This window comes from Triticum urartu, chromosome 4A (genome assembly GCF_056163025.1).
Source record: "Triticum urartu cultivar PI428250 chromosome 4A, HENAU_Tu73, whole genome shotgun sequence".
Taxonomy (NCBI): Eukaryota; Viridiplantae; Streptophyta; class Magnoliopsida; order Poales; family Poaceae; genus Triticum; species Triticum urartu.
The window spans coordinates 266,149,637-266,293,815 of record NC_141876.1 but is presented as its reverse complement, the minus strand read 5'-3'; the positions used below and the strand labels follow the sequence as shown (position 1 = coordinate 266,293,815).

General features: G+C 45.4%; 1 pseudogene; it reads right to left on the bottom strand.

The window, feature by feature from the left end:
- Window positions 1–44,154: 44,154 nt before the first annotated feature.
- Window positions 44,155–111,919, bottom strand: LOC147975558 (uncharacterized; annotated as a pseudogene).
- Between the last annotated feature and the right edge of the window lie 32,260 nt (window positions 111,920–144,179).

Below are 144,179 nucleotides of genomic sequence, written 5' to 3'. Positions count from 1 at the left end.
AAAAAAATACATGGAAGGTATCCACTCATGATGCTGGACAAAAGATGAACACTGAGCTACGGCTAATTCATCCATTAACAAGTTCAAACAAGCATGGCAAAAATGCAAAAGATAAACAGGTTTCAGACTTAGTGAAATTAACACAAGTCTGGAATTTCACATCAGGTAGCACACTTTGGAGCATGAAAACTATATGCTACAGGAACTTAACATGGAAAAGAAAGGCATGAAATGAAGCTACTCAAAGCAGTTAACAAAAGTCCCTTAGTGACCTTGAGCCAAAATTGATCAGAAAATACAATTGCAAGCATGTGAACATGGCAAAAACATAATCAGATTACAGACTTAGTGAAAAACCGGAGCATGCGAATCAGTTAACGAATAGGCATATTCACGAGCTCGATGCACTCACTACAGAGCATGGCATGACAAACTAAGCATACACCCGTCAAGAATACATATCATAGAAGCTAGACATGGCAATAACAACAACATAGCATGCATGGATCAACAACAACATCCTCGGCAAAATCGCTAACAAGTAAACAATCTGCCAGGATTCATGAAATAGCAAAAGTAGAGCTCGATTGACTCAAGCTAGGGTGCTCCATAATTGCAATCAAAGACACGGATGGATAGAGCACCACAGTATTAACAAAACTGATCATCCTCAAAAGAGGCACGGATCACTAGGAAACAACATGAACATATGACATATTGACACAAACAGATCAAGGACTTAGAGAAATTCTAAGTCCCTGAAATCAGCATTAATGAATGCACTACTTTGCAAGCTTGTGCTAGTCACCACACATATCACAAAAATACATGGTAAGCACCTCCGTAAAGATGGCATGGCATATAACAAAACTCATGTAGAACTCAGGAGCATATCATGCACACATAAATCATGGTAAAAATGACAAATAGCTATTTGATGCAGCAGATCTGACAATTAACTCAAATAGCTCTCTTCCAACAGCATTTTGGGCATCAAGATGAGCTTGAATGAAAATGATGCAATGAGATGAAATGATATACTCTCTGAGGCGAACATTTTGATATGCTAGACGCGCAAAACGGAGCTACGGATGCGGAGTTACGGCATGATGAAGTTGCAAGAAAAATTAGGGTTTCGGGGAAAAAGTCAACCCTAGCGGATCTCAGATCCAGATCGGCATGGACTTCGAGGCGCTCGCCGGAGTTCCTGTTCGCCGGAGTTGTGGCCGGACTTGGCGCGATGAGGAGGAGGAGAGGCCGGAGTGCGCCGGCGACGAGGAGGCGGCGAGGAGGCGGACGGTGGCGGCGAGGTTCCCGCGGTGGAGGAGGGGCGGGCCGGCCGCGGCGGAGCTCGGCTCCGGCGGCGAGCTGTGTGGCGGCTGCCGGTGATGGCTCGGTGCGGCGCGGTGGCCGGGCGCGAGGGCGAGGCCGCGATGGTGCGGCGAAGGGAGTGGGCTGCGGGGGCCGGCTTTGGGCCTGGCGGGCCCGCGCGGTCGGCGGCGATGCGGTCCCGCCCCGGGACAGGTGGCGGCTCGTGATTGGGCGCGGGGCGGCGGCGGCTGCAAGTCGGACACGTCCGGCGCCGGCGGACGTTGTCCAGCACGCGGTGGGAGAAGGGGCTAGGGTTAGGGTAGGAAAGATCCGAAAATTTTGGGAGAGGATCTATATATAGGCATAGAGGAAGCTAGGAGAGTCCAATTGAGGTGCGGTTTGCAGCCACGTGATCATGATCGAACGCTCTAGATGATGGGGAGGGTTTAGGTGGGTTTTGGTCCAAATTGGAAGGGTGTTGGGCTGCAACACACACGAGGCCTTCTCGGTCCCTCGGTTAACCGTTGGAGCATCAAACGAAGTCCAAATGGCACGAAACTTGACAGGCGGTCTACCGATAGTAAACCAAGTCCGCTTGGCAAGTCTCGGTCCAATCCAGAAATGTTTAACCCCCACACACGAAAAGAGGTAGAAAGGAGCACCGGAGGAGATAGGAGCGCCGGAATGCAAAACGGACAACGGGGAAAATGCTCGGATGCATGAGACGAACACGTATGCAAATGCAATGCTCATGATGACATGATATGAGATGCATGACAATGACAACAACACACGGATACAAAAACCTGAACATGAGGAAATAAAATAACTTAGTGCCAGAAACGGCAAGAGTTGGAGATACATATAGGGTAAATTACATCCGGGGTGTTACAACACTCCACCACTACGAAAGGATCTCGTCCCGAGATCTAGGACTGGAAGAACGCCGGGTACTCAGAACGGAGGTGATCCTCGCGTTCCCAGGTGGCTTCACGGTCGGAATGGTGTGACCACTTGACTTTGAGGAATTTGATTGACTTATTGCGAGTCTTGCGTTCAGTCTCTTCAAGAATAGCCACGGGGTGCTCATGATAAGAAAGGTCTTCTTGGAGATCAATGTCTTCGAAGTTGACGGTGCGGTCAGGGGTCTTGAAGCACTTGCGGAGCTGAGAGACATGGAACACGTCGTGCACATTTGCAAAGTTTGAAGGAAGGTCGAGTTGATAGGCGAGATCGCCTCTCTTGCTGACGATCTTGAAAGGACCCATGTATCTAGGGAAAGCTTTCCTTTGATACCGAAGCGACGAGTACCTTTCATTGGAGAGACGCGGAGGTAAACATGGTCTACGATCTCGAAAGCCAAATCATGATGCTTACTATCATAGTAGCACTTCTGACGCGATTGCGCTGCTTTGAGGTTATCACAAATGACTTTGCACATTTCCTCTGCCTCTGTGATCAAGTCATTTCCATGAAGTTGACGTTCACCGGTCTCTGACCAGTTAATAGGAGGACGACACTTCTTGCCATACAGAATTTCGGATGGGGCCTTGCCCGAACTTGCTTGAAAACTGTTGTTGTAGGATAATTCGGCATATGGAAGACAGTCTTCCCACTTCATACCGAAGGAGATCACACAAGCCCTGAGAATATCTTCGAGAATTTGATTGACACGCTTGACTTGACCGCTAGTTTGAGGGTGGAAAGCTGTGTTGAATCGGATGTTGGTGCCCATGGCCTTCTGAAACGAATCCCAAAACTTGGAGGTAAAGATGCTGCCACGGTCTGAAGAGATCAACTGTGGAATGCCGTGTAGAGAGACAATCCGAGAGGTATACAGCTCTGCCGATTGAGCTGCAGTGACAGACTCTTTGATAGGCAGAAAGTGAGCCACTTTAGTGAGTTTGTCGATGACAAGGAATATAGCATCATTGCCACGCTTGGACTTTGGAAACCCAGTCACGAAGTCGATCTCAATGTGGTCAAACTTCCATTCTGGAATGGCAAGAGGTTGGAGGAGACCAACTGGTCTTTGGTGTTCTTCCTTCACTCTTCTGCAAACATCACATTCATTCACGAACTGCGCAATCTCGCACTTCATTCGAGTCCACCAATAAGCCTGCTTGAGGTCCTGGTACATCTTCGTACTCCCAGGGTGGATGTAGAGGAGTGAATTGCGAGCCTCATTCATAATAACTTTACGAAGGTCACCTTTAGGCACAACAATACGATCCTCGAAGAAGAGAGTATCCTTGTCATCAAGGCGATAGCACTTGTACTTGGGTTGACTCTTGGCAATCCCAATCTTCACCTTCTTCACCATAGCATCAAGAATTTGAGCCTCGTGAATCTGATCTTTCAAAGTAGGAGAGACTTGAAGGTTGGCGAGGAAACCTTGAGGAACAACTTACAAATTGAGTTTGCGGAAAGCTTCACAAAGCTCAGGTTGGTAAGGCTTGATAATCAGACTGTTGCAGTAAGCCTTCCTGCTCAATGCGTCAGCAATCATATTGGCCTTGCCTGGAGTATACTCGATACTCGGATTATACTCTTGAATCATTTCGACCCAACGAGTCTGCCGGAGATTGAGATTAGGCTGAGTGAAGATGTACTTGAGACTCTTGTGGTCAGTGAAGATGTCCACTTTTCTTCCCAATAAGAGATGTCTCCAAGTCAAAAGAGCATGCACAACTGCCGCCAACTCGAGGTCATGAGTGGGGTAGTTCTTCTAGTTGGGCTTCAACTGGCGAGAGGTATAAGCCACAACTTTCTTCTCTTGCATCAACACTGCACCAAGACCTTGAAGAGAGGCATCGCAGAAGACCTCGAACGGTTTGGATTCATCAGGAGGACTCGGAAGTGGAGCAGTGACCAATTTCTCTTTCAAAGTGTTGAAAGCGATGTCACATTCCGGAGACCAAACGTACTTGACATGCTTCTGGAGAAGGTTTGAAAGAGGCTTCGCGATCTTTGAAAAGTTCTCAACGAACATTCGGCAGTAGCTTGCGAGACCAAGGAAGCTGCGGAGTTGCTTCACGTTCTGAGGTGGTTCCCAATTCACAATTGCAGACACCTTCTCAGGATTCACCGCTATGCCCTTGGCAGAGATGATATGCCCAAGATAGAGAACCTCATCGAGCCAAAACTCGCACTTTGAGAACTTGGCGTAGAACTGATGTTCCCTGAGCTTATCGAGCACCAAATGCAAGTGCTTGGCATGATCTTCCTTGTTCTTCGAAAAGACCAGAATGTCATCAAGATAGACCAAAACGAAGTCATTTGTGTAGGCGTTGAATATGAAGTTCATCATGCGAGAGAAAGTCGGAGGAGCATTGACGAGGTCAAAAGACATGACAGTGTATTCATATGAACCATAGCTTGTTCTGAAAGCCGTCTTGGGAATATCTTGCTCACGGATTCGTATCTGGTAATAGCCCATACGGAGATCAAGCTTGGAGAATACATGGGCACCTTTGAGTTGTTCGAACAGCTCATTGATGTTGGGAAGTGGGTACTTGTTCTTGATAGTCTTCTTGTTCAATGGACGGTAGTCAACACAAAGTCGGTCAGTTCCATCCTCCTTCTTCACAAAAAGTACTCCACAACCCCATGGAGAAGAACTAGGCCGGATAAGACCCATTCGCTCTTGAATATCGACTTGCTTCTTCAGGTCCTTCAACTCTTCATGTCCGAGCTTGTAAGGATGTTTGCAAACCAATTCCATGCCAGGCTCAAGATCGATGACGAATTCAACGGGCCGGTGCGGAGGCATTCCTGGAAGCTCTTCTGGAAAGACGTCTTGATATTCGCAAACGACTGGAATTTGAGAGATGGCATCCAGTTCACCCTTCTCTTTGAGAGAAAATAGACGGATGGTATCATCATGAGCGGCAAAGAGAATTACATCCTCAGAAGAATGAGTCAATTGAATCTGCCTGGCTGCACAATCAAGATGCGCCTTGTGCTTAGAAAGCCAATCCATTCCGAGAATAAGATCGATATCTGAGTCGCCCAGAACAATAGGAGAAGCTAGAAATTTGTAGTCGCCCAACGTGATAGTAACATCCGGGACACAGATATTAGCTGTCATTTGCTTGCCCGGTGACACGATTTTCAAAGATCTTTGCAGATACTGATAATCGCACTCATACTTTGATGAAAAAGGTTTGGAAATGAAACAATGCGATGCACCCGTGTCAAAAAGAACTTTTGCAGGAACATCGTTAACAGGAAGGTTACCCATGATGACATCTGACGAGTCCTCTGCCTGAGCTGCATTCACCATGTTGACCTTGGCGTACTTGGGGTTATGCTTGACCACAGCTGTACTTGCCGATCTCACAGGAGGAGGAGGAGGGAGACGCCTCTGATTGAAGCATTTGTTGGCATAGTGACCCTTCTGTTGGCACTTGTTGCACGTGACCTCTGAAAGCGGACGGTGATACGGAGCACTCGATCTTGGAGCTTGAGATGAAGTCTTGTTCTGAAAGCCCAGGTTGGGTGGGTGGGAAGATCCACTGCCACCTTTGCTCTTCTGCTGATACGGCTGACAGAACGGCGGAGGAGGAAGCCAATACTTCTGCTGCTTAACCACTTGAGTTGAGGAAGAAGGAGTAGCATCTCTGACTCGCTTCTTGGAAGCATCGCACTTCAGTTGAGCAGACTCTTGCTTCAATGCCATGTTGTAAAACTCATCGTACCTCATGGGCTCAAAGAGAACAAGAGCTAGCTGGATTTCTTCTCTGAGACCACCCCTGAACTGGTATATCATGCTCTTCTCGTCAGGGATGTCCTGCTTAGCAAAACGGGCGAGCTTCTGAAACATCTTGTTGTACTCATAGATAGACATAGAGCCTTGCTTCAGGTTGCGGAATTCCTCACGCTTGCTTTCAACCACGCTCTGAGGAATATGATGAGCTTTGAAGTCTTGACGGAATTCATCCCAGGTAATCACACGGCCTCCTCTGGAATCTTTGTACTGCTGAAACCATTCTGCAGCTTGGTCTTTGAGTTGGAAGGAAGCAAATTTGACAAAGTCCTAAGGCCTGATGTTACTGCACTTGAAATGCTTGCATAAGTCCACGAGCCAATCATCAGCGTCAGTTGCCAAAACGCAATTGCTGAAAGTCTTTGGCTGGTTAGCAAGGAACTGGTTGAGTGTAGCAAAGTGATTCTGATTGTTGCCCTGGTTGCCTTGGTTCGCTTGGTTGCGCTCTTGAAGAATTTGCATGATCAGCTACGTGTTTGCATTGGTAGCGGCCATCATAGCTTGCCATGCCTCCGGAGGTGGAGGTGGTGGTGGCGGATCAGGATTCGGAGTTGTGCGCCTTGGAGGAGCCATCCTGAACAGGTTGACATCCATTAGCACATTGACAGATAAAATATTGAAGCTGAATCAAACGGGTTGAAATTGCAACATATAGTCTTCACATCCGAACAAAATGATCGAATGCATTCCAATTGAAATGGTCACATATCCATAAATTGAGAAGCCACTTAGAATTTAGGTAGAAGAAAAAACAACAACAAGGTACGGAACAAGAACGAATACTCGGTAAGGATCACCCAATCTCAAACCAAATATCCGTGGAAGAAGAACTAGAGCTACAAGAATTCCCACCTATGAAACTCCCGAACCTTTCCGGTTATGCAATCAGGTGTTGGGGATACAAGGGAAGCATAATATCTCACCCAAATCTAGCAAATCCTACATCCAGCTGTATCCATCCTTCAACACATAACCGAGAAAAACATCGGAAATCGTCTACCTCAACCTTCGAAAAGCATCCGTTATACAAGTTATGGCTATACTCCCGAACTCCAGCCCCAGTACTGGGTGGCGTCGAGGTTATCTCACCAACAACTGCATAAAAGAGATTTTCGATGTCGGCAAAACTAAACTCAGGTATTCCAGAACTGCAACGATAAAATTGTGACGACAACACCTCGGAGCTCAACTCCCCGGGACACTGCCACAACCCCTAAATGATAGGAGGCACCAAGAACAATGTTCTCGTCACAAATCGATCGGAACGATTCCAAGATACCCGCGTGATCCTAAAATTTTATTTAGTGAAATTTGAGAAGAGAAGATTCAAAACTCTACGTCAGGATGCCTTACCAGAGCGATGAAGGGACTGGGGAGTAAAAATAATTCCTAAACTATCCGATATATAATTCCTAAAAGACTCAAAACATTTTTCTAGACTCAACAACGTTAGCTAATTCGATCAAGAAGGGAGCTCCTAAGGTCGGGGAAGGCTCTGATTACCAACTTGTAACGCCCTCGATGCGGCTATATCTCCTACGTGTCGAAGCATGACTTAGAGGCATAACCGCATTGAAAGCAATGTCGCAAGTAAGGTAATCTTCACAACAACCCATGTAAATAAATAATAGGGGAAAAAGGTACATAGTTGGCTTACACTCGCCACGTCACACAAATACATGAATAACATTACAATCATCCAATACACTCATGGTCCGTCTACGGTACCAAAATAAAAGATCAACCCCAACATGCGACACGGTCCCGATCGCCCCAACTGGCACCACTATTGATCATCAGGGAAAGACACATAGTAACGGCGTGAGTCTTCGTCGAACTCCCACTTGAGCTCAAGCGCATCATCTGGAACGGAATCATCGGTCCTTGCATCTGGTTTGGAAGTAATCTGTGAGTCACGGGGACTCAGCAATCTCGCACCCTTGCGATCAAGACTATTTAAGCTTATAGGTAAGGCCGGGTAATATGTGGAGCTGCAGCAAGCGACTAGCATATATGGTGGCTAACCTATTCGCAAAAGAGAGTGAGAAGAGAAGGCAAAGCACGAATGAAGAACTATAGAACAACCTACGGCAAACATTACTCCAACACCGTGTTCACTTCCCGGACCCCGCCGAGAAGAGACCATCACGGTAACACACGTAGTCGATTCATTTTAATTAAGTTAAGGTTCATGTTATTTACAATCAGACATTAACAAATTCCCATCTGCCCATAACCGCGGGCACGACTTTCGAAAGTTCAAAACCCTGCAGGGGAGTCCCAACTTATCCCATCACAAGCTCTCACGGTCAATGAAGGATATACCTTCTCTCGAGACATTCCGATCAGACTCGGTATCCCGGTTCTACAAGACAACTTCGACAATGGTAAAACAAATCCAGCAACACCGCCCGAATGTGCCGACAAATCCCGATAGGAGCTGCACATAACTCGTTCTCAGGGCACACTCAGATGAGCGCTGCATACAACTAAAACCAAACCTCGAGTTTCCCCGAGGGGGCGCTGCACAGGGCTCTAGTTTGGACCAACACTCAGAGGAGCACTGGCCCCGGGGGGGGGGGGGTTTAAATAAAGATGACCCTCGGGCTCCAGAAACCCAAGGGAAAAAGAGGCTAGGTGGCAAATGGTAAAACCAAGGTTGGGCATTGCTGGAGGAGTTTTATTCAAGGCGAACTGTCAAGGGGTTCCCATTATCACCCAACCGCGAAAGGAACGCAAAACCCGGGAACATAACACTGATATGGCGGAAAACTAGGGCGGCAAGAGTGGAACAAAACACTAGGCAAAAGGCCGAGCCTTCCACCCTTTACCAAGTATATAGATGCATTAAGATAACAAGATAATATAGTGATATCCCAACAATAAGCAATGTTCCACAAGGAACGATCTCCAATCTTCACCTGCAACTAGCAACGCTATAAGAGGGGCTGAGCAAAGCGGTAACATTGTCAATCAACGGTTTGCTAGGACATGGTGGGTTAGAGGTTTGACATGGAAATTTGGGAGGCATGATAAGCAAGTGGTAGGCATCGTAGCATAGCCATAGCAAAAGAGCGAGCATCTAGCAAGCAAAGATAGAAGTGATTTCGAGGGTATGATCATCTTGCCTGCAAAGTCGTCAGAGTTGACTTGATCCTCATAAGCAAACTCAACGGGCTCCTCGTTAGCGAACTCGTCTCCCGGCTCTACCCAAACAAGACAAACAAGCAAAAGGAACACAATAAACCACGTGCAATGCTCGAACAACATGATGCAAACATGGTATGCTATGCGGGATGCGATATGTGATGCATATGCAAGATTTGAAAAGGAATGATTGAACCTGGCCTCAACATGGAAATCCAAGAGTACCACTGGAAAGGTGAGGTGATTTCAGTTGAAATCGATATAAAGAACACCGGAATCGGATGCACGGTTTGGAAATGGCAAGCAAAACAAATATGGCACCGGTCTGAGATAAACAGCAAGTAGCCATCTAAATGCATCAAGATGATTATGCTACAGCACTCGAACATGGCAACAAAATACATGGCAGGGATCCACTCATGATGCTTGACAAAAGATGAACACTGAGCTATGGCTAATTCATCCATTAACAGGTTCAAACAAGCATGGCAAAAATGCAAAAGATAAACAGGTTTCAGACTGTGAAATTAACACAAGTCTGGAATTTCACATCAGGTAGCACACTTTGGAGCATGAAAACTATATACTACAGGAACTTAACATGGCAAAGCAAGGCATCAAATGAAGCTACTCAAAGCACTTAACAAAAGTCCCTTAGTTACCTTGAGCCAAAAGGGATCAGAAAATACAATTGCAAGCATGTGAACATGGCAAAAACATAATCAGATTATAGACTTAATGAAAAACTGGAGCATGCGAATCAGTTAACGAGTAAGCATGTTCACGAGCTCGATGCACTCACTACAAAGCATGGAATGACAAACTAAGCATACACCCATCAACAATACATATCATAGAAGCTAGACATGGCAATAACAACAACATAGCATGCATGGATCAACAACAACATCCTCGGCAAAATCGCTAACAAGTAAACAACCTGCCAGGATTCATGAAATAGCAAAAGTAGAGCTCGATTGACTCAAGCTAGGATGCTTCATAATTGCAAACAAAGACACGGATGGATAGAGCACCACAATATTAACAAAACATCCTTACTGATCATCCTCAAAAGAGGCACGAATCACTAGGAAACAACATAAACATATGGCATATTGACACAAACACATCAAGGACTTTGAGAAATTCTAAGTCCCTGAAATCAGCTTTAACGAATGCACTACTTTGCAAGATTGTGCTAGTCACCACACATATCACAAAAATACATGGTAAGCACCTCCGTAAAGATGGCATGGCATATAACAAAACTCATGTAGAACTCAGGAGCATATCATGCACACATAAATCATGGTAAAAATGACAAATAGCTATTTGATGCAGCAGATCTGACAATTAACTCAAATAGCTCTCTTCCAACAGCATTTTGGGCATCAAGATGAGCTTGAATGAAAATGATGCAATGATATGAAATGATATACTCTCTGAGGCGAACATTTTGATATGCTAGACGCGCAAAACGGAGCTACGGATGCGGAGTTACGGCATGATGAAGTTGCAAGAAAAATTAGGGTTTCGGGGAAAAAGTCAACCCTAGCGGATCTCAGATCCAGATCGGCACGGACTTCGAGGCGCTCGCCGGAGTTCCTGTTCGCCGGAGTTGTGGCCGGACTTGGCGCGATGAGGAGGAGGAGAGGCCGGAGTGCGCCGGCGACGAGGAGGCGGCGAGGAGGCGGATGGTGGCGGCGAGGTTCCCGCGGTGGAGGAGGGGCGGGCCGGCCGCGGCGGAGCTCGGCTCCGGGGCGAGCTGTGTGGCGGCTGCCGGTGATGGCTCGGTGCGGCGCGGTGGCCGGGCGCGAGGGCGAGGCCGCGATGGTGCGGCGAAGGGAGTGGGCTGCGGGGGCCGGCTTTGGGCCTGGCGGGCCCGCGCGGTCGGCGGCGATGCGGTCCCGCCCCGGGACAGGTGGCGGCTCACGATTGGGCGCGGGGTGGCGGCTGCAAGTCGGACACGTCCGGCGCCGGCGGACGTTGTCCGGCGCGCGGTGGGAGAAGGGGCTAGGGTTAGGGTAGGAAAGATCCGAAAATTTCGGGAGAGGATCTATATATAGGCATAGAGGGAGTTAGGAGAGTCCAAATGAGGTGCGGTTTGCGGCCACGCGATCGTGATCGAACGCTCTAGATGATGGGGAGGGTTTAGGTGGGTTTTGGTCCAAATTGGAAGGGTGTTGGGCTGCAACACACACGAGGCCTTCTCGGTCCCTCGGTTAACCGTTGGAGCATCAAACGAAGTCCAAATGGCACGAAACTTGACAGGCGGTCTACCGATAGTAAACCAAGTCCGCTTGGCAAGTCTCGGTCCAATCCAGAAATGTTTAACCCCCACAAACAAAAAGAGGTCGAAAGGACCACCGGAGGAGATAGGAGCACCAGAATGCAAAACAGACAACGGGGAAAATGCTCGGATGCATGAGACGAACACGTATGCAAATGCAATGCACATGATGACATGATATGAGATGCATGACAACGACAACAACACACGGAGAAAAAAACCCGAACCCGACGAAATAAAATAACTTAGTGCCGGAAACAGCAAGAGTTGGAGATACATATAAGGTAAATTACATCTGGGGTGTTACAACTGCCGTCCGTTCGACCTCGCATGCACCGTAGCATCTTAGCCGTCGAGCCCGTACTCCGGCCGCCGCCGCGAGCTCGTTCCCGGCGAGCTCCGACCACCCCAGCTGCTGCCGCCTGTTGCAATGGATGCGCTCGAGTCTTGGCGTTCCGTAGCTGCAACCGGCGCTCAAAACCATTCCCCGTAGCGTATTTCTGTGGCGTCTCTGTCGTCGGTTTTGGTCACCGCCGGTGAACTTCGGCGAAGCCGACGTGGCGCCACCATTAGCCACTAATGGCGCTCTAATTAACCCCCACAACCACTGACCGGTGGGCCCAGCTCCTCTAACGATTTTGGTTAGGTTTAACTAAAGTCACTATTTATGACTGAACCTATGACACGTGGGTCCCAGCGTCAGGTTTGACCTGGGCTGACACTGTTGACCTGATGATGTCACACTGACGACAGGCTGATGCAGTAAATCATTTTCTGGATTAATAATAATCCAGGAAATTCCAAAAATGTTATAAACTTCTAAAAATCATAGAAAATCAACCGTAACTCCAAATGAAATAAATTATATATGAAAAATGATTAGAAAAATCCAATATATCCATCTGTATTGTTTTCATGCATGTTTGAGCAAGTTAACCTCACCATTTAGGATGAAATATGATTAGGACAAATTTGATAATAGATTTGGACTTGGAATTTGATCTAGCTTTGAATTCCACTTCAACCAAAATGACTTCCTGTTGCATTAGCCCAAATAACAGCATATTGCCATGTCATGATAATGCATCATATTGTGCATTGCATTGATTGTGTTTCCTCTCTGTTGCCGGTATTTGTTCCCCCTGGGTAGACGTACATTTCGACAATGAGTTCGATGACACCGATGAAGAACTACTATCTTCAAAAGTGCCAAGCAAGCAAAACCCCCTTGTTCATTCCGATACAATCCCACTCTCTCGCTCCTGCTCTCTTTTACTGCATTAGGACAACAACGTTTCAACTGTTACATGCTGCGGTAGCTGAACCTCTTTCCTCTGCATGACCTGTCATTGCCACAGTAAATAGATGAAACCCACTAGCATGAGTAGGAGTTGTTTGAGCCCTGATGTGCCTACTCATTCATGCTTGTTTGTCATGCCTGCTACTTCTTAGAGTTGAGTCAGGTCCGATTCATCAGGGATGAATTGGAATGTGGTGAACATGTCCTACTGTTGAGAGCTAAGTGTGTGAACACGATTTGGTAAAGGTAGTGGTGATCCATGAACAGTTACTACCAAGCATTGGAATGCTTAAGTGCCCCTCTCGACTTATTAATCAACCTGATCTCTGTCCAGGAGTTGCAACTAGTTTCTGGTGTTTGTAGGTAGTGTTAGTAGTCTACCAAGTGGCACCCGGTACAGGTGGGCTTGGGATAGACTAGGCACAGTGTCACGGTGTACCAAGTGGCACCCGGATGGTGGGCTTGGGAACCCTGCTCACATCGTTTGGGGCCGTGAACGACACCCCGGCCGGATCTCCTTGCGGATGGAACTAGAATAGGCGATAAAACTAGACTAGAGACTTGTTGGTTAGTCAGGTCGTGGCCGACTCCCTCTCTAGGCTTCTGCTTGAAGGTTGCCGAGATACACGATGTGTAGATGGTGGTAAGTGGTGAGAGCGTGTGTGAAGAAGTACACCCCTGCAGGGTTATCATTATCTATTCGAATAGCCGGATTCCTCGGATATGGAAACTTGGACCCCTTGCATAGTTCATAGACAAGTGAAAGTGGATACTCTAAAATGCGCAAGATAAGCGTGAGTGCTATGGATGGCGTTCTCGTAGGGAGACGGGAGCGGATCCATAGTGGTGTATTGATATGGTGAATATGTGGACTCGTGTGCGCCACCTCAAAACAGTTGCTTGCAGTGGTAGTTCAGGTTAGCCACTGAGTCAAAGCTGGCTTGCTGCAGTTAAACTCCACTACCCTTTTGTTGATACCGATGCATATGTAGTTAGCTCTGATGTAAGTCTTGCTGGGTACATTTCTACTCATGTTTGCCTATCTTATGTTTTGCAGAGAGACGTCAGTCTCGCTAGTAGTTCCGTGTGGACTTAGACGTTTAGCTTGACACCTCATCTATGATCTTGTGCCCTCAGCAGGATCTGGTAGATAGTCAGGCTTCTCAGCCTTTTTCATTTGTAGATGTCTGTACTCAGAAATGTTCAGCTTCCACATGTGCTTTGACTTGTATGCTCTGAATGTTGGGTCATGAGACCCATGTTTGTATTATCTGGCTCTTCGGAGCCTAATGATTAAATACTTTGAGTCGTAGAGTCTTGTTGTGATGCCATGTTGTATTTACACATATCGAGCATATTGTGTGTATGATTGAAATGCTTGGTATGTGTGGGATCCAACAACCTAGTTGTTTATCCTTGGTAGCCTCTCTTATGGGGAATGTAGTCTTGTGCTTCCATGAGCCATAGTAGTCCGCTACAGCCCAGTTCACCCGAGTTCTGCTAGCCCAGCACTACTGCTCCGGAACACTTGACTGGCCGGCATGTGATTCACTTCGTTCCTGTGTCTGTCCCTTCGGGGAAATGTCACATGGTGACATCCGGAGTCCTGCCTAGCCTGCTACAGCCCGGGTTCCCGGAGTCCTGTTAGCCTAGTTGCTACAACCCAGATTCACACGCTGTTGACCGACATGCTCGATGTTGATTCATGTATGCCTGTCCTCGTAAGTTAGCGCCACTTTGGGTTCACGACTAGTCATGTCGGCCTGGGTTCTCTATCATATGGATGCTAGCGACACTATCATATACGTGAGCCGAAAGGCGCAAACGGTCCCAGGCCATGGTAAGGCGACACCCGTGGGAATACCGTGCGTGAGGTCGCAAAGTGATATGAGGTGTTACCGGCTAGATCGATGTGACTTGGGATCGGGGTCCTGACAATTTTCCACTTACTTCCCTAGTTTCACCTTACCATTCTTTCGGCTGATGCTACTCCGAACCATTTAAATATAGCTTGCCATGCTCGGCAATAATTCGTGTGTCATTTACCATGTAAGCTTACTGCCTGGATCATGCGATAACTATCTCTTACTTTTGTCCAGCGGAAACATTTCAGGATGCCGTTCACAATAGAACACAATGTACAACCCCAGAATCTATTTGTGGAAGCAGGGTGCCATCCATATTACTAGATGGTAGCACTTCAGAGGCAACACCGCCGAAGAGCAGTCTGAGCACATATATTATAGTTCTTGAGGCTCTACTAGAGGTAAAAAGAGATGGTGTGGCTGCCATAAATGAGGTAATCTCGATCTTGAAGCTGGAAATTATGCAATTAGTTGCACGCATTATGCAAGCAACCCAAGAATTGGAGGAAGAAAGAATGTTGCATTTGAAGATGGAGGAGGTCCTGCTGCTTCTGCTATCTGAAGCCCAGCGTAATCCCAGTTCTTCTTTAGATAGCAGTTGAAATTGTCATTAGATTATTGTACTTGCATGTTGTGTCATGTCTCTGAATGGATTATGCTGTAAGACCCCCTATGTTGTCCACGTGTTGTAATGATCCAAATTTTTTAGGCAAGGTAATCCTCAGAACTTGTATGATTGACATTAGGTGAACTGTTTTTCGTGTGAGCATATTGTATTGGATGAAATAACTGTTTGACTCAAAGTGTATCCAACCTACTGAATTCGAAGATCACGACATTTCTAAATCATAATCATATATAAAGGTGGAATAAATCTTTGTTGTGGTTTTGAAGAAATAAATAACAGAACATAGAATTATCTGTCGATATTCGTAATCGAATAAAAATTGGATTTGGATTTAGTTGCCAGGGCCCAGGGCAAACGTGAATGCTAATTCTCCCAAGTTTTGAACGAAGCGGCTAAACACTCACTATCATTTGTGGGCTGCCCGAAGCAAGTGTTTGCGAGATGGAAATTATTGTCTACCCCTGACACTTGACATCCTTATCGACTGGATTTACACTACTGTTGATAGGGGTAGACTAGTAGCTTCAATCAGACGTGACACGACTGCCTCTGAGCCCATTCAAACACGGTGGGTGCCAAACGTGGGCGGCAAAACACATTTGATTCAAGCTCGTCCGAAAGACGTGTGTCTCTCCCTCCATTTCCCCATTCATCCACGGTGGGCGGCAAAACAAACTCTGTTCATCTGAAATCGATGTAGGCTAATATTTTAAATAGGGGCAGATGTGTAACTTCCCTCAGATGTGACACAACCGCCCTACCTATCAGCCCCGTTCATACACCGTGGGCGCCAAACATGGGCGTCAAAACACCCTCTCCTCGCCCGAAATCGTTACCGGCAAATATTTGGGAGATGCGAGATTACCGTCATATCCCCAACCGACGTGATGTCCGAAATTTTAAATGGGGCATAAGTTCGTAACTTCCACACATTTCAGACAAGCGCGTCCCAAAGTTTGAGATCCTCCTCCCCCTCCATTTCCCCATTCATACACCGTCGGCGCCACGACAACCTCCCCACTATGGCCAGCCTCCTCCGTCCGCCACCCCATCCTCCATGTTGCCGGAGCCGCTACCCCTACCCCGTCGTCCACTACAAGAGATAAACGTCTCTCATCCACGGCGCCGGACCAGGATCCTTTCATCGTGTCGTCTTGCTTCATCGGCGCCGTCGTCCACTTTGTCGTTGCCGCTCCTACGACCGCCTCGTCCACGGCAACAAGATTTATCCCCCAACCCGGCCGTCTACCATCTAAAGTCTTCTTCCCCGCCGCCGATAGCCATCTCACCCACAGCACCTTCAATGTATCAGCAGGGGCCTACACGGCGTCGCAAGAGAGGTGGTACTCTTCCATATGTGCTTAAGTTATTGATCTCACCCGGAAAATAGATCTTAAATTGTTTACTATACTTTTCTTGTCCGTACCAAATCGTAGTGGCTAGTTGAATGCAAACATTGGTTGCGAAGTAGCTTTGTCCGGTTTGCACCTTTAGATCCGCCATGTCATGGTCACTATACTCGTAAAGCATATGGTTTCCCCCTTTATATTCACTACCATCATCGTAGGTGCTTCCCTGCTTCCTGTCATGCTAGCGATGCTCCTCAAGACCTCAACACATCAAGTGAAACAACATGCCACTCATAATTCCAAAGCTTACGTGTTTAAATACGAATCTGATATGATGCTCATAGTACTAAAACAGAGAACGTTTAATTGGTCACCTAATGTTCCTATATCCGTTTCGAAAAGCATGTGCGCCACCCACTGGTCCAGCTAGTTCCACTTTCCTAATTTTACTCTTGATGCTTAGGTTTTCCCCTTTTATGTACTCTACTATGATCTGCGTAGGTGCTTTCTGTCATACTAGCATTACTCCACCCTTCAAGCTAAACAACACAACACACAAAATTCCAAAGCTTAGTTGTTCAAATATGATTGTGATATGATACTGATATTAGTTAACAAACACATTTAATTGGTTTGCTAAAGGTTCCACTTGAGTTTCCAAATGCATGTCGTGACATATAGAGAGACAGCAGAATTGCATTTATTTTTCACTTGTTGACTGTACTTTCTTGTTCATACCAAATCTTAGTTGTTATTTCAAAGCAAATATCGGTTGCTAACTACCCTTTGCGCGGTTTTCAGCTTCAGATCTGCCATCCCACTGCCATGGTCAACACCATACTCATCATGCTTATGGTTTCCCCATTTTATGATGACCACGACCAGCCTAGGTGGTTCGTGTCGTAATAGCACTGCTCCACCCATCGGGCTAAACAAGCTTAGTTGTACAAATTCAAATCTGATATTATTCTGATATTAGTAAAACTGAGAGATGTTTAATTGGTCAGCTAAATGTTCCTACTTTAGTTTTGAAATGCATGTGATCAACATATGGAGAGACCGGAAGGAATAGTATTTCTCTATGCGCTCTGGTTCATCATGGGTGGCCAACCGACATTGTATAGAAATACTTGTAATATCTTCAATCTGCTTGCTCTTCCGCTCTTCTTTAAGATGATCCTCTTCTCGTGTGGTCGACTAGTCAGTTCGAGTTATTCTCCCTTAGTATATTTTGAATCTGTCAGGTCAGGTTGACTTGTTCTTCATTACTATATGTTGAAGGTGTCATCTGCGAAGTATCATCACTTCTGGAGCTCTCATATTTTGAGTAGTAGGCCACATTATATTAATGCACACGCCAAATTACAGCATCCATGGCACCTCTTAGAAGAATTGCAGAGATAGGACAAAGGGGTTTACAGGGAGGAAGTATTGGATTAGAATCACTTCTGCATTACAAAGATAATCTCACTTGTTTTTATGTTTTCATGCATGTCAGGTATTGAACATTATCAAAATGAATATGAGAATGGGCGCACGAGAGGAATATTGCGGAACGATCCACTGGCTAACAAACTTGGCATGGTGGAGGATGGCCTATCTTATTCACCCATCAAGGTGCATGCTCTAACTTGGCAAGGTTGTATTGGTTGCACATATTTTGCATCTGACCTCTTGCATTACTTCTACCTTGTTACACCATCTGCTTAGTTTAAGCATCATATATGAGTATATGCCATACCTATCCATTTTCTGTACCTATTCCATGTGTCGTCATACTATGTTTTTCCAGTCAAATGTTATTCTTTCGTAATAGATGTCCAAAAGGAAGAGGGTGATTGCAGATCCTCAAGGAGTACAAATTAGGTATTTGGAAAAGGCAGTGATACCTGTTAAATCAGATAGATCAGCATCCACAGAAAACACAGGCCCAACTGTAACAGACTTTACCCCTACTCTAGTGGCCAAACCCCTATTAGAACTGCTGACAGCCCAGCGTCAGGTACTGTCTATGATATCAATTCAAAATTTGAACTCCTAATTTTCTGCATGTGCCTTACCTTCTCCCTTATATGAAAACTAATTTTAGATGAATCTCCTTGATCAAGGATCATAGGATCTCACGACAATACTGGGCTCTGCATTGCTCTTGTCAGTACCTCTTGCCCTTTGTCAGCATACTTACACTCATTGCTGTTTGATTATGTAGCATTACTGTAAAGTATCGCTTCTTTATCCTTCCTTTGCTTGAAATTATAAGATCTATATTTACTCTTAGATAAATGTAGAATTAACACAATGGTTATGAAGTTTTGGATTGCTCATGTAAGTACATGTTGTCATGTACTCCCTCTGTATCGAATTAATTGTTGATCAATTGGATGTATTTAGAACTTAATAGTGCTAGATACATCCATTTGAGCGACAACTAATAACGGACGGTGGTGGTATTACTGTACATGCATCACGAGATAGTTGATTGTCTAGCATTACTCTGCATATTATCTGCACTGCCCTCCACTTTCTCCAAATTATCATATCTACATTTACTCTTACCAAAATGTTGAATAAAGCCAATGCCACAGCACACATTGATGTATGCATTCCTCTTGTTAGTACCTTTTGCCTTATAACATTGTACTTAATTAATTGCTATTTGATTATGTATCGTTAGTCTGCACCTGAGCTTCATTATCCTCTATTTCTTCCAATATTATTTGATCTATATTTACTCTTTGCAAAATGTAGAATAATGGTAACTCTTATAAATAATATTCTTTGGGGAATTTATTGAATTATCTTTCCATCAACATGGAGAAGGGTTTTGTCCAGCCCGTGTTAACATCTAATGTAAGTTCATCCTTCTCAAGCATTCGAACTTTGTTCTAGTATAGATTTGGATAGGCATCATTTCCTCCACTACTGTTTACATCTGATTGGGTGTTTGCAACAACTACCAGTTTTAAATTGTAGTTGTAAAAACATGTTCCTTATGCAGAACAGATCAATTTATTTGCTTATATAATTGTGAAACCTGTTACGTGTCTCCTTGTTTCTCTTTTAGAGTCGTATCTCTTATGCCAGGCAGAACTTTAGGAAAGATAGTGAGCCAAACCATCTTGAGGACATCGAGATGACCCCATGGTCATGTCTTGATGAAGACAGTGAGTTGAAGCTACTCACCAGTAGGCGTAAAACAACCTCTGTGCAGTCGCTGCCTCAATCAGTTCGACTTCTTTAGTCTCAACTTAAAGCGGAAAGGCTTGCTTCAGCTCAGCTCCAACTTCAAGTCAAAGATGTAATGAAGATGTCAAAGGATTGCCTTGCGCACTATGGTGCCATACAGCTAGGGATGAAGCATCTATCATTGACACAACTAAGGTCTCATCAGCTTGTTCGGCTGCTTGCGGGCCCAAGCTTGCCAAGTCTATTGCCTTCTGAAGTGCTCTCAGTTTTGTATATTCTTTTGTCGGCGCGTTTATATGCACTGGTGGTGACCTTTGATTCCCAGTGTATGTAATCCGTGGTCATGTTGCGCTTTATTATCACCGGGTAGCGAACTTTGATTCCTAATATGCCGTAATTTCTTTTTTGTATAGTCTAGGTTTATTCTTTGGTCGGTATGCTGTAATTTAGGTCGGAAGGTTCAGTGGATCTCAGTGTTATCGGTCTTCAAGCCGACTCATTACTCATATGGGCCAAAACATGGGCCTATAATCATCTTGGGCCATTAGCAGGTCTAAACCTATAGTAGTTTCTCGCCTTTAACAGGCCATGCGCTACATATTTACTGTAGTGACACTGGGCTTCCTACGGGCCATAGAAACAATGGGCCTTCTACAGTCCGTAGAAACAATGGGCCTTCTACGGGCCGTATCATCAATGGGCCTTAGACGGGTCGTATGATCGATTGGCCAAACATGGGCCAAAAACAGACGGCATTATGGCCGTAAACGGGCTAGAGTTAGAGTCGTCCGTTCATGGGCCGACCATAACGGGCCGTCGTTAATAGGTCGTATTTGATGACGCTATGAAAACGGCCCAACGTATTAACGGGCCACAAACGGGCTGACTATAACCACGGGCTGAATTTGGCCCACAAGCAGAAAATGGCAGTAACTGGCCGTAAGTAACTGAATGCTGGAAATGATCCCAAGAATAAATGGGCCCTGAGAAGGCCGAAAGATAACATGGGCTGCAAACGGCCCAATCGATTAATGGGCCGTTAATGGGTATAAAGTGATACATTGTTCATTACGGGCCAGTTTCACCACGGGCCATTAATGGGCCAAGAGTTACAAAGGGCCTCATCTGGGCCGAAAGACGTCATGGGCCATACATGGTGTAACGCCCTCGATGTGGCTATATCTCCCACGTGTCGAAGCACGACTTAGAGGCATAACCGCATTGAAAGCAATGTCGCAAGTGAGGTAATCTTCACAACAACCCATGTAATACAATAAGGGGAAAAGGATACATAGTTGGCTTACAATCGCCACTTCACACAATTACATGAATAAAACATTACAACATCCAAATACAATCAAGGTCCGACTACAGAACCAAAATAAAAGAAGAACCCCAAAAGCGACAAGGTCCCCGATCAACCCCAACTGGGCTCCACTACTGATCTACTAGAATGAAACAACACAAAGGACAAGATCTTCATCGAGCTCCTCCTTGAGCTTGGTTGCGTCATCTACACGGTAACCTCGGCACCTGCAAGCTGGTTTTGGAAGTATCTGTGAGTCACGGGGACTCAGCAATCTCACACCCTCGCGATCAAGACTATTTAAGCTTATGGGTAAGGTAAAGGTATGAGGTGGAGCTGCAGCTAGCGACTAGCATATATGGTGGCTAACATACGCAAATGAGAGCGAGAAGAGAAGGCAAAGCACGACCGAGAAACTATGATCAAGAAGTGATCCTAGAACAACCTACGTCAAGCATAACTCCAACACCGTGTTCACTTCCCGGACTCCGCCGGAAAGAGACCATCACGGTTACACACGCGGTTGATGTGTTTTAATTAAGGTCAACTTCAGGTTCTCTACAACTGGACATTAACAAATTCCCATCTTCCCATAACCGCGGGCACGGCTTTCGAAAGTTTAACTCCCTGCAGGGGTGTCCCAACTTAGCCCATCACAAGCTCTCACGGTCAACGAAGGATATTCCTTCTAGCGGGAAGACCCGATCAGGCTCGGAATCCCGGTTACAAGACATCCTCGACAATGGTAAAACAAGTCCAGCAAAGCCGCCCGATGTGCCGACATCCTGATGGGAGCTGCACATATCTCGTTCTCAGGGCAACACTGGATAGGTCAAGCTACGAGTAAAACCAGCCCTCAAGTTTCCCCGAGGTGGTCCCGCAGGCTGCCCATTTCGGACCAACACTTAGACAAGCACTGGCCCGGGGGGGTTAAAATAAAGATGACCCTTGGGTTGGCCTAACCCAAGGGAAAAAGAGGCTAGGTGGCGAATGGTAAAACCAAGGTTGGTCCTTGCTGGAGGAGTTTTATTCAAAGCGAACTGTCAAGGGGTTCCCATTATAACCCAACCGCGTAAGGAACGCAAAATCCGAGAACATAAGACCAGTATGACGGAAACTAGGGCGGCAAGAGTGGAACAAAACACCAGGCATAAGGCCGAGCCTTCCATGCTTTACCAAGTATATAGATGCATTAATTAAATAAGATTTATTGTGATATCCCAACAAGTAAACATGTTCCAACAAGGAACAACATCTCCATGTTCCAACAAGGAACAAACTTCAATCTTCGCCTGCAACTAACAACGCTATAAGAGGGGTTGAGCAAACGGTAACATAGCCAAACAACGGTTTGCTAGGACAAGGTGGGTTAGAGGCTTGGTTCAACAATATGGGAGGCATGATAAGCAAGTGGTAGGTATCGCATCATAGGCATAGCAATAGAGCGTGCATCTAGCAAGCAAAGATAGAAGTGATTTCGAGGGTATGGTCATCTTGCCTGAAATCCCGCAGGGAAGAAGAACGAGTCCATGAAGAAGACAAACGGACGTAGTCGAACGGGTCCTCACAAACGCGACGTTACCGGAACCAACCCGAAGAAGAACACCGGAAAGAAGCACACAACATAGTAAAAAACCACGACATGAACATGGCATGATGCACAATCAAGTATGATGCATGTCCGGTTTAATGAAGCATGGCATGGAAAAGTGCACAAGCAATCCTACAATTTAAGTGGAGCTCAATATGCAACGGTGCATATTGACGAAACACCACGACAAGTTATTTAGTTCGATCTCGTTTATGTACCCAACAATATTAAATGTTGATTAACATGGCAAGGGGTGAAGCACAACAAAACTACCTATCTAGGCAAGTTTAAATGAGGCCGGAAACAACGAACAACAATTCGGAAACTCCTCATGTGCATATTTTGGTTATGGTACTGTTCTGCCCTAATCCATATTTTATAGTTGTTAGACATGCAAAGCAATGCCACCATGTTAAACTAGGCATTTTTCTACCCCATTTACATATAAAGTTTATTAAATTCCGAGTTAAGGTTCAATAGTTATACATGGGCCAGAACTTAAAATGGGCTAGAATCATATTGGACGGCCCAGATGACGCTACTGGGCCTAATTCGGATAGGTCGTAACGGGCCCTAGGTTAGCGGGCTGTAAATGGGCTATATGCGAATAGGCCGTTAACAGGCTTTCCGTGGGCCGGCCCGCCACCTTTTGACCAAGTCAAACGGGCCGACCTTTTCACAGGAATGGGCCTCTGTTGGGCCATGCCACATGTTGACGTATCATAGGCGCCTTCTGTCCAATGAGTGCATGACATCTGTCCCAACGGTGAGCCGACACGTGTTTCCTCCAGCCAATGATGATTTTACACGTGGAAAATCCCCATTGGTCGGGGCTGTTAGCGGGTTATCGGATCCAAAACCGGACCCGATAGCTTAACGGTGTTCCGTTACGGTGGATGCCACGTGTCGGTCACCCTTGACGAAAGCACTTCTGTGACGCGCGATTTATCGTCATGGAAGTGGACACTTCCATGATGATAATTTTGGTAATGTCATGGAACACTTCTATGACAGCACATGTATGACTATCTTGATTCTGTCATAAAATTCTCATGGATGTACATGCATGACAAAAAATGCGACCTACTGTGACAAACACATATCATCACGGAAGTGTTTTTTTTGTAGTGCTCATCCTTGGTTGCACGACCCCACTTATCTCTTTGCGTGTGTGTTTCCGTGTACCTTATTTTGCTTAGTTTACTTGTTGCATTGCAAACTTGCGAACCTTTTCCATCATTATTGAAGCTCACTAACAATTGCATCAAATTTTGTGCCACCATCCTAACCAAGCTCCACCATAAGCTTTTACTTGTGTAGGTGTGAGAAACCGACAAGAATTGATACCAATTGTGCTATTTCCTTGTTCCACATTGGAGTGATCTTTGATCCATCTTCAACATCGGTCAAGGTACATTTGGTCTAAGTTCTTCTCCTTCTACCACTCACATATTTGTTTGGAATGATGGATAGGCCAAGTACTTCTACCAACCCACTCTTCATCAGGCAAGACGATGACATGAACTCCTACATCACAAAGAGACACCTCTTTGGTGCACAATGTGCTTTGCATCAAGAGCCAAAAACAATGAGCGAATGCATCGACAACCTCGCCACCGACTTGCGACTCTCTGAGCAACGTACAAGAGATTACTTTGACCACAAGCTCAACAACCACAAGCAAGAGAATGACGCAATAATGGACGAGATCCGTACTTTGTTGCTCAACCGCTCTTCTTCCACTTCGTCCTCATCAAGACGGAGCCGCTCAAGTCGACACTCCGACTACACCATCTCTGGCTCAAGTACACCGTCATCGAATACTCTTTGTCGTGCCACGTGCCAAGATCGTTAAGTCAACTGCAACCCTCTACACGACAACAACTCTCAAGAACAACGACATCATCAAAACCAAGCTACCTTTGCGCAAGCACGAGAACGGAAGCAACAACGCCAACACGAAGAGGAAGAGCGAGAGCGTATTCACCAGGAAGCACAAGATGCCGAGGCACAACCTCAAGAGCAACAGTTGCGAGATGCTCAAGCACTTGAGGCGCAACAAGACTTCCAAGAATCAAGTCGAGTCGTAGCCAACCGAGGCTTACAAGCTCGTGAACATGAAGAAGCACTTCACGAAGAAGCTCCTGAACGAATATATCAAGCTCGCGTGCAACGTCAAGCTCTACAAGTTCCTCCACAAGCTCGCCAAGAACATGAAGTTCAACAAGAGCAAGAAGACAATGGAAATCCTCCACGGCAAGAACAAGTTGTGAGAGATGATCCTCCTCGTCTAGGATGTCATCATCCCCGACCCAAACTTAATGAAGAGCAATGCTACGACAAGCTAAAGTTCACCATGCCCAAGTTCAATGGAAGCAATGATCCCGAAGAGTACCTTTCATGGGCGTTGAAGGTCAACAAAATATTCCGCTTGCACAACTATGAAGAAGAGAAGAAGATCGCGATGGCATCCCTTGAGTTCCAAGACTATGACCTCATCTGGTGGGAACAAGTCATTGAGCGCTGAGAGGCAAAAGGTGAACCACTCATCACTACTTGGGCGCAAATGAAGGATGTCATGAGAGCACGCTTCATGCCAACCTACTACAACCACGACCTCTTCAAGAAACTCCAACTACTCAAGCAAGGAACCAAGAGCGTTGAAGAGTACTACAAGGAAATGGAGATTACAATGATACGAGCCAATGTCACGGAAGATGATGAGAAAACGATGGCCTGTTTCTTGAATGGACTCAATCACCCTATCAAGAAGATCACCGACTTCCAACCATACTCGAACCTCATCGAGCTAGTGCATCAAGCTACCAAAGCAGAACATCAAGTGCAAGATGACTTCAAGTATGCCAAATTCTTATCCAAGTCATATGGTTTCTCCAAAACCCAAGCTTCAACGACTCCAACACCGTCTACATCAACAAAGCCTTCTACAAGCAACGTCGACAAGTCAAGTTACAAGAAAGCTTCGACAACCCCAAGTCATCTTCCTACAATGAGCAACTTCAAGCCGAGAGCTTCATCGTCATCTACCCAAACTGATGAGACCGTCAAGACAAGTTCCTTCAAATGGTTCACATGCGGAGGCCGAGGCCACAAGTCCTTTGAGTGTACCAACAAGCGGACCGTGATCCTCAACGATGATGGTACATACGACTCCATGAGTGAAGGATAAACAGAAGCACTTTAGCAAGTCGCCATGCACCGGCAAGTGAACGATGAAGAGGAACAAGTCTTTTTTGATGAAGATTCAAGTCCCGCTCTAGTTGTCTCCAAGGTCTTGACCCTTCAAAATCACCAAGAAGAAGACCAAAGATGCCACATATTCCATACCAAGGCCGGCATCAATGGAAAGTCTGTCAAGGTCATCATCGATGGAGCGAGTTGTCATAACTTAGCAAGTGAAGAACTTTGCTCCAAGCTCCAATTGCACAAGACGAAGCACCCACATCCCTATAAAGTTCAATGGCTAAGCGACTCCGGCACTATTCAAGTCGAGCATAGAGTGCAAGTCTCCTTCAAAATTGGAACCTTAGAAGACACTTTGGAGTGTGATGTCGTTCCAATGATCGTTTGCCACCTTCCTCTCGGACGACCATGGCAATTTGATAGAGGTGTCATCCACAATGGCCGAACGAACCTCTACATCTTCAATATGAAAGGAAAGGAGCACATACTTCGCCCTATGTCTCCAAGCCAAGTGATCGCCGACAAGCAAGCCACCCATCGTGGAGAGAATAGTGAGAGAGCGAACCACCAAAAAGAGAGTGAGCGCCACAAGCCAAAACTGAGTGCCTCCATGATGAACAAAAAGAAGAACTTAGTCCTACTTGCCACCAAAAGTGAGATAAGAGGAGTGTGTGAGAACCCATCTAGTGTCCTACACTATGTCCTTTTGTGCAAGGGCGAGGAACCAAAAGCTAACACCTCTCACACTCTACCTTTAGTGTTGTCTTCTCTTTTGCAGGAATTCCAAGATGTTTTCCCCGACGAGATCCCTCCGAGATTACCTCCGCTACGAGGCATCGAGCACCGCATCAACCTCATCCCCGGAGCACCACTTCCGAACAAAGCACCCTACCGCGTCAACCCCGAACAAACCAAAGAAATACAAAGTCAAGTAAAACATCTCGTAGACCATGGTCATGTGCGTGAAAGATTGAGTCCTTGTGCCGTTTCGGTCATTCTTGTGCCAAAAAGAGACGATAGCTTTCACATGTGTTCCGATTGTAGACCTATCAATGCTATCACCGTTCGCTATAGGTATCCCATTCCACGCCTTGATGATATGCTTGATGAACTTAGTGGTGCCAGTATCTTTTCAAAAATAGATCTTAAAAGTGGTTACTATCAAATCCGCATACAAGAGGGTGATGAATGGAAGACCGGTTTCAAAACAAAGTTTGGTTTGTATGAGTGGTTAGTCATGCCTATGGGTTTATCGGAAGCACCGGGTACTTATATGCGTCTTATGAATTATGTGTTTCGCCCTTACATTGGTGAGTTTGTTGTGGCCTACTTCGATGATATCCTTGTTTATAGCAAATCTCTCAAAGATCATGTCACCCATGTTCGCACCATTTTGCAAACTCTTCGAAAAGAGCGTCTCGATGCTAACATGGAAAAGTGCCTTTTTGGCGTTGATAAGCTCGTTTTCTTGGGTTTTGTTGTTTCCTCTAAGGGTGTTCATGTTGATGACTCTAAGATCAATGCTATTAAAACTTGTCCACAACCAACCAACTTGCATCAGGTGCGTAGCTTCCTTGGTTTAGCCGGTTTCTACCGTAGATTTGTGAAGGACTTTAGCACCATTGCTTCACCTTTGCATGCTTTGAGCAAGAAAAATGCGCCTTTTGTTTGGGGACCATCCCAAGATACCGCTTTCAATGAGCTTAAGAATTTGCTTACTCATACTCCCGTGCTTGCATTACCCAACTTTGACAAACCCTTTGAGATTCATTGTGATGCTAGTGGTAATTTCATAGGAGGCATGTTAACGCAAGAGAAGCGCCCCATAGCTTATTTTAGTGAGAAACTTTTCGGAGCGCAACTCAATTACCCCATCTATGACAAAGAGTTATATGCTTTAGTGCGAGTTTTGCATGAATGGGAACACTATCTTCGCCCTCATGAATTTATCATTCATACCGATCATGAAACGCTTAAATACCTTAAGGGTCAAATTAAGTTGAACAAGCGTCATGCTAAATGGAGTGAATTTGTTGATTCTTTTCCTTATGTCATCAAGTACATCAAATGTAAGGAAAATGTTGTGGCGGATGCCCTTTCCCGCATATGCATGCTTGTTACTCAACTTGAATTGGATGTCATTGGCTTTGAGCACATAAAAGACTTGTATGCGCATGATCCAACTTTTGCTACTCCTTATGCCAAGTGTTTGACGCATACCTCTTGGGAATGCTATTGCATCAAAGATGGATATCTTATGAGAGCTAACAAACTTTGCAAGCCCGAGTCTTCTCTTCGTTTGTTGCTTTTGCAGGAATCTCATGCAGGAGGACCAATGGGACATTTTGGACGCGACAAGACTTTCGCCATGCTCTCCAAGAACTACTATTGGCCCAAGATGTTTCGCGACGTCAACCGCCTCACCAATTGATGCTCTACATGTCACAAAGCTAAGTCTAAAGCTCAATCCCACAGACTTTATATGCCTCTCCCAATTCCATATCAAAAATGGGAAGATATTAGCATGGATTTTGTACTTGGATTGCCTAGCACTAGAAATTGAAAGGATTCGGTATTTGTTGTTGTGGACCGATTCTCTAAGAAGGCACATTTCATTCCTTCCAACAAGATAGACGATGCTTCACATGTTGCCAATATCTTTTGTATGGAAATCTTATGACTACATGGAGTTCCAAAGACGATTGTCTCGGACCGTGACATCAAGTTCTTGAGTTACTTTTGGAAGACCCTATGCGCCAAGCTCGGAATCAAGCTACTCTTCTCCACGGCTTACCATCCTGAAACCGACGGTCAAACGGAGGTGACCAACCGCACACTCTCCGCTCTACTTCGAGTGCTAATCAAGAAGAACATCAAGGTGTGGGAGGAGTGTCTACCTATCGCCAAGTTCTCCTACAACCGCGCAAGACACTCAACTACCGGCAAGTCCCCCTTCAAGGTCATCTACGGCTTCAACCCATTGTCCCCTTTGGACAGTCTCCCTCTACCACTACAAGAGCGCATCAATATGGATGCAAGTGCACGTGTGAACTATCTCAAGACGGTGCATGAATATACAAGGCACACCATCAAGCGCCAAGTACAACAACTTGCGACCAAGCTCAACATCAACAAGCACCCCATGGTGTTCAACATTGGAGATCTTGTGTGGCTACACCTTCGCAAAGACCGTTTCCCCAACGAACGCAAGTCCAAATTTCGACCACGAGCGGATTGACCCTTGAAGGTCGTTGAACTCTACAACAACAACGCCAACAAGATTGACATTCCATGTGACAAGTACTCCGAGAGCGACATCTTCAACGTCAAGGATCTCTCGCCCTACCATGGTGATGACGATTTGGATCCGAGGTCGGATCTTCCCCAAGGGAGGGGAGATGATGCGGAGCATCCTACGGTCATCCCCATGGACCTACCATCGTCTCACGAAGTGCCAAGAGGACCTATGACTCGAGCTAGAGCTCTCGAGATCGAGGTGACTTCTCTCCTTAGTGCTATTACATATGATCCTCTCGAGACATGGGTACTACCTAAGTTTGATATGTTGTGCATAATTAGGTACCAAGAGGACCCTCCCAAAGATGCACGTCAAGACGGACAAGCCGCCAAGTTCATGGATGAAGAGAACCGACGGAAGGAGTCAAGAACAACTCCCAGGCCCCGGACATCCAGCCATGACCGCGGACATCCGGCCCCTGGAGGTTTCACCTGTAGCAATTGACAAGCGGCTAAGTCTACAGGGCCCGGACATCCCGTGATCTTCCCGGACATCCGGCCCCGACTCGGAAATCCGGCGTCCCGCCCGGATATCAGGACACCACCAATCCAGAGCACAGAAGAGATGCCCCGTCAGCCTGGACATCCGGCCCCAGCCCTGGACATTCGGCTCCTCCCGAAGGCCCAGACATCCGGCCCCGTCTATCTACGCACAGTAAAGGGCCGAGGCCCATATACCCTAATGTAGGGTGGAACCCTAGATGGCCGATCTTTCACAAAACGAGCGGATCCCGCAAAGAACACGAAGAACACGAGGGGATTCGTGAGGGGAAACACGAGAGGATCACTAAAACCAACAAGAAATAGTCACACATATGCTAGATCCTCGAGTCCATAAGAGATCAGACGATCCACGATCAACAACGGACAATACAAAGGGTAACTGGGTTTTCCCCGTGAGGAGGTCTTGATGGTCTTCTCCACGAGGAGGTCTTGAATCCAAAGGGATCTTGTCCAAAGAGGGGCCGTATTCTCTCTCATGGAGTAGATCCGACGTGGATGAGCGATGCTCTATCTCTAATATGAGCATACAGAACACTGACCCTAGCTAGGATGAATAGGAGGTCTATTTATTGTCTTAGTGCAAATGGGGGGGGGGCGAAAGGAGGGGGTACATGGGCTTCGGTCCCGAAACTGGACACAGGCAGGTACCGGACGTCCGCTAGGGACCGGTCGTCCAGTGTCTCATGGGCGGCCGGACGTCTGGTGGTCGCCGGCCGTCCACTCGTTCTAGCTTGGATGCTATTGTAGCGGATTTCCAGAAGAGGCCGGCCATCCGGTCGCCAGACGTCCGGTGGCGTCGGACTTCCGCTCGTTTGGCTCGGGTGCAGGGGCACCGGTCGTCCGGTCCAGGCCGGACGTCTGCTCGCTGTAGCCCGGCTGGGGCTTCAGGATCCGGACGTCCGGTCCCAACCGGTCGTCCGATGGCTGGGACTTCTTCCGCAACTCTCCTTCTTCTCAGTCTTCACGTACATCTTCCTCTTTTGATCCTCCTTGCTCCTTAGCTTCTTCATGGCCAACTCCTTGATACCTGAGTATGCACAATGTCTCTGTTTGAGGTAGTAGCCATGTCTCATGTGCATCGAAGTGAAAATGTGAGAGGAGAGATGTCACCTCGGTGTCGAGAGCTCTTGCACGTGCCCGTGTCATGGGTCCGTTAGGCACTTGGTGAGACGATGGTAGGTCCATGGGGATGACCTTGGGATGCTCCGCATCATCTCCCCTCCCCTTGGGGATGATCCGTCCTTGGATTAAATCCTTCACACCATGGTAGGGTAAGAGATCTTTGACGTTGAAGATGTCACTCATGGAGTACTTGTCGCATGGAATGTCGATATTGTATGCATTGTTGTTGTAGCGTGCAAGCACCTTGAAGGGTCCATCCACTCGTGGTCGAAGTTTGGACTTGTGTTCTTGTGGGAAGATGTCCTTGCGAAGGTTAGCCACACAAGATCTGCAATGTTGAATACCATAGGGTGCTTGTTGATGTTCAGCTTGGTCGCAAGTTGTTGTACTCGGTGCTCGATGGTATGCCTTGTATCTTCATGCACCTTCTTGAGATGATTCACACATGCACTTGCATCCAAATTGATGTGCTCTTGGAGTGGTAGAGGAAGAATGTCCAATGATGATAATGGGTTGAATCCGTAGACGACCTCGAAGGGGGACTTGTCGGTTGTTGAGTGTTTTGCTCGGTTGTAGGTGAACTCGGCGATAGGTAGACACTCCTCCCACTCCTTGTTGTTCTTCTTGATGAGTACTCAAAGTAGAGCGGACAGTGTGCGGTTGGTCACCTCCGTTTGGCCATCTATATGTGGATGATACGCCGTGGAGAAGAGTAGTTGATTCCGAGCTTGGCGCATAGGGTCTTCCAAAAGTAGCTTAGGAACTTGACGTCGCGGTCCGAGACGATCGTCTTTCGCACTCCATGTAGACGCAACATTTCTCTACAAAAGAGATTGGCAACATGTGAAGCATCGTCTATCTTGATGCATGGTATGAAGTGTGCCATCTTAGAGAATCGGTCCACAATGACAAATACCGAATCCTTTCCATTTCTAGTCCTAGGCAATCCAAGTACAAAATACATGCTAAATCTTCCCATGATTGATATGGAATTGGGAGAGGCATGTAAAGGTCATGGGATTGAGCTTTGGACTTAGCTTTGCGACATGTAGAGCATCTGTTGGTGAAGCAGTTGACGTCGCGAAACATCTTGGGCCAATAGTAGTTCTTGGAGAGCGTAGCGAAAGTCTTGTCGCATCCAAAATTTCCCATTAGTCCTCATCCATGAGATTCCTGCAAAAGGAATAAACGAAGAGAGGACTCGCGGATGCAAATCTTGTTAGCTCTCATAAGATATCCATCTTTGATGTAATAGTGTTCCCAAGAAGTATGCATCAAACATTTGGCATAAGGAGTAGCAAAAGTAGGATCATGCTCATACAAGTCTTTTATGTGCTCAAAGCCAATGCCATCCAATTCAAGTTGAGTAACAAGCATGCATAAGCGGGAAAGGGAATCCGCCACAATGTTTTCCTTACCTTTAATGTACTTGATGACATAAGGAAATTACTCAATAAATTCACTACATTTAGCATGACACTTGTTCAACTTGGTTTGGCCCTTAAGGTACTTGAGCGTTTCATGATCAGTATGAATGATGAATTCATGAGGGCAAAGATAGTGTTCCCATTCGTCCAAAACGTGCACTAAAGCATATAGCTGTTTGTCATAGATGGGGTAGTTGAGTTACGCTCCGGAGAGTTTCTCACTAAAGTAAGCTATGGGGTGCTTCTCTTGCGTTAACACACCTCCTATGCCATTACCACTAGCATCACAATGAATCTCAAAGGGTTTGTCAAAGTTGGGTAAAGCAAGCACAGGAGCATGAATAAGCAAATTCTTAAGCTCATTGAAAGTGGTATCTTGGGATGGTCCCCAAACAAAAGACACATTTTTCTTGCTCAAATCATGCAAATGCAAAGCAATGGTGCTAAAATCTTTCACAAAGCGACGATAGAAACCCGCAAGGCCAAGAAAGCTACTCACTTGATGCAAGTTGGTTGGTTGTGGCTATGTTTTAATAGCATTGATTTTGGAATCATCAACAAGAACACCCTTAGAGGAAACAACTAAACCCAATAAAACGAGCTTATTAACGTCGAAAAGGCAGTTTTACATGTTAGCAAAGAGATGCTCGTTTCGAATAGTTTGCAAAATGGTTCGCACATGGGTGACATGATTTTTAAGAGATTTGCTATAAACAAGGATATCATCGAAGTAGATCACAACAAACACACTAGTGTAAGGGCGAAAGACATGATTCATAAGACTCATAAAAGTACCCGGTGCTTCCGATAGGCCCATAGGGATGACTAACCACTCATACAACCCAAACTTGGTTTTGAAAGTGATTTTCCATTCGTCACCCTCTTGTATGCGGATTTGATAGTAACCACTTTTAAGATCAATCTTGGAGAATATTGTGGCACCACTAAGTTCATGAAGCATATCATCAAGGCATGGAATGGGATACCTATTGCGAATAGTGATGGCATTGATAGGTCTACAATCGGAGCACATGCGAAGCTACCGTCTCGTTTTGGCACAAGAATGACCAGGATGGCACAAGGGCTCAAACTTTCACGCACATGTCCATGGTCTATGAGATTATTTACTTGCCTTTGTATTTCTTTGGTTTCTTCGGGGTTGACGCGGTAGGGAGCTTTGTTCGGAAGAGGTGCTCCAGGGATGAGGTCGATGCGGTGCTTGATGCCTCATAGTAGAGGTAGTCTCGGAGGTAGCTCGTCGGGGAAAACATCTTGAAATTCTGCAAAAGAGAAGACAACACTAAAGGTAGAGCGTGAGAGGTGTTAACTTGTGTTGCATTGTCCTTGCACAAAAGGACATAGTGTAGGACACTATATGGGTTCTCACACACTCCTATTATCTCACTTTTGGTGGCAAATAGGACTAAGTTCTTCTTGTCGCTCATTGTGGAGGCACTCGATTTGGGCTTGTGGTGCTCACTCTCTTTTTGGCTCTCTCACTATTCTCTCCATGATGCGTGGCTTGCTTGTCAGCGATCACTTGGCTTGGAGACATGGGGCGAAGTATGTACTCCTTTCCTTCATCTTGAAGATGTAGAGGTTCGTTCGGCCATTGTGGATGGCACCTCTATCAAATTGCCATGGGCGTCCAAGAAGAAGGTGGCAAACGGTCATTGGAACGACATCACACTCCAAAGTGTCTTCGTAGGTGCCAATTTTGAAGGAGACATGTACTCAATCCTCGACTTGGATAGTGCCGAAGTCGCTAAGCCATTGAACTTTGTAGGGATGTGGGTGCTTCGTCTTGGGCAATTGGAGCTTGGGGCAAAGTTCTTCACTTGCGAGGTTATGACAACTCCCTCCATCGATGATGACCTTGACGGATCGTCCATTGATGCCGGCCTTGGTGTGGAATATGTGGCATCTTTGGTCTTCTTCTTGTTGATGTTGAAGAGTCATGACCTTGGAGAAAACGAGAGAGGGACTTCAACCTTCATCACAAAAGACTTTTTCTGTATCTTCTTCGTTCACTTGCCAGTGTATGGCCACTTGATCAAGGGCTTCCATTTCTCCTTCACTCATTGAGTCATAAGTGCCGTCGTCGTTGAGGATCATGGTCCGCCTGTTGGTGCACTCGTAGGACTTGTGGCCTCGGCCTGCGCATGTGAAGCATTTGAAGGAAGTCATCTTGACAGTCTCATCGGTTGGGGTAGATAATGATGAAGCTCTCGGCTTGAAGTTGCTTGTTGTAGGAGGATGACTTGGAGTTGACGAAGCTTTCTTGGAACTCGACTTGTCGATGTTGTTTGTAGAAGGCTTGGTAGATGGTGTTGGATTCATTGAAGCTTGGTTGTTGGAGAAGCCGTATGACTTGGATGAGAACTTGGCATACTTGCAATCGTCTTCCACTTGATGTTCCGCTTTGGTAGCTTGAGGCACGAGCTCGATGAGCTTCGAGTATGGTTGGAAGTCGGCGATCTTATTGATAGGATGATTGAGTCCATTCAAGAAACATGCCATTGTTTTCTCATCATCTCCCTTGACATTGGCTCGTATCATGGCAATCTCTATCTCCTTATAGTACTCTTCAACGCTCTTGGTTCCTTGCCTGAGTAGTTGAAGTTTCTTGAAGAGGTCGCAGTTGTAGTAGTTAGGCATGAAGCTTGCTCTCATGACATCCTTCATTTGTGCCCACATAGTGATGGGTGGTTCACCTCTTGCCTCTCGGCATTCGATGACTTGTTCCCACAGAATGAGGACATAGTGTTGGAATTCAAGGGATGCCATCGCGATCTTCTTTTCTTTGTCATAGTCGTGCAAGCGGAAGATTTTTTCGACCTTCAATGACCGTGAAAGGTACTCTTCCGGATCATTGCTTCCACTGAACTTGGGCATGGTGAATTTTAGCTTGCTGTAGCGTTGCTCTTCATTGTGTTGGGTCGGGGATGATGACGCCCATGTGGTTGATGATTGTCAAACTCGTTGTGCTCTTGGCGAAGAGGGTTGTCGACTTCATGTTGGTCTTTTTGTGGAGGATTTCCATTGTCTTCGTGTTCTTGGTGAACTTGATGTCCTTGGAGAGCTTGTGGAGGAACTTGTCGAGCTTGACGTTGCACGCGAGCATGAAATCTTCGTTCGTGAGCTTCTTTGCGAAGTGCTTCTTCATGTTCACGAGCTTGTCAACCTCGGTTGGCTACGGCTCGACTTGAATCTTGGAGGGCTTGTTGCGCCTCAAGTGCTTGAGCTTCATGGAGCTGTTGTTCTTGACGTTGTGCCTCGGCTTCTTGTGCAACTTGGTGTTGATGCGCTCGCTCTTCCTCTTCGTGTTGGCATTGTCGTTGCCGATCTCGTGCTAGCACGAAAGCCGCGTGGGTTTGACGTTGTCCGTGCTCTTGAGAGTCGGTGTCGCGTAGAGGATTGAGGCTTGCTTGATAATCATTGTGCGCGGCATGTCGAAGAGTGTTCGATCTCGGTGTACTTGAGCCGGAGATGGTGAAGTGGGAGTGTAGACTGGAGCGGCTCCGTCTTGATGAGGACGAAGTGGAAGAAGAGCGGTTGAGCAACAAAGGGCGAATCTCGTCCATTCTTGCGTCATTCTCTTGCTTGTGATTGTCGAGCTTGTGGTCGAAGTAGTCCCTTGTACATTGCTCGGAGAGTCGCAAGTCGGCAGCGAGGTTGTCGATGCGTTCACTCATTGCTTGTTGCTCTTGATGCAAAGAACGTTGTGCGCCAAAGAGGTGGCTTTTGGTGAAGAGTGGGCTGGTAGAGGTACTTGGCCTATCCATCATTCCAAGAGAAAAATGTGAGGGGTAGAAAGAGAAGAACGAATACCAAATGTACCTTGACCGAAGTTGAAAGTGGATCAATGATCACTCCAATGTGGACAAGGAAATAGCACAATTGGTACCAATTATTGTCGGTTTCTCACACCTACACTAGTAAAAGCTTATGGTGGAGCTTGATTAGGATGGTGGCACAAAACTTGATGCAATTGTAAGTGAGCTTCAATAATGTTGGATGAGATTCGCAAGATTGCTATGCAACAAGTAGACCAAGCAATATAAGGTACACGGAAACACACACAAAAAAAGATAGGTGGGGTCATGCAACCAAGGGTGAGCCAAAATGTGGAATCCATGAAAATGCTCTTGTTGCGCAACACTAGAGAGACGCTAGCACGATTGCACAATAGGAAGATACAAGACTTGTGCACAACCTACTAAGAAAAAATGAACGACTTCTATCCCAAGTATGCTCTATGTTTGGTGTTTCGATGCTATGATCCAAGATGATCTAGTATGACAATCTTAATGTTGTATGATGCTATGGTTCTTGCTTAAAAGCTCTTTGCTTATCTTTCCCTTTTGCTTAAAAGCTTGTTTGGCCCTTTGTTGTTTGAGCTCTTTTCTCATGCAATGCTTCACGATCCAAGATAGCAATTGTGTATGCGATGAAAACTTTGTGACACAAGAGATGATACCAATATATGCACCAATGATGTATGTATGCTATGGGAAGTATGATCACTAATGTGCACAAGTCTCGTTGCCGGCAATACTCGAAAGCTAGTCTCGATAGGTAAGCGACGCAAAGGAGTAAGGCTATGATGGCTATCAATGTAATGGCAAGCATGATGTATCATGATACCAAGACGAGGTTACCGTTCTCGCTTACAGTATGGTGTAAAAATGGTGGCACGAATACCAAGATGTAGTGGATGTGGTCGTTGCTGATGACGCGTCCGTGGCAGAGATGAGCGGCAGTGATGTTGATGTCGAACCGTACCTAGATAGCCGAAACACAAAAGGACACGGAACCGCAACTCAAATTCTCAAAGCTCGAAGTGGAAACACGTGTCGGAGTGCGAAATGGGTAAGCAATGGTGGTGGTATGCGGAAGTGGTGATGGTGTATAGGTGGTGGTAGTGTGTATGCGGACGTGGGGCGGTGGTGGTGGCGAAAATTGGAAAAAAAATCTGTTTCGTCAGGGTACGTCGGACGTCCGATAAGGGCCGGTCGTCCGGTCGTCGGACGTCCGCTAGCGGCCGGACGTCCGGTGCCTGGGCGATTCTCGGGCACGGGATGAACTGGCGGTTTTCGTGATGGAGAGGTCGAAATTCTTCGAATCCGGGCGGATTTGTAGATGGAAAAGGTGGGGAAAGGTTGGAAAAGCCAGATCCACTCAAAACAAAGCAAATCCAAGGATCAAATCCAACAAAATTTCAACACACCAACAAATCACAAAAAAATTGGGGCTATTTTTGTGGGAAATTTTCAAATTACAGACGAAATCAACAAAAACAAGGCTAGAAACACTACGGGGAGGCTCCAAAATCATGATCAACCTGGCTCTAAATACCAAGATGATGTAGGGTGGAACCCTAGATGGCCGATCTTTCACGAAAGGAGCAGATCCCGCGAAGAACACGAGGAGAAACACGAGGGGATTCACGAGGGGAAACACGAGAGGATCACTAAAACCAAGAAGAAATAGTCACACATATGCTAGATCCTTGAGTACATAAGAGATCACATGATCTACGATGAACAACAGACGATACAAAGGGTAACCAGTTCTTCTCCGTGAGGAGGTCTTGATGGTCTTCTCCACGGGGAGGTCTTGAGTCCAAAGGGATCTTCTCTGAAGAGGGGTCGCAGTCTCTCTCGTGCAGTAGATCCGATGTGGATGAGCGATGCTCTATCTCTAATATGAGCTTACACAACGCTGACCCTAGCTAGGATGAATAGGAGGTCTATTTATAGTCTTAGTGAAAATGGAGGGAGAAAGGAGGGGGTACACGGGCTTCGGGCCCGAAACTGGACACAGCCAGGTACCAGACGTCCGCTGGGGACCGGTTGTCCGGTGTGTCATGGGCGGCCAGACGTCCGGTGGTCGCCGGCCGTCCGCTCGTTCTGGCTCGGATGCTAGTGTAGCGGATTTTCGGAAGAGGCCGGTCGTCCGGTGGCGTCGGACTTCCGCTCGTTTGGCTCGGGTGCAGGGGCACCGGTCGTTCGGTCCGGGCCGAACGTCCGCTCGCTGTAGCCCGGCTGGGGCTTCAGGCGCCGGACGTCCGGTCCCAACCGGTCGTCCGATGGGTGGCACTTCTTCCGCAACTCTCGTTCTTCTCCGTCTTCACGTCCATCTTCCTCTTCTGATCCAACTTTCTCCTTAGCTTCTTCATGGCCAACTCCTTGATACCCGAGTATGCATAATGTCTCCGTTTCAGGTAGTAGTAGCCATGTCTCATGTGCATCGAAGTGGAAATGTGAGAGGAGAGATCTCACCTCGGTTTCGAGAGCTCTTGCATGTGCTCGTGTCATGGGTCCATTAGGCACTTGGTGAGACGATGGTAGGTCCATGGGGATGACCTTGGGATGCTCCGCATCATACCCTTTCGCCCCCTAGACTATATATACTCTCCTCCTACCTACGTTTTAGGGTTTTTTTGACTGTACACAGTAGGGCAAAACCCCACTGCAATTTTTATTAGTTAGAAAGATAGAAAAACAAAAAAGGTTCCACTGTACAAGAGGCTTGAGATAAGCCAGAAGAAAAGAAAAAAGAAACAAAACTAGGGGGAAAAAACTAGAGTCTAGAATTACAACACAAGATTGTCAAGCCAAGAACAATACTATCCAGCATAACTCTTCTTAAATTATAAATCTTAGAAGATTGAGCTCCTCCAGGAAAATAGCTTTCCACCTCTGGATGCTAGGTTGAACTGCTTGGAAGATCAAATTGTTCCTTGTAATCCAGATAGGCCAAGAGGCAAGGATGATTATTTCCATGAAGAAAGGTACATGTAACTTCTGTTTGAGATCAAGAAAAGCTTCCAGAATTGAAACATTTGCCTGTCTTGAAGGGCAAATCAGGTCCCGACATTGAGCTGCAAAAGGACAGGTCCAGAAAAGATGTTGTAGAGTTTCTTCCTGTGGACAATTGTTGACAGCACAATTGTAGTTGGCTAAATGAAAAGTTTTCCTCCTCAAAAGATTTCTAGTATTGAGCCTGTCATGAAGCAATCTCCAAAAAACACCTTGTGCTTTGCCTGACAAGAGCTATTCCAGATCCAGTTGAACGGTTGTGGCACAATTTTAACTCCCATCATAACTTTATAGGCTGTAGCAACCGAGAAGTGTTCATTTCCCCAAATGTAGCTCCAAGTGTTAGTGCAATCTAGTGTATCAGAAGCCCTTAAATCAATACAAATGTCCTCCATAGCCTCAAATTCCTGGAAAGCTTGCACAGTCAGGGGTAGATGGAATAGATCCTCTAAGTATTCTGCTTGGAGAATGGTGTGGACAGTAGCATCTTTGTTCTTCACAAAAGAGAATAAATGAGGGAACATGTCTTGTAAACAAGCAGAGTGCCACAGATCATTCCAAAAGAAGGCACTTTTGCCATCACCTAGTTGCATCTGGCCAAGGACTTGTAGTTATCAATAAGCTTAAGGTTTGCCTTCCACCAAAATGATCCAATCCAGTTATTACCAGGCAGTGTATCATTGTTGCAATATGATTCCCAGATCAAGCTAACCCAGGGGGTATTGTGTCTGTTATAGAACTTGTGCAGATTCTTAAGTAAGAGGGCCTTATTCTGAATAAAGATATCCATGACACCCAAACCTCCTTGATTTTTGGGTCTACACACAGTGCTCAATGCCACCATGGCAGGTCTGTGGTCCTCCAGATCAGGACCTCTCCATAGGCAGTGTCTCAAATACTTTATGGCTTGGGTTTTGATGGTGACAGGCACATCAAGGCATCCCATGAGATAGATCAACAAAGAATTGAGGACAGATTTCACCAACATCAATCTTCCAGCCATTGTCATAAAGGAGGACAAACCCACAAGCTTCTTTTGCAGTCTTGTGACAAGAGGAAAACATTGCTCAACAGTAGGCTTATGAAGTCCGAGGGGTGTTCCCAAGTATTGGATTGGAAAAGATTCCTTCTTGCAATGAAAAGTATTTATCAGAATATCCATCTTCTCTTCTGACACATTTATTGGAATCATACTGGATTTATTGTAGTTTACTTTAAGTCCAGTGGCATCTGCAAAAGTATTGAGGAGGGCTTTAAGGCAATGTAATTGCTTGGCATCTGCTTGTAGAATGACCAGAGTGTCATCAGCATATTGGACAATTGGAAAATCAGGGCAAGACTCCACTTGTAAGGGAGCAGATAACAATCCCATGTGCATTGCCTTGTTGAGAACTGATTGAAGAAGATCTGCAGCAATCACAAATAGGAGGGGGGATAGAGGATCCCCCTGCCTGACACCTCTAAGACAATAAAACCTTTTTCCAGGGACACCATTTAGCAGGATAGCAGATGAAGCAGAAGTGAAGAGCATTTTGATCCATGAAATCCATCTGTCCCCAAAACCTTTGGCCTTTAAAATATCCAGCATTGCCTGGTTCTCAATTGTGTCAAAAGCCTATTCAAAGTCCAATTTAAGTACAATAATGTCATCTTTAGACTTATGACATTGGTGTAGATATTCATATGCCCAACCCAAGAAATCATGGATAGATCTCTCTTTAAGAAAACCATATTGGTTGATATGAACCAACTTGAGAATCACTTTCTGCAACCTATTTGCCAGCAGCTTAGTGACAATCTTCAGACAACAGTTTAGTAAAGAGATCGGTATAAAATCATTTGCTGTCAAGGGAGTACTCCCCTTTGGAATGAGGGTAATGTAAGAAGTATTTAAGCTCTCAAGAGAAATTTGCCCTGCATGAAAATCATATATGAATTTGAGAACATCTCCCTTAATAATGTCCCAGCAAGACTTGAGAAATTCATTGTTGAAACCATCAGGGCCTGGTGATTTGTCTATTGGAAGATTTTTTACCACAGCAGTAATTTCCTCTTTAGTAAAAGGCAACTCAAGGTTATCAAAGATATCTGAGTGTTGTCTCTGCCCAAACAAGGAAGCCAGATCAAAATGCATTGATGTTTTTTGAGATGTGCCCATTCTTTTTTTTGTAAGTGTCCAACAGAATTGCAGCCTTCCCAGCATGATCAGATATGTCAACTTGGTCATCATTTTGGAGTACAGCAATATGGTTATGCCTGTAATTAATTGAAGCTTTAGTGTGAAAAAACTTTGTGTTCTCATCTCCAAACTTCACCCCCTTGATTTTCCCTCTTTGCTTCCAATAAATCTTTTGATTCCTCAATAGAATAAGCAGATGCTCTTTGAGAATAGCCCTGCAATTCCATTCATGAGTGTCCAACTCTCTGAATTCTTCAAAGAGATCCCACAGGAATATGAACTCATTCAGCTCTGCAATTTGAGTTTTCAGAGAAGAAAAGGCTTTAGCCCACAGCTTCAAAGCTCTTCTTAAGTTTTTAAACTTAGCATTCAAAGTTTTGACAGCATCAAGATTAATATTCCAAGCATTGGCTACTACCTGTTTAAAATCAGAGTGTTGGAGCCAGTAGTTTTCAAACCTGAACACTTTTGCCTTTGGGATAGAAGTACCGACTTTTATTACACAGGGCAGATGATCTGAAATAGGCTTTGCAAGAGGTAGCACAATTGTGTCTGGAAAAGTAGTCATCCAAGAAGCAGAAGTGAAAAACCAATCAAGTTTTACCAACAGAGGATCATGCTGCATGTTACTCCAACTAAACTTTCTGCCATGCAGAGGTAATTCAATTAAACCTTGATTACTGATAGCCTCATTAAACATAAGCATGTCATTGACATCTCCCCCAGGTCTGTTCTATCTGATGGTGCCCTCATAAGGTTGAAATCTCCCATTAGGATCCAGTCAACATCATCAGGCATGTGAATATTCAGGAACCAGTTAATAAACTCAATTTTGTCTTGTGGATCACATAGCCCATAGATATTAGAAATAATCCAAGACTGATTGGAGAGCAGACTAGTAAATTGCAATGAAAGAGAAAACCTATTTTGTGCAATGACTTCTCTAGATAACTGAGAGCCACTCCAAGTCACAAGGAGACCCCCAGAAGCCCCAACTGAGGGTAGGAAGGCAAATTTATTAAGTCCGGAAGGGCAAAAAAAATTTAAGTAAGCTGTGTCAAAAGTCTCTCTCTTGGTTTCTTGAAGACACAAAATGATGCAGTCACTCTCATCAATTTTTTTCCTTAAGGCCAGCCATTTGTCCTCAGAATTTATTCCTCTAATGTTCCAATTTAGAGTATTCCAGCTTCTGTTTGTGTTATTCATGGAAACACATAATTATTTTGTACCAGAGGTCAAGTGCCAGCACTTGATCTTCCACACATAAAAGAAAGTTGTACAAAACCCTGATCCACAGCACAACACATATCCAGTAAAGCAGCCAGACATACAGTAAAGAAGTAGTAATGGGATAATACATCACCAGACATATAGAGTTCAAACAGTGCCAATATCCAAGTCTTACATCAATCAAAAGCAGCCTCAAACTAGGTGTGGAACCACAAACACACACCCTCCACACAGTACTCCAAGTAAGGAACATAAACATTATGAAGAGTTGGAGGTATATCCTTCTCCTTTGGCCAAGGTCACCATGTCCAAAACATCCTCTTGCCTTCTCTTGGGGTTCTTGGCCAGCTTGTCCTCCAGCTCCCCCTTAGCAACCTTACAGAAAAGAGGCAGTGAGGTTTTTAACAATTGATTTTTATATGATGGGAGGGACAGCATTGCAAGGTAAGCAATTATTATTAGAGCAGGAGTTTCTCTTGTAACCAGCATTGTCTTTCTTGATTCTATCACTTCCCCTTACCTTTGTTTCCACTAGTGGAGTCTTTCCATTTCTTCTCTTCCTCAAGTTATCTTGACCAAAAGGTTGCAACAGGGCCTAGGACTCCACATCCTGCCTATTGGCAGCCACACCAATATTTTCTTTGTCCTTGGCCTCATCCTCCATGGCCTGACAAATAGGTGCATGAGAGGTAGGACACTTGTCAGGTATATGAAACATGAAGGCTTGATCCATATTTTCCACAGCAGTGAATAGTTCCCACATTCCAGATTTTAACATAGTAATAGTCCAGGCAAACTTATCAGGGGATAGAAGCAGGTGAACAATAAAATTAAACCAACTTACAGGAATGTTGGTAGAGAAAGAGCTCCTGCTTTCCAATGATTGGTCCTTAAAGTGTTGTTTCCACAGTAGCATGCCTTCTTTAGAAACAGAATGATCATTATTAGCAGCAGCAGCCATCTGAATATGTTTCAAACCAAGAAGAGAAGGAGCCATGCTAAAATGTTCATTTATTTGAGTAACCCAATTACCTTGTAACCCTGACTGAAGATCCTCAATGTTCTCCACTAGCTGCAAGCTTCCCCTAGCAGTATTAACATGTTCAGAACTGCAGGCCAGGATTTCAATTGAAGGTCCACTAGCAAGTGAAGGTTTAGCTTTCCCATCAATTGACACAGCATCCATATGAGGAGATGCAGAAACATCAGCAGAGGCATCTGCTCCATGGCTATTGTAAGCAACATGTTGCAGTTGTTCTGCAACAACCTGAACATTAACTTGATCATGCAAAACAGTATCAACCAAAGCAGCACCCTGGCTGTTTTCTTCCAATAAAGGAGGTTCCTCATCATCTCACTGATATGCTTGAATTATGTTCTGCATCCCATTAGCAAACACCATGGCAGGGGAGGAATAATAGCAGGCACTATCTCCCTAGGAGGGATAGCCTCCACTACAAGATAGGCCATAAGCATATTTGTGTTGTCTCCCTTAGAGAAAGACATGTCTGAGGATATACTGCTGTTACTTGGTGCAGGATGCAGTTCTTCTCCATCTGCCCAGGCCATTTCTTCTTGTTGCACTGCATCCAAAAGATCATCAAGGTCAGCATTCTATTGATTCTGCTAATTCTCTTCCCAGTTATCCCAATTCTCTGCATCCTGAGCATCCATATCATGATTGTTGGGAGCCTCATCATGAAAACCATGAGCAGGCTCAGCATCTTCAGGGAGAGGGTGGGGGTCCACATTGTCAGGAGGAATAGGATCCTCATCTGCAGGACCACCACCAAGGAGCTCACTTGCTAGCACTTCAATGGAGGAGGACCAGCCATCCTCCTCAAATTCATCTCCTTCAGACAAACGCATACTTTTAGGAATGATATCTAGGTTCATAACTCTAGCCTTGACTACAATATGCCCCATGTGATCATCCTCCTTGTCCCAGGATATCATGCGGCCGAACTTACTGATAGCACAAGCCAAATCTTCAGTGTTACTGAAATCAAACGGAACTCCCGTCAGAAGCAACCAAACAGTTCTATTGAAATGAACCCTCCTGTGATTTCTGCCCTCATCGTGTTTCACGAAAGTAATGAACACATCACCAAACTCATGAGGACTATCTATTACCAACTTATCCCTGTCTCTAACCCTTGTGAGACGAAAATAGGCCTCTCCTAACGAGCAGCGCTGCACGTCCCTCAACCCCAACTGCCTATGTTCAACAATAAACTCCTCAAGAACATCTCTTACATTGGGGAATGGAGCATCGGCGGGGATAGGATGGATGGTCGCAATCGCCCAATCTTCATGGCGACGAGGACGCTGCGGCAGCACCACCCTAGCCACCCCATTGCGGCCAGGGACCTGCTGAATGTCGAAGCCATGGGGCACGAAAGGGCGCTGGTCAATCAGGATGTTGGCCATCGGAGTCGCAGAACGAACACTCGCCGGCACAGTCAAGCTCAAGGTGACGGGAGCGGGGTTTGGGCAGGGTGCAAAAACAGAGGAGCAGAGCATAGAAGTTGAGGAGGCAAGAGATGGACGAGGCTGAAAATTAGGAAAAGATCCCATACATAGCTCGTGAAAAGAGGAAACTTGCGAAGGGTCGTGGGCCGAGCCAACGGACTTGAACCAATCCTGGACCGCATCCATGTCCCAGGCCTCATTAGGTGGGCTGGGAAAAGTAGCAAACTTGAGAGAAGGATAGAGCCCAGGAAGGCGAGTGCCACGACACTCCCGAGCAAAATGGCCCATCTTGCCACACGCATAGCATTGGAACGAGTTATTTGAATGAACCAGATTCCCGCCTACTACAGTCGCTGCGTGATCCTCTCCTGAGGGGGTAATATGGGGCATTAAGGGCACATTAAAGTCTGTGACCACATTATTGCTGGTGGTCGGAATATCCGCTAAACGAGAAAAAACTGACTGCCGTGGTTGATCGCCAGAGACTCTGCCGGCGACAGATCGCGGACGCTATTCATTGACAACTCTAGTCCAAGAAGCTTCTTCCTCACGATAGTAAAGTTGTTCTTCACGTAGCCAATTAGGTCCTCCAAAGCCCCAAAGATTGAAAACTAACTCAAAATCCTTCTCCACTACCCGGCCATGATTATAGATCTCAAAACCTACTAACTTTGAGGCAACAGAGAACTTGAACGTTCTGTCCTTGAGGTGTAGCACACGGAAACCTTGAGGATAGCCACCAAAACATGATTGCAACGTGATACTAACCGTGTGACAATCCAAGCAAAAATGAGCATGGCAGAAAGAAACCACCAAAGTGAACTCACGTTCACGAAAACCAGGCGAAAACACCACTGGGTGACCAAACTTTTGCCTCATGGACAGTTGGAAATCTTTACCTCGAGCAAAGTTGAGTGAAGGAGGGTCCATGGTCATCCTAGCAGCAAACACTTCCCGCAAAGCAACCGGAGAAAGGTTGGTGGCTGCCACCCTCGGGGTGAAAAGTGGCAGGGGAGCAGTGGCCCCCGGTGCCGGAGTGGCCACCGGCGGTAGGAAGGGTGGCCGCCGGGGCCGGAGTGGCCACCGGCGGTGGTCGCCTTGGGGTCGCCTAGAGAGAGCCTAGCCTAGGTGGGAGCCGGAGCCCAGAAGGGGCAATGTTACTATACGTTTTAGGGTTAGCGTTGTGATAGCTCATTTGAGAGATAGAGCTTCGCTCATCCGTACGGATCTACTCCTTGAGAGAGACCATGGCCCCTCTTCGGAGAAGATCCACCTTGGATTCAAGATCCCTCACGGGAAGATCCCCTTGTGGATTCAAGACCTCCTCACGGAGAAGACCGGTTACCATTTGTATCATACCTTGTTGATCGTGGATCTTGTATCTCCTTTTGTGTTCATGGATCTAGCACATGTGTGACCTAATCTTGTTGGTTTGATTGTTTCTCTTTGCGCCCCTTTGTGATTTCCTCTTGTGTTTCCCCTCGTGTTCTCCGTGTTCATCGCGGGATCCGCTCCTTTCATGAAAGATCGGCCCCTAGGGTTTCCACCCTACGTCACTCGGTCCTTGCCGCTGGAACGGAACTTGCCCATTCTAAGGCCTCTGGTTGGGCCAAGGTGACTGCCGAGGATCTTGGAGAACACATCCAAGCTTTTGTGATAGCAATGGCAGAGCTCGTGGGTGTTGATGAGGTCGAGAGGGTTGGACTTCCATAGGGTGCACCACCGTCGGGAAAGGATGGTTATCTGTGCCCCATATTTGATTGGGAGGAGGGAGATGATGACTGTCAACATATCATCGGGAGGCTGCTGATGAAGTCTAGGCCTGCTGGAGTCGCTTGCGGTTCTAGCTTGCCCCGCCTCCGCTTGTTGGCAGCCCTGTTCTCCACCTCCGGAGTCCCCTTATCAGCGGCGCTTTCTGATAGAAATGGGAGTACAAGGAATATTTGGTTAAAACAGGGCAATAGAAAAGTGTATTGGTAACTAGAAGTTATTAGGTAGGAATATAGTAAGAAAAGGGAATAACAGTTGGTTGCTTAAATACTACACAAGTCATTCGATATTGCTGGGTAAGTCAACACGCAGATAGTTGAAAAGAAAACTTACTTCGAACAAAGTTTGGACAGATGATATCATCGGAGAAGTTACCATATATCTCATGACCAGCCCCTTTTATGTGCAGTGCAATTCCAGTGCCAGCTTGCAGTTCATAAAACTTAGCAATTTCTCACCTAAAGCCAGTGCGAAAATAGGGGTCACCACGTTCATCAAGTCTAAGAGTAGCAACGATTGTAAATCCATGGTTCATGTGCAGTATGACATCCCTGTGGTCTTGATTTATGTAAAGGGAAAGATTTTGTGCACTACAGATTCTGTAGCATAGCAAGGGACGTGCTACAGAAAATGGTAGGATTGTTAAAGAAAATACGGTAACATGCAAATATGGGCCAAAATTGAAAGAAATGTACAACAGCCGAAATCGAAGGACAAAAATTTATAATTAGACATATAGGGTGAACATGATGTCATGGAAATAAGAGAGTAATCGAAAGAACAATATGTCATTAATTTTCCTAATATAGAAAGAAGAGGGGAAGAAAACCCCTTTGAGTATATGGTGCATCTGGCACATTTTATCCAAATGTAGTAATACTTAGAATATGTTCAGGAAAGTAGGCCATGCCTGCCGATTTAGGGTGAGATTGAACATACCGCACGCATCCTCAAGTCATCTGGTACGGTGAGATGGAATGTTTGGCGGAGGCCGCAAGGTCGTGATGTGTCCGCGCACTATACACTCTATGAACGGAAGAAAACCCTCAAATCATCTTGAATAAAAATGAATTCACGGTGATATCGGACGGGTGATTAAAGGAGGCAGATGATCTAGGATAAGAGATGAGATAATATCTCATTAAATTATTTACCTTGTTGTCCATGAGAAAGAACCCTCAGTATGGTCGATTCCCCAACCGAGCGGAGCTAGATCTACCGTGAGCAACGTTGAGAAAGTCGTTGGCGATAGGCGGCGGCAAGCGGAAGTGGCGAAATACGGTGGGCTTTGCCGGCAGCCTGGCGGCGGCAGGTGTCGAGCTATCTGTTCAGCGCCGCGATAGGCGGTGCCATGCATAGACACGGAGGAGCTTGTGCAGGTGTGAATGGGGACCGGAGGGGGTGGCGGGCGGGGTGAGGGTTTTTGTGACGTGGGATGGTGAGGGTTTTCCTTTTTATTTTTTGAATTGGGTGGTGAGGGCTTTTTTGTCCCACAAAGAATTTTGGAGGCGACGGTTTGCTGGAGCCTACCGTGTGTGATTGACGCAACAGGCAAAATGAAAGTCATTGCACACGGTTCCAATTTTGGGAACCGTGTGTGATTGACGTACTACCTCTGTCCTGGTTTATTGGTCCCCTTTGTAATTTTTACTGAATTTTGACCAAATATTTAACTAAGAAATGCTTATACATGCCACCAAAAATTATATCATTGAACACTATGCTCAAATACCCATCCAACGATATAATTCTTGCTGACCTGCACTAACATTTTTTCAGTTAAACCTTTCGTCAAAATTTAACACAAATTACAAAGGGGACCAATAAACCAAGACGGAGGTAGATTCCATCAACGGAACTGATTGAATCCATATCCCACGGTTAGACGTAAGTAAACATAGATTAAACATACTCAGACATAGGTAATAATCGTAAACGTACACAACCATAGTTCAACCATAAGTACATAGTTCAACCGTCATTATGCATATACTCAAGCGTACATAGTTCGATCCCACATCTCATCCCACATGCCGGCACGATCCTGAAGCTTCTCTAGGTACTCGGCGTACGCGCCGTGCGCCACCCAGTGAGAATACTTCTGTTTGAAGGAGCCAATGACCCGTCCTCTTGCATGCGCCAGAACACTTAGATACGCGTCATGAATCTTGTGGTTGCAAAATGGGCATCGATAGCCGCTGATCCACGTCCTAATATGCCTGTTATGCATTCCCGCATAAAGCTCCCTCGGGATTTGCCTCTTGTACCTCCTCTGGACATCTTCATCCTCGCTGTCAGACAACACCTATACAAATAGTAAAACAAATTTGGCATCAAATCAATGATTACATACCGTGAAGTAGGATTAGGAATATATGACTATTTATTTATACATATCCAGAGATTATGGTTCGACTTTTAAGCACAGTCGTCTATGTACAGACCAATCTTGAAGAAAATAATGGCACAAACATATGTAGGTCATTCAAAATCAATTGTCAAGACCTGGCTATGAATTATTAGCACGAACACTAACCCTAGTCGGATTACTAAAAGAAATTATGTGCACACATGAAACAACTAATCACTTATCACTTGTACCATTCAAACAATCAATACACAACACGGATCTAACGAAACTTACTCAGATTTCATGGATTGGGAGAACATAACCATAGGATTTCTATTCCAAAAAGGGGGAGGCAGGAGTAACCAGAGAAACCCTATGATCTATTTGACACATAAATGGGTATAGATGACAAACCAGTTGTCCGTCGTCGTCCGAGTCATTGTCGAAGTGGCCGTCGGAGTGGTCGTCGGACCGGACGACAGGTGCCCCTGCACTCGAGCCAAACGAGCGGAAGTCCGACACCACCGGACGTCCGGCGACCGGACGACTGGCCTCTTCCGGAAATCCGCTACACCAGCATCCGAGCCAGAATGAGCAGTTGACCGGCGACCACCGGACGTCCGGCCGCCCATGAGACACCGGACGACCGGTCCCCAGCGGACGTCTGATACATGGCTGTGTCCAGTTTCGGGCCCGAAGCCCATGTACCACCTCCTTCGCCCCCAATTTTCACTAAGACTATAAATAGACCTCCTATTCATTCTAGCTAGGGTCAGCGTTGTGTAAACTCATATTAGAGATAGAGCATCGCTCATCCACATCGGATCTACTCCAGGAGAGAGACCGCGGCCCCTCTTCGGAGAAGATCCATTTGGATTCAAGACCTCCTCGCGGAGAAGACCATCAGGACCTCCTCAGGAAGAAGAATCGGTTACCCTTTGTATCGTCCGTTGTTGATCATGGATCGTGTGATCTCTTATGTACTCGAGGATCTAGCATATGTGTGACTATTTCTTGTTGGTTTTAGTGATCCTCTCGTGTTTCCCCTTGTGAATATCCCCGTGTTTGTCCTCGTGTTCTTCATGTTCTTCGCGGGATCCGCTCCTTTCATGAAAGATCGGTCATCTACGGTTCCACCCTACATCATATACTCTCCTCCTACCTATGTTTTATGGTTAGCGTTGTGCTAGCTCATTTGAGAGATAGAGCTTCGCTCATCCATACGGATCTACTCCTTGAGAGAGACCGCGGCCCCTCTTCGGAGAAGATCCACCTTGGATTCAAGACCCCTCACGGGAAGATCCCCTTGTGGATTCAAGACCTCCTCATGGATAAGACCGGTTACCATTTGTATCGTCCCTTGTTGATCGTGGATCTTGTATCTCCTTTTGTGTTCTTGGATCTAGCACATGTGTGACTTAATCTTGTTGTTTTGAGTGTTTCTCTTTGCACCCCTTTGTGATTTCCCCTCGTGTTTCCCGTCGTGTTCATCGCGGGATTCGCTCCTTTCGTGAAAGATCGTCCCCTAAGGTTTCCACCCTACATCATCTTGGTATCTAGAGCCACGTTGATCATGATTTTGGAGCCTCCCCATTGTGTTTTCTAGCCTTGTTTTGTTGATTTTCTCCCTAATTCGAAAATTCCCCTCAAAAATAGCCCCACATTTTTTTGTCATTTGTTGGTGTGATGAAGTTTTGTTGGATTTGATCCACGGGCTTCGTGTGTTGCATGTAGATCTAGCTTTCCATCCTCTTTTCCCCAATTTCCATCTACAAATTTCCCCGAATTTTGCCCGGATTTGACCTCTCCACGTGAAGTTCATCGAGCTCGTCCACGGATCCAGATCCGGGACATCTGGCCCGACCGCCCGGACATCCATCCACCAAGCCCAGACATCTGGCCCCTGGCAGCATCACTTCCTTCCACCACCCATTTTCCGTCCATATTTTGCCACATTTTGTTCCGGTGCCCACATACACTTCTGCATACCACCACCACCACTTCCGCATAGCACCGCCATATACAACATACACCACCATCGCTTACCACTACAAACTCCGACAATTTTGTCCCGTTTTGCTTTAAGAATTTGAGTTTCAATTCCATGTCCTATTGTGTTTCGGCTATTTAGGTACGGTTCGACACCAACATCACCGCCGCTCAATTTCTCCACGGACACGTCATCAACAACGACCACTTCTCCATTTGGTCATCGTCATCCGTTCTTGCTTATGGACGAGGAACCAAGGAACGGTAAACTCATCTTGGTTTAGTGGTACATCATTCTTGCCATTACATTGATAGCCATCATAGCCTTACTATTTTGCGTCGCTTACGCATCGAGACTAGCCTTTGAATATTTCCGGCAACATGACTTGTGCACATTAGTGATCATACTTCCCATAGCATACATATATCATTGGTTCATATCTTGGTATCATCTCTTGTGTCACAAGGTTGTCATCGCATACACAATTTCTATCTTGTTTCGTGAAGCATTGCATGAGAAAAGAGCTCAAACACAAAGAGCCAAACAAGATTTTAAGCAAAAGGGAAAGATAAGCAAAGAGCTTTTAAGCAAGAAACATAGCATCATACAACATTAAGATTGTCATACTAGATCATCTTGGATCATACCATCAGAACACCATACATAGAGCATACTTGGGATAGAAGTCGTTGTAATTTTGCTTAGTAGGTTGTGCACAAGTATTCGTATCCGCCTATTGTGTAATCATGCTAGAGTCTCTCTCTAGTGTTGTGCAACAAGAGCATTTTCCTGGATTCCACATTTTGGCTCATCCTTGGTTGCACGATCCCACTTATCTCTGTGCGTGTGTGTTTCTGTGTACCTTACTTTGCTTGGTCTACTTGTTGCATTGCAAACTTGGAAACCTTTTCCAACATTATTGAAGCTCACTAACAATTGCATCAAATTTTGTGCCACCATCCTAACCAAGCTCCACCATAAGCTTTTACTTGTGTAGGTGTGAGAAACCGACAAGAATTGGTACCAATTGTGCTATTTCCTTGTTCCACATTGGAGTGATCTTTCATCCATCTTCAACATCGGTCAAGGTACATTTGGTATAAGTTCTTCTCCTTCTCCCACTCACATATTTGTTTGGAATGATGGATAGGCCAAGTACTTCTACCAACCCACTCTTCATCGGGCAAGACGACGACATGAACTCCTATGTCACAAAGAGCCACCTATTTGGTGCACAACGTGCTTTGCATCAAGAGCCAAAAGCAATGAAGGAATGCATCGACAACCTCGCCACTGACTTGCGACTCTCCGAGCAACGTACAAGAGATTACTTCGACCACAAGCTCAACAACCACAAGCAAGAGAATGACACAATAATGGACGAGATCCGTGCTTTCTTGCTCAACTGCTCTTCTTCCACTTCGTCCTCATCAAGATGGAGCCGCTCAAGTCGACACTCCGACTACACCATCTCTGGCGCAAGTACACCGTCATCGAATACTCTTCGTCGTGCCACACACCAAGATCGTTAAGCCAACTGCAACCCTCTACATGACAACAACTCTCAAGAACAAAGACATCGTCAAAACCAAGCTACCTTTGCGCAAGCATGAGAACGGAAACAACAACGCCAACACGAAGAGGAAGAGCGAGAGCGTCTTCACCAAGAAGCACGAGATGCCGAGGCACAACCTCAAGAGCAACAATTGCGAGATGCTTAAGCACTTGAGGTGCAAAAAGACTTCCAAGAATCAAGTCGAGTCGTAGCCAACCGAGGCCGACAAGCTTGTGAACATGAAGAAGCACTTCGCGAAGAAGCTCACGAACGAATATATCAAGCTCGCGTGCAATGTAAGGCTCGACAAGTTCCTCCACAAAGCTCGCCATGAACATCATGTTCAAAAAGAGCAAGAAGACAATGGAAATCCTCCACGGCATGAACAACCCGTGAGAGACATTCCTCCTCGTCTAGGACGTCATCATCCCCGACCCAAACATAATGAAGAGCAGCGCTACAGCAAGCTAAAGTTCACCATGCCCAAGTTCAATGGAAGCAATGATCTCGAAGAGTACCTTTCATGGGAATTGAAGGTCGACAAAATCTTCCGCTTGCACAACTATGAAGAAGAGAAGAAGATCGCGATGGAATCCCTTGAATTCCAAGACTATGTCCTCATTTGGTGGGAACAAGTCATTGAGCGCCGAGAGGCAAAAGGTGAACCACCCATCGCTACTTGGGTGCAAATGAAGGATGTCATGAGAGCACGCTTTGTGCGTACCTACTACAACCGCGACCTCTTCAAGAAACTCCAACTACTCAAGCAAGGAACCAAGAGCGTTGAAGAGTACTACAAGGAAATGGAGATTGCAATGATACGAGCCAATGTCATGGAAGATGATGAGCAAACTATGGCACGTTTCTTGAATGGACTCAATCACCCTATCAAGAAGATCGCCGACTTTCAACCATACTCGAACCTCATCAAGCTAGTGCATCAAGCTACCAAAGCGGAACGTCAAGTGCAAGATGACTTCAAGTATGCCAAATTCTCATCCAAGTCATATGGTTTCTCCAACACTGATGTAGGGTAGGAACCCTAGGGGCCGATCTTTCATGAAAGGAGCGGATCTCGCGATGAACACGAAGAGCACGAGGGGAAACACGAGGGGAATCACAAGGGGAAACACGAGAGAATAACTAAACCAACAAGAAATAGTCACACATATGCTAGATCCTCGAGTACATAAGATATCACACAATCCACGGTCAACTAAGGACGATACACGTAGCATGATCTTCTCTATGAGGAGGTCTTGAGGTTCTTCCCGTAAAAGGGTGTTGAATCCGCTTGGGGGATCTTCTCCGAGGAGGCGCTATCTCTTAGAAGAAGGTAACCAAGTGGATGAGCAAAGCTCTCACACGAAATATGAGCTAATCCTTTGCTAACCCTAGAAAGGATGAGGGGAAGGTCTATTTATAGTCTAGAGCCACGAAGGGGTAAGTGAGGGGTGAAGGAATACATGGGCCTCGGGCCCGATCTCTGTGCACAAACATGCGTGGGACGTCCGGCGGGTGTCGGACGTCCGGAGGCTCGGGAATGTCTGGACGTCCGGAAGTCTTCGGACTTCCATAAATAGTGTTCTATCGTCGTTGCACCGGTCGTCCGATGGCGCTCGGTCGTTCGGGGCCTGGGAGGTGTCGGACGTCCGGTCTTGGTCGGTCGTCCGGTCGCTCTAGAGTTGGGGGCTGGGCCTTCTGGCTGGTGCAGCCTCCAGCTTCAGACGTCCAACGAGGTCCGGTCGTCCGGAGGCTGTAGACTTCGGGCAGCTTCTTCTCTTGGTCCTTGTACTTGGCATCCTCGCTCGCTCGTCCATTGGATGTGGTGGCTCCGTGGCGTTCCTCTAAGTACCTGATCATGCATAGCACATATATTTGAGGTAGTAGCCACGTCTCACATGTGGAAAGTGATGGTTCGAAGAGGAGTGAGTTCACCTTGTGACCAATGGTGTATGTCCGAGGTCTTGTCATGTGTCATCTTGGGGCTTGGATAGTAGTCGGAGTGTATATGGGGATGAACATGGGATGCTTCGCATCATCTCCCCCCCCTTGGGAAACATCCGACCTCGGATCGTGATCCTCATCACCATGGAAACGGTTGTCGGGGACGAACTTGTAGTAGGACGGAGTTGAAGGCATGGTGCAAACCAAATACTCCAAGGTGTCTCCAGTATGTTGTACATGCAAAACGATCAAACACAAAGTACACTTGGAAATACAATGGTTAGCGCACACAAAGTGTCCATCAAGTAAGTCCGTGCGGCAAGATTGTTCGTGACAACGCACATGAAGCTTATGAAGATGATATAGAATGATATGCAAAGCATTCATAGGAGCAAAAGCATTCAAATGCACACAAATGTGTTGTGAATATGATCAATGCAACCATGGTGCAAAATGATGTCATAGTGGGACGGTTTATCAAAAGCATGAACATGGTAATTGGTGCTCAGTATGAGTATGTGATTATGCAATTGATGATGGGCAATATGATCATGATGTATGAAGATGCATCAAGAAAGATCACAACAAATTTGCTAAGGACATGCACAAGCTCATATATCATGGATGACATGGGAATACAAGATGCAACAAGGCAATCATAATGTGTGTCAATCCATGCATAAGATGCAAATTTGTCATGTGTATGATATGTCCATCGAGCATGACATGTGTGAGCACAATATATAAATATGGAGGTGTCGGTGTACCAATGCCGATGTTGTGGCGTGAGTGGAGGTTCGAAGGTGCATCCAATAATTCCGAGTGCTCCTCAACTTGAAGGTCCATAGAAAGAATCTACAATGTCCGTCCTCCGTTCGCGAGATGTAAGAAAACAAAAATGAAAGAGTGACCCATCCGATATGCGTATTTGAGGATGGCTCTAAGGGGAGGATTTCACCTTTATGAGAATGTCAAAAATGTTGGTGTCGCGCATCTTGTATGCCTTCACATGACCAATTTGTCTCGTGATGGTACCACCTTGTGAATCCTTCAAAATGAAAGAACATGACAAACACTCGAAAACACAAATGAGGTTAGCGGAAGTGAAAAACCTATCATTCATGTGGTAAGATACCCAACAAGTGTATGCATCATGCTCATCATAAGAAAGGACAAGGGAGCATTTCATAGGATGGAGGCATATGATGTGAGAACAACCAAATACAATAGGCTCAATCAAACAAGCATGCATCACAAGTAATATGTCCAAGTCTCCAAGAGCAATAAGCATAGATGCAACAAATTGGAGGCAAGCGACAATGAACAAGATATATCATGTGAGAGGCATTAACATATATGTCATCAAGCCAAGAAAGCAAGTAAGAGTGGAACATGGGTGATGCGACAAAGCAAGTAATCAAATCGATCAAGTGGTGCAAGCTAGTAGTGCAAAGATGCAACCTACTAGAGGTAATCATGTCAAGCATGTCATGGGTGCAAATAGTGTGCATGAATAATTCACATGACATAGCACAAGCATGAAAGGAGGATATGAGCAAAGTATCATCAATGTATTGCCGAGAGGCCATATGTAAATAGCAATGGGACATTATGACTCTCCCAACACAACAAGCAAGAATAGCATGAGGCACATGGTAAACATGGCAATAGCAACAAGGATCTCCACCAAGCATGCAAATACACATAGGAGTAGCATAATAGTGAATCATGGGTAGACGCAAGCAAGGGTCACAATTGCACGACAAAATCATAGAAATAGTCATAGAATGCAAAGGGAACACCAGAAAATGGGCATAATGTAACAAGTGATATATAGCCCAAAGCCGTGTGAGAGCCAAGTAAAAGGAATGCACGAAGTCGTTGCGTGAAGGGAATGGTGGGAAGGAAAATCCACGGGATCCCAAGTCATCTTTGCTCTCAAGAGCTCGTTTCTTCAACTCTTGGGAATGAGAGGTTGACGAGTATACGTGATTACCTACACAAAACAAAGACAAAGGGAAAATTGTGTGTGCGTGGTATATGTACACATCATCCATCATGCTGCGTACGTGCTTGTGTTGGTTAGCAACAAATATCCAATGCTCAAATAGATGAGATGCGTGATATAGAAACATGTCATCCATCATGATAGGTTTGTTGTTATGTATGGCATAATGGAGAATCAAATTGTGTAATGCATCATGAGAAATATGTATAGCATTGTTATTCATGGAATGCATATGGTGCAAGGAATTATGGGATTCATGCAAAGTATGGAATGGTTCAAAATCTCCTAATATGTATGAGGAAACTATGGGGGTCTCCTCATGAGCATTAATGGAAACATCACATGGAGAATATTTACAACATCCAAAACAATGCATATTTGGAACATTGTGATCATGGCATGGCATAGTAGATGAATTGCACAAATCATGTAAAGGAAGCATGGAAATATCATCATATGAAAACAAAAATCCAATGACCATCATCTCGTCATTTATGCCATAAGTGTAAATGGGATTTATTTTAACGGGACATGCATACTTACTATGTTTAGCTTGAAATGATGCGATATGGGATATCTCACTCATAGCATATGACAAGTTCAATGGATGATGTGACCTATAGAATTTTCACATGATATCCTATGGAGCATAGCATCACAACTAGGAAAACTAACATGCTCATCATCATATTCATCATAAATTGGTAAGTCATGACATGAAGAATTCGCACTAGCATGAAGTATGGGAATAGGTGTGTCAACATCATGCAAGCAGTCATTCGTAAAATAGTCCACTAGTGGGACAAGAGAAGAACCATCACCTATGTTACCTTTGGAGCATCGCTCGTGTGTTGTAGGTGAGGTGTCGAAGACGAAGTCGTGGTCATCTTCATTTTGATGGAACCATTTGGGGGGTGCTTCATCGTCCACCATGGCCATCGTCGTCTCCATTGGAGGTATGGACTCGTCGAGGATAGGCATGTCGTCATTTAGGAGACCTAGCACCAAAGAAAACACACTCGAAGTAGAGGTTGAGTTGTTAGAAATCATAGTGGCCTCACATGCCGTGTCAACTACCTCACTCACTAAGTGTTGTGGCTCACTCACTCCCTCCTGGATGCTCTCACTCGTATGGTTGGTGGAGTCACTCAAATGGATCTCAACCTCACATGGGATGTGTGGCATGCTCTCAATTGTCGGGCTAGTGGTGGTCACACTCATCCTCTCATCAGAAATGAATTCAATGTCACATATGGTGGTCGGAGAGATGTTGGTGCAAATGTCTCCATGCTCAATCGTGTCGTGGTAGTAGCCGTGGATGAAAGCCGAAGATGGCACATCATTACTCTCCTCCAAGACCAAAGATAAGGTCTCATGTGCGGTCTCGTAGCTTGACTCGGAGTATGAGTCCAATATGGGTGTCATATTCATGTTTTTGAAGAGCTTCATGCTCGTCGCCGTGGTCGAAGGGGATGGCCCTAGATCGACCATCTTGTCGCCGTCTTGTTGTTGCAGGGCCATATGATGTGGCACCTCGTAGCTTGTCTCCATGGCCGAAGGGAATGTCCCATGCTCGGCCATCTTCCTTGGGGGCTTCCAAAGATGTAAGTGTTGCCCTCGCTCATAGGTGGTCGCCTTGTACTTGATGATGTCGATGTAGGCAAACTCGCGGGAAGTAGGCGAAGATGTCCTACGTCCAAAGGCGAAGATGCCTTGATAGCACTTGGAGAAGATGCCAAAGTGGTTGATGAGTCGTGGCGCCGTCTTGGTTGTGGTCGTCTCGCGGTCTTCTCTTATGCTCATGAAGTTAGGCCGCAGCTTGATGTAGAGCTTGTTGGGACATGTAGGTAGGCGCATCTCGAGCATCTTCATGCTGATGGTGTCACTGTTCTACTTGAGCTCGATGGCGTTTGTCGTCGCGCACATGTTTCTTGGAGGTGACTTTCCCTTCATGACGATGTGGATCACGAACGTGATGGTGGTCGCCAAGGAGATGTGGACGTGGACGACTTGCGCTTGCATCATTTTTGCACTCCGAAGACTTGTGACTTGAACATCGTCACCTTGAGGATGATGAAGGGGAAGAACGGTTGATCAACAAGGTTCGAATCTCCTCCGTCCTTGCATCTTGCTTCTCTTTTTGTGTGGAAAGATTCTTGTCGATGTAGTCCCTTATCCTTGCTTTGGAGTGACGAATGTCGATGGAGATGTTCTCGATGCGCTCGCGCAATCTTGATTGTGTGCCTTGCATTTGTCATCGTAGATCAAAGATTGACGCTTTGGTGATGTAGTAGTTCACGCCGTTGTCATTGTGGAAGCCGGAGATGAAATGCCTTGCCTATCCATCACAATACTCGAGAAAATATGAGTGAAGAATGCAGAAGAATTATACCAAATGTACCTAGACCGAAGTTGAATATGGATCAATGATCACTCAATGATGTAACAAGGAAATAGCACAATTGGTACCAATTCTTGTCGGTTTCTCACACCTACACAAATAAGGCTTATGGTGGAGCTCGGTGAGGATAGTGGCACAAAAATTTGATGCAAAATGTTAGCAAGAGTCAATAATGTTGAAAGAGATTCACAAATTTGCAAGTGAAACAAGTAGACCAATAGCAATGAATGGCACACGGAAACGCACACACCGATAGATAAATGGGGTCGTGCAACCAAGGAATGAGCTCAAAATGTGGAATCCACGGAAAATGCTCTTGTTGCACAACTCTAGAGAGACGCTAGCACGATTGCTCAATAGGTGGATTGATGTGGAGCATCCTAGAGTCATCCCCATGGACCTACCATCGTCTCACCAAGTGCCTAGCGGACCCATGACACGAGCACGTGCAAGAGCTCTCGAAACCGTGGTGACATATCTCCTCTCACATTTCCACTTCGATGCACATGAGACATGGCTACTACCTCAAATCGAGACATTGTGCATACTCAGGTACCAAGGAGCTAGCCATGGAGAAGCTAAGGAGCAAGAAGGATCAGGAGCGGAAGATATGTGTGAAGACGGAAAAGAAATTAGCCTCCCAGGCTGGCTGGATGATCCGGACGAGGTCCCGGACGATCCGGACTCAGCCCGGATGATCCGGACCCCAGCCCGGACGATCCGGACAATTGAATACCCGAGAGCAACAGGAGCTGCCCTGAAGCCAGATCATCCGGACCCAGTCCTGGATCATCCGGACATACCCGGATGTCCGGACCAGGACCTGGACATCCGGGCCTCCCGCAGCCCCCTCGACACAGCCGGACGATCCGGACGCCGACCCGGATCATTCGGACCCCCGAAGCCCGGATCATACGGACCAACATCTGGATCATTCGGACCGTGCCTGCGTGCATGGTGTTGGGCCAAGGCCCATGTACCCCTTCGCCCCCTTTGACTATATAAACGACTTCTCCTCTACTTTTCTAGGGTTAGCATTGGTTTAGCTCATATTTAGAGATAGAGCATTGCTCATCCACATCGGATCTACTCCACAAGAGAGACCGCGGCCCCTCTTCGGAGAAGATCCCTTTGGATTCAAGACCCCTCTAAGGGAAGATCCCCATGTGGATTCAAGACCTCCTCACGGAGAAGACCGGCTACCTTTGTATCATCCTTAGTTGTCTATAGATCGTGTGATCTCTTATGTACTCGAGGATCTAGCACATGTGTGACTATTTCATGTTGGTTTAGTGATTCTCTCATGTTTTCCCTTGTGTTTACCCTCGTTTTCTCCTCGTGTTCTTCGCGGGATCTGCTCCTTTCGTGAAAGATCGGCTGATTAGGGTTCTACCCTACATCATCTTTGTATCTAGAAGCACGTTGATCACGATTTCGGAGCCTCCCCATTGTGTTTCTAGCCTTGTTTTTGTTGTTTTTCGTCCTAATTTGAAAATTCCCACAAAAATAGCCCCAAAAATTTTCTTGTGATTTGGGAGTTTTGATGATGTTTTGTTGGTTTTGACCAGTGAATTTGTTGAGTTGCAAGTGGATCTTCCTTCCCCCACCATCTCCACCTCACTATCCACCCAAAAATCTGACAAATCATCGAATTTCCCCCTTTTTCACGTTCACCCCGAGCCATACCTGAGCAGATTGACCAGCCCGGATCATCCCGACCCTGACCCGGATCATCCGGATCCGCCCGGATCATCCGGCTCCCGGCCCGGATCATCCGACTACACCTGAGGAAACTGCATTTTCTGCAGTTTTTCCCCACCGCCGCCTATGCCTCCGCATACCCCCCTCGACCACCACCACCTAACTTCCGCCAAACCCTTTCGTTTCATCCATCACTTGACCGCTACCAACTCCGACACATTTTGCCGCTTTTGGTTTTGAGAATTTGAGTTGTGGTTCATCGTTTCCTAGGGTGTTTCGGCTAACTAGGAACGATTCTACATCGACATCACCACCGCTCATCTTCGCCACGGACGCGTCATCAACAAAGACCTTACCGGTAACCTCATCTTGGGTTTGTGACACCGTCAACCGTAAGCAAGGACGGTAACTTCGACGACATCTTGGTCCACCCCTTGCCATTACATTGATAGCCACCATAGCCTTATCTTTTTGCATAGCTTACCCATCGAGACTAGCTTTTGAGTATTGCCGGCAACGTAACTTGTGCACATTAGTGATCATACTTCCCATAGCATACATACATCATTGGTGCATATCTTAGTATCATCTCTTGTGTCACAAAGTTGTCATTGCATGCACAATTGCTATCTTGGTTCGTGAAGCATTGCATGAGAAAAGAGATCAAACAAAAAAGAGCCAAACAAGCTTTTAAGCAAAAGGGAAAGATAAGAAAAGAGCTTATAAGCAAGAACCATAGCATCATACAACATTAAGATTGTCATACTAGATCATCTTGGATCATTCATTGAAACACCATACATAGAGCATACTTGGGATAAAAGTCATTTCATTTTTGCTTAGTAGGTTGTGCACAAGTTCGTATCTGCCTATTGTGCAATCGTGCTAGCGTCTCTCTAGTGTTGTGCAACACGATCATTTTCGTGGATTCCACATTTTGGCTCATCCTTGGTTGCACAACCCAACTTACCTCTTTGCGTGTGTGTTTCCGTGTACCTTACATTTCATGGTCTACTTGTTGCATTTGCAAATTTGCGAATCTTTTCCAACATTATTAAATCTTGCTTACTTTCACTTCAAATTTTGTGCCAACATCCTAACCAAGCTCCACGATAAGCTTTTACGTGCGTAGGTGTGAGAAACCGACAAGAATTGGTACCAATTGTGCTATTTCCTTGTCCACATTGGAGTGATCATTGATCCACCTTCCACTTTGGTCATGGTACATTTGGTATACGTTCTTCTCTTTCTACTACTCACATTTTTCTCTTGTAATGATGGATAGGCCAAGTACTTCTACCAACCCACTCCTCATTGAGCACGACGACGACATGAACTCTTACGTCACCAAGAGCCACCTCTTTGGTGCACAATGTGCTTTGCATCAAGATCAACAAGCAATGAGTGAATGCATCGACAACCTCGCCACCGACTTGCGACTCTCCGAGCAATGTACAAGGGACTATTTCGACCACAAGCTCGACGATCACAAGCAAGAGAATGACGCAAAGAATGGACAAGATTCGCGCTTTGTTTCTCAACCGCTCTTCTTCCACTTCGTCCTCATCAAGACGGAGCCGCTCAAGTCGACACTCCGACTTCACCCTCTCCGGCTCAAGTACACCGACATCGAACACTCTTCGATGTGCTGCTCACAACGATCTTCACGCAAGCCTGAATCCTCTATGCGAAACCAATTCTCAAGAGCACGACAACATCAAACCCAAGAGGCTTTTTGCGCTAGCACAATAACGGTAGTGACAACGCCAACATAAAGAGGAAGAGCGAGCACGTCTACACCAAGAAGCACAAGATGTCGAGGCACAACATCAAGCACAACGATTGCGTGATGCTCAAGAACGTGAGGCGCAATAAGCCCTCCAAGATTCAAGTCGATCCGTACCCAGCCCAGGCCGACAAGCTCGTGAACATGAAGAAGCACTTCGCGAAGTAGCTCACGAACAAAGATTTAAAGGTCGCGTGCATCGCCAAGTTCCTCAAGTTCCTCCTCGAGCTCGACAAGCCCCTCCACAAGCTCGCCAAGGACATCAAGTTCACCAAGATCATGAATTCATTGGGAATCCTCCACGACAAGAGCAACATGAGGTTGACAACCCTCCTCACCAAGAGCAACACAATCTTGACAATAATCAACAACATGGGCGCCATCATCCTCGACCCCAACACAATGAAGAGCAACACTATGGCAAGCTCAAGTTCACCATGCCCAAGTTCAATGGAAGCAACGATCTCGAAGAATACGTTTCATGGGCATTGAATGTCGACAAAATCTTTCGCTTGCACAACTATGACGAAGAGAAGAACCTTGCGATGGCATCCCTTGAGTTCCAAGACTATGTCCTCATTTGGTGGGAAGAAGTCATCGAGCGCCGAGAGGCAAGAGGAGAACCACCCATCACTACTTGGGCGCAAATGAAGGATGTCATGAGAGCACGCTTCGTGCCTACCTACTACAACCGCGACCTCTTCAAGTAACTCCAACTATTCAAGCAAGGAACCAAAAGCGTTGAAGAGTACTACAAGGAGATGCAGATTGCCATGATAAGAGCCAATGTCATGGAAGATGATGAGCAAACTATGGCACGTTTCTTGAATGGACTCAACCATCCTATCAAGAAGATCGCTGACTTCCAACCATACTCGAACCTCATCAAGCTAGTGCATCAAGCTACCAAAGTGGAACACCAAGTGCAAGATGACTTCAAATATGCCAATTTCTCATCCATGTCATACGGCTTCTCCAACAACCAAGCTTCAACGACTCCAACACCTTCTACATCAACAAAGCCTTCTACAAGCAACGTCGACAAGTCAAGTTACAAGAAAGCTTCGTCAACTCCAAGTCATTCTTCTACACCAAGCAACTTCAAGCCGAGAGCTTCATCATCATCAACCCCATCCGATGAGACCATCATGACAAGTTCCTTCAAATGCTTCACATGTGGAGGCCGAGGCCACAAGTCCTACGAGTGCACCAACAAGCGGACCATGATCCTCAATGACGATGGCATTTATGACTCAATGAGTAACAGAGAAATGGACGCCCTTGAGCAAGTCGCCATGCACCGGCAAGTGAACGATGAAGAAGAACAAGTCTTTTGCGATGAAGATTCAATTCCCGCTCAGTTGTCTCCAAGGTCTTGACTCTTCAACATAATCAAGAAGAATATCAATGATGCCATATCTTTCATACCAAGGCCGGCATCAATGGAAGGTCCGTCAAGGTCATCATCAATGGAGGGAGTTGTCATAACCTCGCAAGTGAAGAACTTTGCTCCAAGCTCCAATTGCCCAAGATGAAGCATCCACATCCCTACAAAGTTCAATGGCTTAGCGACTCCGGCACTATCCAAGTCGAGCATCGAGTACAAGTCTCCTTCAAAATTGGTGCCTACAAAGACACTTTGGAGCGCGACATTGTTCTAATGACCGTTTGCCACCTTCTTCTTGGACACACATGGCAATTTGATAGAGGTGTCATCCACAACGGTCGAACGAACCACTACATCTTCAAGATGAAAGGGAAGGAGTACGTACTTTGCCCCATGTCTCCAAGCCAAGTGATCGCCGACAAGCAAGCCACCCATCATGGAGAGAATGCTGAGAGAGCGAACCACCAAAAAGAGAGTGAGCACCACAAGCCCGCATCGAGTGCCTCCACTATGAGCGACAAGAAGAACTTAGTCCTATTTGCCACCAAAAGTGAGATAAGAGGAGTGTGTGAGAACCCATCTAGTGTCCTACACTATGTCCTTTTGTGCAAGGACAATGCAACACAAGCTAACACTTCTCACGCTCTACCTTTAGTATTATCTTCTCTTTTGCAGGAATTTCTAGATGTTTTCCCCGACGATCTACCTCCACTATGAGGCATCGAGCACCGCATCGACCTCATCCCCGGAGCACCTCTTCCAAACAAAGCTCCCTGCCGCGTTAACCCCGAAGAAACCAAAGAAATACAAAGGCAAGTAAAGCATCTCATAGACCATGGACATGTGCGTGAAAGTTTGAGTCCTTGCTTCGTTCCGTTCATTCTTGTGCCAAAATGAGACGGTAGCTTTCGCATGTGCTCCGATTGTAGACCTATCAATGCTATCACCGTTCGCTATAGGTATCCCATTCCACGCCTTGACGATATGCTTGATGAACTTAGTGGTGCCACTATCGTTTCAGAAATTGATCTTAAGAGTGGTGACTATCAATCCGCATACAAGAGGGCGATGAATGGAAAACCGCTTTCAAAACCAAATTTGGGTTGTATGAGTGGTTAGTCATGCCTATGGGTCTATCGGAAGCACCGGGTATTTTATGCGTCTTATGAATCATGTCTTTCGCCCTTACATTGGTGTGTTTGTTGTGGTATACTTCGATGATATCCTTGTTCATAGCAAATCTCTTCAAGATCATGTCACCCATGTTCGAACCATCTTACAAACTCTTCGAAACAAGCATCTCTTTTCTAACATGGAAAAGTGCCTTTTCGGCGTTGATAACCTCATTTTCTTGGGTTTTGTTGTTTCCTCTAAGGATGTTCATGTTGATGATTCCAAGATCAATTCTATTAAGACTTGGCCCCAACCAACCAACTTGCAACAAGTGCGTACCTTTCTTGGCCTTGCGGGTTTCTATCGTTGCTTTGTGAAAGATTTTAGCACCATTGCTTCGCCTTCGCATGCTTTGAGCAAGAAGAATGCGCCTTTTGTTTGGGGTCCATCCCAAGATACCGCTTTCAGTGAGCTTAAGAATTTTCTTGCTCGTGCTCCCATGCTTGCATTACCCAACTTTGACAAGCCCTTTGAGATTCATTGTGATGCTAGTGGTAATGGCATAGGAGGTGTGTTAACGCAAGAGAAGCGCCCCATAGCTTACTTTAGTAAGAAACTTTCCGGAGCACAACTCAATTATCCCATCTATGACAAAGATCTATATGCTTTAATACACGTTTTGCATGAATGGGAACACTATCTTCGCCCTCTGAATTCATCATTCATACCTTAAGGGCCAAACCAAGTTGAACAAGCGTCATGCTAAATGGAGTGAATTTATTGAGTCTTTTCCTTATGTTATAAAGTACATTAAAGGTAAGGAAAACATTGTGGCGGATGCCCTTTCCCGCATATGCATGCTTGTTACTCAACTTGAATTCGATGTCATTGGCTTTGAGCACATAAAAGACTTGTATGAGCATGATCCTACTTTTGCTACTCCTTATGCCAAATGTTTGACGCATACCTCTTGGGAACGCTATTACATCAAAGGAGGATATCTTATGGGAGCTAACAAGCTTTGCATCCCCGAGTCTTCTCTTCGTTTGTTGCTTTTGCAGGAATCTCCTGGCGGAGGACTAATGGGACATTTTGGACGCGACAAGACTTCCGCTACACTCTCCAAGAACTACTGTTGGCCCAAGATGTTTCGCGATGTCAACTGCTTCACCAACCGATGCTCTACATGTCGCAAAGCTAAATCAAAATCTCAATCCCATGGCCTTTACATGGCTCTACTAATTCCATATCAACTATGGGAATATATTAGCATGGATTTTGTACTTGGATTGCCTAGGACTAGAAATGGAAAGGATTCGGTATTTATTGTTGTGGACCGATTCTCTAAGACGGCACACTTCATACCATGCATCAAGATCGACGATGCTTCACCTGTTGCCAATCTCTTTTGTAGGGAAATATTGCATCTACATGGAGTGCCAAAGAAGATTGTCTCGGACCGCGACGTCAAGTTCGTAAGCTACTTTTGGAAGACCCTATGTGCCAAGCTCGGAATCAAGCTACTCTTCTCCATGGCGTATCCACAAACTGACGGTCAAACGGAGGTGACCAACCGCACCCTCTCCGCTCTACTTAGAGTACTCATCAAGAAGAACATCAAGGAGTGGGAGGAGTTCGCCTACAACAGCGCAAAACACTCAACAACCGGCAAGTCCCCTTTCAAGGTCGTCTACGATTCAAACCATTGTCACCATTGGACATTCTTCCTCTACCACTCCAAGAGCGCATAAATTTGGATGCAAGTGCACGTGTGACTCATCTCAAGAAGGTGCATGAAGATACAAGGCATACCATCGAGCGCCAAGTACAACGAATTGCGACCAAGCTCAACATCAACAAGCACCCTATGGTATTCAACATTGGAGATCTTGTGTGGCTACACCTTCGCAAGGACCGCTTTCCCCAAGAATGCAAGTCCAAACTTCGACCACGAGCAGATGGGCCCTTCAAGGTGCTTGCACGCTACAACAACAACGCATACAAGATCGACATCCCACACGACAAGTACTCCGTGAGCGACATCTTCAACGTCAACGATCTCTCTCCCTACCATGGTGATGAGGAATTTGATCTGAGGACAGATTTTCCCCAAGGAAGGGGAGATAATGCGGAGCATCCCGAAGTCATCCCCATGGACCTACCATCGTCTCACCAAGTGCCTAGCGGACCCATGACACGACCACCCGCAAGAGCTCTTGAAACCGAGGTGACATCTCTCCTCTCACATTTCCACTTCAATGCACATGAGACATGGCTACTACCTCAAACAGAGACATTGTGCATACTCAGGTACCAAGGAGCTAGCCATGGAGAAGCTAAGGAGCAAGAAGGATCGGGAGCGGAAGATATGCTAAAGACGTTAAAGAAATCAGCCAAGTCCCAGGCTGGCCGGATGATACGGACAAGGTCCCGGATGATCCGGACTCAGCCCGGATGATCCGGACCCCAGCCCGGACGATCCGGAAAATTGAAGACCCGAGAGCAACAGGAGCTGCCCTGAAGCCGGATCATCCAGACCCAGTCCTGGATCATCCGGACATACCCGGATGTCCGGACCAGGATCCGGACATCCGGACCTCTCACAGCCCCCTCGACACAGCCAGATAATCCAGACGCCGACCCGGATCATCCGGGACCCCGAAGCTCGGATTATCCAGACCAACATCAGGATCATCCGGACCGTGCCTGCCTGCATGATGTTGGGCTGATGCCCATGTACCCCTCCTCCCCCTTTGCCTATATAAACGTCCTCTCCTCTACTTTTCTAGGGTTAGCATTGGTTTAGCTCATATTTAGAGATAGAGCATTGCTCATCCACATCGGATCTACTCCATGAGAGAGACCGCAGCCCCTCTTCGGAGAAGATCCCTTCGGATTCAAGACCCCTCTAAGGGAAGATCCCCTTGTGGATTCAAGACCTCCTCATGGAGAAGACCGGCTACCTATGTATCGTCCTTAGTTGTCCGTGGATCATGAGATCTCTTATGTACTCGAGGATCTAGCACATGTGTGACTATTTCGTGTTGGTTTAGTGATTCTCTCATGTTTTCCCTTGTATTTCCCCTCATTTTTCCCTCATGTTCTTCGCGGGATCCGCTCCTTTTGTGAAAGATCGGCCGATTAGGGTTCTACCCTACATCACGGATACGACACTTGTGCACAACCAATAGGAGACAAAAATGCAACGACTTCTATTCCAAGTATGCTATGTATGTATGATGTTCCGGTGCTATGATCTAAGATGATCGGATATGACAATCTTATATGCAATGTGGAAATGCTACTACGGCACTTGCTTACAAGCTTCTTTGCTCTTTCTCTTTTGCTTAATAGCTTATTCTTTTTTTGTATATGGCCACTTTTGCACAATGCACAAACCAAGATAGCGATTGGGTATATGCGGGAACAATCTTGAGGCACAAGAGATGATATGATGATACCAATATGATACAGTATGTATGCAATGGGAGGTGTAGATCACTAATGTGCACAAGTAACGTTGCCGGCAATACTCAAATGGCTAGTCTCAATAGGCAAGTGGCGCAAAATAGGCTAGGGGTTATCAATGCAATGGAAAGGGAATATACAATGGAGGGATACCACAATACCAAGATGATATGGAGGTTATCATCCTTGGCGATGATGAGTGGTGGTGTTCTTGATGGAGATGCCAAGATGATGGAGACTCGTCCCTATGTAGCCGAAACACCTTAGGAAATGGAAAAACTGCAAACTCAGAATCTTAAATGTCAAATGGTGGTAGCGGGAATGCAGTGGTGGTTGCGGAAGCTCAATGGAATTTCCAAATGGAGGGTAGGGTGGTGGACTATAAATGGTGTCGGAGTTGGAAGCACGGTCCCTAAGTAGCCGAAACACCTTAGGAGACACAACTCACAACACAAATAAAATTGGGTTAAGTCGAGGTGGTGGAAATGTATGGTGGGCTATGCGGAAGTGGTGGTGGTTGTTGATGAGGAAGCAACTGTCCCTAAGTAGCCGAAACACCTTAGGAGACTGAAATCACAACTCAAACAACCACTAATGCAAAGGGGAACAAAATTGGTTAGGTTGCGGAAGTTGGTGGTGGTGTAGCGGATGATGTGGTGGAAGCCCTAAGCAAAGATGCCAAAATTGTCAAAATTTTATGAAGTCAAAAGATGTTGGTGTTATTTTTGTGGGAAGGGGGATGTCAAGAGCTTCAAAACGAGATAGAACATCAAAATCAGAGTTCGGATGAATTAGTTATGGCCGAAACAAAAACCAGCTGAAGTCTGAAACTACAGGTTACAGACGTCCATAAAAGGACGGATGTCCGGGGACCGGACGTCCGGAGTGCTCGGAAATCTGTAAATTTGGCTCGGGTTATGGCTTCTGGACGTCTGTAAAAGGTCGGTCATCCGGTGGGTCTGGGTCAACGCGAGATGCGAGATCCGGGGCACGATTTTGGGCGGAAAATGGGGATTTTAGGGTCAAAATTGATGAGATTTCGTGGATGAAAGATGGGGAAACTTGGGGAGATGCTAGATCCACTTGAAACCAAGCAAGTCCATGGATCAAATCCAACAAAACATCGTCAAATCATCAAATCACAAAAAAATTGGGGCTATTTTTGGTGGGACTTTCGAAATTGGGAAAGAACAGAACAAAATTAGGCTAGAAAACAAAGAGGGGATGCTTCGAAATCGTGATCAACGTGGCTCATGATACCAAGATGATGTAGGGTAGGAACCCTACGGGCCGATCTTTCACGAAAGGAGCGGATCCCGCGATGAACACGAGGGGAAACACGAGGGGAAACACAAGGGGAAACATGAGAGAATCACTAAACCAACAAGAAATAGTCACACATCTTCTCCGTGAGATCACACGATCCACGGTCAACTAAGGACGATACAGGTAGGACGATCTTCTCCGTGAGGAGCTCTTGAGGTTCTTCCCGTAAAGGGGTCTTGAATCCGCTTGGGGGATCTTCTCCGAGGAGGCGCTATCTCCGAGGAGAAGGTAACCAAGTGGATGAGCAAAGCTCCCACACGAAATATGAGATAATCCTTTGCGAACCCTAGAAATGATGAGGGAAGGTCTATTTATAGTCTAGAGCCACGAAGGGGTAAGTGAGGGGCGAAGGGGTACATGGGCCTCGGGCCCGATCTCTGTGCACAGACAGGCGTCAGACGTCCGGTGGGTGTTGGACGTCCGCAGGCTCGGGACGGTCCGGATGTCCGGAAGTCTTCGTGATGTAGGGTGGAACCCTAGATGGCCGATCTTTCACGAAAGGAGCGGATCCTACGAAAAACACGAAGAACACGAGGGGGTAAACGAGGGGAATCATGAGAGAATCACTAAAGCCAAGAAGAAATAGTCACACATATGCTTGATCCTCGAGTACACAAGAGGAGAGACAAGATCCAAAGTCAACAAGGGACAATACAAGTGGTAACCGGTCTTCTCCATGAGGAGTTCTTGATGGTCTTCTCCGTGAGGAGGTCTTGAATCCAACGTGGATCTTCTCCGAAGAGGGGCCGCGGTCTCTCTCAAGGAGTAGATCCGTATGTATGAGCGAAGCTCTATCTCTCAAATGAGCTATCACAACACTAACCCTAACTAGGAGGAGGTGGGGGAGTATATATAGTGCTAGCCCACGAAGGGGTAAGTGAGAGGGGGGATACATGGGCACTTGGCCCGATCTCTGCGCACAGGCAGGTGCTGGATGTCCGGGCTGGGGGCCAGATGTCTTGCGGCTCACGAAGAGCCGGATGTCCGGGCCTCTGGCCGGATGTCCGGGCTGGAGTTGCCCGATTCTTTAGCTCTCTGGTTAGCGTGCTCCGGATTTCCAGGTGAAGGGGTTGGATGTCCGGGGCTTCGGGAGGAGCCGGATGTCCGAGGCATGGGGCCGGATGTCCGGGCTGTCAGGGTCGCTTCCAAAGCTCTCTGGATAGGAAGGGGCCAGATTTCTAGGGGTAGATCCGGATGTCCGGGCTGGTCTGGATGTTCGGGCTGGGGCCGGATGTCCGGGGCCTGTAGCAGCTGGCTCTTCTTCTTTCTCCTTCCTTCGCTCCCGCGCACATTTGGCCTTGGTCCTTGGGCTCTCCTTGGTCTCCTCGGGTGTACTTGAGTATGCACAAGGTCCGCGCTTAAAGTACCATTCCATGTCTTACATGCGGAAAGGGAAGATTCAGAAAGGAGCGAGTTCACCTTGTGTCCAATGGAGTATGATCGAGTGTACATGAGGATGATGTTAGAATGCTCCGCATCATCTCCCCTCCCTTGGGAAAGATTCGACCTCAGATCAAAAACCTCATCACCATGGAAACGGTTGTCGTGGACGGACTTGTAGTTGGAAGAATCGGAAGACATGGCGCAATCCAAGTACTCGAAGGTGTCGCCGGAGTGGTACACATGCAAAAAGAGCAAACACAAACAACACTCAGAAATACAATGGTTAGCACACACAAAGTGTCCACCAAATAAGAAAGAGTCTATGCGACAAGATTGATCATGACAAGGTGCATGAAGCTTATCCAAAAGATATGGAATGGTATGCAAAGCATTCATGGAAGCAAAAGCATTCATTGTGCACACAAATGTATTGTGAATGTGATCAATGCAACCACGATGCAAAATGATGTCATAGAGAGACGGTTTATCAATAGCATGAATATGGCAATGGATGCTCAATATGAGTATGTGATTATGCAATTGATGATGAGCAATATGATCATGATTCATATATATGCCATCACGGAAGATCACAACAAATTTGCTAAGAAAGTGCACAAGCTCATATATCATGGATGACATGGAAATAGATGCAACAAGGCAATCATAATATGAGTCAATCCATGCATAAGATGCAAATTTGTCATGTGTATGATATGTCCATCGAGCATGACATGTGTGAGCACAATCAACCAATATGGAGGTGTTGGTGTACCAATTCTCAATGTCGTGGCATGAGTGGAGGTTTGAAGGTGCATCCAATAAGTCCGAGCGCTCCTCAATTTGAAGGTCCATCGAGCCAATCTCCAAAGTCGCTCCTCCATTCGCGAGATGTATCATTTAGACAACAAGAAGGAGACAAACAATGAAAGAGTGACCCATCCAATATGCGTATTTGAGGATGGCTCAAAGGGAATGAGTTCACCTTTATGAGGATGTCGAAAATGTTGGTGTTGTGCATCATGTACGCCTTCACATGACCAAGGTGTTTCATGACGGTGCCACCTTGTGAATCCTTGAAAATGAAAGAACATGACAAGCACTCGGAAAAACAAATGAGGTTAGTGCAATATGTGGTGGCTCTGTAGACTTTAGGCGGCTTCTTCTCTTGGTCCTTGTACTTGGCGTCCTCGCTAGCTCCTCCATTGGATGTGGTGGTTCCGTGGCGTTCCTCTAAGTACCTGATCATGCATAGCATATATATTTGAGGTAGTAGCCATGTCTCACATGTGGAAAGTGATGGTTCTAAGAGGAGCGAGTTCACCTTGTGACCAGTGGTGTATGTCCGAGCTCTGGTCATGTGTCCTCTTGGGGCTTGGAGAGTAGTCGGAGTGTATATGGGGATGAACGTGGGATGCTCCGCATCAAGCACCCAAGCTTCAACGACTCCAACACCGTCTATATCAACAAAGCCTTGTACAAGCAACATCGACAAGTCGAGTTACAAGAAAGCTTCGACAACCCCAAGTCATCTTCCTACAATGAGCAACTTCAAGACGAGAGCTTCATCATCATCTATCCCAACCGATGAGACCGTCAAGACAATTTCCTTCAAATGCTTCACATGCGGAGGCCGACGCCACAAGTCCTTTGAGTGTACCAACAAGCGGAGCATGATCCTCAACGACGATGGTACATACAACTCCTTGAGTGAAGGAGAAACGGAAGCACTTGAGCAAGTCGCCATGCATCCGCAAGTGAACGATGAAGATGAACAAGTCTTTTGTGATGAAGATTCAAGTCCCGCTCTAGTTGTCTCCAAGGTCTTGACCCTTCAACATCACCAAGAAGAAGACCAAAGGTCCCACATATTCCATACCAAGGCTGACATCAATGGAAGGTCTGTCAAGGTCATCATTGATGGAGGGAGTTGTCATAACTTAGCAAGTGAAGAACTTTGCTCCAAGCTCCAATTGCCAAGAAGAAGCACCCACATACTTACAAAGTTCAATGGCTAAGCGACTCCAGCACTATTCAAGTCAAGCGTAGAGTGCAAGTCTCCTTCAAAATCGGAGCCTACGAAGACACTTTGGAGTGTGATGTCATTCCAATGACCGTTTGCCACCTTCTTCTCGGACGACCATGGCAATTTGATAGAGGTGTCATCCACAACGGCCGAACGAACCACTACATCTTCAAGATGAAAGGAACGGATTATTCACTTCGCCCTATGTCTCCAAGCCAAGTGATCGCCGACAAGCAAGCCACCCATCATGGAGAGAATAGTGAGAGAGCGAACCACCAAAAAGAGAGTGAGCGCCACAAGCCAAAACCGAGTGCCTCCACGATGAACGAAAAGAAGAACTTAGTCCTATTTGCCACCAAAAGTGAGATAAGAGGAGTGTGTGAGAACCATCTAGTGTCCTACACTATGTCCTTTTGTGCAAGGACGAGGCACCAAAAGCTAACACCTCTCACACTCTACCTTTAGTGTTGTCTTCTCTTTTGTAGGAATTCCAAGATGTTTTCCTCGATGAGCTACCTCCGTGATTACCTCCACTATGAGGCATCGAGAACTGCATCGACCTCATCCCCGGAGCACCACTTCCGAACAAATCTCCCTACCGCGTCAACCCCGAAGAAAACAATGAAATACAAAGGCAAGTAAAACATCTCATAGTTATGTAGGGTGGAACCCTAATCGGCCGATCTTTCACGAAAGGAGCGGATCCCGCGAAGAACACAAAGAACACGAGGAGGGGAACGAGGGAAAACACGAGGGAAACACAAGAGGAAACACTAAACCAACAGGAATAAGTCACACATGTGCTAGATCCTTGAGTACATAAGGAAAGATACACGATCCACGGACAACTCAGGACGATACAAGGGTAGCCGGTCTTCTCCGTGAGGAGCTCTTGAGTTTTTCCCTAAAAGGGGTCTTGAATCCGCTTGGGGTATCTTCTCCGGTGGAGGCTCGAATCTCCGAGGAGAAGGTAACCAAGTGGATGAGCAAAGCTCTCACATGAAATATGAGCTAATCCTTTGCCCTAGCAAGTAGGACGAGGAGTATATATAGTCTAGGGGGAGAAGGGGTACGCGAGCCTCGGACCTTCACTGTGCACAGACAGGGGAGGCCGAACGTCCGGGTGTCGGGCCGGACGTCTGGCCGGATGTCCGGGCCTTCACGCGAGGTCGGATGTCCGGGCTGGAGCGGCTGGTTTGTTGTTCTCAGGTTGGGAGGGGTCCGGATTTCTGGGCTGGAGGCCGGATGTCCGGGCTGGCGAGGCCGGATGTCCGGGGCATGTAGTCTCTGGCGGCTGAGCGGCTATGGTGGGTGAAGCTCCAGGGGCCGGACGTCCAGGGTTGTGGCCGGATGTCCGGGGCCTGGGAGGTGTCCTTGACTCCTTCCGTTGGTTTTCTTCATTCGTGAACTTGGGGGCTTGTACATCTTCATGTGCATCTTCGGGAGGATTCTTTTGATACCTAATCATGCACAACAACTCGGACTTAGGTAGTAGTGAAAGTGCAACTATCCCTAGGTGGTTTTGGTAATTCATAACAACATATAGCTCATTGAGCTAATGCTATTCCAAGATGACTATTTCAGGAAAGCTCAGTGATTGGCATGGCATGGATGTGAAAGTGGAACCCTCAAAATGCTAAGGACAAAGGATTGGCTCAAGCTCAAAAGCTCAAGACTCTTCATTTTATATTTTAGTGATCCAAGATCACATTGAGTCTTTAGGAAAAGCCAATACTATCAAGGAGGGATGAGGTGTTGCTTAATGAGCCTCTTGCTTCATGTGCTTAGTGATATGCTCCAAAACCCTCAACTACTTTCCCATATCCACATATGACCTAAACCCTAAGCCAAACTCGGTCCTACCGATTCTTTCTATCCGGCGCCACCAAGTTTCACTTGTCATAAGCCACTGCCAAACCCTAGCAATTCGGTTCTACCGATAGGGATCTCGGTTTCACCGAGATGGGATTGCAAACTCTCTGTTTCCCTTTCGTAACTTTTCGGTCTCACCGAAAGAGCGAATCGGTCCCACCGAGATTGCAATGTAAACTCTTTGTTTCCCTTTTGTAACTTTTCGGTCTCACCAAAAGAGCAAATCGGTCCCACCGAGTTTGCCTGACCAACTCTCTGGTTAGCTTATTACCAAACTCGGTCTCACCGAGTTTGTGTAATCGGTCTCACCGAGATTACGTTATGCCCAAACCCTAACCATATCGGTCCTACCGAGTTGCATGTCAGTCCCACCAAAAATCTCTAACGGTCACTAGGTTTACCTTTTCGGTCTGACCGAGTTTGTTGATTCGGTCCCACCGAGATTGGAAAACTGTGTGTAATGGTTGGATTTTGTGTGGAGGCTATATATACCCCTCCACCTCCTCTTCATTCGTGGAGAGAGCCATCAGAACACATACACAATTCCAACTCATATGTTCTGAGAGAGAACCACCTACTCATGTGTTGAGACCAAGATATTCCATTCCTACCATATGAATCTTGATCTCTAGCCTTCCCCAAGTTGCTTTCCACTCAAATCTTCTTTCCACAAAATCCAAATCCTATGAGAGAGAGTTGAGTGTTGGGGAGACTATCATTTGAAGCACAAGAGCAAGGAGTTCATCATCAACACACCATTTGTTACTTCTTGGAGAGTGGTGTCTCCTAGATTGGCTAGGTCTCACTTGGGAGCCTCCGACAAGATTGTGGAGTTGAACCAAGGAGTTTGTAAGGGCAAGGAGATCGCCTACTTCGTGAAGATCTACCGCTAGTGAGGCAAGTCCTTCGTGGGCGATGGCCATGGTGGGATAGACAAGGTTGCTTCTTCGTGGACCCTTCGTGGGTGGTTGCTTCTTCGTGGACCCTTCGTGGGTGGTTGCTTCTTCGTGGACCCTTCTTGGGTGGAGCCCTCCGTGGACTCGCGCAACCATTACCCTTCGCGGGTGGAGCCCTCCGTGGACTCGCGCAACCATTACCCTTCGTGGGTGGAGCCCTCCGTGGACTCGCGCAACCGTTACCCTTTGTGGGTTGAAGTCTCCATCAACGTGGATGTAGGATAGCACCACCTATCCGAACCACGGGAAAAACATCCGTGTCTCCAATTGCGTTTGAATTCTCCAAACCCTTCCATTTACATTCTTGCAAGTTGCATGCTTTACTTTCCACTGCCAATATACTCTTTGCATGCTTGCTTGAATTGTGTGATGATTGCTTGACTTGTCCTACAATAGCTAAAATCTGCCAAGAACTAAAATTGGGAAAAGGTTAAGTTTTTATTTGGTCAAGTAGTCTAATCACCCCCCCTCTAGACATACTTTCAATCCTACAAGTGGTATCAGAGCTTTGGTCTCCATTTGCTTTGATCTCCATAGCTTTTGGTGGTCATAGCCTTGGTTTCACAACCTAGGAGAGTGTGGCGTCTAGCGAGGGAAATTATCACCGTAGAGGTCCTTACTTTGATGGTACTAATTTTGCTAGTTGGAAGCATAAAATGAAAATGCATATTCTTGGACATAACCCCGCCATTTGGACTATTGTGTGTGTTGGTTTGCAAGGTGACTTCTTTGATGGGAAAGAACCAAACCGTGAAGCTACCGCGGATGAGTTGAAGATGTTGCAATACAATGCTCAAGCTTGTGATATTCTCTTCAACGTATTGTGCCCCGAAGAATTCAACAAAATCAGCCGTCTTGAGAATGCAAAGGAAATTTGGGAAACTTTGATTGATATGCACGAAGGTACCGACTCCGTCAAGGAATCCAAGTTGGATGTGCTTCAAAGTCAACTTGACAAGTTCAAAATGAAGGATGGTGAAGGTGTCGCTGAAATGTACTCTAGGCTTGCTCTCATCACAAATGAGATTGCCGGCTTAGGAAGTGAAGAGATGACCGATAGATTCATCATCAAGAAGATTCTAAGAGCCTTGGATGGAAAATATGATACCATGTGCACATTGATCCAAATGATGCCCAATTACAAAGATCTCAAGCCAACGGAGGTGATTGGAAGAATTGTTGCTCATGAGATGTCACTTAAGGATAAAGAGGAACTTCACAACAAATCAAGTGGTGCCTACAAAGCCTCATGTGAAGCCCCTACATCATCAAGTGAGAAACAAAACTTCAATGAAGAATTGAGCTTAATGGTGAAGAACTTCAACAAGTTCTACAAGAGTAGAAGCAAAGATAGAAGCTTCAAGTCAAGGTCCTACAATGACAAAAGATCTTCTAGTCGAGAGCGAAACTGCTACAGTTGTGGAAGACCCGGACACTATTCCAATGAGTGTACGGCTCCCTACAAGAGAAGAGAAGATTCTCCAAAAAGAAGAAGCAAAGAATCACCACCAAGAGAGAGAAGGAGTAGAGATGATTGTTATGAACGAAGATACTCACGGAGAAGCAAGGATTCAGAAAGGAAGGAAAAATCATCAAGGAGCTACACAAAACGAAGACATCAAGCTCATGTTGGTGAATGGGTATCCGGCTCCGACTCCGACAGCCACTCCGAGAGAAGTTATCACTCCGACTCCGAAGATACTCAAGATGAAGGTGTTGCCGGTCTAGCACTTGTGTCAACCAACTCCTACGACATATTTGACTCACCAAATGAAGGAATTGGAAGATGCTTCATGGCCAAAGGTCCTAAGGTAACACACCCCGAGTATGTTGATTTCAATAGTGATGAAGATGACTTGTTAGGTGATGATTTGCTTGTTGACAACTCTAGTGATGAATACTATGATGAAACGTCAATTAATCATGCTAATCAAGATAAAATGAATGAAAATGATAAGGAGAAGATTGAGGCTCTAACTAAAGAACTAAACACTCTTAAGTTAGCTCATGAAACTATCTTCGAAGATCATCGAGAACTTTTAAGAGCTCATGAGAAATTACGCTTTGAAAAGCTCAATCTTGAGCAAGATCATGAGTTCTTAAAAGCAATCAATGATGATCTCCGCAAGAAAAGTTCTTCTTACATTGCCAAGCGTTTACTCTTATCCACTTACATGCCTCAAGTCAAGTCTAGTAACAAGAACAAGAAAGATTCTTCCTCTAGCAGTAACAATGATCATGCTAAATCCAATATTGTTGCTTCTAGTAGTTCTCTTGATTCCACTAATGATTCTCTTAGCCAAGTTACACTTGAGCAAGAAAATAGCTTATTGAAGGGAATTATAGAGAAAGGAGTGTACAAAAGTCTTGCCGGGAGTAAGCAATTCGAGGAAATTGTGCGCAAGCAAGGAATGCACCGGAAGAATCAAGGTGTTGGTTTTGAACGAAAGTTCAATGCCAATGGAGTTGAGTGGGAAGAAGATCAATACCCCAAGACAAAGTTTGTTCCTCAACAAGAGAAGTATGATACTTCTTTCAAGGGGACACAAGCTCAAGATGATCTTCCACCACAAGACTACAAGCAAAAAGGCAAGGACAAGCTTCAAGAGGAAATTGATGCATTTGAAGAAGCTCCTAAGACCTTAGTCAAGTGGATTCCCAAGACTACTTCAAGTTCCACTTCATCAAGTATGACTACAACTCCAAGGATTCCCATCAAGATGGTGTGGATCCAAAAGAAGAAGAACTAGAGAGTTCTTGAGGGTGACTCCGCCAACATACTTCACTCTTATCATTTTGGCAAGAACAAGTGCAATCAACTTCCACATCTTGCACTAGTTCAAGGAGTCACAAACCCTCTTGTTGGTAAGACAAGGGACAAGGTAACCTAAAAGTTTTCATGGACATCATCTTGTGTGTGCATCACTCTATGTCTATGGATATCCTTGTTTGTTCCTTGTGGGACTAACCCTTGTAGGTATTGAAAGTGCAATTCACTCAAATGGATAGCTCCAAGTGATCTACATCAACATTGAGCATCCACATCTTCAACATCTACATGAAGTCATCATCGACAAAACCCGAGGTTAGTTCATCCCTCTAAGGGGGGATATCACATCTAGGGGGAGCTTTACTCTAAGACTTGAGCTAAAGCAACTCTAAAGATGTGAACACAACAATGCTTTATGTAAAAGTGGTAACCCCACTTGAGCTTAAACAATGAGTATGACCTATGATCAAGTGTTCTCACTTGACTCCTAAGTCAATATACTCATATATAGATGACCTTGTCATCACAAATTGCTTGATAGATGCTAGAATTGGTTGTGCATGCCTTGTCACATATTTCATTTGCCATCTTATTGTGTGAGCATGCTGGTTGCATATTTTACTCATTCGAGGACATCCACTTGTTGTTTTGATTGTTTGGTTTTATTTCCTTTTGCCAAGTGGATGGACAAGAATGCCTAAGAACCTCCTCTAGCTATCTATGCTTTTCTCGTCTCAAACTCTATTCATGCTACATCATAAAATTTGATCAAGTCAGATTCGAACCACTCTGTGTGAGGAGCGCTCGGAGTCCCCGATTCGTCATAGACTTAAACTTCCAAAACCTCTTTATGATTCTCGGTCTGACCGATACCCTACTTTCGGTCCTACCGAGATCATTAAGTTGATCTAGGTTTTCGATCTCGGTGCAACCGATTTGAACCATTCGGTCACACCGAGTTGCAACAACTGTATACAGTTTTGCATCTCGGTGCCACCGAGTTGTTCCACTCGGACCCACCGACAGGGTCGGGCTATATATAGTCACGGGCAAAAATTTGGAAATTTCTCCGAACCCCTTCGCCTGCGCGATAGCCTGCTCTGCCAACTTGGTCTCCGGATCGTCTCCTCGCCGCCAGCCGCCTCCAGTCGCTGGTCTCCATCGCCGTCAACGGAAATTCAACCCCGCCATTGCCGCCGTAGCGAGTCTCCGCCGAACTAGGGTATGGACTCGATCTTTGTGCTATTCCCCAATCCGATTCTTAGCACATTGTGATCATCATGATTTTTGCCACGTTTGTTAAACTTCTATCCAGTCAATGAACTCGTAGATTAGGTTTAATTCGAAAATTTTAGGGTTAGATTTCCGCCGAAACTATCTCGGACCCACCGAGTTGAAAAACTCGGTCCCACCGATTTGGCTTATGCCATTGCACAAGTGAGACTCGGTCTGACCGAGAATTACTTATCGGTGTGACCGATTTTGGAACTCTGTGAAACCCTAGCAGTCTCGGTGCGACCGAACTATGACTCGGTCTGACCGAGTTCACTAGTTTAGGTTCCAAAAACTGCTTCGGTATCACCGAGTTTGAAAATCGGTAGATCCGAGATGATTTCAGTGGGAAACTAAAACTAAGATTTTGAGTCATTCTTTTGCAAAAATCTCTGCATTTCATGATGCTCATCTATTCTACCTCATCTATAAACTGTTCATAGGGTCAGCAGTCAGCTTGTTCATCATGTCAGACCAGAGTGATAGCCAGAACATGTCAGAAGAGCAAGTGCAGATGAGTGAGGGCACTAGTCCCTCAAGTTCTTCAGATGATGGCAGCAGAAGTACTCCTAGCAATCTGCCAAAAGCTGCCACCAGACAGAGGAAGAAGAGAACCTCAGAATCATAGGATGAGGATTATGTGGCAGAAGAGGAAGCAACTTCAAAGAGAGTAGTGCTTGAGAAGGAACATGGCTCAGCTCAAGGCACAAAGCCAGGGATGAAAATCAAAAGGCCAGCAGGCAGGTAGCCTATGTCAAAGGCCAGAGCTTCAACTGAGAAACCCACTCCCATAGAGCCAGTTGCTGCTGAAGGCAAGAAAAGGAAGGAAAGGGTCAAGAAGACCGTAGCCAAAGTGCTTGGAAAGGCTTCCATCATGGAAGATGAGGATGAAGAAGAAGAGGTTGCTGCACCAGCACCTAAGGCACCCAAGCTGATGGGTGATGCCATAAGATCAGGGTCAACTGCTTCTAAGGCCAAGCCAGCTCGAAAAGCCAAAGCCAAAGAGGAATACAAGGAGCATACCTGCAGCTGAAAAGAACAAGGCCCCAGTGCCTGACATTGCTGAAGAAGAAGAAGGTCAAGTGCTCAGAAAGCTCAAGCCAAAGATCCCAGACCATAGTGATGCTCATCCTGTGGCTGAGGACATGAAGCTCAGGAGAGACTCAGGGCTCAGGAAGTGGAGAGAAGCAGATCCGTATGCTTCAAGGAGAAGGACTGATGTTGACTACAGGTTCCACACTAAGGAACAGCGGGACTTTTATGAGATAGTGCTGCTTGATAAGAAGCCAATTGTCTATGATATGAGATGGGTTGATTGGCAATACATCAAGGACAATGAAGAGTACTACCCTGGAGTGCAGGACAGCTTCAAGGCATGTGGAGTAGAGGACTTTGTTGGGCATAAGCTCACAAAGTGGAACGAGGAACTCATCATGCAGTTCTACTCCACAGCCCATTTCTATCCAGATGGCAGGATTGTATGGATGTCAGAGGGTATGAGGTACCAGTCTATAGTTGCTGAATGGGCTCAGCTGACTAATGCCCCTGAAGAGCATGAGGATGACTTGGATATCTATGCCAAGAAGATGGACCACAACTCAATGTCAAACATGTACAAGGAGATTCCAAATGAAGCACTTGATACGTTCAAGTTTGGCTCAGTACACTATCTTCTGTCAGGGCTGCCAACCATCAACTGGATTCTTAGGCACACCTTGTTGCCCAAGTCTGGAGATCACAAGATGATCAGGGGCCACGCGATCAACTTGCTTCATATCTTTGACGTGCCACAGAAATTCAAAGTCATGAGCCTCATCGTTGAAACAATCAAGAGGACTGCAGCAGACCAGAAGAGGAGCTGTGGATATGCCCCTCAGATCCAGGAGCTGATCAACTCCAAGATGGGCATAGGCATATACCTTTTGGATAAGGAACATCTGCCCATTCATCCAGATTTTGAAGATAATCAGGTTGTCATGCATGAGAATGAACCATCATCTGCCCAAGCACAAGCCAAGAAGGAGAAGGCGAGGAAGGAGAAAGCTGCCAAGATGCCTACTCAAGAGGAGGCATCCGAATATTTCTTGAAAACCAAACAAGAGCAGCTTGGTTACTTGATTGCATCCACCCTGCGGATTGAGCAAGGACTAGCCACCCTAACTCAGAACCAGGCAAGCTTAGAGAGGATCATGGAACAAAAGTTCTATGACTTGGATGTCAAAGTGACAGAGATTCAGACTGCAGTGGAGCAGCTCCAGGATGACATGCAGGAGAGGAGAGGCAAGACTACAACTGATGCCTTTGCCAGAGTGCCACGAGGTCCGAGGTCGTCTGCAGTGCCAGTTACCACGTCTGCACCAGCTACAGCCTCAGTTCCACCAGCTCCAGCGTCCACTTCAGCCTCGACTCCGACCACGTCTACAGAAGGCTTCGTCCTTGGAGTGCTCCGGACTCCACCACCACCTGAAGATCAAGCCTGAGTGTCGACTTAGCACTATGCATTTTCTAGGAACTTTTTGGTAACTTGTTGCCAAAGGGGGAGAAAATGTATAGATCATAGGCTTCGAGAGAGAGTGTTGCTTTTATTCTCTCTTGTTTTATTTGGTGGTTTTTCGAACTTTGTTTGCTTTTGTGTGAGATACTATGTCATTGCTCGTGAGACATTGATGATCATGTGTTTGATCATAAGCTACACTTAATGTTTGCTTAATATTATCATCTTATCTATCTTATGTGATCATTCACTATTCTTGGTGATGAGTGCATGTATTTCATTCTTATCATTTTAAGCGCTCCACCAAGATGTATGTGACATGGAAGAGTAACCCATGACTCTAACTCTTTGTGCATTTGCAGTCCAAAGAAAATTTTAAATAAGCACAAAATTAGGGGGAGCTCTTACTTGTCACATACTTCTCAAAGCGACGATATATTTCATGCTTATTATCATTTGTCGAAGCTTTGATCTATATGTTGTCATCAATTACCAAAAAGGGGGAGATTGAAAGTGCAACTATCCCTAGGTGGTTTTGGTAATTCATAACAACATATAGCTCATTGAGCTAATGCTATTCCAAGATGACTATTTCAGGAAAGCTCAATGATTGGCATGGCATGGATGTGAAAGTGGAACCCTCAAAATGCTAAGGACAAAGGATTGGCTCAAGCTCAAAAGATCAAGACTCTTCATTTTATATTTTAGTGATCCAAGATCACATTGAGTCTTTAGGAAAAGCCAATACTATCAAGGAGGGATGAGGTGTTGCTTAATGAGCCTCTTGCTTCATGTGCTTAGTGATATGCTCCAAAACCCTCAACTACTTTCCCATATCCACATATGACCTAAACCCTAAGCCAAACTCGGTCCTACCGATTCTTTCTATCCGGCGCCACCGAGTTTCACTTGTCATAAGCCACTGCCAAACCCTAGCAATTCGGTTCTACCGATAGGGATCTCGGTCTCACCGAGATGGGATTGCAAACTCTCCGTTTCCCTTTCATAACTTTTCTGTCTCACCGAAAGAGCGAATCGGTCCCACCAAGATTGCAATGTAAACTCTTTGTTTCCCTTTTGTAACTTTTCGGTCTCACCGAAAGAGCAAATCGGTCCCACCGAGTTTGCCTGACCAACTCTCTGGTTAGCTTATTACCAAATTCGGTCTCACCGAGTTTGTGTAATCAGTCTCACCGAGATTACGTTATGCCCAAACCCTAACCATATCGGTCCTGCCGAGTTGCATGTCAGTCCCACCGAAAATCTCTAACGGTCACTAGGTTTACCTTTTCGGTCCGACCGAGTTTGTTGATTCGGTCCCACCGATATTGGAAAACTGTGTGTAACGGTTGGATTTTGTGTGGAGGCTATATATACCCCTCCACCTCCTCTTCATTCATGGAGAGAGCCATCAGAACACATACACAATTCCAACTCATATGTTCTGAGAGAGAACCACCTACTCATGTGTTGAGACCAAGATATTCCATTCCTACCATATGAATCTTGATCTCTAGCCTTCCCCAAGTTGCTTTCCACTCAAATCTTCTTTCCACAAAATCCAAATCCTATGAGAGAGAGTTGAGTGTTGGGGAGACTATCATTTGAAGCACAAGAGCAAGGAGTTCATCATCAACACACCATTTGTTACTTCTTGGAGAGTGGTGTCTCCTAGATTGGCTAGGTGTCACTTGGGAGCCTCCGACAAGATTGTGGAGTTGAACCAAGGAGTTTGTAAGGGCAAGGAGATCGCCTACTTCGTGAAGATCTACCTCTAGTGAGGCAAGTCCTTCGTGGGCGATGGCCATGGTGGGATAGACAAGGTTGCTTCTTCGTGGACCCTTCGTGGGTGGTTGCTTATTCGTGGACCCTTCGTGGGTGGTTGCTTCTTCGTGGACCCTTCGTGGGTGGAGCCCTCCGTGGACTCGCGCAACCATTACCCTTCATGGGTGGAGCCCTCCGTGGACTCGCGCAACCATTACCCTTCGTGGGTGGAGCCCTCCGTGGACTCGCGCAACCGTTACCCTTCGTGGGTTGAAGTCTCCATCAACGTGGATGTAGGATAGCACCACCTATTCGAACCATGGGAAAAACATCCGTGTCTCCAATTGCATTTGAATTCTCCAAACCCTTCCATTTACATTCTTGCAAGTTGCATGCTTTACTTTCCGCTGCCAATATACTCTTTGCATGCTTGCTTGAATTGTGTGATGATTGCTTGACTTGTCCTACAATAGCTAAAATCTGCCAAGAACTAAAATTGGGAAAAGGTTAAGTTTTTATTTGGTCAAGTAGTCTAATCACCCCCCCTCTAGACATACTTTCAATCCTACAAGTAGCCATGTCTCATGCATCGAAAGTGGAAGTTTGGAGAGGAGTGAGTTCACCTTATCTTCGATAGCCTTGGCTCGGGCTCTTTTTATTGCTCCAAATGGTGTCATTGGAGGTGTAGGTGCGTCAATGGGGATGATCGTGGGATGCTCCGCATCATCTCCCCTCCCTTGGGGAAGATGTGTCCTCGGATCGAAATCCTCATCACCATGGTAGGGCGAGAGATCTTTGATGTTGAAGATGTCGCTCACGGAGTACTTATCGCGTGGGATGTCAATCTTGTAGGTGTTGTTGTTGTAGCATTCAAGCACCTTGAAGGGTCCATCCGCACGTGGTTGAAGTTTGGACTTGCGTTCGTTGGGGAAACGGTCCTTGCGAAGGTGTAGCCACACAAGATCTCCAATGTTTAATACCATGGGGTGCTTGTTGATGTTGCGCTTGGTCGCAAGTCGTTGTAATTGGCGATTGATGGTTTGCCTTGTATCTTCATGCACCTTCTGGAGATGGTTCACACGTGCACTTACGTCCAAATTGATGTGCTCTTGTAGTGGTAGCGGAAGAATGTCCAATGGTGACAATGGGTTGAATGCGTAGACGACCTCGAAGGGGGACTTGCCCATTGTTGAGTGTTTTGCTAGATTGTACGCGAACTCGGCGATAGGTAGACACTTCTCCCACTCTTTGATGTTCTTCTTGATGAGTACTCAAAGTAGAGCAGAGAGTGTGCGGTATGTCACCTCCGTTTGGCCGTTGATTTGAGGATGGTAAGCCGTGGAGAAGAGTAGCTTGATTCCGAGCTTGGCGCATAGGGTCTTCTTAAAGTAGCTTAGGAACTTCACGTCGTAGTCCGAGACGATAGTCTTTGGCACTCCCTGTAGACGCAATATGTCCCTACAAAAGAGGTTTGCAATATGTGAAGCATCGTCTATCTTGTTGGAAGGAGTGAAATGTGCCATCTTGGAGAAACGGTCCACAATGACAAATACTGAATCCTTTCCATTTTTAGTCCTAGGAAATCCAAGTACAAAGTCCATGCAAATGTCTTCCCATGGTTGATAAGGAATTGGGAAAGGCATGTAAAGGCCATGGGATTGAGCTTTGGACTTAGCTTTGCGACATGTACAGCATCGGTTGGTGAAGCGGTTGACGTCGCGAAACATCTTGGGCCAAAAGTAGTTCTTCGAGAGCGTGGCGAAAGTCTTGTCTTGTCCAAAATGTCCCATTAAGCCTCCTCCATGAGATTCTTGCAAAAGCAACAAACGAAGAGAAGACTCGGGGATGCAAACCTTGTTAGCTCTCATAAGATATCCATCTTTGATGTAATAGCGTTCCCAAGACGTGTGTGTCAAACACTTGGCATAAGGAGTAGCAGAAGTAGAATCATGCTCATACAAGTCTTTTATATGCTCAAAGCCAATGACATCCAATTCAAGTTGAGTAACAAGCATGCATATGCGGGAAAGGGCATCCGCCACAATGTTTTCCTTACCTTTAATGTACTTGATGACATAAGGAAAAGAATCAATAAATTCAGTCCATTTAGCATGACGCTTTTTCAACTTGGTTTGGCCCTTAAGATACTTGAGCGTTTCATGATCGGTATGAATGATAAACTCATGAGGGCGAAGATAGTGTTCCCATTCATGCAAAACACGGACTAAAGCATATAGCTCTTTGTCATATATGGGGTAATTGAGTTGCGCGCCGGAGAGTTTCTCACTAAAGTAAGCTATGGGGCGCTTCTCTTGCGTTAACACACCTCCTATGACATTACCACTAGCATCTCTATGAATCTCAAAGGGTTTGTCAAAGTTGGGTAACGCAAGCACGAGAGCATGAGTAAGAAAATTCTTAAGCTCATTGAAAGCGGTATCTTGGGATGGTCCCCAAACAAAAGGTGGATTCTTCTTGCTAAAAGCATGCAAAGGCGAAGAAATGGTGCTAAATTCTTTCACAAAGCGACGATAGAAACCCGCTAGGCCAAGAAAACTGCTCACTTGAAGCAAGTTGGTTGGTTTTGGCCAAGTCTTGATAGCATTCATCTTGGACTCATCAACATGAACACCCTTAGAGGAAACAACAAAGCCCAAGAAAACGAGCTTGTCAACGCCAAAAATGCATTTCTCAATATTAGCATAGAGATGCTCTTTTCGAAGAGTTTGTAAAACGGTTCGGACATGGGTGACATGCTCTTTGAGAGACTTGCTAAATACAAGGATATCATCGAAGTAGACCACAACAAACACACCAATGCAAGGGCGAAAAACATGATTCATAAGATGCATAAAAGTACCCAGTGCTTCCGATAGATCCATAGGCATGACTAACCACTCATATAAGCCAAATTTGGTTTTGAAAGCGGTTTTCCATTCATCACCCTCTTGTATGCGAATTTGATAGTAACCACTCTTAAGATCAATTTTTTAAAAGATAATGGCACCACTAAGTTCATCAAGCATATCATCAAGGCGTGGAATGGGATACCTATAATGAACAGTGATAGCATTGATAGGTCTACAATCGGAGCACATGTGAAAGCTACCGTCTCGTTTTGGCACAAGAATGACCGGGACGGAACAAGGGTTCAAACTTTCATGCACATGTCCATGGTCTATGATATGCTTTACTTGCCTTTGTATTTCTATGGTTTCTTCGGGGTTGACTCAGTAGGGAGCTTTGTTCAAAAGTGGTGCTCCGGGGATGAGGTCGATGCAGTGCTCAATGCCTCGTAGTGGAGGTAGTCCCGGAGGTAGCTCGTCGGGGAAAGCATCATGAAACTCCTGCAAAAGAGAAGACAATATTTTGGTGGCAAATAGGACTAAGTTCTTATTTTTTTTCTCATCGTGGAGACGCTCGATTTGGGCTTGTGGTGCTCACTCTCTTTTTGGTGGCTCACTCTCTCACTCTTATCTCCATGATGGGTGGCTTGCTTGTCGGAGACAACTTGGCTTGGAGACATGGGACGAAGGACGTACTCCTTGCCCTTCATGTGGAAGATGAAGTGGTTCGTTCGACCGTTGTGGATGACTCCTCTATCAAATTGCCATGGGCGTCCACGAAAAACGGTCATTGGAACGACGTTGCACTCTAAGTTGTCTTCGTAGGTGCCAATTTTGAAGGAGACTTGTACTCGATGGTCGACTTGGATAGTGCCGGAGTCCCTAAGCCATTGCACTTTGTATGGATGTGGGTGCTTCCTCTTGGGCAATTGGAGCTTGCAGCAAAGTTCTTCACTTGCGAGATTATGACAACTCCCTCCATCGATGATGACCTTGACGGATCTTCCATTGATGTCGGCCCTGGTGTGGAATATGTGGCATCTTTGGTCTTCTTCTTGGTGATGTTGGAGAGTTAAGACCTTGGAGACAACAAGAGCGGGACTTGAATCTTCATCGCAAAAGACTTGTTCCTCTTCATCGTTCACTTGCCGGTGCATGGAGACTTGCTCAAGAGCGTCCATTTCTCCTTCACTCATCGAGTCATAGGTGCCGTCATCGTTCAGGATCATTGTCCGCTTGTTGGTGCACTCATTGGACTTGTGGCATCGGCCTCTACATGTGAAGCATTTGAAGGAACTCATCTTGACGGTCTCATCGGTTGGATTGGATGATGATGAAGCTCTCGGCTTGAAGTTGCTTGTAGTAGGAGGATGACTTGGAGTTGATGAAGCTTTCTGGGAACTCGACTTGTCGACGTTGCTTGTAGAAGGCGTGGTAGATGGTGTTGGAGTCGTTGAAGCTTGGGTGTTGGAGAAGCCGTATGACTTGGATGAGAACTTGGCATACTTGTAATCATCTTGCACTTGATGTTCCGCTTTGGTAGCTTGATGTACTAGCTCGATGAGGTTCGAGTATGGTAGGAAGTCGGTGATCTTCTTGATAGGATGGTTGAGGCCATTCAATAAATGTGCCATTGTTTGCTCATCATCTTCCGTGATGTTGGCTCTTATCATGGCAATCTCCATCTCCTTGTAGTACTCTTCAATGCTCTTGGTTCCTTGCTTGAGTAGTTGGAGTTTCTTGATGTAACATCCCAAATTTTCAATTTGGAATGTTATACACTAGATCATCATTGCATATCATATTTATTGCATTTTGGTTGATCCTAGAAATTTCACGCAACTCAAGGACCCTCGGAGAGAGTTGGGGATTTCGTTATTTTCATATTTGAGTTGTCTCAAATTTTGAAAATAGGATCATTTGATTTTATTTATTTTATCTTCAATTATTTCTATTATAAAAATTATGAGAGAGGGAATAAAATGACTTTCCCAAAATAAAGAAATATTGAGGATTTAATAAAAAAATCAATTAAGATTTTATTTGGTTTTTTTTGCTATTTTATTTAAATTTAGGAAAAATGCGCGTTTTTCAAAATTGCATTTAGGCCCAAATAAATGTTCATCCTGTGCGGCTTGATTTTAAAAGCCGGGGAAAATTTATTTCGGGATTTTTGGAGTCCGTTTAGTGGACCTTTTGTTTTTTTTTCTGAGCGTAACTTTATTTTAAAAAAATCACAACCGACCTACGGACCGTGTCCGACCCGGACACCAGGCCCGTCCGGCTTTATAAGCCGGGGAGGCCCAGCCAGACCCCCCCCAAACCCTAGCCGCCCTAGCCCCACGCCGCCGCCGACTTTGCCGTGCCGCCGCCCCTCGCCACTGCGCCCCGCGCCGCCCCGCCGCGCCGCGCCCCGCGCCTCCCCGGACCGCCGGAGGTAGTTTTTTCTTTTCTCCACGGTTTTTTTTCAAAAAAGCATTCGGTTTTTCCGACGGTTTTGTTCGTTTTTTTAGTTTTGGTTCTTTTTAAATAGATCGGTTTTTCCAGTTTATTTAAATAGTGAGTGTTCCCCCGTTCGTACATTTTAACGAATGTTCGTCGTTTTTCTTTTTCTGGGATTAAATCCGTGATTTTTCTGATCGTGGTCTGTGATCCGATTTTCGTTTTAGCCTAACTTTTCGCTCGTTTATCGGAATCAGGCGATTCAAGCGCCTGGAGTTTTGTCTCGAAACTCTCTTTCCGTTTAACCAACTCAAACAAGTTTTTGCCACTGTAAAAATTTCCTTAGATCCAGAATAGTAAACGAAGCATGTTTCTTTTGCCATTTGTCTTTCGTTGCTTCGTTCGATTTGATTCTTTTTGCCAACCAGAGTTCTTAAGTTGAACTTTCTGGTTAGATCTCTTATTTTGAGTTTTACCCATGCATTACTGAGTACTTATTGTATGCTTGTTTGTTTGCGTTAGAGTACCCGGAGTGCGCCGCTTGTTACTTCGAATCGCTAGGTTTCCAGGATCATCAGCAAGGCAAGTAACACTTTGATCATACCTCCTACTACCCAGTTTTATTGCATTAGATCAATCCTCACACATTGCATGATTAGGATCTAATTAAAATTGTGGGTTTGGGAAGTAGTTGAGGTAGTACCTATTACCTGTTTATTATCAAACCTTTGGGAGTTACTTCTATGTTTGCTTATTATGCCATGCTATGCTAGTAGACGTGGATTGGGTGAGTGTTTCCATGACAGACGTGAGATTGTTAATTAATGGTTTATTTAAGGTGGCAACTTAAACACACATCTGGGTGGATTGAGGTACCTGGGTATTCCAGGATTTGCCTGTTGTTTTTCAGACCGCCACCCAGGCTCAAAGGGATCATGAGATTGTTTATGCTAGAAACTTCCGTGTGCAGCCACAAGCTATTATGGGCTCTAGCATAGTTGACTAAGTCGTGCGAACTCTTACAGTGGTAGACTAGAAGATGTAGGGGATGTAGGTGGTATGGTCTACCCATCGTAAGGTGCTAGCGCTTCTGAAAGACTATGTCTCGGTCATCCGTTTCTCAAACACCGTGTAGTGCGAGAAATCCAACGGAGGAGATCGAGACTTGTGGGGAAAAGTGTGCAAACCTCTGCAGAGTGTATAAACTAATCATGGTTAGACGTGTCCCCGGTTATGGACATCTTGAGTATCTAGTACTTGGATTATCATTTGAATGTCATCATGTTACTCAAAAAAATTAATTTTGATGGGTTTGTTTAATGATGATGATTAATTGGGATTGAGAATGCTGTCAACCATTCTCAATGTTTAACAACCACCATGATAGTTAAATAAATTCATTCCTTTGCAGTAGGGAAAAATTGGCTTTACGCAAAATTGTAACCATAGAGCTCTCCACCAGCCAAATATGCATACAGAATAGCTGTTTCATTCCATTATTCTCTATGTGTTACATTGCCAGCATATTCCATGTGCTGACCTGTTTCGAGCTGCAACGTTAATGTTGCATACTTTTTAGACGACGATTAAGGAGTTTTAGGTCGTGGTTCTATACTCAGTGATGCCGTTGGAGTTGATGGACTCACTTATCTTCCAAGCCTTCCGCTGTTATCGTTATTAGATGGCCTTAAGCCATATTTATTGTAATAAGTTCTCTTTTGAGACACTCGATGTAATAAGTGTTTGATTGCTACTCTGTTATAAATCCTTCAAGTATTGTGTGGTGTCAGCATTACTGATCCAGGGATGACACCGGATCATAGAGATTGGACTGTTTGAGGTCTGGTCGCTACACTTGAAGAGGTCGCGGTTGTAGTAGGTAGGCACAAAGCATGCTCTCATTCCATCCTACATTTGTGGCCAAGTAGTGATGGGTGGTTCACCTCTTGCCTCTCGGCGCTCGACAACTTGTTCCCACCAAATGAGGACATAGTCTTGGAACTCAAGGGATGCCATTGCAATCTTCTTCTCTTCTTCATAGTTGTGCAAACGGAAGATTTTGTCGACCTTCAATGCCCATGAAAGATACTCTTCGGGATCGTTGCTTCCATTGAACTTGGCAATGGTGAACTTGAGCTTGCCGTAGCATTGCTCTTCTTTGTGTTGGGGTCAGGGATGATGACGCCCATGTTGTTGATGATTGTCAAGCTCTTGTCCCTTTTGGTGAGGAGGGTTGTCAACCTCATCTTGCTCTTGTTGTGGAGGATTTCCATTTTCGTCATGCTCTTAATGAACTTGATGTTCTTGGCGAGCTTGTGGAGGAGCTTGTCGAGCTCGAGGAGGAACTTGAGGAACTTGATGATGCACACAAGCTTGAAATCTTCGTTCTTGAATTTCTTCGCGAAGTGCTTCTTCATGTTCACGAGCTTGTCGGCCTCGGTTGGCTATAGCTCAACTTGATTCTTGGAGGGCTTGTTGCGCCGCAAGTGCTTGAGCTTCAAGGAGTTGTTGTTCTTGGCGTTGTGCCTCGACATCTTGTGCTTCTTGGTGTAAACATGCTTGATCTTCCTCTTCATGTTGGCGGTGTCGTTGTCGTTGTCGTTGTCGTTCTCGTGCTAGTGCAAAAGCCTCTTGGGTTTGACGTTGTTGGGTCTCTTGAGAGATGGTTTCGCGTAGAGGATTAAGGCTTGCTTGACGATCGTTGCGTGTGGCACAACGTAGAGTGATCGATGTCGGTGTACTTGAGTCGGAGAGGGTAAAGCCGGAGTGTCGACTTGAGCGGGTCCTTCCTGAAGAGGACGAAGTGGAAGAAGAGCGGTTGAGCAAGAAAGCGCGAATCTCGTCCATCCTTGCGTCATTCTCTTTCTTGTGATCGTCGAGCTTATGGTCGAATTAGTCCCTTGTACGTTGCTCAGATAGTCACAAGTCGGCGGTGAGGTTGTCGATGCGTTCACTCATTGCTTATTGCTCTTGATCCAAAGCACGTTGTGCACCAAAGAGGTGGCTCTTGGTGATGTAGGAGTTCGTGTCGTCGTCGTGCTCAATGAAGAGTGGGTTGGTAGAAGTACTTGGCCTATCCATCATTCCAAGAAAAATGTGAGTGGTAGAAAGAGAAGAATGTATACCAAATTTACCTTGACCGAAGTTGAACGTGGATCGATGATCACTCCAATGTGGACAAGGAAATAGCACAGTTGGTACCAATTCTTGTCGGCTTCTCACACCTACACAAGTAAAAGCTTATGGTGGAGCTTGGTTAGGATGGTGGCACAAAATTTGATGCAATTGTAAGTGAGCTTCAATTATGTTGGAAAAGATTAGCAAGATTGCAATGCAACAAGTAGACCGAGCAAGACAAGGTACACGGAAACACACACACAAAAAGATAAGTGGGATTTTGCAACCAAGGATGAGCCAAAATGTGGAATCGACAAAAATTCTCTTGTTGCACAACACTAGAGAGACGCTAGCACGATTGCACAATAGGCGGATACAAAGACTTGTGCACAACCTACTAAGCAAAAATGCAACGACTTCTATCTCAAGTATGTTCTATGAAAGGTGTTTCTATGATATGATCCAGGATGATCGAGTATGACAATCTTAATGTTGTATGATGCTATGGTTCTTGCTTAAAAGCTCTTTGCTTATCTTTTCCTTTTTGCTTAAAAGCTTGTTTGGCTCTTTGATGTTTGAGCTCTTTTCTCATGAAATGCTTGATGAACCAAGATAGCAATTGTGTATGCGATGACAACCTTGTGACACAAGAGATAATACCAAGATATGTAACAATGATGTATGTATGCTATGGGAAGTATGATCGCTAATGTGCACAAGTCTCATTGCCGACAATACACAAAGGCTAGTCTCGATGGGTAAGCAACGCAAAGGATTAAGGCTAGGATGGCTATCAATGAAATGGCAAGAGTGATATGTCCAATACCAAGGTGAGGTTACCGTTTCTTGCGGACGGTAAAGTGTCAAAATGGTGGCACGAGTACGAACATGTAGTCGAGGTGGTCGTTGTTGATGACGCGTCCGTGGCGAAGATGAGCGGTTGTGATGTTGATGTCGAACCGTACCTAAATAGCCAAAACACAAGTAGGACACGGTATCGCAACTCAAATTCTCAAAGCAAAATTGGACCAAAATTATCGGAGTTGGAGTTGGTAAGCGGTGGTTGTGTATGTGGTATATGGTTGTGCTATGCGGAAGTGGTGGAGGTATGCGGAAGTATATGTGGGAACCAGAACAAAATTTGGCGAAAAATGGGCAGAAAACTGGCGGTGGAGAGGAAGTGGTGCTGCCACGGGCCGGATGTCCGGGCCTGATTGCCGGATGTCTGGGCTCGAGATCCGGGGACGAATGTGATGAACATCGTGTGGAGAGGTCTAATCCGGGCAAAATTCGGAGAAATTTGTGGATGGAAATTAGGGAAAAGTGGATGGAAAGCTAGATCTACCTGCAACACACGAAATCTGCGGATCAAATCCAACAAAACTTCATCTCACCAACAAATCACAAAAAAATTGAGGCTATTTTTGTGGGGAATTTTTGAATTAGGAACAAAATCAACAAAACTAATCTAGCAACACAACGGGGAGGCTCCGAAATCATGATCAACGTGGCTCTAGATACCAAGATGATGTAGGGTGGAACCCTAATCGACTGATCTTTCACGAAAGGAGCAGATCCCGCGAAGAATACGAAGAACACGAGGAAGGGAATGAGGGAAAACACGGGGGAAACACAGGAGGAAACACTAAACCAACATGAATAAGTCACACATGTGCTAGATCCTCGAGTACATAAGCAAAGATACACGATCCACGAACAACTAAGGACAATACAAGGGTAGCCGGTCTTCTCCGTGAGGAGGTCTTGAGTTCTTCCCTAAAAGGGGTCTTGAATCCCCTTGGGGGATATTCTCCGGTGGAGGCTCAAATCTCCGAGGAGAAGGTAACCAAGTGGATGAGCAAAGCTCTCACACGAAATATGAGAAGGGGTACACGGGCCTAGGCCCTTCACTGCGCGCAGACAGGGGAGGCCGGACGTCCGGGCATCGGGCCGGATGTCCGGGCCTCCACGCGAGGCCGGATGTCCGGGCTGAGGAGGCCGGATGTCCAGGCTGGAGCGGCCGGTTTATTGCTCTCGGGTTCGGAGGGGTCCAGATTTCCGGGCTGGAGGCCGAATATCCAGTGGCACGGGAAGGGCCGGATGTCCGGGCTGGCGAGGTCGGATGTCCGGTGCCTGTAGTCTCTGGCGGCTGAGCAGCTGTGGTGGGTGAGGCTCCAGGGGCCGGTCGTCCGGGGTCGTGGCCGGATGGCCGGGGCCTGGGAGGTGTCCTTAAATCCTTCTGTTGGTTTTCTTCGTTCGTGAACTTGGGGGCTTGTACATCTTCACGTGCATCTTCTGGAGGATCCTTTTGATACCTAATCATACACAACAACTCGGACTTAGGTAGTAGCCATGTCTCATGCATCGAAAGTGGAAGTTCGGAGAGGACTGAGTTCACCTTATCTTTGATACCCTTGGCTCGGGCTCTTGTCATTGGTCCAAGTGGTGTCGTTGGAGGTGTAGGTGTGTCCATGGAGATGATCGTGGGATGCTACGCATCATCTCCCCTCCCTTGGGGAAGATCCGTCCTCGGATCAAAATCCTCATCACCATGGTAGGGCGAGAGATCTTTAATGTTGAAGATGTCGCTCACGAAGTACTTGTCGCGTGGGATGTCAATCTTGTAGGAGTTGTTGTTGTAGTGTTGTAGCACCTTGAAGGGTCCATCCGCGCGTGGTCGAAGTTTCGACTTGCGTTCGTTGGGGAAACGGTCCTTGCGAAGGTGTATCCACACAAGATCTCCAATGTTGAATACCATGGGGTGCTTGTTGATGTTGCGCTTGGCCACAAGTCGTTGTACTTGGCGCTCGATGGTTTGCCTTGTATCTTCATGCACCTTCTGGAGACGGTTCACATGTGCACTTGCGTCCAAATTGATGCGCTCTTGTAGTGGTAGACGAAGAATGTCCAATGGTGACAATGGGTTGAATCCGTAGATGACCTCGAAGGAGGAGTGGTCGGTTGTTGAGTGTTTTGCTCGATTGTATGCTAACTCGGCGATAGGTAGACACTCCTCCCACTCCTTGATGTTCTTCTTGATGAGTACTCGAAGTAGAGAGGAGAGTGTGAGGTTGGTCACCTCCGTTTGGCCGTCGGTCTGAGGATGGTAAGCCATGGAGAAGAGTAGCTTGATTCCGAGCTTGGCGCATAGGGTCTTCCAAAAGTAGCTTAGGAACTTCACGTCACGGTCTGAAACGATAGTCTTTGGCACTCCCTGTAGACACAATATGTCCCTACAAAAGAGGTTTGCAATATGTGAAGCATTGTCTATCTTGTTGCAAGGAGTGAAATGTGCCATCTTGGAGAAACGGTCCACAACGACAAATACCGACTCCTTTCCATGAGTGACATCTTCAACGTCAAGGATCTCTCGCCCTACCATGGTGATAAGGATTTCGATCCGAGGTCGGATCTTGCCCAAGGGAGGGGAGATGATGCGGAGCATCCTACGGTCATGCCCATGGACCTACCATCATCTCACGAAGTGCCAAGAGGACCTATGACTCGAGCTAGAGCTAGAGCTCTCGAGACCGAGGTGACTTCTCTCCTTAGTGATATTACATATGATCCTCTCGAGACATGGCTACTACCTTAGTCCGAGATGTTGTGCATAATTAGGTACCAAGAGGACCCTCCCGAAGATGCACGTCAAGACAGACAAGCCGCCAAGTTCATGGATGAAGAGAACCGACGGAAGGAGTCAAGAACAACTCCCAGGCCCCGGACATCCGGCCATGACCCCGGACATCCGGCCCCTGGAGGTGTCACCTGCAACAACGGACCAGCGGCCAAGCCTACAGGGCCTGGACATCCGGCCCCGACCAAGAAATCCGGCCTCCCGCCCGGATATCCGGACACCACCGATCCAGAGGACAGAACAGACGCCCCGTCAGCCCGGACATCCGGCCCCAGCCCCGGACATCTGGCTCCTCTCGAAGGCCCGGACATCTGGCCCGACGCCCGGACGTCCGGCCCCGTTTGTCTGTGCACAGTAAAGGGCTGAGGCCCATGTACCCTTTCGCCCGCTAGACTATATATACTCTCCTCCTACCTACATTTTAGGGTTAGCGTTGTGATAGATCATTTGAGAGATAGAGCTTCACTCATCCATACGGATCCACTCCTTGAGAGAGACCGCGACCCCTCTTCGGAGAAGATCCACCTTGGATTCAAGACCCCTCATGGGAAGGTCCCCTTGTGGATTCATGACCTCCTCATGGAGAAGACCGGTTACCATTTGTATCATCCCTTGTTGATCGTGGATCTTGTATCTCCTTTTGTGTTCATGGATCTAGCACATGTGTGACTTAATCTTGTTGGTTTGAATGTTTCTCTTTGTGCCCCTTTGTGATTTCTCCTCGTGTTTCCCCTCGTGTTCTTCGTGTTCATCGCGGGATCTACTCCTTTCGTGAAAGATCGGCCCCTAGGGTTTCCATGCTACATCAATTGAGCTTTAGACTTAGCTTTGCGACATGTAGTGCATTGGTTGGTGAAGCGGTTGACGTCGTGGAACATCTTGGGCCAATGATAGTTCTTGGAGAGCATAGCAAATGTCTTGTCGTGTCTAAAGTGACCCATTAGTCATCCTCCATGAGATTCTTGCAAAAGTAACAAACGAAGAGAAGACTCGGGGATGCATAGTTTGTTAGCTCTCATAAGGTAACCATCTTTGATGTAATAGCGTTCCCAAGATGTATGCGTCAAACATTTGGCATAAGGAATAGCAAAAGTAGGATCATGCGCATACAAGTCTTTTATGTGCTCAAAGCCAATGACATCCAATTCAAGTTGAGTAACAAGCATGCATATCCGGGAAAGAGCGTCCGCTACAACATTTTCCTTACCTTTAATGTACTTGATTATATAGGGAAATGACTAAATGAATTCACCTCCATTTAGCGTGACGCTTGTTCAACTTAGTTTGAGCCTTAAGGTATTTAAGTGTTTCATGGTCGGTATGGATGATAAATGTTCCCATTCATGCAAAACTTGCACTAAAGCATATACCTCTTTGTCATAGATAGGGTAATTGAGTTGCGCTCCAAAAAGTTTCTCACTAAAGTAAGCTATGGGGTGCTTCTCTTGCATTAACACACCACCTATGCCATTACCACTAGCATCGCGATGAATCTCAAACAGTTTGTCAAAGTTGGGTAAAGCAAGCACGGGAGCATGAGTAAGAAAATTCTTAAGCTCATTGAATGCGGTATCTTGAGATGGTCCCCAAACAAAAGGTGCATTATTCTTTCACAAAGAATGCAAAGGTGAAGCAATGGTGCTAAAGTCCTTCACAAATCTACGGTAGAAACCGGCTAAACCAAGGAAGCCATGCACTTGTTGCAAGTTGGTTGGTTGAGGCCAATTCTTAATAGCATTGATCTTAGATTCATCAACATGAACACCCTTAGAAGACACAACGAAACCCAAGAAAACAAGCTTGTCAACGCCGAAAAGGCATTTGTCCATATTAGCAAAAAGTTGCTCTTTCCTAAGAGTTTGTAGCACGGTCTTAAGGTGTGTGACATGATCTTTGAGAGATTTGCTAAACACAAGAATATCATCAAAGTAGACCACAACAAATACACCAATATAAGGTCGAAAAACAAAATGCATGAGTCGCATGAAAAGTGCCGGGTGCTTCGGATAAACCCATTGGCATAAAAAGCCATTCATATAAGCCAAATTTGGTCTTAAATGCGGTTTTCCATTCATCACCTTCTTGGATACGTATTTGATAGTAGCCACTCTTAAGATCAATCTTAGAGAAAATTGTAGCTCCACTAAGCTCATCAAGCATATCATCTAGGCGTGGAATAGTGTAACAATAACGCACGGTAATAGAATTGATAGGACGGCAATCGGAACACATGCAATATGTACCATATTTCTTGGGAACAAGGATTATCGGTACGGCACAAGGGCTCAAACTTTCTCGAACATGGCCGTTGTAGATGAGTTGTTGTACTTGCCATTGAATCTCCTTGGTTTCCTCGGGATTGAAATGGTAGGGGGCCTTATTAGGAAGAGGAGCTCCAGGGATGAGGTCGATTCGGTGCTCGATGCCTCGTAGAGGAGGTAGACCCAGAGGTAGCTCGTCGGGGAAAACATCTTGGAAGTCCTGCAATTGAGAAGACAACACTAAAGGAAGATGGTGAAAGGTGTTAGATTTTGGTCCCTTGTCCTTGCACAAAAGGACATAGTGCATGACACTTGATGGGTTCTCGCACACTTCTCTTATCTCAGTTTTGGAGGCAAATAGAACTAAGTTCTTCTTTTTGCTCACCGTGGAGGCACTCGATTTGGGCTTGTGGCGCTCACTCTCTTTTTGGTGGTTCGCTCTCTCACTATTCTCTCCACGAGGGGTGGTTTGCTTGTCGGCGATCACTTGGCTTGGAGACATAGGGTGAAGTACGTACTCATTTCCTTTCATCATGAAGATATAGTGATTTATTCGGCCCTTGTGGATGACACCTCGGTCAAATTGCCATGGTCTCCCAAGAAGAAGGTGGCAAAAGGTCATTGGAACGACATCACACTCCAAAGTGTCTTCGTATGCTCCGATTTTGAAGGTGACTTGCACTCTATGCTCGACTTGGATAGTGCCGGAGTCGCTAAGCCATTGAACTTTGTAGGGATATGTGTGCTTCATCTTGACAAATTGGAGCTTGGAGCATCGTTCTTCACTTGCTAAGTTATGGCAACTCCCTCCATCGATGATGACCTTGACGGACCTTCCATTGATGTTGGCCTTGGTATGAAAGATATGCCATCTTTGGTCTTCTTCTTGTTGATGTTGAAGAGTCAAGACCTCGGAGACAACGAGAGCGAGGGTTGAATCTTCATCACAAAAGACTTGTTCCTCTTCATCTTCATTCACTTGCCAGTGCATGGCCACTTGCTCAAGGGCTTCCATTTTTCCTTCATGCATGGAGTCGTATGTACGATCGCCATTTAGGATCATGGTTCGCTTGTTGGTACACTCAAAGGACTTATGGCCTCGGCCTCCGCATGTGAAGCATTTGAAGGAACTTGTCTTGACGGTCTCATCAGTTGGGGTAGAAGATGATGCAGCTCTCGGCTTTAAGTTGCTTGTAGTAGGAGGGTGACTTGGATTTGTCGAAGTTTTCTTATAACTCGACTTGTCATTGTTGCTTGTAGATGGTTTGGTTGAGGAAGAAGTTGTTGGAGTCGTTGAAGCTAGGTTGTTGGAGAAGCCATAGGACTTGGATGAGAACTTGGCATACTTGAAGTCATCTTGCACTTGACGTTCTGCATTCTTAGCATACTTGAAGTCATCTCGTCCATTCTTGCATCATTCTCTTGCTTGTGGTCGTCGAGCTTGTTGTCGAAATAGTCTCTTGTACGTTGCTCTGATAGTTGCAAGTCGGTGGCGAGGTTGTCGATGCGTTCACTCATTGCTTGTTGCTCTTGATGCAAAGCACGTTGTGCACCAAAGAGGTGGCTCTTGGTGACGTAGGAAGACACGTAGTCGTTTTCCTGGATGAAGAGTGGGTTGGTAGAAGTACTCGGCCTATCCATCATTCCAAACAAATATGTGAGTGGGAGAAAGAGAAGAACTTATACCAAATGTACCTTGACCGATGTTGAAGATGGATCAACGATCACTCAATGTGGAACAAGGAAATATCACAATTGGTACCAATTCTTGTCGGTTTCTCACACCTACACAAGTAAAAGCTTATGGTGGAGCTCGGTTAGGATGGTGGCACAAAATTTGATGAAATTGTTAGTGAGCTTCAATAATGTTGGAAAAGATTCGCAAGTTTGCAATGCAAGAAGTAGACCAATAGCAAAATATGGTACACGGAAACTCACACACGGAGAGATAAATGGGGTCGTGCAACCAAGGATGATCCAAAATGTGGAATCCACGAAAATGCTCTTGTTGCACAACACTAGAGAGACGCTAGTGCGATTGCACAATAGGCTGATACAAGACTTGTGCACAACCTACTAAGCAAAAATGCAACGACTTCTATCCCAAGTATGCTCTATGTATGGTATTATGATGATATGATCCAAGATGATCTAGTATGACAATCTTAATCTTGTATGATGCTATGGTTCTTGCTTAAAAGCTCTTTGTTTATCTTTCCCTTTTGCTTAAAAGCTTGTTTGGATCTTTCTCTTTTGATCTCTTTTCTCATGAATGCTTCACGAACCTAGATCACAATTGTGTATGCGATGAGAACTTTGTGACACAAGAGATGATACCAAGATATGCAGCAATGATATGGTATGTATGCTATGGGAAGTATGGTCACTAATGTGCACAAGTGACGTTGCCAACAATAATCAAAAGCTAGTCTCGATGGGTAAGATACGCAAAATTGGGCAAGAACGAGATATCTGATAACAAGATGAGGTTACTGTTTGATGTTGGTTGTTTGTAAGCAAGAAACGGTTGACGGTGTCAAAAATGGTGAGGTGGTCATTGTCAATGACGAATCCGTGGCGAAGATGAGCGGCGGTGATGTTGATGTCGAACCGTACCTAAATAGCCAAAACACAATAGGACATGGGACCGCAACTCAAATTCTCAAGACAAAATGTGGCAAAAATGTGTCGGAGTGCGAAGCAAGTAAGCAATGGTGGTTGCGGAAAGCGAGTGTGGTGTTGGGTTGCATATGCGGAAGTGGGAGTGAAACGATGGTGGTGGCTGAACTGAAATTTTTCAGTTTCTTCAGGGAATGTCGGACGTTCGGTGGTGGAGCGGTCGTCCGGTCATCGGACGTCTAGTGACTGGCGGATGTCCAGTGCCTAGGCAGCTTCGGGCTCGTGATGAACAACTAGGGTTCGTGGTGGATGTGGCAAAAATGGTCAAATTCGATTGATTTTGTGGATGCAAATGGTGGAGATGATGGTGAAAAGCTAGATCCACTCGTGGCAAAGCAAATCCATGGATCAAATCCAACAAAACTTCATCACACCAACAAATCACAAAAACAATTGGGGGGCTATCTTTGTGGGAATTTTCGAATTATGGACAAAATCAACAAAATTAAGCTAGAAAACACAACGGGGAGGCTCCGAAATCGTGATCAACCTGGTTCATGATACCAAGATGATGTAGGGTGGAACCCTAGGTGGCTGATCTTTTACGAAAGGAGTGGATCTCGCGAAGAACATGAGGGGAAACACGAGGGGAAACACAAGAGAATCAGTCAAACCAACAAGAACGGTCAGACATATACTAGATCCAAGTACACACAGAGATCACACGATCCAAAGTCAAACACGGGACAATACAAAGGGTAACCGGTTTGTCTCCAAAGGAGGTCTTGCTGGGGGTCTTCTCCATGAAGGAGGTCTTGAATCCAACATGGATCTTCTCCGAAGAGGGGCCGCGGTCTCTCTCAAGGAGTAGATCCGTATGGATGAGCAAAGCTCTATCTCAAATGAGCTAAACCAATGCTAACCCTAACTAGAAGGAGGAGGAGGTCTATTTATAGTCTTAGTGCAAATGGGGTCGAAGTGAAGGGGTACATGGGCCTCGGGCCCGATCCTGTGCGCAGACTGGTACCGGACGTCCGGTGTGTAGCGGTCGTCCGCTGACTCATGGGCGGCCGGACGTCCAGTGGCTTCCGGGCTTCCGCCGGTGCTGGCTCGGTTGCTGAGGTATCGGATTTCCGGGAGTGGCCGGTCGTCCGGTCGCCAGTCGTCCAGTGGCGTCGGACATCCGCTCGTTTGGCTCAAGTGGGGAGACACCGGTCGTCCGGTCCGGGCCGTTCGTTCGCTCGCTCGTTGTAGCTCGGCTGGGGCTTCAGACGCCAGACGTCTGGTCCCGACCGGTCGTCCGATGGATGTAGCTTTCGTGGCAGCCCTTCTTCTCGTCCTTGGCACTCGGTGTCCTCATCGTCTTATCCGTTGAATTTAGTTGTTCCATGGCTCTCCTTCAAGTACCTGATCACACATAGTGTTTCCACTTGAGGTAGCAGCCATGTCTCATGCATAGAAAGTGGTAGTTCTGAAAGGAGCGAGTTCACCTTATCTTCGATAGCCTTTGCTCGTGCTCTTGTCATTGGTCCAAGTGGTGTCATCGGTGACGTAGGTAGTTCCATGGGGATGGCCTTGGGATGCTCCACATGAAGTCCCTTTTGTAGTGTAGTGTGAATATGTCCGGTTTTAATTGGTATATCTGGTTGTTTGCAGTATGCCTTGTTTATTTCAGTTGTTCACAATGTGATGCTCTATGTGCAATTATTTACTGTGCAGTACATTTCATCAATCCAGTTTTTAACATACCGATAGGAATGCATATATTTGCTTGTTGTTAAGCCTGTTATAGCTAGCATATGCATATTTTAAAGTTTTTTGATTGTTTGGTTGTTTGTAGTTAGCACATGTCCAGTTTCAAATGCTATATTTGGTTGTTCGTAGTATGCCTTGTTTATTCGAGTTATTCACAACGTGATGTTCTATATGTGCAAGTATGAACCGTGCAGTTCAATTTCATCACTACCAGTTTCAACAATTCCACTATGAATGACTACATTTGGTTGTTGCATCTTGTAGTTAAAACGCCTTTCCATTTTTATTTAACAATAACCAATGTACTTAGACCGGCACAATACCAGTTTGAATGACTATTTTGCTTGTTGTTAAATGTTAGGCCTGTTGTAGTTAACACACCTTTCCACTTGTTTTGTTTTACTAGCGTGCTTGAACCTGCACACTGAAGCTATCTTTTGGAGATTATTTTGTCTGTCATGGATAATTTTGGTTGATGTTTAGCCTATTGTGCTTAACATGCTTCTCGATGTACCTGCACAGGACAATTTTGGGAACGACTGTTGTTTTCCATCGAGGTTAGTTTCATCCCATGGCTTATATATGCTCACTGTTCAGGATATCAGTAGCTGGTACCATATAGGTCGGGGCCTGATAAGGGACTTGATGAGGGCATCAATACCATTGTTACAACCATAGCCCCTGCTGCTATACATAATGGACTAATGACTAGAGCTCACGCATGCTAACTGAATTACCAGGTACTTTTGTTTCTTAGTAATGATTCTAATGTTCATGAGAATATGATGCTGCCTAAATTGGATACATTTGTTTTGCTTACAAATGAAGGGCCTAGCTTGGACAGGAAAGATGAACCTTGGAGAAAGTTCAAGCATGGATATGATGGCATGCGCAAGGGGAACAAGAACGGAGTTATAAGTGATGATTCCAAGACTTTGAAGCCACCATAATGAGTGCATGAAGCCGTGGACAAAATATACAAGATGCCACTTCATAAATTTCGTCCAGAGGGTATTATAGCTGCTGTGTCACCTTATTTTTGGGCCAGGCCCATGTAATTTCGAAATACTTGATTATAGGCTATTTTTAGAGTCCGTATGTGTGGGGAAACAAGAGTTAGGTTTGGTTTCAGACCCCTCCTCCAAGGGCCACGAAATTCCCCCCTCTCTCCTCAGTATATACAACCCTTAGAGCATCGTTTAGACTCTGGGTTTTGTTTAGATTAAAAGTTCGCCATAGCTGCATCTTTGCGTACTTCGTTTGTGTTCAACGACCAGACAAAGGCGTCATAGAACCCCACCTTCAGTAATAAAGCTTTCCTCTTATATTCGCAATATCCTGATTGCAATTTCAGTTTCTTGCTTGTTCTTCGTTTGCTCACAGGAAACAGACCCTCGTGGTCAAGTTGATCGTGCTCCGGCGTGGTCAATAACCCCTCGAAAGTTGGTTTAGCGATTGTTAAGGCGCGACGTCTTGCACGTTCGTAGTCGGATCGTCAAGGTTGACTCCCACAGAAAACAATAGCCACCATCTCATCGAAACATCAGGACACCTTCGCCTCTATCAAGTGATATCAGATTTGCAGGTTGCTCGGTGTGATTTTACAGTTTTTCGTAGTTTAGTTCGAGTCTGTTCTTCATACCTATAGTCCACAAAAAAGCCAAAAAAAATTAGGGTTAGCTCATCCTATCTGAACCAGTCTGAGCCTTCGCATAGTATTTTCAGTATTTTGCTTTGTTGAATTTGCCGTTGCATCATCGTGTCAAGTTGCTGGTCTTAGCGTCTACTCTTTTTGAGTTTCGAGTTATGGTCATAAGTGATCACGTCGCAACCGCACCATCATCATCGCCCCTGCCATCTACCACCACCGCTTATCTGCCACCGCTCTGAATCCGTATCCATATACCACCACCAATCTGTATCCATATACCACCACCGATCAATATCCATATACCACCACCACTACCACCACAGCTGCCATATCTTACCACCATATATCCACCACCAATCCGAGTTCCTTTCATATTAGGTTTGTTTTCGAGATCCATCTAATTTCTGATTCGTGTTTCCTTGCCTGAGTAGGTTTCAAAAAAAGTGTTTGGAGACCCCCGGGCAGTTTTTAGGCCAAAATTTTGGTGAGTGAAAATATTTTTTCCCTATCATATTTTTAAGCTTTTCTGAGTCTTTTGAGACACTCGCCATCATAGTGAATTTTTGTCGCACTTTTTCATCGTCACTGCCTAGATTTCCAAAAAAAATTGTCAAAAAAAATTCCGTGCCCATCCTGTCATTTTGACGAGGGAAGAGTTTTGAGACATTCGCCATTATAGTGATTTTTCGCAAAAAAATGAGGAGCACAAAAAAAATCCAGAGTGCGATTTTCCCTTGTTTACGTGCAGTGCCGTGATTTTGTTACTGTTCTAGGCTCGCGTCTATAGCACGGTATAGCCGAGGACCAGCACAGTATCGTCGTTGAGCATTTATTCAACTTTGCATCTCTGAATTGATTATTGCTGATCTTTTTGCTACCATATTATAAGCCTTCCTAGCTCCACATAAATCTACGCCGTGCATTTGACTCTCCCTGGTAATCGCTCTATCCAAGCTTTGAGAGTTTTGACTATAGCAGTTGCCGATCACCGCCTGATGTTGGGTAAGAACTGGTAAGAATTTGAGATTTGCTTGACGGATTTGTGACACCCACCACCACCACTTGTTAGTAGTCTATAGGATCATATTCTTGTGTGTTTCTATTGCTGCTAACCATGGCAGGATCACAAGCCGACAAGATTGACTGCGAAAACTTGATGAACAAGGAGCTTCATGATAAGTTTCAGCAAATGATGAGTGGATAGGTGCAAGATGTGCTAAACAAATTTGAAGCGGCCATGGATAAGATAGATGGCATGGAGAAGACGTTCGAAACAAAGCTCGATAACAAGTTTACTGAATTGCTTTCGCATTTTCCACCATCATCGCCAGCTGCACCTATCGCACGAAATCAAGTGGGATGAGCATTGCGCGTTCCCATTGAGCCTGGTCAAAATTCTGGTGCCGCTGTTGATGCTTCTGTAGCTCTTGCTGCTACTGCAGAGGTGCAGGACCATTATGAGGATGAGGTTAATCAAAATCAGAACTACGTGCAACCACCAGCACCTCCACCACCAGGTCGTCCTCATGCATATCATCGCAACGGTAGGGCTACACGAACACCTGAGGTACGAGATCATGACCATCTTCCTAAACTAAAATTGAATATTCCACCATTTTAGGGTAGATATGTTCCTGATATATATCTTACCTGGGAGTTAGAAACTGAACAATGTTTTACATGTTTACAATATCCTGATGAGCGATGTGTTCCTGCTGCTGTTTATGCTTTCACTAATTTTGTATCTGTTTGGTGGTCTGAACATTGTAGATTATATCCTATTCCAGCTACTTGGCTGCTTTGAAAACTGCTATGTGTACTCGTTGGATTCCACCATATTATCAACGTGAATTACTTCAAAAATTGTAGCGCTTAAGACAAGGAATTTTTTTGTAGAAGAATATTATCAGGAATTACAAACTTGCATGATTAGATGTGGTATTGTTGAGGAGAATGAAGCTATGCTTGCCCGTTTTATGGGTGGATTAAATAGAGAGATTCAGACCATTCTAGAGTATAAGGAGTATAATAATATCACTCGTTTATTCCATCTTGCTTGTAAAGTTGAACGTGAAGTGCAGGATCGACAAGCATTGGTGCAAACTAACTTTTCTGCAGGTCGACCTTCATCATGGACACCGCGTGCAACTTCTACTTCCACTACACCAGCACCTCCATCAGGTGCCACCTCCAGCCGTGATACAAGAAAGAAGGCACAACCACCACTATCTGCTAAGAGCACACCTGCCGGACTTGCACAGAGCTCTTCTTCTTCCATGGCATCAACAGGGGCACACAAGTGATATTATTTGTCTTCGTCATAAGGGAAGGGGTCATTATGCAAGAGAATGCAAATATGAGTGTGTGCTGATTGCTACTGAGGATGGTGGGTATGAGTCCGCTAGTGACTATGATGAGGAGACTTTCGGTCTTATTACGCGTGAAGAACACGGTGGAGATGATTCTGAACATGAGACGCACTACATGGCTCCTGAATGATAGAGTCAATGGTGTCCCGTCTTTCAATGATATGGTGGCTATCGTTTTTGATGAAGTCAACTTTGATGATCCGACTACGAACCTGCGAAGACGTCGTGCCTTAGCAACTGCTAAACCAACTGCAGGCAAATGAAGAACAAGCAAGAAACTAATATTGCAATCTGGATATTGCAAATATAAGAGGAAAGATTTATTAATCAAGGTGGGGTTCTGTGACGCCTTTGTATGGTCGTTGAACACAAACAAAGCACGCAAACTTGCAGCTAAATGATGCCCTAAGGGCTGTATATATGGAGGCGAGAGGGGGAATTTCGTGGCCCTTGGAGGAGGGGTCTGAAACCAACCCTAACTGATGTAGGGTGGAACCCTAGATGGCCGATATTTCACGAAAGGAGCGGATCCCGCGAAGAACACGAGGGGAAACACGAAGGGAAACACGAGGGGAAACACGAGAGAATCACTCAAACCAACAAGAACAATCACACATATGCTAGATCCGAGTACACATAGAGATCACATGATCCAAACTCAACATGGGGCGATACAAAGGGTAACCGGTTCTTCTCCGTGAGGAGGTCTTGATGGGGGGTCTTCTCCGTGAGGAGGTCTTGAATCCAACCTAGATCTTCTACAAAGAGGGGCCGCGGTCTCTCTCAAGGAGTAGATCTGTATGGATGAGCAAAGTTCTATCTTTAAATGAGCTAAACCAATGCTAACCCCAACTAGGAGGAGGCGGGGAGTATATATAGTCTAGGGACACAAAGGGGTAAGTGGGAGACAGTTTACATGGGCTCTCGGCCCGCAACTGCGTAGGGAAGCCGGATGTCCAGGCTGGGGGCCGGATGTCCGGCGGCTCGCGAGGATCCGGATGTGCGGGCCTCTGCCCGGATGTCCGGGCTAGACTTGCCCGCTCCTGTGCTCTCTGGATAGGTGGGGCCGGATATCTAGGCGAAGGGGCTAGATGTCCGGCTGCTGTGGCAGCAGACTCTTCTTCCTTATCCTTCCTTTGTTTCCGCACACGCTTGACCTTGGTTCCTTGGTTCTCCATGGTCTCCTCGGGTGTACCTGAGTATGCAGAAGGTCCACGCTTGAAGTAGCATCCATGTCTTACATGCGGAAAGGGAAGATTCAGAACGGAGCGAGTTCACCTTAGGTCCAAAGGTGTATGCTTGAGTGTACATGGGGATGATCGTAGGATGCTCCGCATCATCTCCCCTCCCTTGGGAAAGATCTGACCTCGGATCGAAAACCTCATCATCATGGAAACGGTTATCATGAACGGACTTGTAGTTGGATGGATTGGAAGACATGGCGCATTCCAAGTACTCCAAGATGTCTCTGGAGTGGTGCACATGCAAAAAGAGCAAACACAAGCGACACTCGGAAATATAATGGTTAGCGCACACAAAGTATCCATCATGTAGGAATGAGTCTGTGCGACAAGATTGATCCTGAAAAGGTGCATGAAGCTTATCCAAAAGATATGAAATGGTATGCAAAGAATTCATGGGAGCAAATTCATTTATCTTGTGCACAAAGGTGTTGTGAATGTGATCAATGCAACCACGGTGCAAAATGATGTCATAGTGAGAAGGTTTATCAATAGCATGAATATGGCAATGGATGCTCAATATGAATAACTTATCATGCAATTGATGGTAGGCAATATGATCATGATGTATGAATATGCCATCAAGAAAGATCACAACAAATTTGCTAAGAAAGTGCACAAGCTCGTATATCATGGATGACATAGAAATAGATGCAACAAGGCAATCATAATGTGGGTCAATCCATGCATAAGATGCAAATTTGTTATGGGTGGTGTTGTACCATAGCTCGATGCCGTGGCATTCCTCAAGGTGAAGGTCCATTGGGTCCATCTCCAATGTCAGTCCTCCCTCCAATATGTGTATCATGTAGACAAGAAGAAGGAAACAACAATGAAAGAGTGACCCATCCAATATGCTTATTTGAAGATGGCTCAAAGGAAGGAGTTCACCTTTATGAGTTTATCGAGGATGTTGGAGTTGCACATCATGTATGCCTTCACATAACCAAAATGTCTCGTGATCGTACCGCCTTGTGAATCCTTCAAAACGAAAGAACATGACAACCACTCAGAAAAAACATATGAGGTTAGCGGAAAAGCAAAACCTAGCATTCATGTGGTGTGATACCCAACAAGTGTAGGCATCATGCACATCATAAGAAAGGACAAGGGAGCATTTCATAGTGATCAAGTCAATCAAGCTAGTAGTGCGAATATGCAACGTACTAGAAGAGATCATGGCAAGCATGTCATGGGTGCAAATAGTGTGCATGAATAATTCACATGACATAGCACAAGCATGAAAGGAAGATATGAGCAAAGTAGGTTCATGGTGTTGGCAAGAAGTCCTATGTAAATAGGAATGGAACATCATGACTCTCCCTACACAACAAGCATCAATAGCATGTGGCATAAGGAAAACATGGTAATTGTAACAAGGATCTCCACCAAACATGCAAATACACATAGGAGTATCATAATTGTGAATCATGGGTAGATGCAAGCAAGGGTCACAATTGCATGGCAAAATCATGTAAAGATGCATAACATGCAAAGTGAACAAGATACACTGGGCATAAAGTAACAAGTGATATATATAGCCCATAGCTGTGTGAGAACCAAGTAAAAGAGATGTGCGTAGTCCTTGCGCGAAGGGATTGGTGGTAAGGGTAGTCCACGTGATCCCAAGTCATCCTTGTTCTCAAGAGCTCGTTTCTCAACTATTGGGATTGGTAGGTTGAAGAGTATACGTGAGTACCTACACAAAACAAAGACAAAGGGAAAATTGTGTGTGCGTGGTATATGTACACATCATCCATCATGATGCGCACGTGCATGTGTTGGTTAGCACAAAAACTCCAATGCTCAAATAAATGAGATGCGTGATATAGAAGCATGCCATCCATCATGAGAGGTTTGTTATTATGTATAGAATAATGGAGACTCAAATTGTGTAATGCATCACGAGAAATATGTAGAGCATTGTTATTCATGGAATGCATATGGTGCACGTAATTATGGGAATCATGCAAAGTATGGAATGCATCAGAATCTCCTAATATGTATGAGGAAACTATGGGGGTCTCCTCATGAGCATTAATGGAAACATTACACGGAGAATATTGACAACATCCAAAACAATGCATATTTGGAACAATGTGATCATGGAATGCCATAGTAGATGAATTGCGCAAATCATGTAAAGGAAGCATAGCAATATCATCGCATGAAAAACAAAAGCCAATGACCATCATCTCATCATCTATGCCATAAGTGCAAATGGGATTTATTTTAATGGGGCATGCATAGTTACTATGTTGAGATTGAAATGATGCAATATGGGAGATCTCACTCATAGCATATGACAAGTTTAATGGATTGTCAAACATGACATGACCAATAGAATTTTCACATGATATACTATGGAGCATAGCATCACAAGTAGGCAATTCAACATGCTCATCATCATATTCATCATAAATGGGTGGCATATCGAAACAAGACATAGTATGTGATGAATTCATAGGGTGATCAACATCATGGGAGCAATCGATGTCAAGAGAGTCCACTAGTGGGACCATAGAAGCACCATCACCTATGTTACCTTTGGAGCATTGCTCATGTGTTGTAGGTGAGGTGTCGAAGATCCACTCATTGTCATCTTCATCTTGATGGAACCATGTGGGGGTGCATCATCGTCCACCATGGCCATCATTGTCTCCATTTGAGGTATGGACTCGTCGAGGATAGGCATGTCGTGATGTTGGAGACCTGGCACCAAAGAAGAAGACACACTCGGAGTAGAGGTTAAGTCATTAGAAATCATAGTGGCCTCACATGCCGTGTCAACTACATCACTCAGTAAGTGTTGTGGCTCACTCACTCTCGGTATGATGCTCTCACTCATATGGTTGGTGGAGTCATTCAAATGGCTCTCAACCTCACATAGGATGTGTGGAATGCTCTCAAGTGTGGGGCAAGTGGTTGTCACACTCATCCTGTCATAGGAAATGCACTCAGTATCACATATGGTGGAGTCACTCATATCACTCATGGTGGGGTGGCTCTCCTCACATGGGAATTGGGGCATCTCGTCACATGTGGGTGTCGGAGAGATGTTGGTTCAAATGTCTCCATGCTCAACTCCTATCGCCGCCTTGGTTGAAGGGATAGTCCCATGCTCATCCTTCTTGTCGCCGTCTTGTTGTTGGAGGACCATATGATGTGGCACCTCATAGCTCGTCTCCATGACCGAAGGGAAATTCCCATGCTCGGCCATCTTCCTTGAGGGGCTTCCGAAGATGGAAGTGTCGCCCTCGCTCGTAGGTGGTCTCCTTGTTGTTGAAGATGTCGATGTAGGCGAACTCATGGGAAGTAGGCAAAGATGCAGTACGTCCAATGGAGAAGATGCCTTGATAGCACTTGGTAAAGATGCCACAGTGGTGGTGGTGGTAGTCGTAGCGTCCTCTTGGTGGTGCTTGTCTCGCGGTCGTCTCTTGTGCTCATGAAGTTTGGTCGTAGCCTGATGTAGAGCTTGTTGGGACTTGTAAGTTTGCGCCTGTGGAGCATCTTCATGATGATGGCGTCATTGTTGTACTTGAGCTCGTAGTAGATGTCGTTCGCCGTCGTCGTGCACATGATTCTTGGAGGTGACTTGCCCTTCATGACGATGTGGATCACAAATGTGATGATGGTCGCCATGTAGATGTAGACATGGATGACTTCCGCTTGTATCATTTTTGCGCTCCAAAGACTTGTGATTTGAACATCGCCTCCTTGAGTATGATGAAGGGGAAGTAGACTTGACCAAGGACCGAATCTCCTCCATCCTTGCATCTTCCTCCTCCTTTTGTGCGGAAAGCTTGTTGTCGAGGTAGTCTCTTGTATGTAGCTCGGAGTGTCGCATGTTGATGGCCAGGTTGTCAATGCACTCTCGCAATGTTGATTGTGCGCCTTGCATTTGTCGTTGTAGATCGAAGATTGATGATTTGGTGATGTAGTTGTTCGCACTGTCGTTGCTATCGAAGACCAGAGATGAAATGCCTTGCCTATCCATCACAAGACTCGAGCAAATATGAGTGGGAGAAAGAGAAGAACTATACCAAATGTACCTTGACCGATGTTGAGAATGGATCAATGATCACTCAATGATGTAACAAGGAAATAGCACAATTGGTACCGATCTCGTCAATTTCTCACACCTACACAAATAAGGCTTATGGTGGAGCTCGGTGAGGATAGTGGCACAAAAATTTGATGCAAAATGTTAGCAAGAGCCAATAATGTTGAAAGAGGTTCTCAAATTCGCAAGTGAAATAAGTAGACCAATAGCAATGAATGGCACATGGAAACGCACACACGGATAGATAAATGGGGTCGTGCAACCAAGGAATGAGCTCAAAATGTGGAATCCATGGAAAATGCTCTTGTTGCACAACTCTAGAGAGACGCTAGCACGATTGCTCAATAGGCGTACACGATACTTGTGCACAACCTATAAGATGCAAAATGTATGACCTTTCTATCCCAGGTATGCTATATATGTATGTTCTGGTGGTGTGATCCAAGATGATCGGATATGAAAATCTTATATGCAATGTGGTATGATGCTATGGCACTTTCTTACAAGCTTCTTTGCCCTTTCTCTTTTTCTTAAAAGCTTTATTCCTTTTTTTGTATGTGTATGGCCACTTTTGCACAATGCACAAACCAAGATAGCAATTGTGTATATGCGAGAACAAACTTGAGGCACACGAGATGATATGATACCAAAATGATACCGATATGGTATAGTATGTATGCAATGCAAGGTGTAGATCGATGATCCCTAATGTGCACTAGTAATGTTGGCTGCAATACACATATGGCTAGTCTTGATAGGCAAGTGACGCAAAATGGGCTAGGGGTTATGAATGCAATGGCATGGGAATATACAATGGAGGAATACCACGATACCAAGATGATATGGAGGTTACTGTCCATGGCGATGATGAGTGGCAGTGTTCTTGATGTAGATACCAAGATGATGGAGACTCGTCCCTAAGTAGCCGAAACACCTTAGGAAACAGAAAAATTGCAAACTCAAAATCTCAAAGGCAAATGGCAATATGTTGGTAGCGGGAAAGCGATGGTGGCTGCGGAAGTATTGGTGGAAACCTGGTCAAAATGGGTTATGGTGGCAGAAGGGTATGATGGGCTATACAAAGTGTTGGAGTTGAAAGCATGGTCCCTAAGTAGCCGAAAAACCTTAGGAGACACAACTCGCAACACTAACAAAATTGGGTTAAGTTGGGGTGGTGGAAGTGTATGGTGGGCAAGCCTATGCGGATGTTATGGTGGTGGTTGATGAAGAAGAAACCGTCCCTAAGTAGCCGAAACACCTTAGGAGACTCTAATCACAACTCAAACAACCACAAATATAATGGGGAACAAAATGGGTTAGGTTGCGGAAGTCAATGGTGGTTATGCGGATGATATGGTGGGAGCCCTAGGCAAAGATGCCAAAGTGTGAAAACATTGATGGAGTCAAATGGTGTTGAAACCTATCTAGATGGAAAGAGGATGCCAATAGCTACTCAACGAGCTAAAGAACGCAAAAATTGGACTCCGGATGTGGAAGTTATGGGCAAAACGATGAAACACGGGAGGCTGAAATCCCAGGGGTTGGACATCCGGGGTTGGGGGCCGGATATCCGGGGGCTCATGTCCAGAACCATGCAGATTTTGTTCTCGAGGAGCTGGATGTCCGGGCTAATGGCCGAATTTCCAAGGGGCCAGATGTCCGGGGCCAAGGGCCGAATGTCCGGGCTCCAAATCCAAGGATGAACTCGAGGAACTCGATTTTGGGTATGGAAATTGATGATTTCAGGGGCAAAATTGCGGAGATTTCATGGATGGAAAGTGGGGAAAATTGGGGTAAGGCTAGATCCACTCGAAACCAAGCAAATCCATGGATGAAAATCAACAAAACATCATCAAACCAACAAATCACAAAAAAATTGGGGGCTATTTTTTGGTGGGGATTTTTGAATTTAGGACGAAATCAACAAAATTAGGCTAGAAAACAAAGGGGCAGGGGCTCCAAATTCGTGATCAACATTGCTCTGATCCAAGATGATGTAGGTAGGGTTCAACCTTGCTCCTGTGCTCTCTGGATTGGTGGGACCGGATGTCCGGGGCTTCGGAAGGCGCCAGATGTCCGGGGTGATGGCCGGATGTCCACTGCAGAAGACTCTTCTTCCTTCTCCTTCATTCGCTTCCGTGCACGCTTGGCCTTGGTTCTTGGTCTCTCCATGGTATCCTCGGGTGTACATGAGTATGCAAAAGGTCCGCGCTTGAAGTAGCATCCATGTCTTACATGCGGAAAGGGAAGATCCAGAAAGGAGCGAGTTCACCTTAGGTCCAAAGGAGTATGCTTGAGTGTACATGGGGATGATCGTAAGATGCTCCACATGACTAACTCTTGTTTCCCCACACATACGGACTCTAAAAATAGCCTATAATCAAGTATTTCAAAATTAAATGGGCCTGGCCCAAAAATAAGGTGACGCAGCACCTAGAATAGCCTCTAGACGAAATTTATGAAGTGGCATCTTGTATATTTCATCCAAGGCTTCATGCACTCATTATGGTGGCTTCAAAGTCCTGGAATCATCACTTGTTACTCCGTTCTTATTCCCCTTGTGCACGCCATCTTCTCCATGCTTGAACTTGCTCCAAGGTTCATCTTTCTTGTCCAAGCTAGGACGTTCATTTGTAAGAAAAACAAATGTATCCAATTTAGGCAGCATCATATTCTCATGAACATTAGAATCGTTACCAAGAAACGAAAGTACCTGGTAATTTAATTGGCATGCGCAAGCTCTAGTAATTGGTCCAGTATGTATAGCAGCAAGGGTTGTGGGTGTAACATTGGTATTGATGTCCTCATCATCCTCCCCTTCTTGAAATGAAGTCATCCTCGACAGAAGCTTATCTTCCTCACCCAAATAAGGCTTCAAATCTGCAATGTTAAAAGTGGGACTAACCCCAAAATCTGCAGGCAACTCAAGTTTATATGCATTATCATTTATTTTCTCTAACTCCTTAAAAGGACCATCAGCAAGTGGCATTATCTTTTATTGGTGCAAATTAGGAAATCTATCCTTACGCAAATGTAACCAAACAAGATCTCCAGGTGAAAACACAACATGTTTTCTACCCTTATCTCCAGCAAGTTTATATTTAGCATTCATACGCTCAATGTTTTCCTTTGGTAACTCATGCATTTTAAAAATCAATTCATCATTTTCTTTAGCATCAAAATCAACCTTCTCCGAAGATGGAAGAGGCAACAAATCAATAGCTGCACGAGGTAGGAAACCATACACAATTTCAAAAGGCACATCTTAGTAGTAAAATGCAATGAACAATTATAAGCAAATTCAATATGAGGCAAGCATTCTTCCCACATTTTCTTATTATTCTTCAAAATAGCCCTAAGCATAGTAGACAAAGTTCTATTGACTACTTCAGTTTGTCCATCAGTTTGGGGGTGACAAGTTGTACTAAAAAGCAGTTTAGTCCCCAACTTAGCCCATAAACATCTCCAAAAGTGTAAGAAATTTAGTATCATGATCAGAAACAATAGTATTTGGCACATCATGCAAGTGAATAATTTCACGAAAGAACAAATCAGCAACATTAACAGCATCATCGCTTTTATGACATGGTATAAAGTGTGCCATTTTCAAGAATATATCCACGACAACAAATATGCTATCCTTCCCCTTCCTTGTTCGAGGTATACCTAAAACAAAGTCCATAGATATATCCTCCCAAGGAACACCAGGTATAGGCAAAGGAATATATGAACCATAAGGATTGAGTCGTGACTTAGCTTTTTGACATGTAGTGCAGCAAGCAACAAAACACTCAACATCCCGTCTCATCTTTGGCCAAAAGAAATGTGTAGCAAGTACGTCCTCCATCTTCTTCATGCCATAGTGTCCCATTAATCCTCCTCCATGTGCCTCCTGCAACAACAAAAGATTAACGGAGCTAGCTGGAATGCATAGCGTGTTAGCACGGAACACAAATCCATCATTAACGACAAACTTGTTCCACGTTCTTCCATCTTTACAATTCTGCATTACATCTTTAAAATCAGCATCATGCACATATTGATCTTTGATGGTCTCTAAACCAAATATTTTGAAGTCAAGTTGTGAAAGCATAGTATAGTGACGAGACAATGCTTCAGCAATAACATTTTCTTTACCCTTCTTGTGTTTAATGACATAAGGGAAATTCTCAATTAATTCAACCCATTTAGCATGCCTATGATTAAGTTTAGCTTGACTTTTAATATGTTTCAATAATTCATGATCAGAATGTATAACAAATTCTTTGGGCCATAAATAATGTTGCCATGTTTCTAAATTCCGAACAAGAGCTTGTAATTCTTTATCATAAGTAGAATAATTCAGACTAGGCCCACTCAATTTTTTAGAAAAGTATGCAAGAGGTTTGCCATCTTGTAATAACACACCTCCTAATCCAATTCCACTAGCATCACATTCAAGCTCAAAAGTCTTATTGAAATCAGGAAGTTGGAGTAAAGAAGCATGTGTCAACTTATCTTTCAATATCGAGAAGGCTTCTTCCTGTGTCGTACCCCAAAAAAAAGGTACATCCTTCTTTTTAAGCTCACTAAGAGGTGCAGCAATGGTGCTGAAATCTCTCACAAAAAGCCTATAGAATCCAGCGAGGCCAAGAAAAATCCTCACTTGTGTGACCATTTTGAGCTGCGGCTAACTCTCAATAGCTTTAATCTTGGCTTTATCAACTTCAATTTCCTGTGGAGTAACAACATAGCCAAGAAAAGACACTCGATCGGTGCAAAAGGTACACTTCCCAAGGTTACCAAACTAACGTGCATGACATAGAGCAATAAAAACAACACGTAAATGTTCCAAATGTTCCTCCAAAGATCTGCTATAAATCAGTATATCATCAAAATAGACTACCACAAATCGTCCAATGAAAGCACGTAAAACTCCGTTCATTAATATCATGAAAGTACTAGGTGCATTAGTAAACCCAAAAGGCATGACTAACCACTCATATAATCCAAACTTAGTTCTAAATGTTGTTTTCCATTCATCTCCCAATTTCATACGAATTTGATGGTATCCACTACGCAAATCAACTTTGGATAATATTGTAGAGCCACTCAATTCATCAAGCATATCATCTAGCCTAGGAATAAGATGATGATAACGAATAGTAATATTATTAATGCCTCTACAATCAACACACATACGCGACGTACCATCATTTTTTGGCACTAGAATAATAGGAACAGCACAATGACTAAGGGATTCACGTATATAACCTTTGTCGAGCAGCTCCTGGACTTGACACATAATCTCCTTCGTCTCCTCTGGATTGGTATGGTATGGTGCACGGTTGGGTAGCAAAGCATCGGGAATTAAGTCAATCTGATGCTCAATCCCTCGAATAGGTGGTAATCCCGGTGGCACGTCTTGCGGAAAGATGTTAGCGAACTCCTGCAAAATGTTAGTGACAGCAGGAGGCAAAGAGGAAGGCACGTCCTCGAATGAAAATAATGCCTCTACGCACAGAAAAGCATAGCAAACAGATTTGCTAAAATCTAGCTCATCAATATCAGATTTGGTGGCAACAAACATGCACTTTTCAATTTAACTTCAGAAACAACACAAGATATTTTATTATTAGGCTTCATTTTTTGCTCAAATTCTTTTGCCACAATCTGATTTTCACTCTTATTTTTCTCATGTTTTACTTTATTAGCTCTATTAATATCATCTTTCAAAATGGAATCAGGAGTCATAGGAAGCAAAGTAATATTTTTGTCCTTATGAATAAGAGTATACTGATTTTTTCTACCATGGTGTACAGATTTTTTTTATCAAATTGCCATGGTCTACCAAGTAATAAGGAACATGCTTGCATAGGTACCACATCACAATCAACATAATCAGCATATGTAGAGATACTAAAATGCACACGAACAGTGCGTGTTACCTTAACCTTGCCGATGTTGTTGAACCATTGGATGTAGTAAGGATGTGGATGCGGTCTTGTGGTGAGAGATAGCTTCTCCACCATCTCCATGCTAGCCAAGTTGTTGCAGCTCCCTCCATCTATGATGAGGCAAACAGAACGTTCCTTCACAACTCCCTTTGTATGGAACAAATTATGCCTCTTATTTTTCTCAGCTTGTGTAACCTGCACACTCAAAACACGCTGAGCAACTAAACATTCATACCTGTCAGCATCTTCAGCAGCCATGTATTACCTCTCATGATCAGAATCATCTCCAATATGTTCTTCACTTTTAATAAGAGCCAAAGTCTCCTCATCATAGTCACTAGCGGACTCGTACCCACCATCCTCAGTAACAATCATCACACGCTTAGATGGGCATTGTCTCGCATAATGACCTCCACCCTTGCAACATTGACAAATAATATCATGTGTTTGCCCTGTTAATGCCATGGATCAAGAAGAGCTCTATGCAGGCCCAGAAGGTGTGCTCTTGGCAGATAGTGGTGGTTGTGCCTGCTTTCTTGTATCATGGTTCGTGGTGGCACCTGAAGGAGCTGCTGGTGTAGTGGAAGTAGAGGATGCACGCGGTGTCCATGATGAAGGTCAACCTGCAGAAAAGTTAGTTCGCGCCAATGCTTGTCGATCCTGCACTTCGCGTTCAGCTTTGCAAGCAAGATGCATAAACGAGTGATATTATTATATTCCTTATACTCTAGAATGGCCTGAATCTCTTTATTTAATCAACCCATAAAATGTGCAAGCATAGCTTCATTATCCTCCACAATACCACATCTAATCATACTAGTTTGTAATTCCTGATAATATTCTTCTATAGAATTTTTTCCTTGTCTCAAACGCTGCAATTTTTGAAGCAGTTAATGTTGATAATATGGTGGAACCCAGCGAGTACGCATAGTATTTTTCAAAGCAGCCCAAGTAGCTGGAATAGGATATAATCTACAATGTTCAGACCACCAAACACATGCAAAACAAGTGAAAACATAAACAGCAGCAGGAACACGTCTCTCCTCAGGATATTGTAAAAATGTAAAACGTTGTTCAGTTTCTAACTCCCAAGTAAGATATATATATCAGGAACGTATCTACCCTCAGATGGTGCAATATTCAATTTCAGTTTAGGGAGATGGTCATGATCTCGTACCTGAGGGGGAGCCCTACCATTGCCATTATTTGCATGTGGACGACCTGGTGGTTGTGGTGCTGGTGGTTGCACATAGTTCTGATTTTGATCAACCTCATCCTCCTAATCTCCTCCATAATCATCCTCCTCCGCATCAGCATCAGGAGCCACAAAAGTATCAACAGCAGCACCAAAAGTTTGGCCGGGCTCAAGTGGGACACGGCTTGCTCGGCGGAGGGCTGTTTCGTGACGTGGAGGTAGTCATTGTTGTTGTTGTTGTTGTTGTTGCTGCTGCAGAGGTGCGGCAGCTGCAGCCGGTGGTGGTTGTGGAAGACGTGCAAGAAGTTCATTAAATTTGTTATTGAGCTTCATTTCGAACGTCTTCTCAAAGCCAGTTATCTTATCCGTGGCCTCTTCAAAATTGTTCAGCACATCTTGCACCTGTTCAGTCATCATTTGCTGAAATTTATCTTGCAAGTCCTTATTCATCATGTTCTCCCAGTCAGTCTCATCGACTTGTGATCCTGCCATGGTTAGAAGCAATAGAAACACACAAGAATATGATCCTACAGACTACTAGAAAATGGTGGTGGTGGGGCGTCACAAATCCGTCAAGCAAATCTCAAAATCATACCAGTTCTTAGCAAGCAGCAGGTGGTGATCGGCAACCGTTGTAGTCAAAACTCTCAAAAGTTTGGATAGAGAGATTGCTAGGGAGAGTCAAAAGCATGACATAGATGTATGTGGAGCTGGGAAGGCTTATAGTATGGTAGCAAAAAGGGTCAGCAATAATCAATTCAGAGATGCAAAGTTGAATAAACGCTCAACAATGGTACAGTGTTGGTGCTAGGCTAGACCGTACTTGAGACGCGAGCCTAGAACACGAACAAAATCACGGCGCACCATGTAAACAAGGGAGGAGCACTCTCTGAATTTTTTTTTTCCTTTTTTACACTTTTTTGCACTTTTTTTTGCTCCGCAACAATTTATTTTCGAAAAAGTCTACAAATGATCTAAAAACTGCCTAGCCAGAATTTTCCAGACTTAGTTTTTTTTAGTTTGGAACTATTTTTCTACTGAGGGTAGCACAGAAATTGGGGAGTCCGACTTGGTCACGACTCGAAGTATCGCGTGATCTGGAACTCGAAAACAAAGCAACAAATACTGGACTCGGACTGGTGGCGGAGATGAATCTGGTGGAACTCGGACTGGTGGTTGTATATGGCGATAGTATATCTGGACTCGAATTGGTGGTGGTATATGGCGATGGTATATGTGGACTCGGATTGGTGGTTATATATGGGTATATGTGGACTCGGATTGGTGGTTGTATATGGCAGCGGTGATGTATATGGTGGGGTGGTGGTATATGGCAATGATGATGACGATGGTGCGGCAGCGGCATGACAACCTGTGAACAGAACTCGAAACTCTAAGGGACTAGACGCTAAGACCAGCAACTCGACACGATGATGCAACCGCAAATTGAACAAAGAAAAACTCTAAAAAGACTATGCAAAGGCTCAGATTGGTTGGGATATGATGAACTAACAATATTTTTTTGGCCTTTTCATGGACTATAGGTATGAAGAACAGACTCGACCTAAACTACAAAAAACTGTAAAATCTCACTGATAAACCTGGAAATCTGATACCACTTGATAGAGGAAAAGGCGTCCCGTCTTTCGTTGAGATTGTGTCTATCATTTTGGAGGAAGTCGACTTTGACGATCCGACTACGAACGTGCGAAAACGTCGCGCCTTAGCAATCGCTAAACCAACTCCGAGAGGTTATTGACCACACCGGAGCACGATCAACCTGACCATGAAGGTATGTTTCCTACAGGAAAACAAAGAACAAGCAAGAAACTAAGATTGCAATCTGCATATTGCGAATATAAGAGGAAACCTTTATTGATCAAGGCAGGGTTCTGTGACGCCTTTGTCTGGACGTTGAACACAAACGAAGTACGCGAAGTTGCATCTATGCCGAACTTTAATCTAAACAAAACCCAAATTCTAAACGATGCCTTAAGGGCTCTATACATGGAGGAGAGAGGGTGTAATTTCGTGACCCTTGGAGGAGGGGTCGGAAACAAAACCTAACTCTTGTTTCCCTACACATAAAGACTCTAAAAACAGCCTATAATCAAGTATTTCGAAATTATATGGGCCTGGCCCAAAAATAAGGTGATGCAGCACCTATAATAGCCTCTGGACAAAATTTATGAAGTGGCATCGTATATTTCGTCAAAGGCTTCATGCACTCATTATGGTGGCTTCAAAGTCCTGGAATCATCACTTGTAACTCCGTTCTTGTTCCCCTTGCGCACGCCATCATCTCCATGCTTGAACTTGCTCCAAGGTTCATCTTTCTTGTCCAAGCTAGGCCCTTCATTTGTAAGTAAAACAAATGTATCCAATTTAGGCAACATCATATTCTCATGAACATTAGAATCGTTATGAAGAAATGAAAGTACCTGGTAATTTAATTGGCGTGCGCGAGCTCTAGTAATTGGTCTAGTATGTATAGCAGCAAGGGTTGTGGGTGTAACAATGGTATTGATGTCCTCATCACTGAAGATGCTGACGGGTATGAATGTTTAGTTGCTCAACGTGTTTTGAGTGTGTAGGTCACACAAGCTGAGCAAAATTAGAGGCATAATTTGTTGCATACAAAGGGAGTTGTGAAGGAACGTTCTGTTCGCGTCATCATAGATGGAGGGAGTTGCAACAACTTGGCTAGCATGAAGATGGTGGAGAAGCTATCTCTCACCACAAGAGCACATCCACATCCTTACTACATCCAATGGTTCAACAACAGTGGCAAGGTTAAGGTAACACGTAGTGTTCGTGTGCATTTTAGTATCTCTACATATGCTGATTATGTTGATTGTGATGTGGTACCCATGCAAGCATGTTCGTTATTACTTGGTAAAGCCAAGATTGAATTTATTGAGAGTTGGTCGCAGCCCAAGATGGTCACACAAGTCAGGAGTTTCCTTGGCCTCGCTGGCTTCTATAGGCATTTTGTGAGAGATCTCAGCACCATTGCTGCACCTCTCAATGAGCTTACAAAGAAGGATGTGCCTTTTGTTTGGGGTACCGCATAGGAAGAAGCCTTCACAATACTAAAAGATAAGTTGACACATGCTCCTTTACTCCAACTTCCATATTTTAATAAGACTTTTGAGCTTGAATACGAAGCTACTAGAATTGGATTAGGAGGTGTGTTATTACAAGATGGAAAACATGTTGCATATTTTTCTGAAAAATTGAGTGGGCCTAGTCTAAATTATTCTACTTATGATAAAGAATTATATGCTCTTGTTCGGACTTTAGAGACATGGCAACATTATTTATGGCCCAAAGAATTTGTTATACATTCTGATCATGAATCCTTGAAACATATTAAAAGTCAAGCTAAACTGAATCGTAGACATGCTAAATTGGTTGAATTCATTGAGACGTTCCCTTATGTCATTAAATACAAGAAGGGTAAAGAAAATGTTATTGCTGATGCATTGTCTCGTCGCTATACTATGCTTTCACAACTTGACTTCAAACTATTTGGTTCAGAGACCATCAAAGATCAATATGTGCATGATGTTGATTTTAAAAATGTAATGCAGAATTGTAAAGATGGAAGAATGTGGAACAAGTTCGTCGTTAATGATGGATTTGTGTTCCGTGCTAACAAGCTATGCATTGTTGCTAGCTCCGTTCATCTTTTGTTGTTGCAGGAGGCGCATGGAGGAGGGTTATTGGTACACTTTGGCATGAAGAAGACGGAGGACGTACTTGCTACACATTTCTTTTGGCCAAAGATGAGACGGGATGTTGAGCGTTTTGTTGCTCGCTACACTACATGTCAAAAAGCTAAGTCACGGCTCAATCCTTATGGTTTATATATGCCTTTGCCTATACCTAGTGTTCCTTGGGAGGATATATCTATGGACTTTGTTTTACATTTACCTCGAACAAAGAAGGGGAGGGATAGCATATTTGTTGTCGTGGATAGATTCTCAAAAATGGCACACTTTATACCATGTCATAAAAGCGATGATGCTGTTAATGTTGCTAATTTGTTCTTTCATGAAATTATTCGCTTGCATGGTGTGCCAAATACTATCGTTTTAGATCATGATAGTAAATTTCTTAGCCACTTTTGGAGATGTTTATGGGCTAAGATGGGGACTAAACTGCTTTTTAGTACTATTTGTCACCTCCAAACTGATGGACAAACTGAAGTAGTCAATAGAACATTGTCTACTATGCTTAGGGCTATTTTGAAGAATAATAAGAATATGTGGGAAGAATGCTTGCCTCATATTGAATTTTCTTATAATCGTTTACTGCATTCTACTACTAAGATGTGCTCTTTTGAAATTGTGTATGGTTTCCTACCTCATGAACCTATTGCTTTGTTGCCTATTCCATCTTTGGAGAAGGTTAATTTTGATGCTAAAGAACATGCTGAATTGATTTTAAAATGCATGAGTTAACTAAGGAAAACATTGAGCGTATGAATGCTAAATATAAACTTGCTGGAGATAAGGGTAGAAAACATGTTGTGTTTGCACCTGGAGATCTTGTTTGGTTACATTTGCATAAGGATAGGTTTCCTAATTTGCGCAAATCAAAGCTAATGCCACGTGCTGATGGTCTTTTTAAGGTGTTAGAGAAATAAATGATAATGCATATAAACTTGAGCTGCCTATACATTTTGGGGTTAGTCCCACTTTTAACATTGTAGATTTGAAGCCTTATTTGGGTGAGGAAGATGAGCTTCCGTCGAGGATGACTTCATTTCAAGAAGGGCAGGATGATGAGGACATCAATACCATTGTTACACCCACAGCCCCTGTTGCTATACATACTGGACCAATTATTAGAGCTCGCACACGCTAACTAAATTATCAGGTACTTTTGTTTCTTGGTAACGATTCTAATGTTCATGAGAATATGATGCTGCCTAGATTGGATACATTTGTTTTGCTTACAAATGAAGGGCCTAGCTTGGACAAGAAAGATGAACCTTGGAGAATGTTCAAGCATGGAGATGATGGCATGCGCAAGCGGAACAAGAACGGAGTTACAAGTGATGATTCTAGGACTTTCAAGCCACCATAATGAGTGCATGAAGCTTTGGACGAAGTATATAAGATGCCACTTCATAAATTTCGTCCAGAGGCTATTCTAGGTGCTGCGTCACCTTATTTTTGGGTCAGGCCCATCTAATTTCGAAATACTTGATTATAGGCTGCTTTTAGAGTCCGTATGTGTGGGGAAACAAGAGTTAGGTTTGGTTTCGGACCCCTCCTCCAAGGGCCAGGAAATTCCCCCCTCTCTCCTCCATATATATAGCCCTTAGGGGATCGTTTAGACTTGGATTTTTGTTTAGATTACAAGTTCACCATAGCTGCAACTTCGCGTACTTTGTTTGTGTTCAACGACCAGACAAAGGCGTCACAGAACCCCACCTGCATTAATAAAGCTTTCCTCTTATATTCGCAATATCCAAATTGCAATCTTAGTTTCTTGCTTGTTCTTCGTTTGCTCGCAGGAAACAGACCCTCGTGGTCAGGTTGATCGTGCTGCAGTGTGGTCAATAACCCCTTGGAAGTTGGTTTAGCGATTGCTAAGGCGCGACGTCTTGCATGTTCATAGTCGGATCGTCAAGGTCGACTCCCACAGAAAATGATAGCCACCATCTCATCGAAACATCGGGACACCTTCGCCTCTATCAGGACTAATCGGTGAATCAGACTTTGAACTGCATATATCTGCAGCCCATTTATTGTTAGCTTACCTACGACCATATGTAATATATCTGAGGCTACATAGCAACATGATTGGTGGGCATGCAAAGCAGTTTACTCAAGATTACCTCTCAAACTACATGATTGGTGGGCATGCAAAGGTTATAGTATTTCTACCAGAACACGATGATTATCTAGATGTTTTCATGAAGATCATGAATGATGGGCGGTCGGCCATCACAAGGGGTTGGACTAGAGTCGTGCGTACCTTCTACATGGAGGAGGGCACAATATGGGCATTCCGCTTCACCTTGTTCAGCAACCAAAATGCATTTCGCCTCTTTCTTTACCGTCTTTAATACTACAATTATACAAATGTGGTTCATCATTCTTTATTTGTTTCTTATGTAATTCTTGAACATATGTACCTATGAATCGAATAATGCATTGGTTGTTTGAACTTGATGGATATGAATAATTTGTAGCATACATTCAAATCTGGTACAATTTGAAATACCAGCAATTAAATTATGGTGAAATTACACTCCCCAGGTCGTTACAGCACACACAGTTGGTAAAACACAAATGTTTGCGATATACACCATAATCCGAGACGGTTCACAGAGAGGAAACGTGTGCAAGCATGCACGCAGTTGCCGTTTGCAAAGTGTGTGCGATGTCAGGCAATATCACAAACGGTGCGGGCAAATTAAACATTTCTATTAGTTGCCTTATCGTACACGATTGACAACCATGAACTATTTCCGATGTAGTATGCATCGTAAATGTTGCACCATAGAATATCGAGTGTGATAGTTGTCATGTACGATGATGTTATGACGGTCCGACGTTTTGTAATCCTGTCCGACACTCGTACAACGATTAGCTAATCTTCTTAACTAGTTATCGCATGTGGTTTGGGAAAAGTGAATGTGTGTGATTGTATGCTTATCATACATGTTCTATAATAGTGAACCATTTGTGATGGGCCACGCGTCGTAAACGTAGCACCACCGAATACCAAGTGCGATGGCAATGCAAGCACAAATGAGTAGCAGTAGAGTCCCTATCACCGACGGTTTCTGGTTGTGTGGGAAGGACCCCCTATCACCATCACTCACTAGGCGACGGTTCTAAATGTCGTCGCGGAAAGGGGTTAAAAACTGTTTGTATAGCACCGACGCGCACAAGTGGGTGATCAACAACTGGCTTAGCATCAGGCTCCATATTAACTTTGTGCTGACATAGAGTGGGACTAATGCCCTTAAGATCATCAAGAGTATATCCAATAGCGGCACAATGCTTCTTCAGAGTTTCAATAATCTCCTTTCTTCATGATCTGAAAGGTTAGCACTAATAATAACATGATATACCTTCTTTTCATCAAGATAAGCATATTTCAAAGTATCAGGTAATTGCTGAAGCTCAAACACAGGATCACCCTTGGGTGGAGCAGGATCCCCAAGGATTTCAACAGGCAAATTATGTTTCAAAACAGGCATTTGGTTAAAGAATATTTCATCCAATTCCTTCCTTTCATTCATAAACATATCATTTTCATGGTCTAGCAAATATTGTTCTAAAGGATTAGTAGGAGGCACATGAATAGAAGCAAGACCAATAATTTCATCCTTACTAGGCAATTCCTTGTCATGAGGTTGTCTACAAAATTTAGAGAAATTAAAATCATGAGACACATACCCAAAACTTACAGCAACAATTTCTTTTTCACAGTCTATTTAGCATTGATATTGTTCAAGAAAGGTCTACCAAATATAATGGGAGAAAAGTCATCTTGTGGAGAACCAAGAACTAGAAAATCAGTAGGATATTTTATTTTCCCACACAAGACTTCAACATCTCTAACAATCCCAATTGGTGATATAGTATCTCTACTGGCAAGCTTAGTAGTGACATCAATATTTCAGCAGGTGCAATATCATTCATAATTTCTTGATATAAAGTAAAAGGAATTGCACTCACACTAGCACCCACATCACATAAACCATGATAAAAGTGATCTCCTATTTTAACAGAAACAACACGTCTATGTTTATCTTTAGTATTAGGTCTAGTAATTCTAGCAACTTCATCACAGAAATAAATAACATGCCCATCAATATTATCGACCAAGAGATCTTTAACCATAGTAATACTAGGTTCAACTTTAATTTGTTCAGGGGGGTGTAGGTGTTCTAGTATAACTCTTGCGAACTACAGTTGAAGCTTTAGCATTGTCCTTTATCCTAACATGAAAACGTGATTTTTCAATATAAGCAGTAGGAACAACAAGATCAACATTATAAGTAATAGTTTCTTCTTCAACTCTAATAGGTTCTACTATTTTTACTTCAATGAGAGGATGATATCTGAACCACTTCTCCTTAGGGAGATCAACATTAGTAGCAAATGATTCACAAAAAGAAGCTACTATCTCAGAGTCAAGTCCATATTTAGTGCTAAATTCACGAAAAGCATCGATATCCATAAAAGATTTAACACAATCAAACTTAAGATTTATACCTAACTCCTTACCTTCGTCGAGTTCCCAATCTTCAGAGTTGCGTTTAATTATTTCCAATAAATCCCATTTGAATTAAATAGTATTCTTTACAAAAGAACTAGTACAAGAGGTATCGAGCATGGATTGATCATTACGAGAAAGCCAAGCATAAAAATTCTGAATGATAGTTTCTTTTGAGAGCTCATGATTGGTGCATGAGTATAACATTGACTTAAGCCTCCCCCAAGCTTGAGCGATACTTTCTCCTTCACAGGGCCAAAAATTATAAATATAATTCCGATCACGATGAACTAGATGCATATGATAAAACTTCTTAAAATATAAATGGAAGACCTTCTTCTTGACTTCATCCTCGGGAAAACCTGTAAGATTAAATAATACACAAACTTCATCCACATAGATTAGATGCATATGAGGATGTGATGTTTGTCGGTGTCTAAACTGACCGATCTTGGGTAGGGGGTCCTGAACTGTGCGTCTGAGGATTGAAGGTAACAAGGGACAGAGGAAACACGAAGTTTACCCAGGTTTGGGCCCTCTTAATGGAGGTAAAACCCTATGTCCTGCTAGATTGTATTTGATGAGTATAGGGGTTACAAGAGTCGATCTACCTCGAGATCGTAATGGCTAAACCCTAGATGTCTAGCATATATGAATTCTGATAGCCTCTATGGACTAACCCAGCGGTTTATATAGACACCGGAGGGGCCTAGGGTTGTATAGAGTCGGCTTGCAGAAAAAGGAAACTATACATCCGGACGCCAATCTTGCCATCCACGCATAGGAGAGTCCTATCCGGACACGGGGGAAGGTCTTCTACCTTGTATCTTCACGCCCATCAGTCCGGCCCATAGCACACAGCCCGAACACCCGAGGACCCCCTAATCCAGGACTCCCTTAGTAGCCCCTAAACCAGTCTTCAATGACGATATGTTCGGCACAGAGCTTGTCTTCGGCATTGCAAGGCGGGTTCCTCCTCCCAAATACTTCAAAGCAATCTTCTGAATAAAAGAACTGTATCCGGCTCTACATGACAGTCACAACCCTCAACCACAAAGGCAAAAATATGTAATCAAAATAATGCCTGTCAACTGACAACTTTTCGGCCAAACGCCACATTTGGCCTCTTTAACATTTTAAACAGTTTTTCGCCTCCCGCTTCGCGTTTCGAGGCGCGACCTATATTGACACGTCTTGTCAAAACAAAGATTGTGTCCGCTTATCACGGGATCCTCATCAATACGGGCTTGGGTAATCCAACCATGCCATTCGCACGACCCCTTGGGAATAGGTGAGTTTTAAGGCTCAGGTGGGGGCGCTTGATATTCACTGCCTATATAAGTGGATAAAGATCCCTTTTTTCCTCCCCACCGATAGAGGCAAGGGTCCCGATTTTTCGATGAGATGATAACTATCGATTTGGTGCAGATGACTTTGATGATCCGACTACAAACGTGCACAACATTGCGCCTTAGGAATCGCTAAACCAACTCTGAGAGGTTATTGACCACACCGAAGGATGATCAACCTGACCACGAAGGTCTATTCCTGCAAGCAATCGAAGAACAATCAAGAATATTATAATGCAATGTGAATATTGTGAATATAGATGAAGTATTGATGAAGGTGGGGATCCAGAAGCGGTCTTGGTCTGGTCGTTGGACACAAACGAAGTACACAAAGTTGCAATGGCTAACTTTTAACTAAACAAATCCCAAGCAAAAAGCTACTAGATGGATCTACTTATATAGGAGCAAGGGGTGGCGGCCAAGGAGGTGGGAGGACGTCCCAAGGCATGCTAAAACCAACCCTAGGCCGTACAAGGCTCATGGGCCCAAGTGGAGGTGATGCAACCACTTTTGACTTGTAGTTTAACTCGGATTCTGCTACAATGTCAGATCGTTTCGTCCATAACTCAATGCTCCAGATGAATTTGAAGGTGAATCCAATTGTATTGGAAAGTGCACGAAATCTAATTTCCAACAAAAAAAAGAATCACCCAATTCAGAGTCTGTATGAAAGAGTTATTAGCATTTTGAATCAGGTATGTCTGTGTAGTCCAAATCTGAATCCAGAACGTGATGGACTTGGACTCTATCTTCTCTTGGCCCAAAAGTGACGTGAGAGGACTTTTTGAATAGAACATAAACTTCTTTTTTCCGTTATCTTCGTATGTGGATTGCACAAATGTCCCATACACCTACAATTAGACATGACACAAAAGTCTGTGAAGTATTTTTGTCCTGGATGACATAAATAAATTATTGCATAGTTTGCATTAGAAATCACCTCACAAATATACATGTATGCAATATTTTTCATCATACCCAAGGTACTCATGTCCTGATCATCCTCCCCTTCTTGGTAACAATGCCGTCCTTGGCGTCACTTAATCTGAAATGTGGCTAAGAAAAGAGACAAGGTGTACATGTTGTATATGTATATGTCATCCATTTTTACTTCCCTTGATTTTTGCACATAGGACACATGTATACATGAGTAACTTCCATAATTCATAAAATCTAAAGCCAAAAAATTATCACAAGAAGTAGATGGCATGAAATTATTGCAACTCATTTTGCACATGTAAGTGAAGCTCTTATTAATTTCAAAAGATTGACAATGTTCATCATTAAACCATCCCAATATTGGTGAATAAACCTTACTTGCATCAAATTTACATGCTACAACATGCTTGAATAAGCAAACATGCAGTAAGTCATTAGACACGGAATCATCACCAAGATTAGAGGTCATATCAAAATGATTAAACATTGGTTCTTTTGCATCAACAGTTCATTCAATGGGTGCACTAAAAATGTTGGTATTTCAGCTATTTGATCACATGACACATTCATGATAGTAACACGATTCTCTAAAATAGCTGGTGTGCTCAAATCAATAGGAAACTCAACACATGATGTATTCAAGTTAACTAGGCGTGCATCATTTTCATGTGAAAGTGGAAAATCTGTACCTTTGTCATTACCTCTTATGACCAACTCAAACGATGTAGACACTCTTGGTGGTGATGTGTCACATGGTGGAGATGATGTAGTCCCCACAACAACGAATGTGGTTGTCATAGTACGCCTAGTAGATGAAGAAACATTTGTACCAACTCTTGGAATGTGCACTGCGCACTTGTTCTCCTCATGGGCAACACGTCATTTTATTTCCTGTTCAGCTTTGCAAGCAAGATGAAACAAATGGTCCATAGGATAACACTCTTCATGAACTAGTATCTCTTGAATATCACAGTTTAATCCTCCCCAAAATCTATCCAGAAAATCTTCTTCACTTTCTTCTAAAAATGAGTGCGGCCATGTAGTTTGTAAATCATCGTAATATTTTGTTACCGCGTCAATGCCTTGTTTTAAATGTTGTAATTTTTTAATCATGTCACGAGTATAATAAACATCAACGAATCTATCTCTCATGACAAGTCTTAAATCATCCCAAGTAGTAGGTATAAAATCAGGGTTTAACCGACAATATTCACTCCACCAAACTAAAGCAAAGCTACTAAAAGTACTAACCGCAGCTTGAAATTGTCCACGCTCATCAAAATTATGGGAAGCAAATATAGCATTTATTTCATACTCCCATTCAATATATAAATCAGGCTTAAAAAGACCAGTAAATGGTGGCATGGAAACATTAACGTGATTTTGTGCATTCTGTTGTTGTTGCTCCTCTTGTGACGGTTGTTGTATTTTCTTATGTGATGGCAAATCTCCCACGATAAATGAAGCCCAGGAACTAACAACTCCGGAACCTGCCATAGTTAGTAGAAAACAAGAAACAAAATCCAAGAATAATGTTCCTATTAACTACTAGGATGTGGTGGTACAACGCTCACAGTATAACAAATTTCAATATCTTACAAGTTCTTACCATGCAGCAGGTGGTGACATGCAACCTGCGGTGTCAAATAACTCCGAACTAGAGACGCGAGCCTAGAACACTAATGAGGTCACGGCGTAGCACAACTAGCGTCAATAAAGGATATGATGTAGCTCTGGACAGCAAGATATAATTGAAGATCACAATAGCAGTAAAGATAATGATGTGAAACAACAGCCAAGCAGGATATAACAACAACTTTCTCTCCAACTTTTCTCTCGAAAAGTTTGTGCCAATTTCCTAATAATTTTTTCTCAAGAATGGCACTGACTCAAGCTTTCAAACGCAAAAAGAATCACTCAATTCCGAGTTGATATGAGGAGTCAAAAAATTCTAAAACTGGCCTGAAAAACTGGAATAAGCTGTGTTCGTGAACTTCGGAGGGCAAAACGACCTATTTAGAAGCCGATTTTAAGGTGCCAAATATTGAACTTGTTTCTACAACTACTAGATGCGGCTCGTCGTTAGCTTTCATTTGAGTACTCATGGAAGCAAAAAGGACATTGTATTAGGAAGTTATGCATGTTTTACTGAACAGTGCACAGAACAGATTCCAATCCGAATTCAACTACGAGATTGAATCTAGATAAATCTGAATTTTTTTCTTCTCTCTTTTTTTCCTCACAATTTTTCCTTTTTCTTTCTCTCTTTTGTTCTCTGACTTTTTTTCTCTCTTTTTTTTCTCTGTCTTCTTTTCTCTCTCCCTCTTTCCACAACAAACTAGATAAGATACAGATTGGATCAAGCAAAGATGTGAACGATCTCAACTATGATTATGACAATGAACGGTGGGTAGCACGTGGTGAAAATTCATGGATGGGTGGTGGACAACAGAAGGGATAACGATGTAGCGGCGGCGTGACTAATGTGAACAGAACTCGAAACTCTAAACGAACTAGAAACTAAGACCAGCAACTTGAGACGACAATGCAACTGATAATTCAACTATGCAAGCAATGAAAAGAAAATTGCAAAGGCTCAGACTAGCTTGGACAGAGGATGAATTGATCTAACTTTTATTGTGGCTTTTTCTTGGACAATAGGTAAGAAAATAAATCTAATCTAGGAAAAACTGGAAATTCTCACCAAGCAACCTGCAAACTGATACCACTTGATAGAGGCGAGCTTCCCGATCTTTCGATGAGATGATAACTATCGATTTGGTGGAGACGACATTGACGATCCGACTACAAACGTCCACAACATTGCGCCTTAGTAATCGCTAAACCAACTCCGAGAGGTTATTGACCACGCCAGAGGACGATCAACCTAACCACGAAGGACTATTCCTGCAAGCAATCAAAGAACAAGCAAGAATATGATAATGCAATCTGAATACTGCGAATATAGCTGAAGTATTGATAAAGGTGGGGATCCGAAAGCGGTCTTGGTCTGGTCGTTGGACACAAACGAAGTACACGAAGTTGCAATGGCTAACTTTTAACTAAACAAATCCCAAGCAAAAAGCTACTAGATGGATCTACTTATATAGGAGCAAGGGGTGGAGGCCAAGGAGGTGGGAGGACGTCCCAAGGCATCCTAAAAACAACCCTAGGTGGTACAAGGCTCATGGGCCCAAGTGGAGGTGATGCAACACCTTTGGACTTATAGTTTGACTCGGATTCTGTTGCAACGTCAGATTGTTTCATCCATAACTCAATGCTCCGAACGAATTTGAAGGTGAATCCAGTGTGTTGGAAAGTGCATGAAATCCACTTTCCAACAAAAAAAGTATCAACCAATTCGGAGTTCGTATCAAAGAGTTATTGGTGTTTTGAGTAAGCTATGTCTGTGCAGTCCGAATCTGAATCCAGAACATGAGAGACTTGGACTCTATCTTCTCTTGGCCCAAAAGTGACGTTAGAGGACTTTTTGTACATCACATATACTGCTCTTTTTCCCTTATCTTCATATGTGGATTGCACAAATGTCCCATACACTTGTAATTAGACATGACACAAAAGTCTATGAAGTATTTTTGTCCTGGATGACATAAATAAATTATTGCATAGTTTGCATTAGAAATCACCTCACAAATATACATATATGCAATATTTTTGGTCGTATCCAAGGTACTGATGTCCTCATCACCCCACGCCTTCTTCCTTCTCTTGCTTCCCATCCTCAAGCTCCAGCGCCCAAGCTTCAATCTTTCCCACCGCCACCAACCTCACCAGCCATGTCTGGATCCTGCTCGAAGGGCAAGTGGGAGGCCTCCTCCGTCACGAAAAGGGACGTCAAGGAGCTCCGAGAGGCGGGGTACCTGTCCGCGGACATCGCACACAGGCTCCCTGCCATGAAGCAGGTTATCCCAACCCCGGAGCCCGACGAAAGGGTTGTGTTCATTCCTCACTGCATCCGCGGACTAGGGTTTCCCCTCCACCCCCTTGTCTGCGACCTCATGTTCTACTACGGGCTAGAATTTCATGATCTAGCCCCAAATTCTATCCTCAACATCTCGGCGTTTATCGTCGTGTGCGAGGCGCTACTCCGCATCCCCCATACTTTGGCCTATAGCTAAAAGTCTTCAATGTGAAGCCAAAGGTGGTCAACGGGTAGCATGCAGACTACGGCGGCGCCATGGTGAGCAAGCTCCCCAACACCACTTGGCCTAAAGGGGTCTTCGTGGAGACCATCAAGGTGTGGCAGCAGGAGTGGTTCTACATCACCGAACCCCGCGATGCCAGATGGGCGGCCACTCCTAAGTTTAGATCCGGACCCCCTATGCGGCTCGCGTCATGGACCAACAAGGGTTTGGACTAGGGGTCGACCGCGGAAGTGCTGACGCTGCAAAAGCACATAAAAAACATGATAAGCAAGAACACTAGTCTCACTGACATGATTCAGGTGATGCTCTTCCGCCGGATCCTCCCCTGCCAACTCCGGCCTCTCCATATGTGGGAGTTCAATCTGGAAGGTCCCCGGACCCTGAAGCGCTTCTTCGGCACAACGCACGAAGAGATCTGGAAGCTGCTCTTCAAGGCCCAGAAGACGTGGCCGAAGAAGACCGATTACATCGGCCTTGATAGCAAGAATCCGGCCACTCCCGTAAGTGCATAATTCCTGAACATACATTTGGTCCATAAATCCTCATGCATAATGAGTTTTCCGCCCCTTGCACAGGGCTGGATAGCAATGGCGGAGCGGTCCGGCTCCACTGTGTGAAGATCCTCCCACTCCCCAGCTAACGAAGATTCTAGTCCCGGTGCCCTATTAGGCAACGGAGAAGAAGGGCAAGGAGGCCAAGGGCGGCCCCCGTCGTAAGGGTACTTCGGACGGGGTGTCCGGAGAAACGAAATCCCCTCCTCCCACAAGGGAGATGAAGATGAAGAGGAGGAGGAGGTGGAAAGCGACTCTCCCCTCAAGGGGAGGAAAAAGAAAAGGGCAGCCTCCACAGACCCGTAGGAGGGGGTGTCCAAGAGGGGGAAGATAACCCTCTCGGATGATTCGGATTTGGATGCCGAACACATCCCCAAGAGGCGCCCCAGGGCGAATCCCCTGGCCGAATCGTAAGTACCAAAAGGATTCGTTACAAGTATTCAGTCCTCTATGCTTTTAATATAACATATTATGTTGTGTATTTCAGCCCTGCTCGCGACCTCCCCAACCATTCATTATCTGAGGGGAGCTCTCTGCCGCCTGAGATGGTGGAGAGCGAGATGCCTCCGCGAGCTTCTCCGCCTACTGATGTGGATGACATGGAGTTGTTGTCCAGAAGGACCTCTCCAGGCCGCGGAGGGGTGAGCTAGGCTGCCACGACAGCACCCGAGGGTGAGGCTTCGGCTACCGAGAACATGGAGGGTGCAACCCCCATGGAGACTGACGGCAGGGGCCCTGACCAGTCCGGCCCCCAGCCGAACACTATTCCAGAGAACCATGTGGCTTCGGAATCGAGCGAGCAACACCCTTCGAAGGAGGGGGAGCATCGACTTCGACGACGACGACGACTCTGGTGGTGGCACTATGACGTGCTGCCATTGTGGAGGAGCACCACACCCGGTGGTTGAGAAGGTTCAGTCCGCAAAGAGCAGGCTGAATGAAGCCTTTACCAACCTGCTAACAGGCTTCGAGGTATGCGGCGTAATACTCTTAGAAGCTTTTTCATATGAAGGAAATATGCCTGTATATAGATAGTAGCCCCTGAGACTCTGTTTGGTTTTGAAAAAGGCCGAACAGAGGATCGAGTAGTAATCACAGTAGGCGACGTACAAGTCTATTGGATAACAGGCTTCCCTATTGGCGGAGACAGCCCAGGCCGCTGAAGTTTTCGAACTCCATCGGAAGCTGAAGCTGACTGATGATGAGATCGACCACATTAACAAGCGGTTCGATGAGGCACAAGGTATGTTTAAAAGAGCTTTCTTTTTTATATATATCTGGAGTGATATGCAAATTCAGAGTTTAGCTCATGCCCTGTGATGATTACGTTTGTAGGTAGAACAACCGAGGTTGAGGCCCTTAAGAGCGCTCTTGCCCAAGCCAAGGAGCAGGCGAAAGCGATCAAAGCAACGGCTGACAAAGCGGCTGTGGACTTAAAGACCGAATAGGTTGCCCACCGCCAGCACGAGGAGAGGGTGGCGGAGGTAGAGCAAGAGCTGAAGGACGCCATCGACAAGTGAGAGGCATTAGAGGAGAAGAGTATGGCCCAAGTGGCCGATCTTTCCAAAGCCCTCAATGAGGCCAAGGAAGCACGGACCGAGTCCCTGGCAGCTCGAGAGGAGATATGGCATGCCGAACAGATAGCGGCTGGTAAGCCATTTCTTTTGCAGAGTGTATTTGGCGGTCAAAGATATGCCTTGCTCACTCGACTACGGAGTTCCCAGACGCCTTTGCGGATCTTCCGAAGAGTGCTGTCGATGCCGCACAGTTCTTCCGGGCCCAGGAGGGGAACACAACGGAGAAGCTCTTCCGGTCACAGTTCCTGGCACCAGAGCATCCGATGCTATTGAACAACCAGGTGATGCAGCTGGCGTACCTGCATAGGATGTCCGGCTTGGCCATGAAGGACGTCATAGTTTGGCTGTGGCCAACCGAACCCATTCCTAGTAGCTAATTCGGCCTAGTGGAGCGACTCACCGACGTACTGCCTTGAGTCGAAGCTGTAAAGCACTCGGCGTGCATAGAGGGTGCGCAGATGGCATTTGCCCGTGTCAAGATGCACTGGGGAAAGATGAAGGCCACCGTCGTGGCGACCGAGGGCCCGCCCAAAGGCAAGGACCAACGCAAGCTGGAGCGATATTTTGACGATGTCTTGGAGGGTGCCCGAATAGTAGAGGGCTAATGCTCAAAGGATATCATGTTTGAGTGAATGTATCCAGGTTGTCTAGACTTTGTTTTCTGAACCAATGGTTTGTAATATATTGATGCCTTTATCTGAATTTTTTTCCTCCTGTGCAGCCGTTTTAATTCTGAAAGTTTGCCAGTCGTCGGCTTTAGCCCCCACAAAGATACTACTGGGCTTTTCTGGGTAGCACACGATCACACTAGACCCAACGTCTTGGTTCGTAAAGGTGGTGTCTGCGTAGCGAACCAGGCAATCGGACTATGCGGCTTTATCGCTTTCACTTAGCCATAGGAGTTTGACAGTGAGACTAGGTACCAGCCCCTAGTGCGTATGCGGCTATCCGAACTGGGATGCCTTAGGCGCGTGACTGGACGAAGGCCAGTCCTTCGTATAATATGGAAGAAATCATGAGAGATTTATAGCAAGTCACTGAATTGCTGACCAGCTCTCGCTGTATCATGACAGCCAGTTTTTGGCTTTCTCTACTGAGGTGTTTGACCGGACGAACCAGAAACACAATCGCAGTAGTTCTCCCTTTACTACCCTAGTCGAACAAGTGGGCGAAGGTATTTTAAGTGCGTAGTTATGCACACACTGTACATATGTCGTGGTTAGATGGGGCGAGTGACGGAGGTGGAACTGCTAGTCCAGATGGGAATTCACCGAGCTGTTGTTCTGCAGGGTAGGTGATGAGGAGCATCCTATGGTCATCCCCATGGACCTGCCATCGTCTCACGAAGTGCCAAGAGGACATATGACACGAGCTAGAGCTAGAGCTCTCAAGACCGAGGTGACTTCCCTCCTTAGTGATATCACATATGATCCTCTCGAGACATGGCTACTACCTAAGTCCAAAATGTTGTGCATGATCAGGTACCAAGAAGACCCTCCTGAAGATGCACGTCAAGATGAACAAGTCCCCAAGTGCACGGATGAAGAGAACCAACAGAAGGAGTCAAGAACAGCTTCCAGGCCCTGGACATCCGGCCATGACCCCGGACATCCGGCCCGGCCCGGATATCTGGCCCGAAGCCCGAAAATCCGGCACCCTCCATCCAGAGAGCGTCAAGGCCAGCCCCTCCAGCCCGGACGTCCGACCACCCCAGCCCGGACGTCCGGCCACCCTAGTCCGGACATCTGGCCCCTCGCACGAGCCCGGACATCCGGCTCGATGCCCGGACATCCGGCCTCCCCTGTCTGCGTACAGTGTAAGGGCTGACGCCCGTGTACCCCTTCGCCCACCTAGACTAATATACTCCTCCTCCTCTATCCTTCTAGGGTTAGCATTGGTTTAGCTCATACTTGAGATAAAGCTTTGCATATCCATATGGATCTACTCCTTGAGAGAGACTGCGGCCCCTCTTCGGAGAAGATCCACGTTGGATTCAAGACCTCCTTCACGGAGAAGACCCCCCATCAAGACCTACTTTCGGAGAAGAATCGGTTACCCTTTGTATTGTCCCTTGTTGACTTTGGATCGTGTGATCTCTATGTGTACTTGTATCTAGCATATGTGTGATTGTTCTTGTTGGTTTGAGTGTTTCTCTTGTGTTTTCCCATCGTGTTCTTCGAGGGATCCGCTCCTTTTGTGAAATATCGTCCATCTAGGGTTCCACCCTACATCATCTTGGTATCATGAGCCATGTTGATCACGATTTCGGAGCCTCCCTGTTGTCTTTTCTAGCCTTGTTTTGTTGATTTTGTCCGTAATTCAAAAATTCCCCACAAAAATAGCCCCATTTTTTTGTGATTTGTTGGTCTGATGAAGTTTTGTTGGATTTGATCCGTGGATTTCATGTGTTGCAGGTAGATCTAGCTTACCCCCATATTTTCCCCAATTTCCATCCACAAAATCTCTAGAATTTTGCCCCGGTTTTGCCTTTTCCATGCGGAGTTCCTTGAGTTCGTCCATGGATCTAGAGCCCAGACATCCGGGCCCGAACCCCCGGACATCCGGCCCCTGACAGCATCACTATCGGATTACAGGTTTCGGCAAAACCCTTGAGGTTCGAACACTTGGGTGCATACGAAGATCTCTCTCCCCCTAGCTCACACACTCGCAACGATCTCAAAGCCTAGCTCCCAGAACCCGAGGAACAAAGGACACAAGAGTTTATACTGGTTCGGGCCACCGTTGCGATGTAATACCCTACTCTAGTGTGGTGTGGTGGATTGCCTTGTAGGCTGGGAATGAACAAGTACAAGGGAAGAACTGCCTCCTGAGGAGAGGTGTTCTTGAGCTCGATGAGCTTGTATGGTGGGCTTGCTGGAATGGATCCAGTCCAAGATGAGATGCCTCCCTACGGTGGTGGCTAGTCCTATTTATAGAGGCCTGGGTCCTCTTCCCAAATATTAGGCGGGAAGGGATCCCACAACGGCCAATTTGAAGGGGGGCAGCTAGTACAAGCTATCCTGACAAAAGGTGTTCTTCGCCTGCCAAAGGCTCTGGTGGTGACGCCGTCGTGGGCTCTGTGATGACCTCCATCCTGTCGTCCTGCTGGTCTTGGTCTCGTTGCATCGATATGGAACCCTTTGCCGGATGCCTTGGGACTCCTCGCATGCGCTTGCCTCTTTAGCACCAAAGAGGAAACTAGCACTCTGCGCCCGCTGGCGCCTGCCTGGCCTTGGTCGTCATGGCTCACGTCACGCGCTCCTCATGAGTGCCCCTTGCATAGATATCTCTGCTCCTCGGGAGCCAGCCTAGTGAGGCTGCCCCTGAGGAGGTCTTGTGTCATTTGCCTCGCGAGGCTTGGCCCCTTGCGACGGTCTTGATTGTTTGCTGATGAAGATGGGCCATACCAGGTCGCTGGTGGAGCCACGCCCTGGGCCGCAGGCAGGCAAGTCTGGGTACCCCCGTTCCCAGGACGCCGACATTAGCCCCCAAACCCAAGGCGTGCTCGTACTTGGCTTTGCGGTGAAGCCATGGGTTAAGTGCAGAGCACCGCGGGCCCCAATAGCCTGCGGCCTTGATTGACGCGTGGCGTTTGATGGGACGTCGGTGTCTCTGCTTCCCCATGCTGCCTCGGCAACTGCCCGACTGATAAAAGGCTATTGCGCGTGATGAGGACATGACTACCTTGGATACGACCAAAAATATTGCATACATGCATATTTGTCAGGTGATTTCTAATGCAAACTATTCAATAATCTATTTATGTTATCCAGAAAAAAAAATACTTCACACACTTTTGTGTTTTGTCTAATTGCAGGTCTATGGGACATTTGTACAATCCACATATGAAGATAAGGGAAAAGGAGAAGTTTATGTTGTGTTCAAAAAGTCCTCTCACGTCACTTTTGGGCCAAGAGAAGATAGAGTCCAAGTCTCTCACGTTCTGGATTCAGATTCGGACTACACAGACATACCTGACTCAAAACGCCAACAACTTTTTCATACGGACTCCGAATTGGGTGATTCTTTTTTTCTTGGAAACTACATTTCGTGCTCTTTCCAACCCAATTGGATTCACCTTAAAATTCGTCCGGAGCGTTGAGTTACGGACGAAACAACCTGATGTTGCAGCAGAATCTGAGTCAAACTACAAGCCCAAAGGTGTTGCATCACCTCCACTTGGGCCCATGAGCCTTGTACGACCTAGGGTTAGTTTTAGGCTGCCTTGGGACGTCCTCCCACCTCCTTGGCTGCCACCCCTTGCTCCTATATAAGTAGATCCATCTAGTAGCTTTTTCCTTGGGATTTGTTTAGTTAAAAGTTAGCCGTTGCAACTTCGTGTACTTCGTTTGTGTCCAACGACCAGACCAAGACCGCTTACGGATCCCCACCATTATCAATGCTTCATATATATTTGTGATATTCAGATTGCTTTATCATATTCTTGCTCGTTCTTGGATTGCTTGCAGGAATAGACCTTCGTGGTCAGGCTGACCGTGCTTCCAACATCGTCAGTAACCTCAGGAGATTGGTTTAGCGGTTGCTAAGGCGCAACGTCGTGCACGTTTGTAGTCGGATCGTCAAAGTCGTCTCCACCAAATCGATAGTTATCATCTCATCGAAAGATCGGGACCCTCGCCTCTATCAGCGTGCCGCAGTGTCTTCATTGCTCGCCTTCCTCTTGCTCCAGATCCCCTTTCCTGCTCCTTGCTCCCAAGCCTCGAGATTTGCACCAGTCCTTCTCCAAGCCCGCCATTGATGGCGCCCAGGAAGGCAAAGGCCACCCTTCCGCCCTCCTAGTATGAGCCGGCCCTGAGCGCGCCCAGCATCTCGGAGAAGAACCTCACCGTCACGCTCCTGATGATGGCGGAGGGCGGCGACGAGAAGAGGAAGACCATGCTTTGGGTTGGCTCCGCCGAGCTGGGGGACTCGGGCAGCACCTTCTATCCCTTCTTCATGAGCAGAGTTGTGGCGGGGTTGATTCCCCCCTTCTCTGACTTCTTCTACTCCATCCTCAGCCATTACAAGCTGCATGCCCTCCATCCTCATCCCAACTCTGTCCTCCTTCTATCGATTTTCGCCTTCTACTATGAGGCATACGTCGGGGTGATGCTGTCTGTGGCGCTGTTGCGCCACTTCTTCTATCTCCGGATCAAGGGCGGCCATTGCTCGGTGTGCGCCAACTTCATTGCGGCCAAAAAGACCAAGGCGATCTCGAAGGCCGGGAAGAAGGCCAAGGGCTTCAGGAGCAAGTAGGTCCTGATGGACGCTAAGTGCTCCCACCCCCGCCTAGTGCTGCCGACGGGGATGCCCATGTCTCACGACGGGTGGTTCCGTGTGAAGCTCACCGACCCCCGGGCAGAGCATGTGCTGGATAAGATGACTGCCAATCTGAAGCCTGACAACTCAAACGCGGCGAAGCTGACGGGGGCCATGATCATCAAGGAATTCCTATCGCAGCGCGTGGCTCTGCTCCAGGCGCGCTCACGCCCCTTGTGGAAGCTTGGGCACAAGGATGACGACCTCCGTCTGCGCCCCGAGGCCTTGTCTGACGAAGAACTGCGCACGGCTCTCCGCTCCCTGGTCGGGGACGACCAGGGGTACCCTCCGGACACCTTTGTTCCTCTGTACCACCGCCCTGACAGAGCGAAGGTTGTCGTTGCCATGCCTGTCTTTGATGGACGTGGCCTCGTGCCGCCGGCGCCCTCTGAGGCCCCAGTGGCGACGACTCCGGTGGTGGTGTCTTCCGGCGACTCTAACGGGGAGGAGGAGAAGGACTCTGAGGCGACCCCGGAGGGGATCGGGGAGACCTCCCCTTCGTGCAAGGCCGATCTCCTCCGCGCCCTTGCTGACAATGACGATGCCGGCGACCACCCGGTGAGGGAGCTCCTACCCCCTGCTGGGGTCACCACAAGGTCCAAGGTCACCCCCTCAAATAAGTCGCCGACCATGGTTCCGATGAAGAGCAGGTTGGCACTAGTCTCCCAGGGCGACGCTCCTGCCCTGGCGCCGTCTGGTGCTGCCGCTGGGCCGGCTGCTGCTTTTTCATCTGCACCTGGGGCCCGCGCACCAGCGCCCCAGACCGCGAGGCCCTTGGGATCCGTGCTCCTAGATAGGGCACGGGACTACGCCACCGTGGACCAGTAAGCACCTCGCCCTGACTTTGTTCTCTGATATGTCTCTGTCGTATCTACTTTTCCAAACACTTTTGCCCTTGTTTTGGACTCTAACTTGCATAATTTGAATGAACTAACCCGGACTGATGCTGTTTTCAGCAGAATTACCATAGTGTTATTTATGTGCAGAAACAAACGTTCTCGGAATGACCTGAAACTTCATGGAGCCACTTTTCAGAAAAAAAGAAAAAACCCTACAAAAGATGAAGGCCAGGGGGCCCACCACCTCTCCACGAGGGTGGGGGGCGCGCCTGCCCCCCTAGGGCGCGCCCCCCTACCTCGTGGGCCCCCTATTGCCTCTCCGACGCCAACTCCAACTCCATATATTGAGTTTTGGGGAGAAAAAAATTAGGGAGAAGAAATCATCGCGTTTTACGATACGGAGCCGCCGCCAAGCCCTAATACCTCTCGGGAGGGCTGATCTGGAGTCCGTTCGGGGCTCCGGGGAGGGGAATCCGTCGCCATTCTCATCATCAACCATCCTCCATCACCAATTTCATGATGCTCACTGCCGTGCGTGAGTAATTCCATCGTAGGCTTGCTGGACGGTGATGGATTGGATGGGATCTATCATGTAATCGAGTTAGTTTTGTTAGAGTTTTATCCCTAGTGTCCACTATGTTCTGAGATTGATGTTGCTATGACTATGCTATGCTTAATGCTTGTCACTAGGGCCCGAGTGCCATGATTTCAGATCTGAACCTATTATGTTTTCATCAATATATGAGTGTTCTTTATCCTATCTTGCAAGTTTGTAGTCACCTATTATGTGTTATGATCCGTTAACCCCGAGGTGACAATAATCGGGATACTTACCGGTGATAACCGTAGTTTGAGGAGTTCATGTATTCACTATGTGTTAATGCTTTGTTCCGGTTCTCTATTAAAAGGAGGCCTTAATATCCCTTAGTTTCCATAAGGACCCCGCTGCCACGGGAGGGTAGGAAAAAAGATGGCATGCAAGTTCTTTTCCATAAGCACGTATGACTATATTCGGAATACATGCCTACATCATATCAATGAACTAGAGCTAGTTCTGTGTCACCCTAGGTTATGACTGTTACATGATGAACCGCATCCGGCATAATTCTCCATCACCGATCCATTGCCTACGAGCTTTCCATATATTGTTCTCTGCTTATTTACTTTTTCGTTGCTATTGCTATCACCACTACGAAATACCAAAAACATTACTTTTACTACTGTTACCGTTATCACTACTATCATATTACTTTGCTACTAAACACTTTGCTGCAGATATTAAGTTTCCAGGTGTGGTTGAATTGACAACTCAGCTGCTAATACTTGAGAATATTCTTTGGCTCCCCTTGTGTCGAATCAATAAATTTGGGTTGAATACTCTACCCTCGAAAACTGTTGCGATCCCCTATACTTGTGGGTTATCAAAACTATTTTCTGGCGCCGTTGCCGGGGAGCATAGCTCTATTCTTTGAGTCACTTGGGATATATATCTTCTTACCATTATGAAGAACTTGAGAGATCCAAAAACCAAGATCTATCCCTCAACTACGAGGGGAGGTAAGGGACTGCCATCTAGCTCTTCACTTGATTCACCTTCTGTTATGAGTAAGTTTGCGACACCTACACTTGCTTCTGCTATTCGTTCTGATATGTCGCATCTTATTGATGATGCCACTTCTGCTATGCATGATACTTATGATGAAACTACCTCTATGCCTGAT